At 31.1% G+C, this 120,042-nt stretch overlaps 7 protein-coding genes and 1 non-coding gene across 10 annotated transcripts in view; 4 read left to right on the top strand and 4 right to left on the bottom strand.

Annotated features, from left to right (window-relative positions):
* LOC123302734 (neuronal PAS domain-containing protein 4) overlaps positions 1 to 2,847 on the bottom strand; it is a 19,038-nt gene extending 16,191 nt beyond the window's left edge. Inside the window, exon 1 of the mRNA XM_044885805.1 lies at positions 2,802 to 2,847. Coding sequence (XP_044741740.1) covers positions 2,802 to 2,812 — 11 coding nt within the window. The 5' untranslated portion in view covers positions 2,813 to 2,847. The remainder of the gene's footprint in view (positions 1 to 2,801) is intronic.
* Positions 2,848 to 20,906: 18,059 nt separating this feature from the next.
* Positions 20,907 to 20,978, bottom strand: Trnae-uuc. The gene has a single exon. It is a non-coding gene; the product is annotated as a tRNA-Glu (tRNA).
* A 4,377-nt stretch (positions 20,979 to 25,355) lies between these two features.
* On the top strand, positions 25,356 to 38,538 carry LOC123302757 (zinc transporter 2-like). Of its 2 annotated transcripts, none has more exons than XM_044885835.1 (7): positions 25,356 to 25,521; positions 27,619 to 27,815; positions 33,218 to 33,331; positions 33,993 to 34,293; positions 35,230 to 35,539; positions 36,860 to 37,100; positions 38,019 to 38,538. In XM_044885835.1, exons 1-7 carry the CDS (start codon positions 25,421 to 25,423, stop codon positions 38,159 to 38,161), a joined length of 1,407 nt encoding a protein of 468 aa, XP_044741770.1. In that variant the 5' UTR covers positions 25,356 to 25,420; the 3' UTR covers positions 38,162 to 38,538. The 2 variants fall into 2 exon arrangements, with proteins under 2 accessions (XP_044741770.1, XP_044741771.1); XM_044885836.1 differs by lacking the exon at positions 25,356 to 25,521 and adding an exon at positions 27,424 to 27,554 and having other exon boundaries at positions 38,019 to 38,537.
* A 2,724-nt stretch (positions 38,539 to 41,262) lies between these two features.
* Positions 41,263 to 76,235, bottom strand: LOC123302736 (aryl hydrocarbon receptor nuclear translocator homolog). The gene is made up of 9 exons (XM_044885806.1): positions 75,651 to 76,235; positions 70,208 to 70,288; positions 49,034 to 49,194; positions 45,150 to 45,322; positions 44,918 to 45,065; positions 44,073 to 44,264; positions 43,224 to 43,683; positions 42,797 to 42,939; positions 41,263 to 41,859 (listed from the first exon to the last, which is right to left on the bottom strand). Exons 1-9 carry the CDS (start codon positions 75,995 to 75,997, stop codon positions 41,264 to 41,266), a joined length of 2,301 nt encoding a protein of 766 aa, XP_044741741.1. The 5' UTR covers positions 75,998 to 76,235; the 3' UTR covers position 41,263.
* A 5,952-nt stretch (positions 76,236 to 82,187) lies between these two features.
* On the top strand, positions 82,188 to 94,106 carry LOC123302720 (ATP-citrate synthase). Of its 2 annotated transcripts, none has more exons than XM_044885784.1 (5): positions 82,188 to 82,308; positions 88,330 to 89,534; positions 90,692 to 91,185; positions 91,409 to 92,204; positions 92,849 to 94,106. In XM_044885784.1, the coding sequence occupies exons 2-5, from the start codon at positions 88,365 to 88,367 to the stop codon at positions 93,665 to 93,667; spliced, it is 3,279 nt and encodes a 1,092-aa protein (XP_044741719.1). In that variant the 5' UTR covers positions 82,188 to 82,308; positions 88,330 to 88,364; the 3' UTR covers positions 93,668 to 94,106. The 2 variants fall into 2 exon arrangements, with proteins under 2 accessions (XP_044741719.1, XP_044741718.1); XM_044885783.1 differs by lacking the exon at positions 82,188 to 82,308 and adding an exon at positions 85,637 to 85,768.
* A 5,127-nt stretch (positions 94,107 to 99,233) lies between these two features.
* Positions 99,234 to 102,137, bottom strand: LOC123302783 (NADH dehydrogenase [ubiquinone] 1 beta subcomplex subunit 5, mitochondrial-like). Its single transcript, XM_044885876.1, has 5 exons — positions 101,951 to 102,137; positions 101,765 to 101,871; positions 100,463 to 100,576; positions 99,620 to 99,726; positions 99,234 to 99,483 (listed from the first exon to the last, which is right to left on the bottom strand). Exons 1-5 carry the CDS (start codon positions 102,033 to 102,035, stop codon positions 99,345 to 99,347), a joined length of 552 nt encoding a protein of 183 aa, XP_044741811.1. The 5' UTR covers positions 102,036 to 102,137; the 3' UTR covers positions 99,234 to 99,344.
* A 1,188-nt stretch (positions 102,138 to 103,325) lies between these two features.
* LOC123302763 (26S proteasome non-ATPase regulatory subunit 6) lies at positions 103,326 to 107,492 on the top strand. The gene is made up of 6 exons (XM_044885845.1): positions 103,326 to 103,586; positions 103,666 to 103,817; positions 103,899 to 104,098; positions 105,245 to 105,573; positions 106,495 to 106,663; positions 107,284 to 107,492. The coding sequence occupies exons 1-6, from the start codon at positions 103,415 to 103,417 to the stop codon at positions 107,456 to 107,458; spliced, it is 1,197 nt and encodes a 398-aa protein (XP_044741780.1). The 5' UTR covers positions 103,326 to 103,414; the 3' UTR covers positions 107,459 to 107,492.
* A 1,706-nt stretch (positions 107,493 to 109,198) lies between these two features.
* LOC123303069 (zinc finger protein 675-like) lies at positions 109,199 to 119,579 on the top strand. Its single transcript, XM_044886168.1, has 5 exons — positions 109,199 to 109,382; positions 109,491 to 109,838; positions 109,956 to 110,300; positions 110,415 to 111,008; positions 119,431 to 119,579. Exons 1-5 carry the CDS (start codon positions 109,199 to 109,201, stop codon positions 119,577 to 119,579), a joined length of 1,620 nt encoding a protein of 539 aa, XP_044742103.1.
* Positions 119,580 to 120,042: the final 463 nt, after the last annotated feature.

The raw sequence follows: 120,042 nt of genomic DNA, 5'->3' as shown, positions 1-120,042 counted from the left end.
CCTACGGACCCAAAAAATTTTCCTCGTTTTTTTTCGAATTTTCTTAATGGGAACCCCTTAGAAAAAATCGAAAAAAATTTGGAAAATTATTTGTTTCAAAATTGACAGAACTCAGTTTATAAAGAAAATTGGACCCAAAAAATTCAAAAATCGTGGTCATTTGCTGATTGTTCGACTAATTTCTGAGAAAAACCATTTTTTGAACCGATTTTTTACTTTGTTTTAAAAACTTCTATCCCAATTTATAACCTCTAAAAAACTTATTAAATTCCAAACAAATTCTTAATACTATTAGAATAGAATTGAAAAGCTCATAACCAACTTTTTAATTGGAAAGTTGATAAAATTCGGTATATTCAGTAATTTTTGATAAAAAAAAATAAAAATAGGTTTCGTTTTTCGATTAGTCTTGTCTTTTTAGTGGTACGGCGGTTTGAAAATTTTCACAAAAAGCAAATTTCGTATATAATTATGTGGGGTCTTTTGCTTACACCAGACGGTTTAAAGAAATTTTTGATATCATTTTCGATTTCTACATGCTTTGAAAAGTGCATAATGATCTTGTGAATAATTTTTATTCAAAAGAAGGGTGTACAAAGATCTTTTATAAATTGATATTGATTATATTGATCGAGCTAATTCATTCTATTGATTACTTTATAAATCAATTTATCAAAAAGTGTAACAATATATCAGTTTAATTAAAATTCCCTTTTCAACGTATACATAATATTGTCGTTGCCGATACATAAAGTTGCCGTTGCCGATAATGCCGATATATCACCCTATTTTGAAATTTGTTACGCGATTTATTGAAAATTTTATTAAGGTCGTTGGTGTAATACATGTAGTCAAGACGTAATGCATATGAATAACTTGTATACTTGTATGCTTTCGACAAAGCATCTATTGTTTAATTAAACACAACTATTAATTAAATTAAGTTTTAATTATTAATATTACAAAATAATTCAGGGGGGCGAGTCGGAGCGTGAAATCCTTAAAATATGATATACAGTAATCTCGATAATCGTAAAAACAGAGCTATTCCGAAAACTGAGATTGTATGGAAAAATTCATTATAAATGATCAATAAAATTGAAAAAAAACCTAACCCATCTCAACTCACTCCCACTCCCACATCCACTTCCACTCCCACACCCACACCCACACCCATTCCCACTCCCACACCCATTCCCACTTCCACTCCCACTCCCACTCCCACTCTCACTCCCACTCCCACACCCATTTCCACTCCCACTCCCACTCCCACTCCCACTCCCACTCCCACTCCCACTCCCACTCCCACTCCCACTCCCACTCCCACTCCCACACCCACTACCACACCCACACCCACACCCACACCCACACCCACACCCACACCCCCACCCACACCCACACCAACAACCACACCCACACTCAACCCAACCCAACCCAACCCAACCCAACCTAACCTAACCCAACCTAACCCAACCTAACCCAACCTAACCCAACCTAACCCAACCTAACCCAACCTAACCCAACCTAACCCAACCTAACCCAACCTAACCCAACCTAACCCAACCTAACCCAACCCAACCCAACCCAACCAAAAATTACAAAAATTGTGTTTTTTTGAATTTTTTATGATTTTTTCGATTTTTACAAATTGCAAAAAGTGTAAAAAATATTTTTTTTTCCGATTTCGATAAAACTAAGTTTTTAAGGTAATTTTGACCCGAAAATTACAAAAATCGTGTTTATTTGACCATTAAATGAGTAATTTTCGAGATATTTTATGAATCTGACAGTAGAGCCAACATTTTCATTCCGTTCAGTCACTGAAATTATCCCGCATTGAATCTAATTATTCCGAAATTGTCCTTTTCATTTCAATTACGATTCATTACTGTTTCGGACACACAGTAATAAGTAGGACAAAGACCCAAGATATTTGTTATTCATTTTATTACATTAGTTTTTTAACAAACTGTCCGAAACAACCACCTTTCCGCTGATAATGTCATTTATCAGCTCCTCAATTTCAGAGGCTGAGCACCTCCTTCATGCATACACCACGCACTACACCAGCCCATCACAACTATTAATTAAATTAATTTTGTTGCGACGGCGGGAATCGAGCCCGCTACCCTAAGCATACCGCGAACGGAATTGGTTACGCCTTAACCAACTGAGCTAATAGGGCGAATTTTGAATGTAAGTGTAACACAAAGACAGTGCAAACATTCAATTTAAATTAAAAGTTTCCAAAAAATGATAATGAATTTTGAATTTTTTCTGTTGTCCCAACCACCTTAAAATATTAATTATTTGCATAACAAAATTAAATTAATCAATAATCTCTTTTAATAGGATTTTTTATGGACATCCTATGGAAGTCAACGTAATCGATTATATTATTGATCAATTTTATAATTTAAATTTGTTTGGCGGTATCTTATGCTAGATTTCCGAAAGGTAGAAGATTATTCACGCGACGCTTTTTTATTGGAACGTAATTGTTCGTTATTGATGTATGAGTGTGTATGATCAAGTAATTTCAGGAAAACAAACATAAAAATATTTATTGAATAATCGGTCCAAGTGAAAATTATCAAAAACTTTCAAAACATGTGGTTTTTTTTGAGATTTCTCCATAAGAGCATTGTATTTTATATCGATTTTCAATGACTTTTTTCTTAAAAATTTGCATGGATATCTATGCTGAAATTTTAACCACATATTCTTTGAGTAAAAGTACGTTAATTATTATTCTTGTCGTACTTGAATGGGTCGGTAAAATATAAGAAAAATTCACTTACGGTGAAAACATTTTTAAATTCTGAAACTATGATATTTAGTTTAAACACATAATAAACGTTTACGATAACACTAAAATAAGTTTGGATTATCGCTGAACAAGTACTTTAATTCATTTTTCATTTGTTTTTATTAATTTTTTTAACATAATTTTTTATCAGTTTAAAGCGAAAACATGATTTTCCAATAAAAAAAAAATTATTATGTCTATTTTTATTGAAAATTTATCAAATGACAAGTTACGATTTCTTTTTTTTAATATTTAATGTTATCACTGCCTTTTAATTATCATAAAAGAATAATTTACGACCGTTGTCGTAAATTTCGATCGTAAATAACAAAGTTGATTCGAAGTACATAGCTAAAAAGAATTAGTACTTTTTTTTTCATACAAAAATTTAAAAAATTTTCGCATCGATACGAAAATAGAATGTTTCAGAAAGCTATCGCATTTATTCGCATTATAGTTAAGCAAAGAGATAAATCTCATGAGCAGGAGAGCTTCATCACTAAGGTCCTATTTTCCTCTTATCAAATGCTCGTTATTATAAGATGCCTTTCATTGCAATAAGATTTGAAATATGTTGAAAATAATTTAAATTCATGATGTTCTGGGAAGTTGATACTCCCTAGCTCAATTTCGAAGGACTGTAAAGGTGTGCAAAGTCTTAAAAACGTCGAAAAAAGTCATTAATCACCTAGAAATCATCTTAAAATTTCTGAAATCGACCCTCGCTTGAACAACATCGTTCTACTTGATAAACAATCCTAAATACCGTTTCATTTGCAGTAAAATGGGGCTACTGAAGGTAGCAAGAAAAAAAAATGTATCAGATATTCTCAAAACCCCAGAGAATAGTAGTTGGCATCGTTCTAAGCCGTATATCTCGGCTTAGAATCGGACTCGGGTACTGGCTTCTGAATAATTTTTCGTTTCTTTCTTTTTATTTACATAATATGCGTTAATCTCATGAAGAGTACTACAATCTCGCTTTCGGTATAAGGTGTTAATATGACAAAAGCTTTTATATAAAGTACCTACACAAATTCGTTGCCCTATTAAGTCGCCGAATTAATTAATAGTTGTGATAGGCTGGTGTAGTGCATGGTATATGCATTAAGGGTCACTTAGCCACTGAAATTGAGGAACTGATAAATGAAATTATCAGCGGAAAGGTGGTAAAACACATATATGTTATCACAAATACAATAATTTGTTTTAAAGTGAAATTAATAATTTAAATTTCCACATAATATCACAACAGGTTATGGGCCCAGTTATACGCGAAGTAGTTAATTACTAAATTTGTTTTAATTCAAAATTCCACACCATATCCCAGCTTAATAAAAATATGAATTCGAAGATAGTGTATCTTTCTTCATCCTTCTACGTTGACCGTCAATATAATGCATAAGTCTATATTTTTTGAGAAAATAGACAAGAGAAAAAAAAGGTAAACATGATTACCTATATTATGGAAGTAGCCAAGTAGTAAATAAAAGTAGTTAAAGCATAAACAATTTAATAATATTGAACCAAAAAGAAGAGGTAATATTTATAAAAATATGTACAAAACAATTTTGAAAGTAAGACGCGGATGCTGGTTCCCACGGGATTGTACATACATACACCTTAGTATATACATATACAGATTCAGTTGCAGAGATAGCGTGTTCGCTTGCATCTATTAGAGGTGGCTCCACCCACCTCTAACATTCACTATACTGTATAGTAAAGTAATATAACAATATAGTAATGTAGTAATGTAGTCGAGTACTCGACGCAGACCTTCATTACGAATACGATACGAATGTAACAACAGGTATAGAGACGCTAAGACGCTAGCTACGTTTTACGTTCACCACCATCACTGACTACTAAGTACCTTTATAATAATAATAATCTCCTTTTGTTTTTTGTGTTTATTTCAATAATAAATGTATCTCATTCTAAAGCCATGTACACACTATGCATTTTGTATTCCTTTTTATTTCATATATACATGGTATATTAAGTTTAGTCCCAAGTTTGTAACGCTTAAAAATATTGATGCTACGAAAAAAATTTGGGTATAGATGTTCATAGAAACATCTAATTAGTCCACTTTCGGTTGTCCGTCCGTCCGTCTGTGAACACGATAACTCAAAAATGAAAAAAACATATCAAGCTGAAATTTTTACAGCGCACTCAGGACGTAAAAAATCGAGTTTGTAAAAAGCAACATAGGCCAATTGGGTCTCCATAGGACCCATCTTGTAAACCCTCGAATTTACTAAAGCTCATACATAATGCGGTCAGGTCAGTCAAGGGAACGATAGAACAGGAGTCACATTTATGTTATCGAAACGGTTATGATTTACGTGGTATTAAAATGAATTTATTAAAGCTGAAAATTGTTATACAGATTGTTTATTGCATATAAATAACAGCTATGATAGTCAGTCAGTTAAATGTTAGAACAGAACTGGTCAGTTATTCATTTAAATACCACGGAAATCAAAACTGAATCTTTATTTATTGTACATTCATTAAGGCTGACTGACCAGTCCGTTTCGATAGCGTATATCTGACCACTGTTCTATCGTTCGCTTGACTGACCGCAGAATGTGTGTTTACACAACTACTGTAACCAATCCTCAAATGATCAGCTTTAATAGATACAAAGAATTTTTTTTGGCCTGGCTCTTAATCCATAAAATTACATCAACTTGGAGAAAAACTTGGAGAAAACCAGTTTTCATTTTTTATTTTCCTTATGCCATATTTTACATTTTTGTTCCTAAAAGAACGTATAAGCAAGAGTTTTTGAGTCATAAAATGGAACATACAATATTTAATAATCATATGTTATAATGTTTTGCAGATCGTTAAAACTGGTACACACAGTACTTCATAATCAAATAATGTTGATTTCTTAATAAATTGTTTAAAAGAATATTTTATTTTTGATTTTTTTTTAAATCGTATATGTGATGGCATGTCATGTAAGTCACGGTATCAGGCAGGTATGGGCTATGTGTGAGATACTAACGCAACGAACGCAACCGTGTCACGGAAGCTAACAAAAATATACCTATGCGTGTTAAGTAACACATGACTGTGGATCACTTTGATGGATTCAAAAAAGAAACACCATTTTTAATTAAATATATGGATGTTCAATGGTCCCTGCAATGTTAGATAGGAAAATGGCTTTCTGTGGAAATTTTTCCAACCCATACTAAAATTTTCTATGGGCATTCTGATTAAAAAGATCTTATGGCACAAAAAGCTACGAAAATAATTTAGTTTTAGTATACAAAGTGCTCTTTTATTGATAGCAGAAAATTATACCAGTAAATTAAGCTTGCCAAGACAAATGGAAAAGTTCTTTACCAAATTTCGACCTGAGTCCTAATTCGAGAGATATGATATTTGTGTCATTTTAAAATATAGAGAGGACTATTATAAAACAATAATTGATTGTAAATTGATTTAATTGAGAAGCGAATACTAAAAAAAATTTGTTGTCTTTATTTATAAAGAAAACAAAAAAATAATACATATTTATCAAATTATTTCACCAAAACAGAGACACTTAGATGTGGGAGGTATCAAATTATACATTAATATAGATATGAAGGGGACTAAATTGTATAATACACATAATATCTTAGGATAAAACAATCAAGGCTAGTTGTAGAATTAATATACGATGTCTCGAAAATGGCTCTTCTGAGAACTTTTAAAATAGTTACAGAGTAACTATTTTAAAAACTAAACTTGTAACTAAAATAGTTACAGAGATTATATATATAAATGTTTGAATCGATCAAACTCAGCCTATATTTTTTTAGACTAGCCAATCTAATGAGCCTAAAACCATTCAAAATTGATTCATGAAATGTTCGAGTAAAAACTTTCAACGTCCGTCCTTGCTAGTGCCTGCTCATAGTACTTGACACACACAGTAGATAATTAGATAAAGAACATATCAATAATATATAATTATTAGTGATATGGCGCGGTACAGCGGACAGTGCGATATATTATTTGTAGTGTTTTGATCACTTAGTATGTATTCGTATAGAGATAGAATGATGTAGTGTACTTATGTTATGATTGTTATTTGTTATTATTTCGCAATTATTCATATTTTACATGAAAATATATAACTAATTATTCGTTAAAATGAAACAATATTTATAACAATCTAAAGCTCGATTCATATCATAGTACTCAATATTTATACCATGTATATATGAAATATACATAGTATATTAAGTTTAGTCCCAAGTTTGTAACGCTTGAAAATATTGATGCTACGAAAAAAATTTTGGTATAGGTGTTCATAGAATCACCTAATTAATCCATTTCTGGTTGTCCGTCCGTCCGTCCATCTGTAGACACGATAACTCAAAAACGAAAAAGATATCGAGCTGAAATTTTTACAGCGTACTCAGAACGTAAAAAGTGAGGTCAAGTTCGTAAATGAGCATCATAGGTCAATTGGGTCTTGGGTCCGTAAGACCCATCTTGTAAACCGTTAGAGATAGAACAAAAGTTTAAATGTAAAAAATGTTCCTTATCAAAAATTAACCAACTTTTGTTTGAAACATTTTTTCGTAAACATGACTGTTTACCCGTGAGGGCGCCAATTAGACGGAAATTTTATAATATGTACTATACTTGATTATCAGTTATGTATGTGTCACATGTTTGTATGTGTGATGTGATAAAGAAATCAACTATGCATGGTATTTCAACAATTAAATCAGTCAATTGTTTGTTTTTACTTGTTTAATATGAATGTTAGTCTAGACAGCAAGTTCAAATTCAATGATCCAGAAATTGGATTTATTAAGATTCTTTCGGTACTTGTGGTACTACAAGACAGATATGATTTGAGTACAATCGTAGACGCTCCAAAGATCTTATATCACTTCCATGGGCCTCTATTAAAAAAATTTTTGCGGCTATTACAGGACACTAGCTAGGTGGCAGACATAGTGAACGTCTAGGCCTGGCAATGTATCACGACTATTGCAGGAGCTGTCACAATGTGGAGAAGGAGAAGACGAAATCTAATCTTCTCTGTCACTGTCCAGCTCTTTCCATGAAGAGATAGACTTTTACAGCCAGCCTCTCTTTGACGACCTGTCTAAGACCGGGGGGCCGGGGATGTGCCAACCATTTTTCGATATTACAACGGACCCCATGATCCCGTTCCCATCGACTGACCGTAGGGAACAGATTTATTATTTCCACTGGGCCCATACTCATTTTCATGGAAACCACGAACTATTTTTGTTATTCGCACAGATTCGTTAGATGTCAGACTTAATTACATTCTCTCTAGATACACGGTAAGAAATGTATGGCATATACTACTAATGCTGGTAGGATATAGAGACAGATATTATAGCATCTATGTTAGCATGAGTAATATTATAGTATTGAGTAGGACTATCCACCAGAAGTATTGTAGGTATCGCCAACCAGTATGGGCCTGATATCCTAACTGCATTGACTCGTCCGCAATAATTATTGCTAATGTTACTATCCCTTCAATACAGTATAATATAGAAGCCAATAATGTGATAATATGAACAAGCCTTTAGATATATATGGGTTTAAATTCAGCAGTTAGAGATTGATTCTGTTTAAATTTATTTCCATAATTTTTTTTTTGTATGGGAAATTCTTAAAAGTATGTGAATTTCTATTGTTATTCAGGCGTTTTTATTCGAACATGCAAATAATTTAATTTATAATTGTTATTAATTATGGTATTTTAAATATTAAGTATGCATTGCATACAAGTATTTACTTTCTCATACATGCTATCAATAATTGGAGGGTATAGAATCATCTCACTTAATAAGTACCCGTTCTGAGTATGTACATGTAATACAAGATTACGTTTTTGAGAAAAAAGTACATTTAACACTTTTTGAGAGCACGACGCCGTTTAATATATAAGCAAAGACTTTTTTTCGTAATCAATCGAGGTCCAACGTTTTACCAAAGTTTTTCTTACATATTTTGATAAACTAACATAAGGGAAAAACTGAAAAAAAAAATTAAAATAATGACAGCCTCATCCCGAAGTTGGCTTTATAAAAATACTTTCAAACAATTTCCAAATGATTGGAACAAGTTCAGTTAAATATTTGTATTTACAATAGAAAAGTAATGAATTTAAAATATGAATTCATTGATACAAAATCATTGAAGTTAAATAAACAAAATCATTACTTCTATGAAAGAGATTGATTTTAAGTTTAAAGTCATGCATTTTATTGATGGAAAATCAAATTGTGTACTTAGTTGGAATATATAATCGTGTGAAAAAAGCGAACCGATAAATTAAAAGAAAATTGTTAGAGGATTTGGTTATATTGAACACATATCTATCATGTCTAATCCATATGTGATTGAGCCAACTACATGAATATTGCTGTTACAAACTTACAAGAAGTTTGAAATTCAGTGTATGAATCGATTTTTTAAATATCTAGGGCAGATTCTATCCTTTGGAAATGCAGCCGAAGCTCAGGTGCAAGCAAAAACGTGTAACGCGTGGAAGAGATTTTGGGCATTAAAACATGTTTTCAAAAGCAACTCATTACCATTAACTCTCAAACAAACAAGCGCCTATACAAACAAAGACTACAAAAAGCTTCTAACGTGTCAAAGAAGCATGGAGCACTCAATTCTGGGTATACGTAGAACCGATAAGATAAGTTGCCACGAAATTAGACGGAAAACTAAAGCTAAGGATGTCGTAGTCAGTGTAAAAATTCTTAAGTGAAGCTGGGCGGGACACATTTACTGAATTAGAGACTGCAGATGGGCACTCCGTTCTACTATATGGACAACGTATAATCTTACTCGAAGGAAAGGCCGTCCTATCAAACGATAGCGGGACGAGTTGGTATCGTTTGCGGGAGATTGGTGGTCAAGGAAGACTCTCAATAGAAAAGAGTGGTGAATTCTGGAGGAGGCTTTTGCCCAACCTTTGGGATGATTGGCGCTTATTATTATTATTATTAATCGATTTCTAGTTGAAGATGTGTATTAGTAGAATAAATTCAGTTAAATCACAATATATCTTTTTGCCCAATACAATATTTTTTAAAAAGATATATTACATAATAAATATAATTTTTTAAATAGATTTCACTGTAATAAAAAAATATAAACCAAAAACAAAAACATTAAAACCTTAAAACAAAAATTGTTAGGCAATATTTAAAAAATTGAAAATAGGTTTTGTTTGTTGCGAATCTATTTATTTTATAAATAAATATATTATATTCGTATAGATTGCATCATGGCTCCAGGACATAATACTGTTTTTCTATGTTTATACACAACAGTTGAGAAGGTCAAAAGGTGGTAACCTCATATCGTTCCAATGGTGGCATTGACAATCTAACACTGAATTCAACTGTAATTGGTTAAAATACAAAACCTTTCATTAAATCAAATAATAATTAGGTTTGTTTCAACTCAAACATTTTTTTTTTATTAAATTCGCGAACAGGCTCGTCCCAAGATTCATAAAACTACCCCCCCCCATGCCCCAAAAAGTTTAGTAATTGGCGATTATTTTTTTTTTTATAAAAATCAACCAACTATTTGTCGCCCTATTAGCTCAGTTGGTTAAGGCGTAACCAATTCCGTCCGCGGTATGCTTAGGGTAGCGGGTTCGATTCCCGCCGTCGCAACAAAATTAATTTAATTAATAGTTGTGATAGGCTGGTGTATGCATGAAAGGGGTGCACTCAGCCTCTGAAATTGAGGAGCTGATAAATGAAATTATCAGCGGAAAGGTGATAAAACACATATATGGTATCACAAAGGTTCTCTATAGCCTAAGTGTGTTCTTCGTGGACAGCTAATGCAACCTAACCTAACCTAACTAACTGGTTCTATTTAAACTTCATTTTTAACGATTGGATTGGGGCAAATTAGCTTCTAGAAATATTTCTATCTGGAAGACAACTATTTTAGTAGCAAAAAAGGTGCATTATTGGTGTCAGATATTGACCTCGAAAATCTGAAGACACTGAAATCATATATTCATCGAATATCCCCAAAGCATCATAAATCGTGCACTAGAGATTATAAAACGAAATTTTAACGCATTCCTACCTCTCTTCGTTGACCTTTGATACAATGTATAAGTCTATATTTTCGAAAACTTCCGAAAAATTGAACAAATATCAAACATAAAAATTGTTCATTCCAAAATTTGTAGCATACGGCCCTGTTCACTAATAAATAGATAATTATATAACATTTTGGTATATATAGATCCCTTATGGCTAGTGATTTTCAATTATCAATTATTTTCATATAGTTCGAATTTTTTTTTTTTTTTTTTTTGTTGGAAGTTTAAACAGACCTAATTATTATTTTAGAATCGATTACTAATCAATATAAAATATTATAAAAATAATCCAATCACCAATAAATACATTTTAAAAAAATTATTGAATTTTGCAATAATTTTTATTTTAAAATGAATTGTTCTTAAAAAAACAAATAATATTTTGAAAATAATCTAGAATTTTTTTATATAAAATATATATAATTAATAATAATAATAATATAATAATGGGGTTTAACCTCCGTTTCTCTGACATATACGCCTATAACAGAGGCCACCCACATCATTATTTGTTATCTTTATTTATTTAACTTCATAACTATTTACAATTACATTTTGATGTGGGTGGAGTTCGTTACTACGTTCTTATCTAAGCGACGACAATGGTATCAATTCTGCACTCACATTAATTATAAATTATTCACACTGCCGCTGCCTGGATTCGAATCCGTAACCTAAGTCTAAATGGACAAACAGACAAAGACAAACGCCTTAGACCGCTCGGCCATTTAGGCTCTCCATTCATACCATGTAAAATTACCTAATTAGTCCATTTTCGGTTGTCTGTCCTTCTGTCAACACGATATACTACAGTAAATAAGCCGGAAAATACCATCAAATGTGGAAAAGTGGTGGAACAGCTCCGATTTCAAAAATTTTTTGTGTACGTGTTCCTTAGACCTCTAGGAACATTCAGCCGCACTAACCTTGGCATTGGAAAAAAAACTGAGAAAGTTAGGGTAGTTTTCCCATCCCCAAATAGTAACAGTGAAAACAAATCAATATTTCACCTCAAAAATCGTCTTCCGAAGGTTTTCGAGGTCACTGATCATGAATTCAAGGTTTAAAAACAACTGAAAATGGTTGCAACCCCATTAAAACTACCCCTAGAAGTGTCAATATTTAAAAAATTTTGAAAATTTTGAATTTGACCTCAGAAATTGTCTTTCTGCGGTTTTTGAAGTCGTTGATAATGAATTTGAGGGTAAGAAGCAACTGAATGTAGTTCCAAGCCACCCCTAAAAACCACCCCTAGAAGAAACAGAGATAAAATTTTAAATTTTTAATCGAATATCGTCTTTCGGGGGGTTTTTGGCATCGCTGATCACGAATTCAAGGTCAAAAAGTAACTTGGATGGTTGCAACCCTATTAAAACTACCCCTAGAAGTGTAAATGATTAAAAAATTTGGAAAACTTTGAATTTTATTTTAGAAATTGTCTTTCTGTGGTTTTTGAAGTCGTTGATAATGAATCTGATGGCAAGACATCTGGGGGTAGTTTTTTTGGGGTTGCAACCCTCTTCAGCTACTTTTTGACCTTGGATTCGTAATCAGCGCCCCCAAAATTACCCGAAAGTCGATATTCGAGGAGAGAATTCAAATTTAAAATTTTATCTCTGTCACTTCTAGGGGAGGTTTTAATAAGGATGCTGTGACATTCAGTTACTTTTTGACCTCAAATTCATGATCAGCGACTCTTAAAACCGCAGAGAGGCAATTTCTGTAGTGAAATTCAGTATTTTCAAAATTTATTTATCATTGACATTTCTAGGGGTAGTTTTAATGGGGTTGCAACCATCCAAGTTACTTTTTGACCTTGGATTCGCGATCAGCGGCCCCAAAAACCCCCCGAAAGATGATATTCGAGGAACAATTTTAAATTTTTTCTCTGTCACTTCTGGGGGTGGCCTTTAGGGGTGGCTTGGGACTACATTCAGTTGCTTCTTGCCCTCAAATTCATTATCAATGACTTCTAAAACCAGAGAGAGACAATTTCTGAGGTGAAATTCAGAATTTTCAATTTTTTTTTTATCATTGTCACTTCTAGGGGTAGTTTTAAGGGGGTTGAAACAATCCTCAATTGCTTTTTGACCTTAAATTTGTGAACACCGAACCTAAAAGCTCCACGAGACACGATTTCTGAGGCAAAATTTTGAATTTAATAAAGTTTTTGTCTCTATCACTTTAAGGGTAATTTTAATGGGGTTGAAACCATATTCAGTTGCTTTTTAATCTTGAATTCATGATCAACGACCTCAAAAACCCTCGGAAGACGATTTTTGAGTTGAAATATTGATTTATTTTCACTGCTACTATTTAGAGAGTTTTGGGGATGGGAAAACTACCCTAACTTTCTCAGTTTTTTTTCCAATGCCAAGGTTAGTGCGGCTGAATGTTCCTAGAGGTCTAAGGAATACGTTCACAAAAAATTTTTGAAATCGGAGCTGTTCCACCACTTTTCCACATTTTCCGGCTTATTTATTGCACTAATAACTCAAAAACGAAAAATGATATCAAGCTGAAATTTTTACAGCGTACTCAGGACATAAAAAGTCAGGTAGAGTTCGTACTTGGGCAACATAGGTCAATTGGGTCTTGAATCCGTAGGGCCCAATTTGTAAACCGTAAGAGATAGAACAAAAGTTTAAATATAAAAAATGCTCCTTATAAAAAAATAAACAACTTTTGGTTGATTATATGGGAATACCAGTTATGTATTTTGTGACATGTATGTATATGTCTAATGTGGCAGTGTAATCAACACTGTCTATGCACGGTATTTCAACAATGAACTTATTTAATTGTTTTTTTTCACTTGTTTATTTTGAATTTTAAATTGTAGCAAATGCAGTGAATTTAAAATAAAATTGTTTATACAAGCTTTTAATTAGTTTTAAGTAATCAAATCTTACAAGTCAAATTTGATCCACTTCTCGGTTTCCGATTGAGCTGAAATTTTGCATGCATATTTTGTTTGGATGATAATGCATGGTTGGGTAGTGACGTCCTGATTTTCCCGTCGCTTCAACCATATTTGACTTTTTTTAAGTCTTAAATAAAAAATTTTAATAAAAAATACTTTTTAAGGGACAAGCTTTTATTGTACTATTTTTATAGAAAATAATTTTATCTATGAGTCACTTATACCCGACTATTTGTAAAAGCTTGAAGCGCTTAATATCAAGAATGAATCGAAAAATAATTAGGCATGTGATTTTTGATAATTTTCACTTGGAATGAATGAAAACAAATTTAAATAATTTAATTTACATTTGAAAAATAATATTTATTTTCACAATTTTTAATGCATTAAGTTTAATTAATTTGTGTTTTTCAATAATTTTAATTTGACATTTTCTATAACATTAACATGTAAAGAATTGCAAATTAGTTATAACAGCCTCCTTTAACGCCAAAATGTTTCGACTACAAAGATATTTGCCCAAAACTTTTTGGAAGGCGATTTTTACTTGAATATATATATTTATTATTCGTGGTTTATGAAGTGAACGAACACAAAGCATTAAAACGTTGAATACTTTGATTTTGATATTCTCTCCTCAATATCTCTCCAATTCAATATGAATAATAATGACTAAACACAATTTATTGAACAAAGGTGGATTATTTTGATATAAATATCAAAATGTATTTTTGACAAGTCCATCCACAAGTCTCATCGATTTTTATTTATTAACAATAAATCGATTCTTTGTTATATAAATTGTATTAACAGTTTTATAAATAACAACATGCTGTTATGAGCATCTTCATCTACGACTTTTTTGTATTTATTTATATATCGTACTGTAAATTTTACTCTCGAGTAACGAGATTGGACTGATTATATAACAAATTTCTCGAAATCTTCAGCAGGCGACGGGGAAATCGTTGTACCAGCAGGTACCTCTGAGAAGAATTCTGTCACAATATTCGTGTTCAACGACCCTAAAACCCCCGTGTAACTTGTTTGAACTCATTTTCATCACTATTAAAATTATGGGCTTTACAAAACAGAAATTGCTTAACATATTTTTTGCGGGCAAATAAATTTGTACAAATTATTTCTTCCCAAAAATTATATTCAATTTCTCTATTTGTTTATAAAAACTGTTCATAGCACTTTTAGGCCCTTTGAGAAAACTACATCCAAGCACCCATGCATATTTCGGAATGCATGCATGCGGAATTGTGGAAAGCTGCTTAACTTATGAAAAACATTTGAAGCAAAACTTAATTATTTGTCTTTTGAATGTCTTAAAAGACATGTCCCTTTGACAGTATTCAAAACTTTAACGAATTAAGTAATATCACAATTAACGTTATTGTTTTAATACTCTATTTATACTGAGTTCTATTATGAAAAATGAATTGTTTAATTTCATGACACTAATATTTCTTTTCTTTTTTCACTTGAATGAATTTGAATTGAGAAAATTTCAAAAGAAAAACCAATTCTATCGTTCAATAAGAACTCTTGAATATCAAAGAAAATTTTTGTTTATACACGAAGAAAATGTATCGCTATTTCTGAAGTTATCGAATCAGAGGATAGTTTCTACTTAAGGTAGTACCATCGGTAATAGACTTGGCACTTAGAATTTAATGAAACTTGGCAAAGTTGTCCAGTATTATATCATAATTAACCAGTTAAATTTTTAGGACCTTCAGGCAACTGAAATAAAGAAATTTTAACATTGATCCTTATGGGAAATCTCAGAGACTTTATTTTATTTCACAAACCTGGACGTTCAGATTTTCATTTCTCTGAAGGCCCCTAAAAATTTAACTGGTTAATTATGATTTAATAATGGACAACTATTCCATGTTTCATTAAATTCTGAATGCAAAGTCAATTACCGAAAGTACTACCTTAAGTTTAAACTATTTTAAAACTATTCCAGGAAAATTTTACCAAAATTTTGTTTCTACAGTCAGTATTTCTAACCATTACAAACTTTGTATCTACATGTGACAAGAATATGCAAATTTATTTTTTGCTAAATTTTCCATTACGTTGTAAATTTTCTTGGTTTCATGTTCCTACAGTCCGAATTTTCGCTTCTAGGCTAAGTCCATTCTATTTTCTAAGTTTATATGACAGTTCTATTTTAATTTTGGTCAAGCAAACAATTGTCCGTCGCGGTATCAAAAATTTTTTTAACAAATAATTTTTGAATTTCTTACTTTGAGTTACTAAAAAATTTTGTCGCTCAAAATAGTCACTAATTGTATCTTATTTATGGCTCTTATAATTCGAGTATTTAGAACAATAAAATTATACAAAAATTTTCATAGAAACTACTGAAAACAATGGAAAATTAAAAAAAATAAATACATCACTGATACATTTTTTGGAAAATCTATGAAATACTTATGGAGTAGCGTCGGATCAGAATAAATTTTATTGAAACAAGTTCGTTTGTCTAACAATGAGTTAAATTAAAAATTCCATTAAATTTAACGTAAATTTTTATTATAAAACTAATTTCGATTATTTTTTCACAAAATTTTTTAAATATGTATAATCGTTAAAATTACGCACTCAAAAATCGAAATGAATTTTTAATAATTGGATACAAAAGTACATTAAAATCGACTTGAATTAAATTTTCTACAAAATTTCCATTGGCGTCCGACTCAAAAACAATAAATACCTTTTATAAAAATGACACAAAAGAAAAAAAAAATTATTTTCGAAAACGTTTTGGATACAATCGCACTTAATTATATTGGATTAAGAAAAAGCTAATTTTCCCTTAACTTTAATCGAAAATAAAAATATTTCAATTTCAGTATACTAATTTTCATCAAACCATTAAAAGTATTGGTGTACCACAAGGATCGATCCTAGGACCTTTAAAATTTCGATTACATTAAGAAATCAATCATATGCAATCATATGACGAGGAAAATTGATTGAACCGGATTTAAAAGACATTTTAAATTTATCACTAAGAATAATTCTAGATTATTTTCAAAAGAAAAACTTAAACAACTAAAAAAAAAAAAAAAGAAAAATGAAATTTTACCTTTCCATGAATAATTATTATGAAAAAACTAAATAAAATTACAAAAAGCGAAATAAATAAAACATCAAAAGAAAAATCAACACATTTGATAGGAACATGAAAGGATAAAAGACAAAAATTTTCACTTAACACTTAAAAAATATGTGAAAAACACTTTTGGTATAAAAAAAAATTAAATAAAAATAATACTGAGTCACATAATTTGTACATTTTTTTAAAATTTGCCGCTTATAATGTTTGGCCACATGGTCACAGTGTCACATGGCTTTGACGTATCACAGTCACACCGTTTTTTATTTTGAATTGTTGGGGGTTGGTTTGCGCGCTCCGATTGAGTATGCGAGTATCTTTGTTTTTGTTTTTGAAGACAATATCAACTACCACCCATGATGGGCCTCGATCGCGTATGGTATCAGTGTTTGTACTAACTTAAATGGATCGCGCACGCCACGGACTCTCAATACCTCTATACAATGTTGTTTTTTTATTGAGAGATGCACTTCTTATAAAAAAAATAAATAAATAACAAAAACAGATTCTGAAGCTTAGATCCATACCATTATATGTTTAAGTTTAATATGAACGGAATTAATACTCTTCAAAAACAATCTAGTATGGGTATAACCCACCATCACTCGACCAGATTCATCCATAGGTATTACACTCTCATCTGTAAAAAAATCGCCGATTAACTCACTCCTACTACTTTTATGTACTTCTAAACTTATCAATTTTTTATTTTTTGTATTGTTTATTTCATATATGAATAATAAACCTTTGTAATCAATTTAATCAAATCATTTCACTTTTCAAGATTATCCTTTTACAAAACTTTAAAGGATGCTGCAAATTGTAGATGCAATTCCGCCTTCATAACAAGGAAATTTTTCTATTTTTTAACCTCCAAAGGCAAAAGGACCTCCAATGTCCTTATAATGTGGGGGTCGACCCACTAAAACCACTTCCCAGTAGGTTACACCTGAGCTGGGCTCATTTAGCAACTTTTCTGTTAAAAAAAAAGCGTTTAATCTCCGTAACAGAGATCACCCACATCATTATTTGTTAATCATTATTTATTAAATTACATTCATATATACAATTACATTTATGGTGTGGGTGGAGTCAATTACTTCGTTCTTATCCAAGCGACGACAATGTGATCGATTCTGCACTCCCATTAATTATAAATTGTTCACACTGCCGCTGCCTGGATTCGAACCCGCAACCTAAGTCTAAGTAGTCAAACGGTCAGAGACTAACACCTTTGATCAATTCTACCGCCTCATTAATTATAATTGCTCACACTATCGCTGCTTGGATTCAAACCCGCATCCTAATTTTAACGATGGTCATTTTTGACATCTATTATAGATAGGATTGATGAATATTTGAAGAAATTTTGCAAAATTTCATCATCAGTGCAATAGTAATAGCTCCATTTCCTTCGGAAATTCGCTCATATCCGGTTTTAAACTGAACATGTATTTCCGGTCTTCGGACAAAGCTATAAATTCTTTCAATAACTTTTGCTTACTACCAGCACTCAAATTGGATTAGTTTAATGTTTGCAAGACGCAAAAAAGATATCGTTTTCATGACTGAAAAATAATGTAAATAAGTGAAAACAAACAATTAACTGAGTTAATTGTTGAAACCATGTATAGACAGTGTTGGTTACGCAATCGTTTGTTTTTTATGTCATGTAAGTAAAAAAGATTGAAGAAGATTGTTTTAAAATATTTGGCTTCCATGAGCTACCATAAAGAATTGGACAGAAATATTTATAGCAGCTAATTTCTCCCATCTCAACCTTTTAACCATATTTCCTCGAAGAAAGATGGTTTTTTGGTAGCTAATGGATACCGATGCAAGGTTTTCCTCACACAAAAAATAATTAAAACGGTCATCTAGTTAAAAATTATTGCCCCAAAAAAGTCTAGCGCAATGGAGGAATACCCCATTGAAAGTTGAGTTTATTTTCATTCCATCGTAAAATTTTCTGTATTTAAGGATGTATGAGCATGACAACAATGTTTGATTTAAAGGCTCAAAATTTGTTTGTAGGTAGTCTTTTACTCAAAGAATATGTGGTTAAAATTTCAGCTTAGGTAACCGTGCAAATTTTTAAGAAAAAAGTCATTAAAAATCGATACAAAATACATTGGCTCTTATGGAGGAATCTCAAAAAACGACATATTTTGGAAGTTTTTGATAATTTTCATTTGGAATGAATGAAAACAAATTTAAAAAAAACTTTTTAATAGAAAGTAAACATATTAGCAATGAATTAGAAAAGAAAAAAACTAAGTGTCACCGTCCATATAAGGGATGTAAGAGCAGGGTAGATTAAGGGTTGAAATTATTTTTATCTTATTTTCAACTTTGATGATGAATTTTGTTATAACTTCATGAATGTAGACGAAAAATAAGAATAAAATTTTTCGATATGTGTCTTGGTTTTCGAAATATCGAAAGCTATATAATTCAACAAAATTTTCAATTTTCGATATTTTGAAAATTAAGCCAGATATCGAAAAATTTTATTCTTACTTTTCGTCTTATATCGTCAAGTTATAATATAAATTTATCATCAAAATTGAAAATATCTTTTTTTAAATTTGTGCCCCCACTACCATGCTCATACATCCTTAACTAACAAATACCATGGCAATAAAACTTTTAAATTTTTAATAGATCTCGAATATTAAAATCGTAAATATTTCTAATAAAGTTTTTTTATTTTTAATTCACAAGTTTTTGATTTTTCAAAAATTATTGTTTATCAATTGTAGAAGGTGTAAATTTAAAAAAAGATTGGTTAAGGTCCTGGATAACTCTTTAATTGGAGCACTGTTCGACTGCCTTTCATTTTCATTAAGGTACTATAAATACATTATGTAATATATTATACCTATAAGTAAGTTAATTCCCAAGTTTTTACGATGAGAAATTTTAATCGTAGAAAATAATTTATATAAAGGTGATCTTAAAATTAGTATAGGAATATTTCCACATATCCGGTTATCTATTTGTCCACAACAAAGTTACGAACCTAAGTTCATAAATGAGCAAAATCAGTGGCGTAACTATACCATCTGAGGCCGGTGGCAAATTCTTTTGATGGGACCCTATCAGTAAGAATTTTTTCGTTGTAAGTAGTTATCCAACACTAATAACAATTTTATTTTCAAGAGCATGGGTTTATACATTTACAATTAACTAACAGTTTAATTTCAGTCAGATATTTATAAAGAAAAATCTTTTCTTCGAGCTTTCGGTTCCGTAAAAGTTTCTTTAACATCATCCAAGTTTAAAGATTGGGCCATAGAATTTTCAATAGACAGAATAGCCAAGTTAGATAAATCTGTCTTGTCCCATAGAGTTTCTTAAATAGATTTTTATTAATTTTAGTTTTGAAAATGATACGTTCAGCACTAGCTGTAGTCACAGGAATTGTAACAAATAAAATCAATGCAGTGCATACTTCAAGAAAGCTGCAGGACATAAAATGATTCTTTATTAAAAATTAAATCAGCAAGGTCTCTAATACACGAGGACTTTTCTATTTCGTCTCTGAAAGTGGACCGATAACTGAAAATTTCCCTGGCAAATGATTCAGATATGTCTTTTTTATGTCAACAAATTCAAGAGCTTTTTAATTAAATCTGTGTCATTTGTAAAGTTGAAGGCTGCAAAACACTAAAATTGGAATGAGGTCAATGATGATAAGAAAAACGAAGAAAATTAAAAAAAAAAAAAAAAAAAAAAAACCGTTGAAATTTAAAAAACAAGGAACTCGTTTCCACAAATTCGAGTCAAGTTGGTTAAAATTGGTTAGACAAAACAACTTCAAAAAAAATTTCACTTTTTATGGATTTACGGAGTATTTGTATGAAACAAAGATAATAAAAAAAAATTCCGATACCGGGAATCGAACCCGAGCCTCCTGGGTGAAAGCCAGGTATCCTAGCCACTAGACCATATCGGACTGTACTTAAAATGAAACGCGATTTCAGTTGATTATTAATGATGTCCACAATACTCGATTAAATATGTTCACTTTGAACAAACTTTCCGAATCTTGAAGACGCTCATCTTCACAAAGTTCGTCAAAATGGAGTTTTTCCTTTCTCTCAAGAGTTTTAGAAAATTCAGGGGTTATGGACCATTTTTCTGCTACACTATTCCATTTTTAAATTTACAAATTAATGTCGATACCTTTCCAATTCTTCTAGACAAATTTTCAAACTGTTTTAAGCCATTTGAAAGATTTATGGCTTTAGAGTGAAGTACTTTAGAGGCTGTATCGTTAGTTAAAAATAACATAGTAAAATTGTAGTTTTCGATCTTGAATGAAACAGCTTCATTTCTCTTGAGTCGGGGGACCATAGCATTTTGCACAGTCCTGTCAACCTAAAGTTACGTCACTGATTAAAGAGCACCTTCCTCTACGTGCGTTATGTTTTCTTCTCTCCAAATTTTTGTAAGGATATGAAAACAATAGATATGATTTAGTTGAAGGATTTAATAATCATTGTATATATTTGAGACGGAACAAAAATTGTACGTTCACTATGTGGATTTATAATATACAATCTGAGAAGTCCTCAGCCCTCGGTTAGATAAATGTTCTCTTCGTCTTTTTAAACTACATTACCTTTCACAAAACATATTAATCATACGGTACTCAAAATGTTTCTAATATGTAATTATGTTAAAGGTCATATTTATTTATTTATAGAAATAAAACATCTTTTGTTTTTAATAAATCACATTCTACCAGATCTAAGAGTTCAATCTTTAAGGCCAGCATCACACGCACAATATTATTGAGTCAATATTGATATTGAGCAATGTATTGATTGTCTGAGGAGTATATTGAAACAATATCAAGTGAAAACATACAATTGACTGAGTTAATTGTTGAAATATCATGTATAGACAGTGTTGATTACTCTATCACATTACACATACATATATGTCACACATATATAACTGATAATCCCATATTAATACATAACATAAAATTTGCATCTAATTTACACTCTCACGGGTGAACAGTGATGTTTACAAAAAATGTTTCAAACAAAAGTTGTTTATTTTTTTATAAAAAACATTTTTTTCATTTAAACTTTTGCTCAATCTCTAACGGTTAAGAAAATGGGTCCTACGGACCGAAGACCCAATTGACCTATGTTGCTCATTTGCGAACTCGACCTTAGTTTTTACGCCCTGAGTACGCTATAAAATTTCAGCTTGGTATATTTTTTGATTTTTGAGTTATCGTGTCGACAGACAGACTGGCAGACAACCGAAAATGGATTAATTAGATGATTTTACAAATATCTATATCAAAAAATGGTTGGTAGCATCAATAATTTTAAGCGTTTCAAACTTGAGACTAAAGTTAGTATACCTTGATATATTTCATTCACCTGACGATTGTGCTAAGAGTTTTCAAGTTACTCTTCAAAATACATCAAAGTTTTCCTTAGAGATTGTTTGAGATTTCTGCTGAAATTTCGAAAACTATTTCCTCTATCGAAAACTAAACCGGATTTTTCTAATTTTATGGTCAAAATTACCTTATAAACAAAGTTTTATTAAAGTTATCGTTAGTCAAAAATAAATTATGAAATTTGAAAAAAGTTAAAATTTATGTAAAAACATACTTAAATATTCTGATTTCGAGTCATAAAAGCACATTTTTATTTTAAAATATTAAAATTAAAAATCGTAATTTTTAAACTGTATATCACGTGACCTAAAACGCGGGCAAGCCTTGATGTGAAGTCATAGCGGTATGAGTCATAGACCATCAATTAGTTCAGTGTAGACAGCTGGGTATAATATATCCATAGAGAATAATAAGTATTTATATTTATTATAATCAGATGTCTATGAATATATCTGTCAAACTTATTTGTGTTATTTCGTATAGTGATACCCATATTACGTCATCAAATTGGATGTCTACGTTTTTAACAGTTTAAAAAGGTTTAAAATTTAAGTTTTTGGCAAGAACGTTTGTGTATTGTTCCGAAATAAATTTATTGTTGGCTTTTTATTAGCAAAATCAACATTTTGAAGTACTTTTTCAAAAATAGTAGAATACCCTATTGTACATTTTAAGTATCACTGATGTAAGTGGCAACATGCTGAGGAATGTAACCATCTAGTACACTACAGTATACTACGAGAACTTACCATCTCTTTTAAAATGCAATTGTTAAAAATTCGATCGCGATCCATACTCGCCTGGCAAATATAGTACGGTCTTTAAACTTTTAAACACTTTTTTTTTATTTCTTCTTAAACAAAGAACAATTTTTGTTTTTGTTTTTAAATGTATATTATTCTAATGACGATTCTTTTTCAATCGTATTTCATTTCACATAGAGTCAACAAAATTTTTATTCACTACAATTTTTTATTTAAGGATGTAAGAGCATGGCAACAATATTTGATTTAAAAGCTCAAAATTTGTTTATAGCCAAAATTTTACTCAAAGAATATGGGGTTAAAATTTCAGCTTAGGTATCCGTGCAAATACAGTAAAACCTGGATAAGCGATAGTTCAAGGGAGCACAATCTCATTTTCGCTTATAGAGGTTTCTCACTAACCCGAGTTTCTCGCTAACGCAGGTACATGGGAAGCGTTTCTTTCATATAGAGGTACGCAGTAATAATAATAAGTCACAGCAAGTACGAATGTAGTAAAAATGTAGTAAAAATAATATAAATAAATAAAGCTCGACTGTCGCTTATAGAGGTATAGATAAGTAGCAGTCTCACTTACGAAGGTCCATGTGGGAAAAGCGACTCTCTCTTACAGAGGTTTTTGTTTCTCGCTAATAGAGGTTTTAGGAGCTTAAAATGACGGGTCCTGGTTATTACTCTCACTTATAAAGTTTTCTCACTTGTCCAGTTCTCACTTACCCAGGTTTGACTGTATTTAAGAAATATATCATTGAAAATCGATATAAAATACATTGGCTCTTACGGAGGAATCTCAAAAAACGACATATTTTGAAAGTTCTTCATAATTTTCACTTGGAATGACTGAAAACAAATTTAAAAAAAACTTTTTAATAGAAAGTAAACATATTAGCAATGAATTAGAAAAGAAAAAAACTAAGTGTCACCGTCCATATAAGGGATGTAAGAGCAGGGTAGATTAAGGGTTGAAATTATTTTTATATTATTTTCAACTTTGTTGATTAATTTTGTTATAACTTCATGAATGTAGACGAATAATAAGAATAAAGTTTTTCGATATGTGCCTTGGTTTTCGAAATATCAAAAGATGATAATATAATTCAACAAAAGATTCAATTTTCGATATTTTGAAAAATAGGCCAGATATCGAAAAATTTTATTTTACCGTAACCCATGACTACCCTGACTACTCGTGACTAAAAAACATTAACAAATTTCGTCGAAAAGTGGTGAAAATAATCAAGAGAATATTAAATTAATACTAGGGGAACATGTTTTTAAAATAGTTTCAATTACAATACCTTTACAGTTGCTGATTCATTTCTTAATGATTTCTTCAGTATAAGGATCTCACCAGGTACCTCTGAGACCAATTCTGTCACGATATTTGTGTTCACCGATCCCGAAAACTTCCGTGTAACGAGTTTGGACTGATTATATGACGAATTTCTCGATAACTCCAGGAGACGGGGATACCGTTGCACCAGGTACCTCTGAGACCAATTCTGGTACGATATTCGTGGTCAGCGACTCCAAAAACTCCCGTGTAACAAGTTTGAAATCATTTTCATCACTATTAACCGAATTGTAAATTTAATTTTAACGGTCACTGCAATTATAAAATGCATATTAATTATGCTAATTGCATATTTATAATTTCTTATCAATCAGACTAGGTCACAAAATTTTCTGACGCTCTAACGAATCGAATAGAGAAAATTCAAATCTGACGTACTGCTCAAATTTTTCGAACTGATCATTTTTTGTGCTTCGTCGATATGTTGCATGTTCTCGTGACCCATAAGGAAGTTTGTCCCATAATCAACACAATAGGCATTACATTATTATTTTTATTATTGGTTTAATTATTTAATAATTCCTGATAAAAAGTTTTTGATCGATTTAATTTTTAATGGTAAAATTATTAATTAATAATTATCGATATTATTATCAATAACAATTATCACTTGATAATTAATCAACAAGCCCTAATTAAGAAATATTTCTGTAGCCCCCTGTATGTGTTAAAAATATTCGAGATAGTTAATTAAATAATTTTGGTAACAAAAAAAAGTTACTATATTTGACAATTAATAAAAATTTGTTTACATTAATAAAAATTTCATACTTGTTAAAGCATGACATAACACTTCAAACTGAATACCAGTGAAATAACTTTTACAGTGAATTTTAAAACTTTTTGGAAAAAGTATGGATTCAGTTCCATTGACGAAAACTATGGATTCACCAGCGTTTGCACGAGTTTCAGTGGATTCACGAGTCGGTTCATTGGATTCGCCAGCATGTATTTGGTTTGTTTATAATTTTTTATTTTTTTGTTACCACGTTTTTTGAAGTTTGTACACAATATTCTTATTTGGGTTAATTTTGAGGTGCCCAAAATATTAAATAAGTTACAAAAAATGTATTTAAAAATTATAGCAAAATATTTTGACTTAAATTTAAAAAAAGAAAATCTTTCAGGTTGCAATGTTTACTTGTTTCCATAATTAGTGTGGAACTAAACAAAATATGGAAAAAAAGCCACTTTTACAGTTTATTTTACCAAATATTAAGGAAGTACTAGCAGTGTAGATAAAAATTGAAATTTTTTATCAAATTTTCAACTTTGATCACGAATTTTTCTTGATGAATTTAAACGAAAAGTATGAATACAATTTTTCGATGTTTGACTCAATTTTCGAAATACCCAAGACTGAATAATTAAACCCAAATTTTTAATCTTTATTTCATTATGTATTATTAATGAAATATATATCAAAGTATACTAATTTAGGTCCCAAGTTTGTAACGCTTAGAAATATTGATGATATGAACAAAAATTTGGCATAGGTGTCTGTCCATCCGTGATCACGATAACTTAAAAACAAAAAGAGATATCAAGTTGAAAATGATCAAGTGAGTTTGAGTTAGAAAATAGTGTTTCTACATTCAATGACGTACTCAAAATCCAAGAAAATTAATTTCGTGTTATCACACGTAAATTTTATTCAATTTTAATAAAGCAAATATGAAATCCAGATAAATTTGGGTTATAATTTTCCAATTTTTGATTAAATTTGCTATATTTTAATAGAATTACCAAATCCATTTAATTCCAAGGGTTATCCTATTATTAAAAATTTATTAAATTGAAAATACGTTAGCAGTTGAGTAGAGGCAAGATTTACAACAGATTTGTGATCAGTATTGCCTATATGACGTTTCTATATTTGAAACTGAAAATGCAGTGCTATTCATTCATTTACAGTTCGTTAAACTTAATTTAGATCAATTTTCGAAGCCGTTTTCACAAAAGTTTAGGAAAAGGTATCATATTTTTTGTAAGAACTGTCTGTAAATTTTTATAATTACAATACATTTTGTAAGGTATTTTAACCCACTTTTGGCGTAAATAGACTAAACCCGTGATTTTCAACACTGACCAACTCAACCTGTATTTTATTATTTGAGAGGGGAGGAGTAAATTTTCATTAAAACAAATTCCAAGTTTAATTGGAAATAAATTCATAGTAAATATTCAAAGACTTAAAAAAGTTTTTTCGAGATAACACTTAAATATATTTGCAAGTAATTCTTATCAAATTGAAACTAATTCAACAACTATTAATTAAACTAATTTTGTTGCGACGGCGGGAATCGAACCCACTACCCTAAGCATACCGCGAACGGAATTGGTTACGCCTTAACCAACTGAGCTAATAGGGCGACAAAAAAACGAGATAATGCCTAATTTTTCAATTTTGACATTTTTGACATTCTTTTCAACTCTCGAGAGAATTTTTTAATATCGAGAGTTTTACATGCTTTGACCCTCGAATTCGCGAACTTTGCAACTGATTATCTTGCGATTTAAACGATCAAAAATTCTACAACTTCGGGATTTTACAGCTAACATTATTCTGGAAATATCTTAATTGCAAATAAATGACTGATAAGTGAAAAATAGGGACTTTCCTGCTCAGTGGAATATCATCTGAAAATTTAAACATAATCAGGTCCAGATCTGATTCGCAATTATTTAAGTCTATAAGATTCTGATGTGAATGACAAATAAATAATTGATAAGAAAAAACCGTTTTTAATAAGAAATGATATAAATATTTTTATTGGTATCGGGTGCACTTCACATACTCAAATTTTTATTGACATTCAATTAGTAAATACTTGATTATTCATCTGTAAACACATCAAAATCAAGAAAATATAATTTTTGACTTAAAATTTCAATGTCTTTGTCAGCCAGAATATTTGATTAATTACTCAACACACAAAATTCAATTCCAAAAATGATTACTTGCGATGAAAAAGAAAATTTAATTCTGTACGATTTAACTTCGAAAATGATAAAAAATGGGGTAAATAGTAATTTTTTGTTTGTTTTTTAGTTATCGGCAACAGTCTGGAAGTCGTGGACTTTATGGGAGTGTAACATCGAATACAAGTGGAACACCAAAAAGTATTATTTATTGTGTACATGGTCGTCCAAGTACGGGATGTTGTACGGTGTCCGAAGGTGAAATTATCGATCCACAATCGGAAGATCAAGATCCAATTATATCATTTAAAAATACAAATCAAATACGTAAGTAATTGTGATTTTTTTTTTGTATTGTTGTTGTTGGTATTATCAGAGAATTTTCCTTATCATTTTCACCCGAAACCAATAACAATTATCTTTTATTATATAATGAACAGGAGCGTAATAGTTACTAATCTGTAGGATTTGTTGGAAAATCAATCCGATAACAATATTTATTTTCTAATTTTGGCTGAAATATTTCGGTTATATTTTAAAAGAGAATTTTTGAAAAGAAAATTGTGTCCACTGTTTCTAAGGTTTTATTTTCCCTTTATTTTTGTTTGGACAACATAGAAAATTTGTGGTAGTGACCCTACGGTGGAGTTCCACCAGGTGAAGTTATGAGCAGGCGCTGAAAATGTTATCAAATTTCCACTTGTTCAATTTTGTGAGCATTTCAAATACTACAACAAGAGTAGCAAATACTACAGGCCCTGTCGAAGGCCTCCCCCCTCCGGTAGATTTACGGCGCACAAAAAACTGGACAAATATAAGGAAAGTAAGCGAAGGAGGCGAATTTTTGTCAAAGGGCCTCCCCCGTTGGGATCCCCAGGTAGATTTACGAAGACTAAAAAAGAAACACACCCGTTGATAGAATTCACTATAGGCCACGACACTGAGCTCAAAAGGGCTCAAAAAAAAGCTCAAGTGTGACTCAAAAGGGCTTTTATACAGTAACTTAATTCACATACAAACGCTTTAACTTCCTTGGAACACCCAAAATCGTTGTCATATCGATAACCTTCGATACAATGCAAAGACGGAGCCAGGAAAAAATGGGCTTTTGATTTCTAAGTTTGGGAGGGGGGGGGTTTGTATATAATAAAGTATATTTCAAGAGAAGTTTAATCGAATTCAAGTTTAAAGAAAAGCTAGAACTACAATCAACCCAACTTTCTATTGCAATAAATATAGTTTTGCAATCGACAAAATTGAAAAAAAAATTTAAACAAACAGTTAACTTAGTTAATTGTTGAGATACCCTGTACAGAAAGTGGTGAATGTTAGAAGGAACCACTGATGTTTACGAAAAAAATGTTTATTTTTTTATTCCAACAAAATTTGTTTATGTATCACTTGTTACTTTTGTTCTATCTCTAACGGTTTACAAGATGGATCCTACGGACCCAAAACCCGAATCACATATCTTGCTAATTTACGAACACAAATTCACTGTTAACGCCCTGAGCAAGCTATCCAAATTTTAGCTTGATATTTCTTTTCGGAAACACAACTGGAAATGGACTAATTAGATAATTTTATGAATACCTATACATTTTTTTGGAAAATCAAAGTTTGATCCCTTTTTTTGCTATAAAACATTTGAAAAATTTCTTGGAAAATCTCACAACCATATCAACTGAATTTTTCAAACAATTCATTACAAATGTTTTTAATTAATAATTTATTTAACTCATTTATTTTCTAAATATTTTCCAATTATAAATTTTAATAATGGAAACTCAATTACGTTGATAAATACACAATTATTGAAAAATTTTCAATTTTAATATTTTTTTTTTTTTAATTTAAAGGACAAACCTTGAACATATTGTATAATAATCACAGTGGAAATTTCTCTTGATATATAGATGATTTTTTTAAATATTTCTAAATGTTATACAAACAAATATAGTATAGGCAACTTTTATTACACACTTGAGATATTTAAGCCTATACAATTATTTAAAAACATCAACAGTAGCTATAAACTTATTCTCCTGATATTTTTAATAAAAGGTATAAAGCACGAATTTTCGCTATCATTCACCTTTGTCACAAATTCTGGAACCATAACTCCACATTCTTGAAACCCGTTACAGTAAGGTTATTATTGACTACAGATTTGAAAAGTATGACCCAAACTTAGTAGGATTACATACTTGGTTTATCAAAATTGGATATAATTTGGATATGGTAGAGCAAAATTAAAATTTTTGGATTTTGATGACGTCATTAAGTTAAAAAACTCGATTTTATGATATTACAGCCAAATTTTATCCGATTTGAATGGAATTTTTTTTGAAACCCACTAATTTTGGGTCATTCTTTTCATCTATGATGTTACTTTTTCGCTCCCATTTATCTTTGTCACAAATTCCGGAACCAGGACTCCACATTCTTGAAACCCGTTACAGTTAGGTTATTTTTGACTACAAATTTGAAAAGTATGACCCAAATTTAGTAGGATTATATACTTGGTTTATCAAAATTGGATATAATTTGGATATGATAGAGCAAAATTAAAATTTTTGGATTTTGATGACGTCACTAAGTTAAAAAAATCAATTTTATGATATTACAGCCAAATTTTATCCGATTTGAATGGAATTTTTTTTGAAACCCACTAATTTTGAGTCATTCTTTTCATCTATGATGTTACTTTTTCGCTCCCATTTATCTTTGTCACAAATTCCGGAACCAGGACTCCACATTCTTGAAACCCGTTACAGTTAGGTTATTTTTGACTACAAATTTGAAAAGTATGACCCAAATTTAGTAGGATTACATACTTGGTTTATCAAAATTGGATAAAATTTGGATATGATAGAGTAAAATTAAATTTTTTGGATTTTGATGACGTCATAAAGTTAAAAAATTCGATTTTTTTGGTAACACAAGCAAATTTGATCGGATCTTATTGGAATTTTTTTTGAAACCCACTATTTTTGGGTCATTCTTTTCAGCTGTGATGTCAGTTTTTCGCTAGTTATCAGTTATGTTCTTAATTCCGGGACCGGGACTCCACATTCTTGAAACTTATTAGAGCTAGGTTAATTTTGATCACAAATTTGAAAAGTATGACCCAAATTTAGTAGGATTACATACTTGGTTTATCAAAATTGGATATAATTTGGATATGATAGAGCAAAATTAAAATTTTTGGATTTTGATGACGTCATTAAGTTCAAAAAATCGATTTTATGATATTACAGCCAAATTTTATCCGATTTGAATGGAATTTTTTTTGAAACCCACTAATTTTGAGTCATTCTTTTCATCTATGATGTTACTTTTTCGCTCCCATTTATCTTTGTCACAAATTCCGGAACCAGGACTCCACATTCTTGAAACCCGTTACAGTTAGGTTATTTTTGACTACAAATTTGAAAAGTATGACCCAAATTTAGTAGGATTACATACTTGGTTTATCAAAATTGGATAAAATTTGGATATGATAGAGTAAAATTAAATTTTTTGGATTTTGATGACGTCATAAAGTTAAAAAATTCGATTTTTTTGGTAACACAAGCAAATTTGATCGGATCTTATTGGAATTTTTTTTGAAACCCACTATTTTTGGGTCATTCTTTTCAGCTGTGATGTCAGTTTTTCGCTAGTTATCAGTTATGTTCTTAATTCCGGGACCGGGACTCCACATTCTTGAAACTTATTAGAGCTAGGTTAATTTTGATCACAAATTTGAAAAGTATGACCCAAATTTAGTAGGATTACATACTTGGTTTATCAAAATTGGATATAATTTGGATATGATAGAGCAAAATTAAAATTTTTGGATTTTGATGACGTCATTAAGTTCAAAAAATCGATTTTATGATATTACAGCCAAATTTTATCCGATTTGAATGGAATTTTTTTTGAAACTTACCAATTTTGGGTCAAGTTTTTCATCCTTAGAAAAGTAGAAAATAATTATTTCTGTGAGTCAATGATCACACATGGCTATTTATAAAAGCTTGAGGCGCTCCGAATCTTGATATTTTGATATTTTCAATTGAGCATCTCCAGCTTTCACTAACAGTCATGTATGAGTGACTCATAGAAGTAATTATTTTGTACTTTTTAGTACAATAGAAGCTTGTCCTTTACAAATTATTTTTTATCAAAATTTTATACATAGATTTTAAGATAATTTTGGTAACGCCTGTATTTTAATAAACTGGAGTAGATCTGTATTAAAAAAATTTTTTCCTATAAAATTAGATAATTTATCAAATAAAATTAAGTTATTAACCAATTATAGAAAATTTGTTTAGGAAAAATTTATTTTGATTTGTAAGTAGTTATATTTTCAATTGCTCACATGTTGAGTTGTATTTTAAATATTTAAAAAAAAAAAAAAATAGTATTCCTAGAAATTTTCACTGATAAGAAATTTTTCTGATATAGCTTCTATTTTTAATATTATTATTATGTCTGGTGTAAACACAGAAAACCGAAGAAAATTTTCAATAAATACTCAATAAAATGCACTGAAATATTTCTGAAGTGTTTCGTTTTTATAAAAGTAAGTTTTACATTTTATCCAAATCGTAAACCAAAATTTTTGTAATTTTTACGATTTTAGTACATTCGAGTTTTTGTACTTAAGTTTTTAAAAATTGCTTAAGTTTTAAGGATTGGAATTTTGCTAGAGATTTCAATAAAATTTTATAAATACATTTTTTGATGAAAATAGTTCCCAAAATTCACAAACAAATCCAAGGTCTTCAGTCTTTTTATTATGATTTTTCGTTGAAAGTTGACTGAAAAAATGATCAATCATGTAGGTTATCCTTTTCAATTGGATATTTCTATATCAAAAAATCTAGAGAGTTTGATAAAAAACTATCTAAAATATTTAGACAATCTTGTAGTTTATAAAAATACCATAAAAATATAATATGATGAATCTTCGATGAACTCATAATTTAATTATGAGTTCATCGAAGATTCATCATTTGACGAACAGAGACGACTATTGTTAGTTTATTGATGATTGAAGAGAGATATTTATATTATCAAATTTATATGCATCACTTGTACACAATATATTATATATTTTTGTAGTTGTGTAGTATTGTAAAGCTATAAATAACTCATTACTTGACAACAAAGCATGTATTTAGTTTATATGTATATACCGTGCAATAAACCAAAACTTTTTTAAAAGAGTAACGCCTTAGACCGCTCCACTACTGAGCCGGTTACGTAACAACCACGTACTACATAGTATCCGAGTTTACTGCACTCTACCCTATCGAAAATCGATCACTCAAGTAAAATATTGCATCCGATTAATTATGTAAAGAAATCGTAAGTGAAAAATTACAGCCAATTGAGAAAATAAATGCGTTTTTTACCTAACAATAGAGTTACTCCAATTGTTAGCCAGACTAATTGTTTTGATAACAATAGAAGTCTAAATAAACTTAATGTTATCAGCTGGTTAACAAAAAAGTGTAAAGTATTTTTTTTTTTTTTGATTATTTAACTATTTCAAGGTCATTCAGGTGCTTCAATTTTTATCTCAGAAAATTTATAAAAATAATTTATAGTAAACAAATTCAATAATTTTTAGTTGAGATTGTATTGTTTCAGTGAGAACATGCGTTCAAAATTTCAAAATTAGTTCAATTGTTTGATTTTTTCTTTTTTTAATATTGTTATGGTTGAATTTACAGTGTCCGCAGATCATTGTCATCGTAGTCGAAATGAAGAAATTGATAAGAAAGCCCGACGAAAATTGTTAATTGCCAGTATTTTGTGTGTGTTGTTTATGGTTTGTGAAGTTGTAGGTATGAAAATTTTTTTTTAAGTTCAAAATTTTAGCGTACCCTTTTTCATTCTCTGGCCAGAGCAATCGTTACGATTGTCGTTGTTTTGACAATTTCTAATTTTAGATTAGCAACTTATCTAAAAACAAGTGAAAACAAACAATTGACTGAGTTAATTGTTGAAATACCATGTATAGACAGTGTTGATTACTCTATCAAATTATATATGCATTAATGTCACACATACATAACTGATAATCCCATATTAATACATACTATAAAATTTGCATCTAATATGTGCCCTCATGAGTAAACAGTGATGTTTACAAAAAAATGTTTCAAACAAAAGTTGTTTATTTGATAAGGAACATTTTTTATATTTAAACTTTTGTTCTATCTCTAACGGTTTACAAGATGGGTCCTACAGACCCAAGACCCATTACGAAGTCGACCTCACTTTTTATGTCCTGAATGTGTGTCCTGAATTTCAGCTTGATATTTTTTTTCGTTTTTGAGATATCGTGTTCACAGGGAACGACGGACGGACAACCGAAAATGGACTAACTAGATGATTCTATGAACACCTATACAAAAATTTACTAACTTATAACTGAGGAGTCTTTTATTTAGCCCATAATTTTGGCGTATTAATTAGTTTTAACAACTTCGTTAATTTTTTTAGGTGGTGTACTTTCCAGTAGTTTAGCAATCGCAACAGATGCCGCACATTTATTAACGGATTTTGCCAGTTTTATGATTAGTTTGTTTTCATTATGGATGGCAACTCGACCCGCTACACAACGAATGCCATTCGGTTGGTATCGAGCCGAAGTTATTGGAGCGTTAACATCTGTCTTAATGATATGGGTGGTTACTGGTATTCTTGTCTACATGGCAATACAACGTATTATTGAAGATACCTACGAAATCGATGCCACTATTATGTTAATTACATCCGGTTTTGGTGTCTTGGTTAATATTGTGTAAGTAAAATTTCAATAAAACTTTATAAATACATTTTGTTGATTAACAAAGTTTAAAAAAATCATCAAAAATTCTTAGGTCATCGGGCTTTTTATTACTTTTTTTATCGTTCAAAGTTGGCTGAAAAAATGATGAATCATAAAGGTTATCCTTTTCAATTGGATATTTCTATATCGAAAAATCTAGAGAGTGTGATAAAAAACTATCTAAAATATTTAGACAATCTTGTTGTTTATAATAATACCATCAAAATATAAGATTGTCGATGATACCAAAACAAAATTTTAATTTAATTATGAATTCATCGAAAATCCATCATTTGATGAAACAGAGGCGACTATAGTTAGTTTATTGATGATTGAAGAGCGATATTTATATTATCAAATTTATAAGCATCATTTGTACTCAATATATTGTATATTTTTGTAGTTGAGTGGTATTGTAAAGCTAAAAATAACACATTATTTGATTTCAAAGCATGTATTTGGTTTATATGTATGTACCGTGCAATAAACCAAAACTTTTTTACAATACTGTAGGTTTATAATCACCTTAAGTGTGCCAGATCCTTTCACAGAAGCCCGGATTAACCATTAGTCTGAGTAGGCAACCGAGAAGGACATGGAAGGGCAAATTGTCCCAACTTGATTTTCCACCTATAGTCCAAAAATTCCTGTTTTGTGGGCAAAACAAATCTTCTTGGTCGAAAAGCAAGACATGCCCACATATGAAGCTATTTTTATAATTTTTACTAATGCCTCCTATTTAAAGCCTCTAAAATTTTCAGTTTTTGTTATTCTTCGCAATAAATAAGTTCAATAACCGAATTCGTTTAGAAACAAATCAATTGACCTCTAAAGATAAAGTCTTATCAGTACCTCCTTATCACCGCACGTTTCTAAGATAACAATTTTTTGATCAATTGTTATGTTTAGTATGGGATTAACATTACATCAACACGGCCATACACATGGAGGTGGATCTTCACATTCACATGGACGAGGATCTTCACATCACGATCATAGTAAACCGTCTTCGAATAAGCCTGGTGAATCGCATATAGATCCAACAAGTTTAGTTGGAGATAAATCTAAACAGGAAGGACATGCTACTTCCGATGTGGAATCGGCAGTTCATGCTAATGAGGATACAAATATAAATGTACGCGCCGCGTATATTCACGTTTTGGGTGATATTATACAAAGTTTGGGTGTCTTAATCGCTGCAGTAATTATCTTTTTCAAAGTAAGTATACAAATTTCAAAAAATTTCACTACCTTGCCAAAAAAGTGGGCATCGAAATTCAAAAATATAGGGCTTTATTTATTTTTACTTCAGGCGATGTCATTGAAAAATTGTCGTATTTATCAAACTCTATCGAGTCTCCAATTTCGATAGTTTTCGAGATAACGATCAAAAATCGATCCGCGATAGTGGTTTTCTCAGAATCTACCCTCCCAATCGCCAAATAAACCCGATTTTTGAATTTTTTGGATCAAATTTACCTTATAAACTGAGTTTTATCAAATTCCAGAATAAAAAAATTTTCACGATTTTTTCGATTTTTTCCAAGGGGTACCCCTTAATAAAATTTCAAAAATTCGAAAAAAATTTGGCATTTCCAATTTTGATAAAACTTTGCTTATAAGGTAATTTCGACCCAAAAATTACAAAAATCGGGTACATTTAACTATTAAACGAATAGTTTTCGAGATAACATCAAAAATCGATTCGAAACATCGTTTTTCTCAGAAACTACTCGCCCAATCGCCAAATAAACCCAATTTTTGAATTTTTTGGGTCATTTTTACCTTATAAACTGAGTTTTATCAAATTCCAAAATAAAAAAATTTTCACGATTTTTTCTATTTTTTTGAAGGGGTACCCCTTAAGAAAATTTCAAAAATTCGAAAAAAATTTGGCATTTCCAATTTTGATAAAACTTTGCTTTTAAGGTAATTTCGACCCAAAAATTACAAAAATCGGGTACATTTAACCATTAAACGAATAGTTTTCGAGATAACACCAAAAATCGATTCGAAATATCGTTTTTCTCAAAAACTATTCGCCCAATCGAAAATTGAACCCTATTTTTGAATTTTTTGGGTCAAATTTACCTTATAAACTGAGTTTTACCAAATTCCAGAATAAAAAAATTTTCACGATTTTTTCGATTTTTTCCAAGGGGTACCCCTTAAGAAAATTACAAAAATTCGAAAAAAATTTTGTATTCCCAATTTCAATAAAACTCATTATATAAGTTAATTTTGACCCAAGAAATGCAAAAATCGGATTCATTTGATGGTCGAATGCAATGTTTTTGAGATATCGTCCAAAGACTCAGCCGAAGAGCGATTTCCCAGATCGATTTCAGACAGTTTTCTAGATAAAAATCAATTTAGCTAAAAAAACGCTCGTTAGACCATTTTTCAAACAGTTTTTACAAAAAAGTTTAATAAACTTTTATTGAAAATACGGGAATTATCAGAAAACTTGCTGAAAATTTAACCTTGTGGAAATTGTGGAGCAGTTCTTAAAACTAACATTTCGCTATTATAATTTTAGCCGGAATGGAGGATGGTTGATCCAATCTGCACCTTTTTATTCTCAATATTGGTATTAGCTACCACATACGCCATTATCAAGGATACCTTATTGGTCCTAATGGAAGGTATGCCTCGTGGTATTGAATTCGTGGATGTAATGAATACATTCTTAAATATTGATGGAGTTGTTCGAGTCCATAATTTACGTATTTGGGCATTGAGTTTGGATAAAACAGCATTATCCGCACATTTAGCTATAAGTAAGTTGTTTTGATAAACGATTTTAGGTACTATTTCATCACATTTCGATTAAATTTAAATCATTGATGAAACTTTTAAATTCGTGTAAATTTGGATATCCAAATATCATAAAGCCAAACTTTATAGGAAAATCCTCAAGCTTGTCCGATTTTTATTTCAATATTACTGGTCAGAAAGAATTTATTCTATCTTTGTATACAGGCTAGGGATAGGGATATTTGCAGTCAGGGGATTTTTTGGCTACTTATTGTGCGATTTTCCAACCACAAAACTTTTCTTTTTTTATGTTCTTTCCAATGATTTATCTTAAAAATTGGGTTTGGAAGAATATTTTTCTACGACTAATAATTAGTCAAGCATTTGTACTGTAATATAGGCCATTTGCATTACTAACAGCTCAATAAATTGCCTAAAAGACTGAAATGTATAAAAACGGAACTTTAATCATTTAGCCAAACCCCAGATTGAAAAGCTACGAATAATTTGAGTCAATTTCTTTTTGGTTGGGACGTTACTTACCTTTTCAAGTCCTGTAACTAATTAATATACACTGTGTTGCAAAAGTCGTTAGCTATCTTTAGATGGATCTCAATTTTGCATCCATATTCTCTCCTTTTTTTGCTTTTTCCATCGACGTCTTAAAAAAAGGAACCTGGAATCGGGTGGAACCACCAGGGATGAATCCAATATTAAATTTAAGATAGAATTCAGGGTAAAAGAAACTCTACCTTCCGAAAGTTCCAACTTCCAAAAAATCAGCTGAAAAAGTTTCCGAACAAATGATCAATTTTTGGACACGTTGTAATTCTGATTTCGACGAATAAAAATAGACTGAATTGAAATCTCTTTTTTCCATTTTTATGGAGAAAAATTGAATCAATAATTTTAGGACTTTCCTAATCTATTCCTTTTTTCAGAACCTGGAGTCAGCCCACAAAGTATTTTACAATTTGCAACACGTCTTGTACATCAAAAATATGATTTCTTCGAAATGACCTTACAAATTGAGGAGTTTCAACCCAACATGGAGAATTGTAGTCAGTGTAAATTACCGCCGTAACTTCGTAAGTTTAGGTCTACGTCGAAAATTCGATCAAAATATATATTGTGTATATAACTTTCGTATTTATTTTGTTCTTGGAGTTTTTTCTTCAATTTCTTTAAGTATTTAAAAAGCGATTTTAATTTGATCCTTCGGTTTGAAAAATTCATTGCAAAAAATGAATCAAATTCAAGTCACTTGAAGTCAATTTTACCAACTTCTGTGATGTTGGAAACGACAGGGAATTTTATTCTCGACCAGGAAAATTTGAAATTGAACTCTAAAGACCTAATTCTTAACGATATCTTGGAATCCGTATATTCAGCAGGAATCTTTGTTTTTGGGATCAAATTACCTTGGTAAGAGTCTTTCTCTGATCCTTGAAATCGGAATGACGGAAAATTTTAATCTTGATTAGGGAAAATGATAAAATTATTTCTCCAAAATTGAACTCTTAAGACCTGAATTCTAACGATATCTTGGAATCCATATATTCAGCAGAAATCTTAACCATGAAATTTTGGTTTTTGGGATCCAATTACCTTGGTACAAGTTTTTCTGTGATCGGGGAAATGACGGGAAATTTTAATCTTGATTAGAGAAAATGATAAAATTATTTCTCTGAAATTTAACTCTAAAGACCTGATTCTTAACGATATCTTAGAATCCGTATATTCAGCAGGAATCTTTGTTTTTGGGATCAAATTACCTTGGTAAGAGGTTTTCTCTGATCCTTGAAATGACGGAAAATTTTAATCTTGATTAGGGAAAATGATAAAATTATTCCTCTTAAATTGGGTTAATCTCACTCCTAAACAGCAGCGCCACTATGGCCGTACAAAAATGGACTTCAATGTGCGAATCATCCTTGCAATGACATTTTCAAACCGACAACGGGGATCTTAGATCATCCGTACACTTCGTTCCAGATCAAATACGCATGTTTTTAGTTTCGTTTTCTGATCTTTGGGGCTGTACGTTTGGTTTACAGAACCCGATTAGGGACCATGGCTTTGATCAAATAAAAAAAAAAAAACAATTTTTTTAATTTATGTAATTTGTTTAATTTCATTTTGTTTTCATTATTTTTAATAATTATATTAATTACAATAAATTTTTTCTAAACAAAAAAAAAAAAAAGTAAAAATAAAAATTCGACCATAAAAAAATTATCTATTTTTTGTTATAAATAAATAATTATTTTCAAAAAAAATAAAAATATATTCAGTAAAGATCACCATACACGATCAGTCAAGATTGGCAATGATTGTGATTAACATTCTATTTTGGGCCTGGGGGGGGGGGGTATCAATGGCGTCATCAGCCACTGAGACGGAAGAAGACCTTCAAAGAAACGCGAAGACGATAAATAATCGGGAATTATGTAGATTTATTCTGCGATATTCGGAATTCTGCGAACTTTCGATCGAGAATTATAGTTCGGGCAATTTTCAGTGGTAGCCACGCCCCCTTTACCCCTCCCCTCGGGAAATTGCCTCTCACAAAACCGTCAAAACTCTGAAGAATATTGAAGTATCGAAGAGTATTCTTTTTAGTTTTTGGAAAATGTCAATCAGAATGGATTGTCAATCTTGATTGATTGTGTTTGGTGGCCTTAGAAGGTTTTTTCTCTAAATTGTCTATAAAATCAGCCTTTGTTTTGTAAATTCTCAAATTGGCACGAATAAGTATTTTAAATTGAGTATGGTGAACTTTTTTTTGGATGGTTTTTATTTTTGAAACCTCCACAGTGTAGAATCAAACAACGCCTAAGTTAGTCCGAAATAAAATCGAATTTCCCAAATTATCAGCATTTTTTTGACCACTCTGAATTTAAACGAATTGAGACACGATAATTTACTAATTTGAACATGCCTCCAAGCAGCAGAAGGATCTCTATCCAACAGACCTTTCGTAGTCGGTTCGATTGCCCATACAGCAGTACATCGATTATTTCCAGGTGAATACTTTCAGGGAAAGTCGAAATGTGACCTTATGTATCGCACAAGAAGTGTGGGGGATCCATTAGATCACCCGAAAACATTATACGAGGTGAGATTATCAGTTTTACGATCTGTTCGATCCGAAATACGCAAACACGTGGTTGCTTTGGCGATTTTTGACCGCATCCTGAAGTGATTCTTCATAATAAGCTGAACTTTCATCCTCACGTGAACTGGAATCAGAGTTTCCTCTATCTCTCTAAGAAGAGGCTACCAATGTCGATATTCCGCTCACTAAGCGCGAGAGGGTGAACAGTTATTTCAAAAATCGAGGGTTTCTGGCAAATTCAAATCAGTAAAATTATCGTACCGAAACTTGTACTTCGTTGTGTTGCTTCGGATCAACTCAGCGTAGCTCGATTCTACATCGGGAGATCATTTTAGTTGTAGAGCGCGGCATGAATAGAAACTAGAAAAATTGTTTTCTCAAATTTAGATAAAACTCTGTACAAAAAGTAATTTTGACCCTAAAAATACAAAAATCGTGTTACTTCGACGATTGGACAAGTAATTTTCCAGATAATGCGATTTTTGAATTTTTCGCGTCAAATTTGCCTATTGACCTGAGTTTTATCAAATTTCGAAACAATTTGATAGTAAAATTTTCGCAATTTTTTCGATTTTTCTAAGGGGTATCCCTTAAGAACAAAATCGAGGCAAAAATTTGGTATACAATTTACATAAAACTCAGTACATAAGATAATTTTGACCCTAAAAGCACAAAAATCGTGTTCATTCAACGATTGGGCGAATAATTTTCGAGATGATGTCGAAAATTAATCCAATATATAGTTCTTTTCAGAAACTATCCAACCGATCGCAAAAAAACGCAATTTTTAAATTTTTAGAGCCAAATTAGCCGTGTTAAATAATTTTTATCAAATTCCGAAACAATAAAATTTTTCGCGATTATTTCTAAAGGGTATCCTTTAAAAAAATTGTCAGAAATTCGTGCGTGGTCTTGTCCAATCTTGCAAAACCTACCGTGAATTTTTAATATAACAAACATTTCCTTGGTTAAAAATTCGCTCAAACTAAATTTAAAAAATATTTTCCACTTCCCACAAAAATTCTAAAAATTGATATCACCATAAATAAAAAAATGCGTTAGCACATTTTAATCAAAATTGGTCGTAAACATATTTAAATCCTCAAATGTAGAAGCTGTACTTTGGTCGAACATTTGTAAAACATCAGTTAATTCTTGTCCTTGGGCATGTGGATTATTTGAATGTTGTGGAGGACCCGAAGGACCCGCAGGGCCACTATGACCGTGTCCTTGTGACTCATTGTCCGTGTTGTGTGTGGATTGGTTTGCACTAACCACAACGGTGGGTTCCGTTGGCTGTGGACCACTCTGCCATTGCCATAGACCCGTGTTTGATGTAGGTGTTGTATGGTATGAGATGGGTGTATGTCGTGTGCCTCCACCGAGTTGCGTGTATGTAGGACCACCTGGTGATCGAGCTGGACTTAATTGACTATATTGATAACCTTCTGAAGGTCTCATGCTGGCCCACTGACCACTGTTACTTCCTCCTACAATTGGTTGTGGACTCCCACTACTACCACCCGCTGATTTGCTACCGATTCGTGTCATAATACTCCCTGACCCAGACGGTGATCCATATGCGGTTGTTGGCGATGCTACTGATTCATAACCACTGTACACATTTTGGTTGCTTGCTGGTCGAGATGACTGTTGTTGAGTACCTAATTTAAAGCGATCCAATGTTAGTATAAACATCTATGAAATGAATTTTTTCAATTTTAAATAAAGTGACGAAAAATTTTTGTTTCGAAACTTGATAAAACTCAGATTATAAGGTAAATTTGACCCAAAAAACACAAAAATCGTGTTCATTCAACGATTGGCTGAATAATTTTCGAGATACTGTCGAAAAACGATCCAAGATTTCGTTTTTCTCAGAAACTATCCACCCGATCGCTAAAATAACGCAATTTTTGAATTTTTTGGGTCAAATTTGCCTATTGAACTCAGTTTTATCAAATTTTGAAATAATAAAATTTTCGCGATTTTTTCGATTTTTTCTAAGGGGTACCCCTTAAGAAAAATGAAAAAAATCGAGGAAAAAATTTTGTCTCCAATTTAGATAAAACTCATTATATAAGGTAATTTTGACCCAAAAAACACAAAAATCGTGTTCATTCAACGATTGGTCGAATAATTTTCGAGATAATCTCAAAAAACGATCCAAGATTTCGTTTTTCTCAGAAACTATTTGCCCGATCGCCAAAATAACGGAATTTTTGAATTTTTTGGGCCAAATTAGCCGTATTAAATGAGTTTTATCAAATTCCGAAACAATAAAATTTTCGCGGTTTTTTTCGATTTTTACTAAGGGGTACCCCTTAAGAAAATTACAAAAAATCGAGAAAAATTTTGTTTTCCCAATTTCGATAACAATCTATTTATAAGGTAATTTTGACCCAAAAATTACAAAAATCGGGTACGTTTAAGGATTGGGCAAGTAGATTTCGAGATAACATTAAAAATCGATTCTAGGTATCGTTTTACTCAGAAACTACTCGTCCAATCGTCAAATAAATACTATTTATGAACATTTTGGGTCAAATTTACGTTATATTTCGATAAATCTACACATTTCTTTCTCTCGAGATTACTTACTTGACAAATGCCCAGGTGAAATGATATGCGATGAAAATATTGGCGAATCCCGTTTCTGTAACGTATAATCGATGCCTGGTTGCGATTGATACGACATTGGATCACTTGTTGGTACATTTTCATGAATATTTTGTAAAGAACGACTGTAATTTTAAACAAAAAAATTATATTAAAGAGGTTTTACTTTACTTCTATTACAACAAATTTCTCAAAATTGTTCGCCTACGAATTCAAATCGATATAATTGCTATAAATGGCGAAAGTGTGAGGGTCTTCATTTTAAATGCGACACACTGATCGGATAATTTTTCCTGGAAATATCGGAAATTACGACAACTTTTATATAATTCTATTGTGAAGAATTGGATAATTGTGTTCCGGATTAGGTCGAACATCTTTTGAGGATAAAACCTTTAAAAATACATACTGAGCAGCAACGTTTGTACACACAATATATTCCACATCATCCGTGTACGGATTCAGGAACGCAAATGCCGAAGTCCGTAACCACAACCATTCCTGATTTTTCGTTCGAAATCTATACATGACTGATATGACTTGTCCTTTTAACTTTAACACTTGCTCAAAACTATCCTTCATGTGGATTTGATCCTCTGGATGAAAGAAATCAAAACAACATTTGCCTAATAAATCAACTGGTGTATAGCCTAATAATCCAATAACACGTTGATCCACAAAACTAAATTTACCATCGACCGCATGCCGAGAGATAAATTCGTTAACATCGTTTGATCCACTTGATAAATCACCGACTGGATTCGAGGATGACGATATTTGTAAACGACCAATTGCCACTAGACAACAATGAGATCCATGAATGTCATCGTCTTGAGTTTGGCGATCCATTTGTACACCAGGAAACATATCTGTAAAAATTTTATAACTGTCCAGGTAAACACACAACTTCGCCTTATTTTAAGCCGGAGAGGGGGATCCCGATTCGAATATAAGGTGTTTTTAGAAGTGAATATCAGAGCCATGAAAATTGTGTTATACAATTTTTAGGGCTGTCTTAAGATATTCGGGATCCATGGGCTATCTCATCAAAAAGCAAGTTAAAACACCTAAGGATCTGGTTGAGAATCCTCAGGCAGTACCCCAAACAATCCAATTCTTGAGACAGCACTAAATTTCACAGAACTATCCTAGCAATTTATTAGGAATTTTAGCATAAAATAAGATCAGGAAAATCCGTTTTTTAACCCCTCTCGTCATAATTCCAACCGGGATGTTTTAATAATGAATAAATACTTACCGTTTGGGGGCCAATTTTTAATATACCCAGTACAATGAATTACAGCATAATTGGAGCCCTCTTGCGTTCCACTTAAGCTTCCACGATGCTTCAAACGAATCATTTGACCTAAACTCATGTCGGTTGATACATTACCAATTTTCATTCGACATATAAAACCTCGCCGAGATCCCATACATAGCCGCATTGAAGCTATTTCCAAAAAAAAGGAAATTAATTATTGCGCGTTAAAAGGCCAAAAATCTTCATCGTTTTGGCAAAATTGGAAATTTGTAAAACAAAAACTTGAAAATGTTAGGGAATTTAAGCCTCGATCAAGGGGCATATCAGAGCGGCTACTCCCTTTCCCTAGACTTCGACTTCCAATTGATGTGTTTGGCTTAGCATGTGTTTATGGTAAGTACTATTGAATTTATAAAATTTGTAGGCCGAAAATTTCATATTTGCCCTCTTTAAACCAAATTCTTGCCTCCCCTCTTTGAGCCAAAAGCAGGGTACGCCTTTGATTTAGAATCTTTGGGAATGAACCTGATTCTTTATCGAAATCTTTGCATTCAGCAATAATTTTACCCACAAATCTTGGTTTTTGGGTTTAGCTTTATCTTATCGTATGATTTTTATTTTGGACAAATGGCCAATTTCTATATTTTTCGAATATTTAATTATCAAACTTTTTTGCAAAAATAAACAGACAATTTTTGCTAAAATCTTAAAATAGACAGAAATAGTCAGGTAATTTGAGCAAAGTTTCGAAACTATAATACAAATTTTTGCTTTAAACAAATATCCCACTTAGCGAAAATGACGTAATATTTGGCCTGATTACCAAAAATTTGATAATTTACCTTGGTGGCCTTCTTTCTTAACAGCACCAGTTTTTAAATCTAAAATTCGTCCACTATTCTGAGGTTCTTGCGTTGATAATTGTTCACGAACTTTATCAACGTCTTCGGGATGTAAATGATCAAAAAAACTTGTCCCATACCAATCATTCTAATATAAAAAGTACAGAAGAATTAGTTCAATTAATTAATCGTAAATGGCGCTCGTTGTTCGTCGCTCGTTGATAATACTTACTTGACTATAATGTAATACTGGCGCTATTGAATCTGATACATACATTATTTTACCAGAATCACAGTTCACAACAAATAGGAATCCATCGGCTGCCTCCAAAATTAAATGTTTTAATTCTTGATCAGTTAAAAATGAAGGTTTGTATGCTCCATCTTGACTAGTATTCCCTGTACCTAATACAAAAATTCATCTTATAATGACAGTCGAATAAATAATCCAGAAAATGCTGTAAAATGTTAAAAACCTGTTCATCAAAAATTCTTTTTTGAAGTTAATTTTTGGCCTTGAAACTCCAAATATATTATTAGCCCAAAAAATGTTTATATTTCAATTTTAACCCTGTAAAAAGTAAGTTTTTTGGTCCTAGCGACCAAAAAAGAGGATGTTTTATATACAGCGTGTTCTGTTATTGATAGCAGAAAATTATACCAGTAAATAAAGCTTATCAAGACAAATGGAAAAGCTCTTTACCAAATTTTGATCTGAGGCCTGATTTGGGAGATAAACCTGAGACAGATCTATCAAATTCATGAAATTATTAGGTGTCACTTTAGAATATAGAAGGGACTATGATAAAACAATAATTGATTTAATTGAGTAGCGAATACTAAAAAAATATATTTTTGTCTTTATTTATAAAGAAAACAAAAAAATAAAGCATACTTAAATTAATAAAATTATTTCACCAATTCAGAGACACTTAGATGTGTGAGGTATCAAATTATATATTAATATAGGTTCGGGGTGGATTAAATTGTGTAATACATAACACATGAAATTTTAGTGAATTCTTAAAATTAAAAACCTAATTTCACCCGACTACAATAAAATTCCACAATATGATAATTAATTATAGAAAAATTTAAATGTTTTAAGGTGCGGCCCTTACGTAGAAATGAAAAAAACTCTGAGAAAAGACTAAGTTATATTGTTTTTAAGTGAGTGAATGATATGAGTGAACCAATGCATTCAGCGTACAAGTGGCCACAATAGCCAATCAGTAAACAAAATATTCTAACGCCGGATGTGAAAAGCACGACTTCTGAATAAATATTGTCTTAAAATACCACATAATCTTCATGTCCAGAATATTAACACAATTATTTATAATATATTTATATTTATATGTATGTATAAATACCCGACACCCGTCACCCGCACTTAAATAAGACACCCCCTCAGTTCTCATAAATCCATCACATCAGCAAACGTCATTGTATTGTATGTAATATTTTTACATCCTTTTGTTATATTGTTCGAGCAACAATACAATTAAAATCGGTTATAACCATAGAGATAATAACATAGAGGTGTAAATACATAGAAAACGAAATAAGAGAATCCTTGACCTTAGAGCTATACGCGCCTATCTGATCTGGTCTCTTTTTACTGCGATCAAACATTTTGGCTACAAGTTTGCGGCTCTATTGTATTATCTTTATGGTTATAACCAGCCTGTAATCCGCAGATCTATTTCTGTTTGAGTTCTTTATTTCTTTGCAGTCAGCGATACAAGTGAAATTCACAAAATTTTTAAAACTCCCGACAAATTTTTCAATGCGGAACTCTAAGCTCGCACTTGAACCATTTCTTAGAACACCCTCCAATAAATTACTTTTTTCCTTAAAGCCTTTTCCAAACAGAACCGATTTTCAAGATCATCGCCAATTTTTTAGTTTTTCCAAGTACGGAACCCTAAGCTCGTACTTGAAACATAGCTAAGAACACTCTCCATTAAATTACCTTTCAAACGAAACAAAAAAAATCAAAATCGGTTCATTCGTTTAAACGAAACGATGGCACAGGCAGGCAGACAGACACACATAGCGGTCAAACTTATAAGACCCCTTTTTTTTAGTTCGGTGGTTAATAAAAAAAGGATGTGTTAACTTATATTTACACTTCTTTGGTGATAACAAATATAATAATTTATAAATAATGTAAACAAATAATACATACTAATATGATACATATTGTGAGTGATATTTCGTTTATCGACTAACTTCATGGTGTTAAAAAATTGTAACTAACTTCAGGATGTAGTTCTCTTATCATTTTTTTCACAAGGCTTCTAAAAAATGTATAACTTCAAAAACATTCGGTAGCAGGAAAATCTCTTTCACGGGGATCGGAAAATGTTTGATTGCCCGTCGTGAGGCCAGTCTGGTAGGACGCCCAAGAGGGAGAGTCAATTGCTTTGTTCCCGATCAACTTTGATGATGAATTTTATTATAACTTCATGAATGTAGACGAAAAATAAGAATAAATTTTTACGATATCTGCTCTTTGGTTTTCGAAATATCGAGAGCTGAATGTTTAAACAAAATCTTGTCCCTAAACATCCTTAAATCCCCTACTTTTAAAGTATTCTGATTTTCTAATTTAATTTAAGATTACTTAGCACTTTAAAAAAGGCTTTTTATTAAAATTAAAGAATTTTTGAATTGAATACTCGAACCCAACTAATTACGAATTCATTGAATACTCAGGTAATATTAAAATTTTTAGTATTTTGTCTTTTTATTTTATAATATAAAAAAAAAAGAGTGGTAGCTCAAACCATTCTCGTTAATTATTCTAAATAACAAGTTATGTCCCATGAATTTTAAATTTATTTATAATGTTGCCTGCCTGCTTTGCCTGTGAGTTTCAGTTTTTGTTTTTTTTTCTTTTCTTTATAGAAATTTTTATATATATATTTATAGAAGAGTCTAAATGGCCGTGCGGTTTAAAGCGCTAGTTTTAGAACGTAGGATTATTTAGACTTAGGTTGCGGGTTCGAAACCAGGCAGCGGCAGTGTGAACAATTTATAATTAATGGGAGTGCAGATTTGATCACATTGTCGTCGCTTGGATAAGAACGAAGTAACCGACTCCACCCACATCAAAAATGTAATTGTATATGTTTGTAATTGATTAAATAAAGATTAACAAATAATGATGTGGGTGGCCTCTGTGATTAGGCATGCGTCACAAAAACGGAGGTTAAACCCCATTATTATATATATATTTATATTTTTTATATTATAAATTTTATTATGAAATATTTAAGTTTGTTACTGTGAATTTTAATTTTATTGTTGTATTTTTACAGTTCCGTTGTTAAATATTCATATTATTCATAGATCTCAAAATTAAATTTAGATAGCTAACTTCTGCCCGATTAATTTTATTACCAACCTAAAACTTACTTTGGTTACATCTATCTTTTAAAATTTAGCTTTATCATAATTAAATATGCTTAGTATCCATAGATCTTTACATAAATTTAGATAGCTAACTTCTATCCGACTTATTTGGTTATTTTATAGTAAAAAATGTATGTCACTTTATTAATTATATAAAATTTAGAGAGCTAAATCAAAAAAGTAGTAATTAGGCAACTTGTATGACGTAAATGTTAAGTGTATGTCAAATAATCGAAAACTATTATACATGTATAACGTATACGTAATTCAAGTTGCCTATTTAATAATCAAGTCAACTTTAACATTTATCGTTTAACAACAAAAACTTTTGGGAGCTAAGTAGGGGTGCTATCTCCAAGTTCCAGAAAGTCGGGAGAATCTAATTATGTGATTGAATCATAATACTGTACGATATTTTTGATGTTTTGTAAACCCAGATTGGCCATAATTGAAAATTTGCAAAAAAATACTTCTCTTAATTTGCTGAACTCTGAAGGGTTATATGTAGATATCGTAATTACACGATTTCTGGAATCTCCCGATCAAATCTGGAGAGTGTTTCCAGCTAAATTATGGGGATGCAAGTTATTTGCTAATTACTTTAAGTAAACAAATTATGTAAAAAAAAAATTGTGTTGTTTTCTTATCAAATTTTCCTACTGGAATATAAAAATAAAATAGAAAGCATGTACTTACCTCTAAGTGTTTTCATGTGTGCCACAGCCATTCGAAGTATCGTTAATTTATCTGGTTTGCGTGCCAATGCACTACATGTTGGTACCATATCGGATAATTCCGTAATATATGCAGTCATCTTGTTACGCCGACGTCGCTCAATCTCACAATGATTCTCCCTACAGTTTTTCGGAAACAAATACCAAACGGTCATTACAATTAGCCAAAAACACTTTGTAAATAAATAAATAAAAAATATCAAAAAAAAACACCTGCTATCGCTTTTCCTATAGGATTTCAAGAAATATCTTTAAAAATATTCGTTCAATCGTAGAATGAACCCAATTTTTGTATTTTTTGGATCAAATTAGAAATAATTTAAGAGAAATTTGGCAATCAATTCATAAACTAATTGATATAAACAAAATTTTAGTAAAGGTGTTCATAAAATCACCTAATTAGTTCATTTCCGATTGTCTGTCTGTCGTCTGTTCGTCTGTAATCACGATAACTCCGTTTTTGAGAGATATCAAGCTGAAATGTTTTTAGTGTGCCTAGGACGTAAAAAGTGAGGTCAAGTCTTGGGTCCGTAAGACCCATCTTGTAAACCGTTAAAGATAGAACAAAAGTTTAAATGTAAGAAATGTTCCTTATAAAAAACTAAACAACTTTTGTTTGAAACCTTTTTTCGTAAACATCACAGTTTACCCATGAGAGCGCAAATTACACGCAAATTGTATAGTATGCATTATATGAGAATATCAGTTATATATGTGTGATATGTATGTATGTGTAATGTGACAGAGTAATCAACACTGTCTATACATGGTATTTCAACAATTAACTCAGTCAATTGTTTGTTTTCACTTGTTTATGTTTGAATTCAGTTAGAATCTTTCCAAATCATCGTAATAAGCGATGTCGGTCGATATTACCGATTTTGACTGTAGTTAGGTAGAATCGGTGCGGTCATTACAATTAGCCATAAAAACATATAGAAATTCATATTTCGTGCAATAAATGATATGTGTAATTATACTTTCTTACATATCTCATAAAAAATAATGCCCTCTATCGATTGATTTGTAAATAATCTCACGATTATTGTTACGCATTCTATACAAGCACTGCTAAGTGCTAGTGCTGAACTGCTGACTGCATTGCACCCATGTACCGCCATGTATTTTGCTAGTTAATCAGTGGCGGATATACACATTTACCGCCAGTAAGTCCCCGTTATTAATATGATTTTAAACTAAGGGATCGATTTGTCAAGCGGTGAGGATTTTTGTCAAGGGTTTGAGGTAAGGTATGCTTTAAAACTACTTAGAGTCAAGTCTTGCCGCCTCTTAAATTTGCAGCCATAGCTGGTCCAGCCTTCTCAGCCTATTGGTAAATCCGCCACTGCAGTTAATAAATACTATATTCATATTCTCCATCGTTTAATAAATATAATTTCATAATTAGGTGATGGATGTTATTACTTTTGATATTCTGCAAACAAGCGTATAAACAGAGGGTTTACCACCAAAAAGGGGGATTGATCCACCCATTGATTGCCACACATTCTGTCACAAGCATGGTCAATGCCACAACTTTTCGAGTACATTGAATCTCTCAAGACCAAAAATTTTTACTTTGTCCTGGCCTTGGATCAAAAGTTCGGTATGCTCTAAAGAAATTTCGGAACCTACTCACCAACCGTTAAATGGGCTGATTTTTTACCTTTTTAGGACTGAGGTACCGTAGAAAATTCTGATTTGTTATCTGTTTTTTCCAAAAAGTAGAATTTTTGTGATACTCTATTTAGTAATTTTAGTAAAACTTTTTTTAGGGAGCTTACATCTTTTCCGACCAGAATTTCCCCCAATTTTTCACATTTCCTGAAGCTTCTCACAGGAAGAGTCGATATTTTCTGTACAATATTGGTACTCAGAATCTAATAAATAAACTCAACATGGCTAAAAAACGAATTAAATTGTTTAATTTTTTACAATTATGATTTTCATGGAAAATTAGAGACGGAATTAAAGGGACATTGTTTTAATAATTTTACCGGGTGTGTACTTTAAACTAGTGTATAATACAAAAATAATAACCCGTGTATATTACCTTTCTAAGTCAGACCAATAAATTATTGATTAAGGAAGATCCCTCACCAGTAATAGAAAAAAAATAAATTAGTAGAAAATGATCCAAATTTTTAGTATGTTGTAGTTAACGATACATATTATTAAATAAATAAAAATTTGGGTATCTTATCGATCAATTAAGAGAGTAATTAATTAATTAAAAATACACTAAATAACATAATCATCCTCATATCATGCTATGTTATTTAGTGTATTTTTAATTAATTAATTACTCTCTTAATTGATCGATAAGAATCAATAATCCCCAAATTTTTTATTTATTTAATAATATGTATCGTTAACTACAACATACTAAAAATTTGGATCATTTTCTACTAATTTATTTTTTTCTATTACTGGTGAGGGATCCTCCTTAAGTAAATATAAGTCCTAATTTTGTTAGACCCAATTTTCTCAATAATTACAATCTTCGGAGGAATTAAAGTGGGAAGATCGCATATAAGTTTTATAACAAAACTGTCTTTATTTTTCATAATAATTTGAAAGTTACATAAACAGTTTTTAAAAAACTTTTTGAAAGAGAAACGAAATTGTCCGAAGAACAAATTTTCGTAGCACATCGTGTGACGTAATAGCTTTAATTAAGAATTGTATGCAAAAGTTAACAAAAACTTTTAAAAAATTTAATGGTTTAAGAATTCAGTTAAAATTAACAGTTTTGTTAATTATCCAACAGATGGAGCTACAGTAAAACGATGAATTTTATACCAGAAACATTTGGATTTTTGATCGATGAATATTCGAAGAACAACAGTACAAAAGCAGTAGCTCCATTTCCTTCAGCAATTCGCTAAAAATTGATGATTATTTTTTATTCAACAAACCCAATTACAATTACAGTGTTCTAAATTAGGAACTGTAATAATAATAATAATGAGGTTTAACCTCCGTTTCTTTGACATATACGCCTATGTCTAACAGAGACCACCCACATCATTATTTGTTATTCTTTATTTATTTAATTACAAAAATTGATGTGGGTGGAGTCGGTTACTTCGTTCTTATCCAAGCGACGACAATGTGATCAATTCTGCACTCCCATTAATTGTAATTTGTTCACACTGCCGCTGCCTGGATTCGAACCCGCAACCTAAGTCTAAATCGACAAACAGTTAAAGGCAAACGGCTTAGACCGCTCGGCCATTTAGGCTCTTTACAATTTGTGTAAAACTGCACGTTAAAAAAAAGTCTACCGTCCCTGTTCATCCAGTGTTAAAATATATTTAAAACAATTTATTTCTATTTTCGGGATGAAAATAATAAGTTTTAATATACAAAAACTTAAAAATAATGAAACATTGCACGCAAGTTAATAATGGTAAAAAATATAAGTACAGAAATAAAGAGAGTAATCTACTCTCTGGAGCTTACAGTTGGATATGAAGTAAGTGAGTGCTCTGCTGATCTGCTCTGCTCTAGTGATAGTTAGTATGTCTTGCTCTTGCTCTGTATTCAGTATCTGTATTATAGTACAGCGGCCAAGTGCAGTTTGCAATACAATCATTATACATCGGTCCAAGTGTTTTGTGAATTTGAAATGCTACTCTTTTAAGGAGATGTACAAGGATTGAATAATACTAAGGATTTCAATGAAACTTCATAAATACATTTTTTTAATTAAGTTTCCGAAAATCACAAAAAATTCCTAGGTTATCGGGCTTTTTATTAATTTTTTTATCGTTCAAATTTGGCTGAAAAAATGATGAATCAAATAGGTTATCCTTTTCAATTGGATATTTCTATATCAAAAAATCTAGAGAGTGTGATAAAAAACTATCTAAAATATTTAGACAATCTTGTAGCTTATAATAATACCATCATTTTTTAAAGATTGAAGAGCGGTATCTATATTATCAAATTTATAATCATCACTTGCATACAATATATTATATATTTTTGTAGTTGCATGGTATTATAATGCCAAAAATAACTCATTACTTGGCTACAAAGCATGTATTTGATTTATATGTATGTACCGTGCAATAAACCAAAACTTTTTTACAATACTATAGGTTTACAATCACCTTAAATATTGCATTAAAAATTGATATTTTTTGTTTTATATTTATAAACATTTTTGTAAAATTTACCCAAAAATGGAAAATTTCGGTTTTATTTGAGCGTATTTTCAAGATATGACGGCGTTTAGTTCATTGAATTTCAAATTTGAGCCTTGTAAGACAAATAACTCGAGAATCAATTTGAACCAGTAGCATTTTTTGGCCAAAGTTTTCATGAAAATAAGATTTTTTAATAACTCTATAAAATGAATCTTTAGAAGATGCAGTTCCATTACACTTTAATCTTTAAGCAAATTCGACAATTAAAGGTAGATTTATTTCCAGCAACAATGAACAACCGTGAAGTGTTTTTGCGCTAAAAACAAAGATAAGTCATATTGCACATGTTATGACTTAAAAGTTAAGTGAAAAAGTTTGAATTGAACAATAGGTACATCGGTATATGGAGCGAAGCGCCGTTAGCCGCTGTACTAATATACTAAAAATCTGAATCTGAATACAAATACAGTATAGAACATCATACTGAGAGGCTGCCCGCTGAGCGTGGGAACTACTTGAAGCGGTTCAAACCCAAGTCACGATATTCACGTAAGACCTACTATTTCTTCGTTGGAACATATTTTAATACATTGTAAATGCAAAAAAAAAAAGTCGTTTACCCGATATATCAATTTTTTTACTTTATTATATTATTTATTATACTTTTTATTCAAATTTCATATTGTTTTTACTATCAAATTTATTTTTGATACACGGGGGCGGATAATTATTCTAATTCATGTAATAATTTGATACTATTTTTAAAAAACATTACCGAAGTTAACAAAAATTAAGGATGTCCGTAATAGGGTATTCCACTATTTTTGAAAAAGTACTTCAAAATGTTGATTTTGCTAATAAAAAGCCACCAAAAATTTATTTCGGAACAATACACAAACTTTCTTGCCAAAAACTTAAATTTTAAACCTTTTTTAAACTGTCGAAAACACGGGCATTCAATTTGATGACGTAATATGGGTATCACTATATGAAATAACACAAATAAGTTTGACAGATATATTCATAGACATCTGATTATAATAAATATAAGTACTTATTATCTATGTATATATTATACCCAGCTGTCTACACTGAACTAATAGATGGCCTATGACTCATACCGCTATGACATCACAGCAGGGCTTACCCACGTTTTAGGTCACGTGATATACAGTTTAAAAATTACGATTTTTAATTTTAATATTTCAAAAGAAAAATGTGCTTTTATGATTCGAAATCAGAATATTTAAGTATATTTTTTCAAATTTCATGATTTATTTTTCACCAACGATAATATCCTATTACCTACTCAAGCGGAAGTGAACACAATTCACGAGGTATGTGAATGTATAAGACTGATCACTCTTAACTGCAGCGATATTACTATCTTCACCGAAATCCAAGCAGCTCTTAAATCCTTCAACTCAGTTTATCTTACCTCAAAAGGTAGTTAGGGACTGCCGTACATCCTTAAACGAGCTGGCGGAACAAATGAATGAAAACCTGGTATGGGTACCGGGACACAGGGACATTTGAGGAAATTGTGAAGCCGACAAGCTTGCTAGAAATGGCACAATCCTGTCGGATAAAAGCAACAATAATTAGCCGGGAGTTCCGTTCGCGAACTGCAAGCTACTCTTTAAAGAGGATATCTTAAAAAGGACCGATCTTAAATGCAGGGAGAAACGTTATTGTGGTACGACAAGACAGATATGGTCTTACAATCCAAAGATCTTACATCGCTTCCAAGGGCCTCTATTAGCAAAGTTATTGCGGCTATTACAGGACACTGGCTGGGTGGCAGGGCCTGGCAGTGTATCACGACTACAGCAGGAGCTGTCACTTTGTCAAGCAGGAGGAGACGATGTCTCACCGTTCCTGTCGCTGTCCAGCTCTTGTCATGAGAAGCTGGACTTACTTGAGCCAGCCTCTCTTTGACGACCTCTCTGATCTAAAGTCAGTTGACGTCAAAGCAGCTTTGCGCTTCTTGAACAGCTCAAAATGGTTCACGGAGTAGTGACCGGGAATTGACCAATCCTTTTTCGGTATAACAACGGACCCCATGGTCTAAGTGTGTCACACCCCAGGACAGCCACTCTAACCTAACCTAACGTAATTACCTACTCCTAAAAATTTAAAAATGTCTACAATAATACTAGGTACTTCTTTTTGAACCGGCCCAGTGGTCGAGCGGTCTAAGGCGTTAGTCTTTGACTGTTTGGCTACTGCCTGCAAGGTTGCGGATTCGAGTCCAGGCAGCGGCAGTGAGAACAATTATAATTAATGGGGGTGCAGAGTTAATCACATTATCGTCGCTTGGATAAGAACGAAGTAACCGAATCCAACCACATCACAAATTTAATTGTAAATATGTATGTAATAAATAAAATAAATAAAGACTAACAAATAATGATGTGGGTGGCCTCTGTTATAAGGCGTATATGTCATAGAAACGGAGGTTAAATTCCATTATTATTATTGAACTTATTTTTTGAATACATGGTACTTGGAGTATAGTATGGTTGATAATATTTGATTTGAATGTATACTAGTAGAATGATTTAGATTATTATTACACACCATCTCTCATAGTTCAGCATCTTATTCGTACAATTTTTAAGAGTACATATTCACAGTACTAGTACAGCTTCATAATCTTATTGTGATATTAAATTGAGTTAGGTACAAGTACTGAAGTACACAATACTACACATCTCATAGTCATAGGTACTGTACTAAGATTGTGATACCATTACTTCTACACATTCAAATATACTTAGATATTATAATAATATGATAATGTTTGCACAATTTTTATACCCTGTATATATGTAATATATATCAAGGTATACTAATTTTAGTCCCAAGCTTGTAGGTAAAAATATTGAAATAGGTTTTCATAAAATCATCGAATTAGTCTGTCCGTTCACGATCACAATAACTTAAAAACCAAAAGAGATATCAAGCTGGAAATTTTATAGCATGGCCAGGACGTAAAAATTGAAAACGAGTTCGTAAATGAGCAACATAGGTCAAGGACTTGTAAATTGTTAGAGATAGAGCAAAAGTTTTAATATAAAAAGTGTTCCTTATAAAAAAATCAACAACTTTTGTTTGAAACATTTTAGCTTAATCATCACTGTTTATCCGTGAGGTCGCTTATTAAGACAAAACTTCGGTGTTCATTTTCTCCAAAACTATAAATTATAGGCAGTTGAAAATTTATAGATAGCTTAAACAATAGTGATCTTGCAAAAGATTGTCTAAAAAGAAATGGCAGCCAATAGATATTCAACACTGTCTATACATGGTATTTCAATAATGAACTCAGTCAATTGTTTGTTTTCACTTGTTTACTCTAATTTATATTATAAATATAAACGATTTCATATCATATAATATCTTATGTACAATAAATTAGTAACAAAAATAGTAGGGTTTCCACACGTAATTTAAAGTTATTTTGGGAAAACATTTTATGAGAATAGTTAAGGATGTATAACGTATGAGCATGGCAACAATAAGTGATTTAAAGGCTCAAAATTTTTTTGGTAGGTAGACTTTTACTCAAAGAATATGTGGTTAAAATTTCAGCATAGATATCCGTGCAAATTTTTAAGAAACAAGTCATTGAAAATCGATATAAAATACATTGGCTCTTATAGAGGAATTTCAAAAAACGACATATTTTGAAAGTTTTTGATAATTTTCACTTGGAACGAAAGAAAACAAATTTTAAAAAAACTTTTTAATAGAAAGTAAACATATTAGTAATGGCATACAAAAGAAAAAATCAAGTGTCTCCGTCCATATAAGGGATGTAAGAACAGGGTAGATTTAGGGTTGAAATTATTTTTATCTTATTTTCAACTTTGATGATTAATTTTGTTATATATTTTGTTATTTTGAATTAAATTTTTCGATATCTATCTTGATTTACCAAATATCGAAAGATGAAAAATTAAAACAAAATTTTCAATTTTCGATATTATGAAAATTACGCCAGGTTTCCAAAAATTGTATTCTTACTTTTCGTCTTATATCAATTTAAGAAATTATCAATTTTTAAATTTAATAATAATATATAATAATAATGAGGTTTAACCTCCGTTTCTTTGACATATACGCCTAATCACAGAGGCCACCCACATCATTATTTGTTAATCTTTATTTATTTAATTACAAACATATTTACAATTATATTTTGATGTGAGTGGAGTCGGTTAATTCGTTCTTATCCAAGTGACGACAATGTGAACAATTCCGCACTCCCATTAATTAAAAATTGTTCACACTGCCGCTGCCTGGATTCGAACCCGCAACCTAAGTATAAATGAACGTCAAAGGCAAACGCCTTAGACCGCTCGGCCATTTAGGCTCTTTTAAAATTGATTTTTTAAGTTTGTACTCGCACTAAAGGGCTCATACATTCTTAATTACCAATCCATCTGTTTTCGGTTGCATTGAATGGCCACGTGACATCAAATTGAACAGTAAAAAGACAAAATGATAAACACTAATCCATAGTCACGTGAATCGTGACAACTGTGACTGATTTGTACCATAACAGATTTTACCATAACAGATTATTTAATAAAAGCTTCTCATTTTTATATTTCTTGATAGACATTTTCAATATTGGTTTAAAATCATCTTCGGTATACACTTTCGGCTCGGTTTTTTGTGATATACTTTTTTTGTGTGTTTGTTGAGGTCAAAGAACTATTGTTATCGATGTAGGGGGCGTGTTTTTTTGTCATAGCATAAATTTTTTTCCGTATTTAAAAAACATATAATAATTTTTTTTTTGTAATCTACTTTGTAAAGAAGATGGACAGACGGACTAACGCTCTAGTAACTAAAAAAAAAAAATAGTTTTATATACCTTTGTAAGAATAATATTGTTTTGGTCTTATTACCACAATAACGCACAGTATCTATTGGTTATGGAGAATATACAGCATGATTATAAAGTAACTTACTTTTGATTTTATGCTAAGTAGCATCCGCATTCGATATTTGGCGAGGTAAAAATATAAGGATTAAAATCTAATGATCGTATGACGAAGTAACGTTTATTGTGCGCACTTTTTAGTAATTCGTGTGTATACGTATAACATACAAAGCATCTATTGTTCGAAACTGACAATAACCTGACGGATACAACACATAGTGTAGTTGTCACCTACCGAAACAGATTGACTACATAGCTACTCAGCCAACGTGCATCGTACGTCTTCGGGTTTCTTCGGGTTATCACATATAAATAATACGACATAGCACTTCTTTGAAACTGACAATAACTTGACGGACACAGCACACTATGCAACACTTAAGTTAGATACTGTTTTCCTTCAAATATTGACCTCTAGAATAACATAATGGTATAGTATTTATACCAAATTTCCGGAAAAAAGTCCCGGAGAAAACTCAACTCTTTTGTTTTGCATTGAAAGTTGTTTTTTGTTGTACATACTTAGATAACCACTACATCACAAACAGGTCACTTGAGTTACCTTAACCTTCGCCTCCTTTTGTAATCCGTAATTTACCTGCTTGTTCTTGATTTACCGTGTCATTTAATTTACGTTTACTGTGTTTGTTACTGCAATTAAGTAAGCATTCTTTTAATATTTATAGCTGATAAGTAAAAAATTTTAATCTGGAAAGTTTTCTTAAATAATAAACAACTATTTTTAGAAAAATCTAACGCAAGTTGATAATGAGTCTTGAGAAAAGGATATAATAAAAAGTTAATAAATTTAAAAATCATGATGTATATGATTGGCATAAATATTGTGGGATCATGAAAAGGTATTTATTCAGTGGATGAGCAGAGCATTGAGTTTCAGTTGATATCATCATGAATTTAACATTGTTTAGTGTATTCTTCTTTTACTAACAAATATACCTAGTGTTTACTATAACTTTAGTTTATACTTCACTCCATTACAATAGACTTTTTATTAGAATTTCAAAAATTATTAAGAACAAGTGAACAAACTATTATAAATGTAAAAGTTAGGATGTTTGTTTGTTTGTTAAGCTTTCACGCAAAACCTACCGATTGGATTTAAATGAAACTGTAGAACAAGAAAGCTCATACATCAGAATAACACATGAGCTATAATTTATAAATATATTATTGACTGCTACATCTATGATCATCATTTTGAAATAAAAATTTCTTTATAAATTTAAAATATGAAATATAATTATTTTATTCATGGCCATCCTTTCTAATATACTGAAATGATTCAATATCAAATGTGGAATGCTTTCCAATGCTGGTCCAATCTTTATTATACTGTCAAGCATGGCTTTTCCAACTTAGGATGCTTCAACTTTAACCCCCAGAGCTTTTCCTACTCAAGACACTTATACCCTCGTACCTCAAAAAGTTCGTGGTTTTAATACCGCAAATTTTGTTTGCCTAACTGTTTTTGAAATCCAAAATAAATATGGTGAAAAGTAAACTCAAACAGGGATCGAACTCTCAATCTTTAACTTGCCCGGCTAGCAACTAAGCTACTAACTGGTTATTCAAGGTGATTGTAAACCTACAGTATTGTAAAAAAGTTTCGGTTTATTGCACAGTACATATATATAAACCAAATGCATGCTTTTTACTCAAGTAATGAGTTATTTTTAGCTTTACAATACCAGGCAACTACAAAAATATATCATATATTGTGTGCAAGAGATGCTTATAAATTTGATAATATAGATATCGCTCTTTAATCATCAATACTCTAACTATAGTCGTCTCTGTTCATAAACTGACGAATCTTCGATGAACTCATATAATTTTTAATATAAACTACAAGATTGTCTAAATATTTTAGCTAGTTTTTTATCACACTCTCTAGATTGTTTGATATAGAAATATCCAATTGAAAAGGATAACCTTTAGGATTCATCATTTTTTCAGCCAACTTTCAACGGTAATATAATAATAAAAAGCCCGATGACCTAAGAATTTTTTGTGATTTTTGAAAACTTTATTAATTAAAAAATGTATTTATAAAGTTTTATTGAAATCCCTAGAATTATTCAATCTTTGCATGTCTCCTTAAGAAATAGATATGATGGAGCATTTTTCCTGAAGCATAATGTATAATTTAAATATTTATATGAAGTGATATAGGTAGAGGTTAAGATCGCAAGGCCGTACAAGCCGTACTGGCTTATAATATATACAAAGAAGTATCTCGTTCGATTCTCGCATACTGTACGTATTGCTCTGCTCTGATCTACTCCAAATGAACATTTTCTTGTTATTTATTTATTTTTATTTTTTTGAAGTTCTTTTTTTTAATGTACTTCTAATAAGTAACAGTTCAATCCAGTTCACTTTGATTTTTATACCATGTATATGAAATATACCGAGGTATACTAAGTTTAGTCCCAAGTTTGTAACGCTTAAAAATATTGATGCTACCAACAAAATTTTGGTATAGGTGTTCATAAAATCACTAAATTAGTCCGTTTCCAATTGTCTGTCTGTCTGTCGTCTGTCCGTCTGTTATTACGATTGCTCAAAAACGAAAAGAGATATCAAGCTGAATTATAGCGTGCTTAGGACGTAAAAAGTGAGGTCGAGTTCGTAAATGAGCAACATAGGTCAATTGGGTCTTGGATCCGTGGGACCCATCTTGTAAACCCTTAGAAAAAAAAAAATAAACAAACTTTTGTTTGAAACATCACTGTTTCCCGTGAAAGCGCAAATTATGCGCAAATCGTATAGTATGTATTATATGGGAATATCAGTGTGTGACATGTATGTATGTGTAATGTGGTAAAGTAATCAACACTTTCTATACATGGTATTTCAACAATTAACTCAGTCAATTATTTGTTTTCACTTGTTTTAAATATTTTTAATAATATATAATTGCGTAAAATGTTTCATATATATTGAGTAACGTTTTGTTGGATTTTTTAATTTTTTGCCAAACAAAAAATAATGGATCAAGAAATATTGGGTTTTCTATAATAATAAGACTAGGGAACAAGGGTTCGATAACCAGAACAGTAATCATATATTTTTGTGGCCCTAGCCTGATCTTCCACACACCAAGTCATCAAAGTCTTGTGGCAGGCCTTTCACACAAGTCTTCACAATAGATTATTCAAGATATTACGAATCAATGACTTTTTTTGTGTTATTCTATCTATTGTTGTGTGCGTAGTCATGGTAGGGACAATAAAATCGATGCCAGCGCTTCCAGTGAAACATTTTGGCGATAAAGGAGGCTGTTATGACTAATTTGCAATTCTTTACATGTTAATGTCAAATTAAAATTAAACACGAATTAATTAAATTTAAATGCATTAAAAATTGTGAAAATAAGAAATCAAATTGAACAAATATTATTTTTCAAATGTAAATTATCATAATTATTTATTTAAATTTGTTAGACAATAATATTAAATTTTCAATGTAAGTCATAAATGCAATCCATACAATTATATATGCATCCATACAATTCTATAATTAAAGTAATGTATCGTTACCAAGGAAACGCCTCCTACAAAACTCACGCACGGTGCGAATAGATGTTTTATACGTAAAATATTAGTGTTCGTCCGAAACTGATATTTCTACCGAAACCAAAACTGAAATTTTTTAAGACATGTTAAAAATTGATTATTTACTGAAATTTGCGTTATTTTTTACATTTATACAGACAATTAACACAGTTTTCAAAATAAAATCACACCACTAGTTTGAATTAAATGAATTAATTGTGTACATACTGTGTATATTCTCATAGTTAAAATCCACAAACAAGTCTCTGAAGATCACACACTAAAATTAAATCATAGCACGTAACACATAACATCGATAGCACGTAGTTATTTCAAAGTTTGGGTGGTTAAAATTAATAAAACCATATTCAAGAGCGCGTACACAACACATCAACACATCAAGTCACAACAAAATTACACCGGACTGGCCGGCAAACTCAATAGGCACGAACTCACTCAAAGTTAGCCGAACGACGTTCGATAATTCACGAACGCACAATTTCGATGTGGTTGAAAGTTCGGCAGATTTTCTGTCGAATCCGAAACTGATGCCAAAACTAGATTTTTTGACCGAACCCGAAGCCGAACCTTGGGTCAGACACTAAAAAATGTGACTAGTGATCAAAGAAAATCCACCAAATAAATTTTGTTCCGTTTGCCAATGATTTTCGCCAATAGGTTTTATTTTTAGAAAACATCATTTTAACCGTGTTTTCAGGTAAAATTGAAACATTGACTGCAAAATATGACCCTTCCTGACATCTCTTGGCAAAAAAATAAAGTGCATTACCGGGTCATTCAAAATGGTACTTCCGAAGAAACATTTACATTAGTGATAAAATTTGTGCCTTTTTTAACTCAAAAAATTCCGAGTTAAGCTCGGTCATAAATTATTTAAACGATTATACGAGTATATTTTATATGTTTTAATCGGTGCGATTTTAATCTCATGGAGTATACAATCCAGATTATGTCCAGAAAAAAATTACATAGCCTTGAAGCCTTTTTTGTCTCGATACTTTCATAATAGGCTTAAAATCGATATGAAATTTAGCATGAAACCACAAATGACACTTTTCCACAGTTGATAATTGAGATAATTGCTTTTTGAAAATATAAAAACATTTATATTTCATAACAAACATTTTTGGTCACCCACAAATCTAAAACCACAATACAAGGTACTTCCAATTTAATTTTTTATCATCCAGATTATTTATTTTATCAATTTTATACAGGGAGTTTCAAAAATACGCGTCACCTGATTTTTATACGGGATTAGAATTTTGAATATTTCGATTTTATATTCTGTTTTCAAGTGTTTCTAAAGGTGTAATATCCATTAAATACAGTGGGCCATTTTAATATATGCTTAAAATAACTTAAGATTGTAAAAAAGTTTTGGTTTATTGCACGGTACATACATATAAACCAAATACATGCCTTGCAGTCAAGTAATTAGTTATTTTTAGCTTTACAATACCACGCAACTACAAAAATATTTAATATATTGTGTGCAAGTGATGATTAAAAATTTGATAATATAGATATCGCTCTTCAATCATCAATAAACTAACTATAGTTGTCTCTGTTCATCAAATGATTGATCTTCGATGAACTCATAATTAAATTAAAATTATGTTTTGATATCATCGACAATCTTATATTTTGATGGTAATTTTTATAAACTACAAGATTGTTTAAATATTTTAGATAGTTTTTTATCACACTCTCTAGATTTTTTGATATAGAAATATCCAATTGAAAAGGATAAAATATATGATTCATAATTTTTTCAGCCAACTTTGAACGATAAAAAAAGTAATAAAAAGCCCGATGACCTAGAAATTTTTTGTGATTTATGAAATTTTGGTAATCGAAAAATGTATTTATAAATTTTATTGAAATCCTTAGTATTATTCAATGCTTTCATATCTTTGTAAAAAAACTAATTACCAAGATAGACAGTAAGTATCTTTAAACAATGTTTTTCGATTAGTCAATAATCGATTTTACATAATCAATTATTCAGAACATCGATTATTTCAACAGACCAACGATTTATTTTCTTAACATCGCCCTTCCCTAGTCTAATATACATAATTATCCAAAAATCAATGCTATGAATGTTTAAGGATGTATGAGCATGGTAGTGGAGGCACAAATTTAAAAATAGATATTTTCAATTTTGATGATAAATTTATATTATTACTTGACGATATAAGACGAAAAGTAGGAATAAAATTTTTCGATATCTGGCTTAATTTTCAAAATATCGAAAATTGAAAATTTTGTTTAATTATTTAGCTTTCGATATTTCGAAAACCAAGACACATATCGAAAAATTTTATTCTTATTTTTCGTCTACATTCATGAAGTTATAACAAAATTCATCATCAAAGTTGAAAATAAGATAAAAATAACTTCAACCCTTAATCTACCCTCCTCTTACATCCCTTATATGGACGGTGACACTTAGTTTTTTTCTTTTCTATGTCATTGCTAATATGTTTACTTTCTATTAAAAAGTTTTTTTTTAATTTGTTTTCATTCATTCCAAATGAAAATTATCAAAAACTTCCAAAATATGTCGTTTTTTGAGATTCCTCCATAAGAGCCAATGTATTTTATATCGATTTTTAATGACTTTTTTCTTAAAAATTTGCACGGATACCTAAGCTGAAATTTTAACCAGATATTCTTTGAGTAAAAGACTATCTACAAACAAATTTTGAGCCTTTAAATCAAACATTGTTGTCATGCTCATACATCCTTAAACTCTTGTAGTGTACCCAACCACCTTAACATTTAATAAGTAAATAGCTCGATGGATGCGGTAAGCTGGCGCAGTGTGCATAATAAATAAATGCTACAAGGCAACCATATTTAGTAAGTATTTAGATGATTTCAGAAAGAACTTTTAGATTGAGGTCATACAATCCAAATCACTGTATAAAATAATTTCTATTACGAAATCGATATATTCACAATAAATTTATTTGTATTTATATATATTTATATATTTTATAATTTTATATTTTATTTATAAAATACATAAATCTTTTTTTTATTTATTTTGTGTTTAATAAAGAAACTATTTTTAAAGACGCTTCATGTACACGGAGATAAATTTATTGGTTAATAAATACACTTAGCAAAAAAAATCAAGTAAAAACAAACAATAGGGTATTCTACTATTTTTGAAAAAGTACTTCAAAATGTTGATTTTGCTAATAAAAAGCCACCAAAAATTTATTTCGGAACAATACACAAACTTTCTTGCCAAAAACTTAAATTTTAAAACTTTTTTAAACTGTCAAAAACGCGGGCATCCAATTTGATGACGTAATATGGGTATCATTATACGAAATAACACAAATAAGTTTGACAGATATATTCATAGACATCTGATTATAATAAATATAAATACTTATTATCTATGGATATATTATACCCAACTGTCTACACTGAACTAACTGATAGTCTATGGCTCATACCGATATGACATCACAGCAAAGGCTTGCCCGTGTTTTAGGTCACGTGATATACCGTTTAAAAATTACGATTTTTAATTTTAATATTTTAAAAGAAAAATGTGCTTTTATGACTCGAAATCAGAATATTTAAGTATATTTTTACATAAATTTAAACTTTTTTTTCAAATTTCATGATTTTTTTTTGACTAACGATAATACCCTATTGACTGAGTTTTTAATTTTCTAAAATGTAGAAAATAATTTTATCTATGAATCAAGAATAAGTCGGAACGCCTTATCTACTCCACATGCGTAATTATTTTTTTATTCATTTTTTATATTAAGCGCCTTAAGCTTTACTAGCATTACGTGATTAAAATAATACTTTAACTACATTTTTAGGTTATTTTCTTTCTATACCAACAATTTTTCTCCGTGTACCTACCATAAACAGAACTAGATGAACTTACAGAATTATAACAAGCACCTCCCACACCCTTTGTTTTTTTTTTATGTATGTACAATTAAAAAAATGTATTATGTAATTAGCCTATTGGCAATTATTTCAAACAGATGTTATATAAAGCATAATAGTTTTGAATTATTTTTGTGGGCAATCCTTTTTTAGGTCTACACTACAAGCCTATTTAAAATTTATATCTCTAACAAGTAAAAACAAACAATTGACTGACTTAATTGTTTAAATACCAATACAAGTAAGTAAAGAAGATAGAAACACATACATACATGTCACACATACACACTTAATTGATATTCCCATATAATATATACTATATAATTTGCGCCCTCACGAGTAAACAGTAATGTTTACGAAAAAATATTTCAAACAAAAGTTGTTTATTTTTTTATAAGGAACAGTTTTTACATTTAAGCTTTTGTTCTAACGGTTTACGAGATAGATCTTTTGGATACAATATCCAATTAGAAAAGTATGACCTAAATTTAGTAGGATTCCATACTTGGTTTGTCAAAATTGGGTAAAATTTGTGAGAGATAGAGCAAAATTAATTTTTTTGGATTTTGATGACGTCATGAAGTTAAAAAATTTAATTTTTTTGATAACAGAGGCATATTTGATCCGATTTTATTGGAATTTTTTTTGAAACCCACTAATTTTGGCTCGAACTTTTCAGCTTTGATGTCAGTTTTTTGCTAGCTATCATTTATGGGCTTAATTTCGGGACCGGGACTCCAAATTCTTGAAATCTATTATAGCAAGATTAATTTTGACCACGAATTTGAAAAGTATGACCCAAATTTAGTAGGATTCCATACTTGGTTTATCAAAATTGGGTAAAATTTGGGAAAGATAGAGCAAAATTAAATTTTTTGGATTTTGATGACGTCATGAAGTTAAAAAATTTAATTTTTTTGATAACAGAGGCATATTTGATCCGATCTTATTGAAATTTTTTTTCAAACCCACTAATTTTGGGTCGAACTTTTCAGCTTTGATGTCAGTTTTTTGCTAGCTATCATTTATGGGCTTAATTTCGGGACCAGGAATCCAAGCTCTTGAAATCTATTATAGCAAAATTAATTTTGACTACGAATTTGAAAAGTATGACCCAAATTTAGTAGGATTCCATATTTGGTTTATCAAAATTGGGTAAAATTTGGGAAAGATAGAGCAAAATTAAATTTGTTGGTTTTTGATGACGTCATGAAGTTAAAAAATTCAATTTTTTTGATAACAGAGGCATATTTGATCCGATTTTATTGGAATTTTTTTTGAAACCCACTAATTTTGGCTCGAACTTTTCAGCTTTGATGTCAGTTTTTTGCTTACTATCACTTATGTGCTTAAATCCGGGACGAGGACTCCACATTCTTGAAATCTTTTATAGCTAGATTAATTTTGACCACAAATTTGAAAAGTATGACCCAAATTTAGTAGGATTACATACTTGATTTATTAAAATTGGATTAATTTTGGATGTGATAGAGCAATATTAAATTTTTTTAGATTTGGTATATTTTATTTTCGAAAGAATTACTCCGAATATCAGATAAATTGAATGCAAATAATTGAATTAGGTACATGTTGGATATACGCCTATGAGTGGGCGAAACGTTCTTAAAAAAATAATCTGTTTTCAATTAAAAACAAAAACGTTCCATTATGTTTTGACCCAATAATTTCATTTATTATCGAATTAATTAATCATAATTTATTTCGAAATATCCTAGAGTTCTCATTTATTATCTTCGATAATATTTATACATAAAAGTTATCTAAAAATTTTTTAAATTAATTAAATAATTGGCATATTCGTTAGATTGACGTTGAGTCTTTAAATGACGGCGCCTGGTGCAGGTGTCTACTTTAGAATCGCCACTGATTGTAGGTAATTGTTTCAAAATTATAATTTTAAAATTTGTTTAAAAAATATTTTTCGTATGATTTTATAAAATGGGACTAGATAAATACCATAGTTTAAAATTATTCACTATGTCTTATATAAATATATATAGCATAGAATATAAATATAATATTCAAATCTGGTTCAAGGGTCAAAAGGTCTCATAGTCTCCAGTATATATAATACAAAGATCCATGTAGATATATATATTGGATCTCACGGACCCTCAACGAATAAGTATACTTTTTAATACTTTATACGATCTGTACACCAACGTATTACACCAAGAGTAGCAGTTTTTTGTTGTTATTTTCGTTTTTTTTTATAAAAATCGTTACATTTTACGATTTCGCATAATTTAATCGTCGCGTCTTATTTAAGGACGTTCATGCGTCAACGATATTAGTAGAGAAATTAAAAACAATAAGATAAAGCGATAGTTTAAATGATTTTCTATGATTTAAAACAGGAAAAATATCCTGTTATCGAATTAATTTCATTAAATTTGAAGTTTAAAAATTGACTAAAAGTAAGGTTTAACATGAGACTAAATGGAAAATATAAATCGATATGTTTCAAAAATTATATCGATAACCATACTTGAAACTTTTACCAGTTAACTATTATTTAAACTTTTAATAGATTTTCAAAAAAAATTTCTATTTTCTACTAATTTAAAATTCTTTAAAATTTACATACTGTTTCCCTATGAACGCACATAGCAAAACAGGTACACGCATGAACGTCCTTAAGGATGTATGAGCACGGTAGTGGGGGGCACAAATTAAAAAAATTAACCATACAAGACATACAATTTTTCGGCATCTGACGTATTTTTCAAAATATCGAAAATTTTTGTTTAATTATTCAACTTTCGATATTTGGTAAACCAAGGCAGGTATCAAAAAATTTTATTCTTATTTTTCGTCTACATTCATGAAGTTATAACAAAATTCATCATCAAAGTTGAAAATAAGATAAAAATAATTTCAACCCTAAATTTAGCCTGATCGTACATCCCTTAAATGGACGGAGACACTTGGTTTTATTCTTTTCTATGAAAATGCAAGATAAAAATTATTTCAAAATCTAAGTCTACCCTGCTCATATTCGCACAGTGCGTGAGTTTTATTGAAGGCGTTTCCATGGTAACGATACACTACTTAAATTATAGAATTGTATGGATGCATATATAATTGTATGGATCCATATGACTTACATTGAAAATTTAATATTATTGTCTCACAAATTTAAATAAATAATTATGATAATTTACATTTGAAAAATAATATTTGTGCAATTTGATTTCTTATTTTCATAATTTTTAATGCATTAAGTTTAATTAATTAGTGTTTTTCAATAATTTTAATTTGACATTTACTATATAACTGCAAATTAGTCATAACAGCCTCCTTTATCGCAAAAATTTTTCACTGGAAGCGCTGCCATCGATTTTATTGTCCCCACTATGATTACGCACACAATGAATGTCCCTTATATGGATGAAGCCACTTGGTTTTTTTTCTTTTCTATGCCATTGTTAATTTTTTTAAATTCGTTCCAAGTGAAAATTATCAAAAACTTTCAAAATATATCATTTTTTGAGATTCCTCCATAAAATCAAATGTATTTTATATCGATTTTCAATTATTAAAAATTTGCATAGATACTTAAACTGAAATTTTAATCACACATTCTTTGAGTAAAAATCTACCTACATCAAAATTTTAAGCCTTCAAATCAATTATTGTTACCATGCTCATACATTCTTAAGAAAAATCGTGGTAAAATTCAACATACAAAGAAAATTAAAAGAAAACAAATTTAGTACGTTTTAAATTTAATTAATTTAAATTTTATTCTTACTTTTCGTGTTATATAAACTTAATTCACAATCAAAATTGAAAAAATATATATTTTCAAATTTGTGTCCCCACTATACAGCCTTAATTAGCCTGGCACAACGAGTTTTTTTGGTTTAAATAATTTATTAAGGTTTTAAATAGTTTTTCCTTAATGTCCACCGACTAGTTTTATAGAAATCAATGAAAACATATCATCCATCTACCGTTTCACCATAAAACTATTGTTAAATAATCCTAGTTTTGACGTCATTCGTTTATTGAAATAATCGGGTAATCGATTGGAAATATTTCAGAATTGATTTGGACTTAGTTCAACTTCATATAAAAAAATCAAGTTTTTTATTTTAAAATTGCCTTGGTACTTATACATCCTTAAAAATTAATTAAATGCTTCTCCAATTTTCCAAAAAATTTAGTCCACAAAATACAAAAAAACAAGAAACGAGAAACTTTACAAATTAAGATGCGTATAATCGTGCGAGTATTAAATTTTTAATACGATTTAATCCAACTAAATTTTATTATGTCCAAATTTTGATTTTTTCACGGAAAATACGAATAAGTCCCAGAATTTTTGATCGCATCTGATGGAATAATTTTTACTATCGATTTTCTTATCATGTTTCGTACCCAGTAAAATTTTTTTTTACGAATCATGTGAAAAGTTAGTAAAAATTTATTTTCTGAAAATAATTTTAAAAAATTTGGAAAGAGTTAATAGTTACCTGGCAAATCGCTCCTTATCTTGCGCAGGATCATCTTCCATCCGCGTATATTTATTTGAATTGTTTTCATCGTCCTCAGTCCTGGAAAATATACAACATGCGTTAGTCGAGTTGAAAATCAAATAAAAAATTAATCAAATCTAAAGTGTTAATTTTTCAAAACTTTTTAAGTTACTCATCGTTGTACCATAAACTAGTTAGTGCCAAAAATTCATATTTGAAAAGAAAATTTGTTTAAAAACCGTTTTTCACCACCTACATTTTCATTGAGAAAAAAGGGCATATCTTCCAATAAAAAGGCGCAAGTTGAGATAGTAAATAGTTGAATTTAACTACTCATCGTTGCATGATAAACTAGTTAGCGCCTTGAAAAAATTATTATATATCGAAAACTTCCACCGGTAATGCTCCTTAAGAATATAAAATTGTTCCACTTATATAATTAATGGTTGATTAGTAATTCATTTATTAATAATTACGATAACTTGGACAAAAAAAAATTGCAATTTTATATGGTGGTTAAAAAAACTATGGTTTAAAAAATCAGGTAAGTTTATTATAAATATTTTGACATTTATATTTAACTTTTAATATATTTCTAAATATTTGTACAATTTCATACCAATATTTTTAATTAATTATTAAGAATTGTTTATTTTTAATTTTTTTGAATTGTACCATGTTTCCAAAATGGTACCAGTGCAGAGTTTCTGATAACATTTTTAAATTTCTAAACAAAACTTACAAATTATGTTTATTAACTTTTTGTCAAATAAATAATTAAATTAATGATTAACTGTTTATTATTAAAGCTTAAAATTTGTTAAAGGTAGACTTTTACTCAAAAAAATCATTGAAAATCGATATAAAATACATTGGCTATTATGGAAAAAAATTTCAAAAAACGACATATTTTTGAAAGTTTTTGATAATTTTCACTTGGAAACGAATGAAAAGAAATATAACAAGTGAAAATAAACAATTGACTGAGTTAATTGTTGAAATACCATGTATAGACAGTGTTGATTACGCAATCGTTTGCCACACATATAAATAATATTCCCAAACACGTTCTATATATTTTGCGACCTCACGGGTAAACAGTGATGTTTACGAAAACATGTTTCAAACAAAAGTTACTTATTTTTTGATAAGGAACATTTTTTACATTTAAACTTTTGTTCTATCTCTAACGGTTTACTTTTTACGTGTTCAGCACGCTATAAAAATTTCAGCTTGATATCTCTTTTCGTTTTTGAGTTATCGTGGTGATAGGCAGACAGACAGACGAACAACCGGAAATGGACTAATTAAGTGATTGGTATCAGAGATACCTGGTGCAACGGTATCCCCGTCGCCTGCTGGAGTTTTCGAGAAATTCGTCGTATAATCAGTTCAAACTCGTTACTTGAGAGGTTTTTGGGGTCGCTGAACAAGAATATCGTGAAGGAAATTGGTCTCGAAAACTCCAGGAGGCGACGGCAATACCGTTGCACCAGGTACCTCTGAGGCAAGTCACGATATTCTTGTTCAGCGATCCCGGAAACCCCGCGTAACAAGTTTGAAATCATTTTAACTATTAAGTTAATTGTGAATTTAATATTAACAGTCAATTGCATATTTTTAATTTCTTATTAATCAGACTAAGTCACAAAATTTCCTGACGCTCTAACGAATCGAAAGCCGAAAACCGCATTCAAATCCGGCTTTCTGCTCAAATTTTTCGATCATTTTTTGTACTTCGTTTCTTTGTCTATAAGTAAATCAAATTGATGCACCATCCCTTCAATATTCTATAAACTTTCTGTATTTCAAAGGGCTTCCACAAATTTCTTTAAACCAAACTCAACAGAGAATTTCATTGAGAAAAAACGGGCATATCTTCCATTAAAAAGGCGCAAATTGAGGTAGTAAATAGTTGAAGAAAAATAAAAATAATTGATTGATTTAGACACTTTAAACTCATCTACTGCACCATCCAACTTAACATGAGTCAATTTTTTTCTACAAAAATTTTTAATAAAGGCGGTTACTTATGATTTGTAAATCGCTTCAGAGGCGGTTACTAAGGCGGTGTCTCCAGTACTCATAAATGCAATCACATAGGAGGTACAAATTTCACAGAAAAAATTGCAATAGCAAAAAAAAAAAAAACTTGTAAATAAATTAATTTATGAGTAAACAGCTGTTTACTAAACAAGAATCAGTAATTAATTCAATTTACCAATCAGCCAATCGGTGTTCAATTAATTCATATTTCAAAATATTATCATACCATGTATAATATGAAATATACCTAGGTATATTAAGTTTAGTACCAAGTTTGTAACGCTTAAAAATATTGATGCTATTAACAAAATTTTGATATAGGTGTTCATAAAATCACCTTATTAGTAAATTTCTGGTTGTCTGTCTGCGTGTCTGTCATCACGATAACTCAAAAACGAAAAGAGATATCAAGCTGAAATTTTTATAGCGTGCTAAGGCCGTACGTTGATCAATTGGGTCTTGGGTCCGTAGGACCTACCTTGTAAACCGTTAGAAATAGAAAAAATAAACAACTTTTGTTTGAAATATTTTTTCGTAAACATCAATGCTTATCCGTGAGAGCGCAAATTATGCGCAAATTGTAGTATTATATGGGTATATCAGATATATATATGTGTGTGACATGTATGTATGTGTAATGTGATAGAGTAATCAACACTTTTTATACATGGTATTTCAACAATTAACTCAGTCAATTGTTTGCTGTCACTTGTTTTAATATAAAATAAGTTTTGGTCGCAAAAACTCCCCAAATTTTTACACCCATGGAAGTATATAGAATTAAGATGATGTAAACAGTAAATTTTGTATTTTCAAATTTGATAAAACTTTGCTTATAAGATAATTTCGACCCAAAAATTACAAAAATTGGGTACATGTAACCATTAAACGAACAGTTTTCGAGATAACATCAAAAATCGATACAAAATATCGTTTTTTCTCAAAAACTACTCGCCCAATTGCCAATTAAACCCAATTTTTAAAATTTTTTTAAAAACTCCACTTTGCCGCGGTCAACAATTTTTAATAAAATAACTGCTCGTTTAATGATTTATTAGTATTTGATAAAATTTTTAAATACACCTTCAAAACGAAAAAAAATTAATAAAAATGAACACGTTACGTAATCAGCACCATTTTTTTGTGTAAAGGTTACATAAAAAAAAAAAAAAAAAAAAGAAGCGAAGAAACGAAATTAAAATGAAAGCGGATTACATTGTAAAAGGTATATCACCTGGGTCGTCAGTCTTTCTACATTGAATAATTCGTGGACTCGTGACTTGAAGGCGGGCGACGCCTCTATTAAACAACTTTTTTTGGTGTTCTATTTGTTAAATGTTATTTGTAAATAATTATACATATTTAGGGTTCAGTATTTCCAAAAATCAAACATCGAAATTCGAATCAAAATAAATTTTCTCAGGCGTATTTGAAACTATAGAAATTGGCGGAGAAACGAAGCACAAAAAATGATCAAGGTTCGAAAAATTTGAGCAGTAATCCGGCTTACTTGAATACGATTTACGGCATTCGATTCGTTTGAGCGTCAGGAAATTTTGTAACCTAGTCTGATTTATAAGAAATTAAAAATATGCAATTTGCATAATTAATATGCATTTTATAATTAAATTCACAATTCGCTTAATAGGTAAAATGATTTTAAACTTGTTACGCGGGATTTCCGGGATCGCTGAACAAGAATATCGTGACGAAATTGGTCTCAGAGGTACCTGGTGCAACGGTATCACCGTCGCCTCCTGGAGTTTTCGAGACCACTTTCCTTCACGATATTCTTGTTCAGCGAATATGGTGACAGAATTATTCTCAGCTACCCCCAAAATCCTCGAGTAACCAGTTTGGACTGATTATATGACGAATTACTCGGAAACTCCAGGAAGCGATGAGGATATCGCTGTACCAGGTTCCCTGAGACCAATTCTGTCATGATATTCGTGTTCAGCGATTATATTCAGATTATAAAACATAACAACTCTAGGACCAATTCAATGATTTTTGAATCGAGCTGGGATCTACTGGATTCATCTCCAATTGCCTTTACCTAATAGACCTAGAAATACCATTAATTTTTCAACGGGTATTTTAGTCTCATTTTTTTTTTTAAATTAATTTTTTAGCTAATTGTTTATTGAATTGAATTATAAATACGTCCGTCATGCGCATTGAAGGGTAACATTATCATTTTTATTGAATTATATATATTTATTTGAAACAATAAATATTATACTTAAGTACCATTAAACTTTCTCTAAAAATATTTAGGTTCAATTAGAGTTTTTTTTTTTAAATACTTAATAATCATTTTTATTCAAAAAAAATTATATCAATTAATTAAGTCATATTTATTACATAACATAGAAGTTATTTGGACACTTAATTAGGTATACCACTTAAGAGGTTCGATAAATCAAAAGCATTTGTTATATAAAGAGAGACGTACGATTGACACTTCTCTATGAGTTTATCGTTATCGACTCCAGATATCGTGTAGTTTTTTCCGATTCCCGAGATCAATATAAATCCTCCATAGCTTGTAAACCGTTAGAGATAGAACAAAATATTTAGTATAAAAAATGTTCCTTATAAAAAAATAAACAACTTTTGTTTGAAACATTTTAGCTTAAACATCAATGCTTATCCGCAAGGGCGCAAATTAGGTGGAAATTTTATAGTTTGTATTATATGGGAATATCAGTGATGTGTGTGTGGATATCTAAGAGTGCATATCTTTCTTTACTTAAGTGGAATAAAAAAACAAACACTGTCTATACATGGTGTTTTAACAATTAACTCAGTCAATTGTTTGTTTTCACTTCTTTTAAACAGAAATTAAATATTTTAAGTACTTGGATTTTTTACTTTTAAGCCCGCTTCATTGGGCTTAAAAAAAGTAAAAAAAACCATCGCTTTATAGCTTCCACTTCTCGTGATCTCACTTATCCCCCTTCCATAACTATTGAAGGGATTGTTTTACGCACAGTTTTCAATTTTTTGTAAGTGTTAATTAGTCATAATTTATTGTGTATATCAGAATAGATGGCTATGAATTGTTTTACATTTACTATTATAAATTTTTACAGAAATCTTTAATTTATATGGTTCAAAATGATGATCATAGATGGAGGAGTAAAATGTCAGAATAAATTTAATTTTTTTTTTATATATAATCTTTATAAATTATAGCTCATGTGTTATTCTGTAAGCTATATTGTTGCGTGAAAGCGTAACAAACAAACAATCATTTATAGGGAATCATATAAAATTTATAGGAATAGAAATTGGCTCGAATTGGTTAGAATTCAGATTTTTATCTAGACATTGCCCTAATATCCGATCAACCTTAGCCTAATAAAAGTGTGCTCAAAATAAAAAATACCTTTTTCGTTTAGTAAAATGTGTTGGAAGAACTTGTATCAAACCACCGCCACTGGTCTGACTCACATTATCTTGTAACGTATCCACCTGTGACGGCACCCCTATTAAATGGGGTGATGGCACACCAATGGGGGTACTTAAATGATGAGCCGTGTGTGAGGGAGTCTGATGGTGTAAATGATGATTATGATGATGTGCGTTTACCGGTGACGGTGTTGATAAATAACCCCCTGCACCAGGTACCCCCACACCCGGTGGTTGGGGTACATAATGGGGTGGTGCACCACTTGTAGCACTTGTTGCTGCCCCAACAGCACTTGCATACACATGATACACTGAATAATCCATTATATAATCGTTTTAAAACACCATGATAACACTTTATTATTATTTTTTTAAGTAAAATCACTGTCCCTTTTCTTTTTGGTTTAATTACACAATCGTGACACGATAAAAAATCGCATTTTTTTTTATGTATTAGTAACGATTTTTCAATAAAATTATGTGTTTAATCACATCGCGCGACTTTGTTCCAATTGTTACGAACGATTCTCATACTTGCTTGAGTAACTTCTTCAACAATACTTAGTGCATATACTTAAATATTGCTTTAGTGAATGTGTTACACGCTTGAGTATTGTATTTAGACTATCAGTTGGTGATTTAAGTGAAGTTATGGTTGCCTAAGATCCCACAATTCAAATTACCTACTTCAAGTCAGAGTAGGGTTGTCAAATTGTTTTTTTGGAAGACAGAAATTTTTCTTTAATTGCCTCACACTCATGTCCCGGGCAAGTGGATCATGCCCTGGGCGCTACTCACAAAGGGCGCTAAAAAATTGCTGAATAATTTTTATTTTTATTATAAATATTTTAAATTTAGTCTTTTATATTCTTAATAGAAATGGCACGTCTTTTCTTCTAGCAGGGCTTATTCGACCTTTGCCTGTCAGCACTTTCTTATGGCATCTACGCTGTGTGGTTACATAAATTATCTCTTTTCTTGATTTGTCGGATTGAATAATATGTTAGATATGATTTTGAATCATTAGCGACTAAACTAGCTAAAATTCGAGACAAGCTCTGTGAAGAGATAATAGAAAAAGCGATAATATTGATAAAACAAGTAAAAACAAACAATTGACTGAGTAAATTTTCGAAATACCATGTATAAACAGTGTTGATTACGCAATCGTTTGTTTTTTCACGTTATGTAAGTAAAGAATACATACATGTGACTGATATTCCCATATAATACATACTATACAATGTTCGAACCTAATTTGCGCCCAGTGATGTTTTCGAAAAAATGTTTCAAACAAAACTTGTTTATTTGTTTATAAGGTAATAGTTCTTTCTTAAATTTTTATCCGATCTCTAACGGTTTACAAGTTGGGTCCTACGGACTCAAGACCCCATTGACCTATGTCGCTCATTTACGAACTCGACCCCACTTTTTACTTTCTTGACACACTGTAAAAATCTCAACTTGATATATTTTTTGACAAACACACAGACAGACAACCGAAAATGGACTAATTACGTGATTTTATGAACACCTATACCAAAATTTTGTTCATAGTATCAATATTTTTAAGCGTTTCACACTTGGGACTAAATTTAGTATACTTTGATAAACATTACATATATACGTGGTTTAAAAATAAAATACTGTAAGTTATAATAAAGTTTTGTGGGCAACCCTAAGTCAAAGTTTTGTTCACTTAACTTTTAAGTCATAACATGTGCAATATGACTTATCTTTGTTTTTAGCGCAAGAACACTTCACGGTTGTTCATTGTTGCTGGAAATAAATTTACCTTTAATTGTCGAATTTGCTTAAAGATTAAAGTGTAATGGAACTGCATCTTCTAAAGATTCATTTTATATAGTTATTAAAAAATCTTATTTTCATGAAAACTTTGGCCAAAAAAATGCTACTGGTTCAAATTGATTCTCGAGTTATTTGTCTTACAAGGCTCAAATTTGAAATTCAATGAACTAAACGCCGTCATATCTTGAAAATACGCTCAAATAAAACTGAAATTTTCCATTTTTGGGTAAATTTTTCAAAAATGTTTATAAATATAAAACAAAAAATACCAATTTTTAATGCAGTATTTAAGGTGATTGTAAACTTACAGTATTGTAAAAAAAGTTTTGGTTTATTGCACGGTATATACATATAAACTAAATACATGCTTTGTAGTTATTTTTAGCTTTACAATACCACGCAACTACAAAAATATAATATATATTGTGTGCAAGTGATGCTTATAAATTTGATAATATAGATATCGCTCTTCAATCATCAATATTCTAACTATAGTCGTCTCTGTTCATCAAATGATGGATCTTCGATGAACTCCTAATTAAATTAAAATTTTGTTTTGATATCATCGACAATCTTATATTTTGATGGTATTATTATAAACTACAAGATTGTTTAAATATTTTAGATAGTTTTTTATCACACTCTCTAGATTTTTTGATATAGAAATATCCAATTGAAAAGGATAACCTATATGATCATCATTTTTTCAGTCAACTTTGTACGATAAAATAAAAATTACAAAGCCCGAGGACCTAGGAATTGTTTGTGATTTTTGGAAACTTTGTTAGTAAAAAAAATGTATTTATAAAGTTTAATTAAAATCCCTAGCATTATTCAACCCTTGCATATCTCCTTAAAAAGAGTCCTTAAAAGATTAATAAATCGTATCGTAAAGATACGAAAAACTAGGATTTTCCCAATTTTTATAGGATAATAAATATAATAAATATAATAATTCAGTATAATATAAAAATTTATTATAACTTCCGGGTATTAAGTGATTGTTTCTGCTTTAAAAATATTACTTAGCGTCCTTCAAAAACTGTAAGGCATCTTATCTATTAATAGACTTAATACTAAGGTGAGAATATACTATTTTTGTTTAATAAATTAATAAGCTCAGCAGGGCTGTCTTAAAACATTCGACGCTCGTCGAGTACTAACTACGGGAAAATAGCCTTTTACGTAGCGGCGCTTCGGAAATAGTGTTTTTCTTATTTTATATGAAATCTGACTCAAAATGCGTTTTATTTTGTAGACGAAGAAATGAAGCACAAAAAATGTCTTTTATTGTTTAAATTTTTTTATTATTGATATAAAAAGCTTAATATTTGCCAATATATCCAATTACAATTTAATATCTTCAATTACAAAAACTAATTAATCGTTAATCCACACAAATATTTATAATTGATATGTTCATGTCAACATAATTTTGACAATTTATTGTAAACATGGTATCTACGTCATATCATACGTCCGTCCGTCATTCTCACCACCTAAATTATTAACAATTTATATTTGATCCAATTAATTCCATTATTTTTATTCGAAATTCATTTAAAATTAATATAAGATCATCATCACTAATTCAATTGGATTTATACTTTTTTTAAATTGAAATAAAAGTAGAACGGTATGAGATATCAATATTTTGATTATGTCATTTTTATTTAACCCGTCAGCCCTCATAGACGAAGAATCTGAAGCACAAAAAATGACCAAAGTTCGAAAAATTTGACCAGTAAGTCCGATTTGAATGGGGTTTTCGGCATTCGATTCGGGAATTTCGTAATCTAGTCTGATTTATAAGAAATTAAAAATATGCAATTAGCATAATTGACAGTTAATATTAAATTCACAATTCGGTTAATAGTGATGAAAATGATTTCAAACTTGTAACACGGGGGTTTTTTTACTAAGTACGCCAATCTCTCTGAAACTCATTGTAAATATACAATATTTGCGAAATTCCGTGTACTTTTACGTGAAAATCAATGAAAATTTTTTACATATTCGAACTATAAGTCGATAAATCTTTGAGAAAAATAGTAAATTTAATTGGCTAGTCTTGTAAAAAGTTCTTTGTTGATTTTATTTAGAGCTGGTTAGGTATTAAAATGTTTTGCTAACTTTACCTAATAAGAGCATGTCAGATCCGGGGTCATGAGATTGCCCCCGCCCTTTTATTTACGATACAATTTTTTAGTGAATGTTTTTATTTTTTTTAAGAAACCATTTCTCAACTGTTCAGAGCATACCAAGTGTCTTATGATACTATTATGTTATATAATCTTTAGTCTAACAGCTTAAGATCAACATAATTTTATCAAAATATCTTTTTGATTCACACCCTGAATATCGAAAAAATATAATTTAATGATCCGGACGTTTTGATGTGCCAGGAATGCGAAAATAACGTTTTAAAAAAATGTATCTATGGAAGGTTGGCTCCCCGGACACTCTGGAACGGTAATGAGAGAGCAGACAAGTTGGCCAAACTGGGAACCACCATGGCTCCCACTCAAGAAAAGCTTGCGAGGATGCCATACCAAGAAGGTCTTAACAGATTAGGAGATAATCTGAAAAACCAACAATTAAAGGCATGGACCAGCTACGAGGAAGGGCGAATCGCCAAAAGCCTGTTGGGTGAAGGAAACTCGCTCGGTAACAGAGCCGAGGAGATCTTGAAACTAAACAGAGCTGATATTAGAGTCATCGTAGAGTTACTCACAGGGCATGATAACCTGAACAAGTTCCAACATCAGATTGGAAAAAGACAATCTCCCACGTGTGACAGTTGCGGAAAAAATTCAGAAGAAACATCGATCCACTTTCTCTGTTACTGCCCGGCGCTCATACTGCAGCGAAGGAAATGGTTTGGTCCGGTCATAGTCGAACCAGAAGAAATTAGGAAACTCAGCGCTAGGCAAATCCTGGGTTTCAGTACATCAGTTGGTTATAATAGCCACTGAAAAGTGTAGCGGGGATAGAGTACAAGGGTCTATTTGGCTAGGTGATCCGAACCATTTCTTCGAGACCCGATGCTCGAGCATGGCCCGCTAACCTCCATCCCAACCAACGCAACCCAACTCTCGCTTGAAGTATGTTGTATTCATGTATAAGATCGAAGATTTTTTGTTACAAATTTCACATATTCACCATAATTTTTGTATCAGAGCTTCTTCTTTTGGCCACCATTATGGTCACTGAAGAGGCTCTCTAAATTTAATCAAAAAATAACAAATTCCTTTTTATTAATCAGGGAGCCATTGACATGACTTCCGTTCACTTTAGTTAGCAATCTCTAATCAGTAATATTAATAATGGAGTTTAACCCTCGTTTTTCAGACCACGTCTACAACAGAGGCCATCCACACCATTATTTTAATCTACGCTTATTTGGTAAACTTTAAAGGTATTGTGCAGGTATTGTTGCTGGTCCATTCTACTAGACAACAATAAATTAACTTTTATTTTGTACATAGGCAACATGTATTACATAAATGTAAATAATATGATCTAAGTTTATAGATTCATGAACAAATATTTAGTGAAAGTTAAAGAAATTTTATAAGAATTTGATGACAAATCAATAATAAATTGAAAATGTAAACAATTAGCGGCTTTCACATTAAATCTGAATTATATTTAAACATTACAATAGAAATAGAGGGGAGCTTACTCAAGTAATTTATTTAATTTTACTTAAAAAGAAATATTTCAATTATTTAGATCAAACAGACCTCTTAAAAATTATCAAAACTACCCTTCATGTTGTCCAAGCTTAAAAATATATCAAGAAATTCAAAATTTAGCTCTAATTTTCTCCCTCACAGAAAAAGAATGATGTTTACGAAGAAATGTTCCAAACAAAAGTTGTTTATTTTGTGATAAGGAACATTTTTTATATTCAAACTTTTGTTCTATCTCTAACGGCTTACAAGATGGGTTCCATGAACCCAAGACCCAATTGACTTATGTTGCCCATTTACGAACTCGACGAAGCTTTTTACGTCCTAAGCACACTATAAAAATTTCAGGTCGATATTTCTTTTCGTTTTTGAGTTTTTGAATTAGGTGATTTAATGAACAGTTACACCAAAATTTTGTTCGTGTCATCAATATTTCTAAGCATTACAAACTTGGGAATATAATTAGTATACTTTGATATGTTTCATAGGGTATAAATCAGGGTATAAAATTGTTAATTATCAGGGATGGGCTGATTAAATTTTTGTTTATTTTCTACTAAAAATATAATTCGACAAGGAAGAATTCATACGTTATCCCTATAAAAAGATTATATAAGTTATCCGTGGATAAATAATTTTCAGGACTTTTTAACAAAAAATAGAAATTTTAAAAAGTAGCTCCATTAAAACAAAATAACTGAAAGAGTTCATAAAATGTCCGCTAGATGGTATTATGTGTGAGTGCACGGTGACAGGTCATAAACGTGGTTCTCACATACTTTTCTACTTTGGAATATCTTCAACTCTGTCTAACACACATCAAATGTATTCAAATGAAACTATTTTGAATAGAAATAAAAGTAGACTTAATGAAACTTGTAACTTGTTGGGTGTCTTGCTAACTAACTTAATCAAATAGCTTTAGCTTTATTAATAATTTAAGCTTAATTTTTTTATTTTAAAAATTTATTTTTTAAGTTTTATAGTTTTTAATTAAAAATAATTCATCGATCCACAAAATACAAGAACATTCAAGTTGAAGATTTGTGTTTAAAAAAAACTAGTGTGTTCTACTTGTGCTCCAAGTTTGGAAATTCAACCAAGATATCAATTTTTTTACCTACTAACAAGGTACTAGAAAATTTGTTTAATCATTCCTAGCTCTAAATTAAAAAATTTTAAAAAAAAAACTCCTATTGACATAACCTTAGAAAGTAAATCCAAATCGGTTAAAAAATTTCGGTAAAATTACTTCAAGGTCAATGTTTTTTCAAATAAATGTAAATATTGTAAAATTTGTTTTATCAGTCTGATTCGTTTTATTGGCGTTAAGTCTAAAGAATTTTGCACGGCCATAAAAATTTATTCATGACGCACTGTTTCATGAGTTTTTTAAATGGTAATTTCGCTTTTGTATATTAGGGTCAGCATAAATTGGCCTCCTAAAAAGAATTTGTATTGTATAATTTTTTACCTAGTTTTTCCAGTTATCAAATTTTTTTGTGCGGTAAGTTTTTTTTTTTTTTGTTAAATCGGGGTCAGATCTTTACGAAAAAAAAATTTTCTGTTACAATAAGAAAAGAAATAGGTCATATTTTGTAATTATTTTAATTTATGGTAATTTTATTTTTTTGTATGAGGAAATTAAATACGTTTTTCTTTTGTAAATGAGGTCCTTGCTTTTTGAAATTTGCATAAATCATCAAAAAATCGAAATACTTTTATAAAAATAACATTTTTTTTTGCTTAGAATTGTTTTAATTTATTCAGTTTTAAAGGTCAAGTTACTGAAATCATGAAAAACTAGTTTTTCAACTAATTAGTAAATGAAATACTTTGAATTACTTATAAATGAAAATTTTCGGGAAAATTTTTTTAATTATATTTAGTTTAAATAATTCTTTATCTTGATCCCGTTATGTTGTTTAACGTGGCAAGTTTAGACACAAGTTATCTAGACGAGCCATTTTAGACGAAAAAAGTGTAAAATGAAGAATTTTTTGTACCTCGACCTATCTGGCCTATTTTTCCAAAATCTACATCTAACTTGTTATCGCTAGAAAGTTTAGCCATTCCAATGGGCCAAATAAGGTCAATTATTAGAATCCACTTCTGAGGTGATTCTTGAAAATATTTAACAAAATGGGCCAATAACGAATACACGAGGATTTTCGACTTCACTGATAACTATTCCGAAGTCAGAATTTCGATTTACTCCCGCTTTTCTGGGGTAATTTGCCCCACTTTCCCAAAAATTGCTCCAGGTATTCTGTAAATAATTTTTAAAAAATAGACCAAAAAAGTGTATTCAAGGTTTTTTGGGGTCATTTATTACGATTTCGAAGTTGGAATGTGGATATAATCCCTTCGGCCTATGGTAATTCACCCCCACTGGTCCAAAACAGTAATATTCTGTAAATTTTCAACAAAATGGACCAAAAATAGAAACTGTTGAAAATGAAAATCTTTTTATTGGATTATCATTGCAATGACACACAAAAAATTAGTTTTTCCGAAAGGAAACTCCTATGATTTTCTTTAAATAATTTAATAATTTTGACAAATTTAATTTTTTTTGCAAGCGATTGTATTTGATTATATAATAATAATTGGGGTTTAACCTCCGTTTCATACATATTTACTTTTTTAATTGTTTACACTGCCGCTGCCTGGGTTCGAACCCGCAACCTAAGTCTAGATAGACGAACGGTCAGAGTCTAACGCCTTAGACCGCTCGGCCATTTAGGCTCTTTTGAAAAATATCAATTATTAAAAAACTGAAAAATTACGATCCAAATTAAAAGACTTTTCTTAATGAAAAAATGGAAAATTCATTGAATTTTCCAAAAGTGTATTTATTTTGGATTTAAAATTGAAAAACGCTAACAAAAATTGAAACTTTTTAGCAAAATTTTTGATTCGATTATCTTTAGAACAAAATGAGGTCAACAAAGATTGTAATGACATACAAAAATTGATTTCCCGAAAGGAAACTGCTACGATTTTCTTTAAATAATTTATCAAATTTAATTTTTTTGCCAGCGATAGTTTTTGAATGTATTTGAATTCAGGAGAAATTTTCTCATTCTAAAATTGCAAAGAAATTTTTGATTGTTAAAGATGTATAAGCACGTTAGCAGGGACACAAATTTATTGATATTTTCAATTTTTAACCGACTTCAAAAAAAGGAGGAGGTTATCAATTCGACTGTATTTTTTTTTTGGTCACCTCAGAACTTTTGACTGCGATTTAAACCGATTTTTATAATTCTTTATCTATTTGAAAGCTGGTGCTTCCCGTGTGGTCCCATTTCATTTTGGCCCAGTTCTGGCAACGGCATCCGTGAGAAAACCACAAAAACCTTAAATTTTCATTAAGTATGCATGACAAGAGGACGAGTAACTCAATATCACGCCAACCGATTTCGATGATTCTTTTTTAATAACAAATTAGTTATTGTACTTCAGGTTCCCTAAAAATGACAAAATAAAAACACTTTTAACAAAAAGAAAACCGACTTCAAAAGAAGTATTTTCCAAAACAAATTAAAATGCACTCTAAAAGTGAAAAAATAACGATAATATAATGTAGTTAAAATTTTTGTTATTTTTGGAGTCGGTGTCAGCCAAGCTAATGTAGCAAACTGTTCTGTTAGAGTTGTTTCCTTGGCTGACACCGACTCCAAAAATAACAATAATTTTAACTACATTATACATCATATTAATTTGTTTTGGAAAATACTTCTTTTGAAATCGGTTTTCTTTTTGTTAAAAGTGTTTTTATCATAGATAAATTTCTTAAAAATTTGCACGGATACCTTAACTGAAATTTTAACCACACATTCTTTGAGTAAAATTCCTACCTACAAACAAAATTTTGAGCCTTTAAATCAATTATTGTTGCCGTGTTCATACATCCTTAAAAGCATGCTAATTTTGAAAAAATTAAGTAAAATAAAATTATTTTACCTCGAAATTTGCGATCCAAATGAAAAAACTTATCAAAACTTCACTTTTTCCAAAAATGTATTTATTTTGGATTTAGTTTCGGAAATCACTGACAAAATTTCAAACACAAACTGATCATGTTTCCAAAAGAAAAAAAAATTGATTGGGTTATCAAAATGTTGGGGTCAAAAACATTGCAATGACTTTCGTAAAGGTGAAATGTTTTTCCTCAGTTGGATCACACCTCCCGAGTCGTGACATTAGAGACGTGGTATTAGCATGGACATTTGTTATTAGTCCCGGTCATTTGAAGGCCGCCGCAAAGACAGTGTATGAAATATAAATGTTATTTTGTTTTTTTTGGAAGATACGATCAGAACATGAGTTATCTATCTCACTTTGACTCACAAGGAGTTTGCATTTAATCATTTTATTTTTTGATAACAATTTCCAATTGCATGCAAACATTAAAAATTATAAAATAGTCAGACCACTCAACCAATTCATTCAGTTTTAAGTTGTGAGCGCAACGCGCTTTATTTAATCGCTTGAAATCACTTCAAGACCTCCTATTTATTATTTTAATTTTAGTTGTGAATTTTAACGGAAAACTTTTTCCCTATTTTAGAGAGGAAAAAAAAAGGTACGCAAATTTTTTTTTTTAATGGAAATTTTTTTCTCCACTGAAAATCAGTGGCGTGTTACAAAAAAGTGATTGTGAATTTATTTTTTTTTTATTATATTAGTGTAGGATTTATTAGCGTAACTGTTTGGAAAAATATAAAATTGTAAGTTTTTAAAATAGTTAAATATTTAAATACTCTGTATATACTGAAAATAATTGCATGTAAAAAGATAATCAGAAATAATAAATCGATAATTTTATAGCCTGGGATTATTATTGTAATTACGAGTTAATTGGGTTGAGTTTGTCGATCATAGGGAAGTTTATTGGGTTCTGAAGGTCGATTTTTTCCTAAATCCCGTAAAAAAGGGACTTTTTCCCTGAATAATATTTCTTCTATCTCTTAATAGTTTTTTAGAATGGGGGCGAAACTTCCCCCCTCAAACAAGAATCCTTTCAAAGTATAAAATGGGATACTAAACCCTTGATTTTCGTTTGGCTTAACCTAATGAATAAACTGATGGGAAAAAAAGGTATCACTCATTTGAAAAAAGTTATCTCGAATTATTTAACTGGCCAAAAGGGTTTGGCAATTCTGAATTCGATCGATACGTGATAGAAAACTTTTTCTAACTAGATTTTCGGGTGAAAAATTTGAGTTTCGCGTAAAATTAACTTTGAAGGGAAAGTCCGATTTGAATAATATCGATTAAAAACTATAAATTGTGTTTAAAACCTGGAGAGGTCAAACAATGTCAAAATTTGAAACTACATATTCGTAAATATAATAAATTTCAGTATATACGAGGTATTTAAATAATTAACTATTTTAATTATTTTATATATTTTCCAAACACGATTGCGATAAGAGGTTTTACTATTCACATTTCCGTTTTCGACATAAAAAGAAAATCTATTCATTTGTTTTTCCTTTAAAGGTCTTTTTGAAGACACGACCTATGACCCATAGGACGATATTTTAACCTTGTAAAATTAAATACCCGGATAAAAAATCTCTATTGATCAAAACAAGGTCACAGAGTTTATTTAACTTGTTTATTAATATTTTTGTATTAGATGTGATTGTGATTGGGCTTCGCCCGTTTATTTTTTTCTATTATTACTTTTATTTTTTTTTTTAGTTACTGAAGTATTTATACCAAATTTCCGGATAAAATATAATGAAGGGATTTTATGCCCAAAATTGATTCAAAAAACTATTTAGATCCAAGTATCTTTTATTTGGCAATAATAATAAAATAAAGTTTTTATAGTCATATTCGTCTTCAAACCAAATTATTTCATTTTCTTCTTCAAATTTTTCAATTTTTTTCGCTTCTGATCCACTTTTTGCTTATCTATGCTTGCTTTTGTTTCCACGTAAGGTAATTTTGGAATTATAAGTTAAAATTTTTCACTGGAAAACTGCTTGCTCCTTTTTTTGACTTTTGACTTAAGCTATCTGAGTCTAAAAAGTCTAAAAAGAAAAGGCGCAAGTACGCGAAAGATTTTTTTTCATAAACATGTTATAGAATACTTAAACTTCGCTCTGTTACAAAAAATTTTCCGGGCAAAAAAGGGGGCATGAACAAAAAGCTTTGAGTTTGATCAATTTAATAAAAAAAAGTTACCTTTTCAACAGCAAATATGAATCACAAATACTTAAAAACCTTCGTCTTCATAATAAAAAAAATCCTTACTTAATTGCACTAACAAACATAGTAAACGTAAATTGAATGACACGGTAAATCGAGAACAACAACAATAATAATATGCATCCGTAAGAGTAGGTAGATTGCAGCTTACAAAAGAGGAATAGGGGTGAGGTTCAGTTAACTCAAGTGACCTGTTTGTGATGGAGTGATTATCTAACTACACCTAAAAATAACTTTCAATGCAAAACAAAAGAGTTTTCTGACTTTTATCCGGAAATTTTGTATAAATACTTCACTATGCGTCTTCAAAAAGTAAATTTTTTCGGGAACAAAAGTAATTCCTTTTAAGGTGACGCTAATGTATTAAATTTTTCTAGTTTAAGAATACAATTGACGTCAATTGAAAAGCAATTACTGGGAAGAAAAGAATAGAATTATTTATTTTAAAATTTTAATTAAAGGATGTATGAGCATGACAAACAATATTTGAATTTAAAGGCTCAAAATTTTTGTTTTAAGTAGACTTTTACTCAAAGAATATGTGCTTAAAATTTCAGCTTAGGTATTCATGCAAATTTTTAAGAAAAAATTCAATGAAAATCGATTTGTAAAAGCTTGTGGCGCTTAATATCAAGAATGAATCGAAAAATAATTAAGCATGTGGAGTAGATAAGGCGTTTCGATTCATTTTTTATATTTTAAATTGAGCGCCTCAAGCTTTTACAAATAGTAGGGTATGAGTGACTCATAGATAAAATTATTTTGTACTTTTCAGTACAATAAAAGCTTGTCTCTAAAAGTATTTTTTGTATTAAACTTTTTAAAAATTTTATTAGACTAATGAGTTAGTTGATGTTTTCATATTTTTCAAATTTTATCCCAGATTTTCTTTTAATAATTACAATAATTTTCTATTTGTTACAGATTGAAAATAAACGTTTAAAAAATCGACACCGAAAATGTCAGCGAAAGCAATACGTGAAGTAACCGCAAAGGATTTATTAAATCGTCATTTAGCAAGCAAAGGTGCTCCAAGCAACGTAGCCAAAGCACGATTTGTTGCCGTTGACGAGAGCACAAATTTGAATGAACTCGCACGCGATCACGATTGGCTAACAAAAACAAAATTAGTGGTGAAACCTGATCAATTAATTAAGCGTCGTGGTAAATTAGGTTTAATTGCTGTAAATAAGGATTTAGCGGAAGTCACAAAATGGATTGGTGAGCGTATGGGTAAAGATCAAAAAGTTGGTAATGCTGTGGGTAAATTACGTAATTTTATAATTGAACCGTTCATTCCACACAAGCCAAACGAGGAAGCGTACGTTTGTATCTACAGCGAGCGCGATAAGGATGTTATCTTGTTTACCCATGAAGGTGGTGTTGATATTGGAGATGTAGACGCCAAAGCATTACGTTTAGATGTACCTGTCAACAAAGAGGATTCCGTAACACCTGAAGCCGTCACAAAAGCTTTATTAAAAGGAATTTCCGCAAGTAAACAACCAGTTGTAGCGAAATTTGTCACTGCGTTATACAAACTTTACGTAGACTTATATTTCACCTACTTGGAAATCAATCCACTAGTTTGTACCGATACTGAAATTTACGTATTAGATTTAGCGGCTAAGTTAGATGCAACCGCTGATTATTTGTGTCGTCCACAATGGGGTGAAATTGATTATCCACCACCATTCGGTCGAGATGCCTTACCAGAAGAAGCCTATATTGCTGATTTAGATTCAAAGAGTGGTGCTTCACTAAAATTAACGATTTTAAATAAAAATGGACGGATTTGGACCATGGTCGCTGGTGGTGGTGCCTCTGTTATTTACAGTGATACCATTTGTGATTTGGGTGGTACTTCGGAGCTTGCTAACTATGGTGAATATAGTGGAGCACCATCCGAACAACAAACCTATGAATATGCAAAAACTGTTTTACAATTAATGACCAGTTCCGCTAAACATCCAAAAGGCAAGGTTTTGATTACTGGTGGAGGTATTGCGAACTTTACAAATGTTGCTGCTACATTCCGTGGTATTATTCGGGCATTACAAGAATTCCGTGAACGATTAATTGAGCATAATGTTAGTGTGTTTGTTCGACGTGCTGGACCTAATTATCAAGTAAGTTAAATCTCTTTTGGATATTCCCAAATTTATTGTTGTTTTCATAGATTTTTCCAAACTTTCCGCTCGAACTACCTTAGATGGTACTCATTTCAAGGATAGTCTCGATTTTTGAACACAAATTGGAACTCAATAAAGACGAATCAAGTTTTTACGTAATGTTCTTAATCGTAAAAAGATGAAAACTGGCGTAAAAGTCCTCACTCGATCTAACTTATGGGTTCAGAGCCGGATTCAAAAATTTTACGTCCATAGACAATTTCAAAAATTATCTAAATAAAACTCGAAGTGTACAAAAGAGACTTAAGTGATTGGACAAACGGACTCGACCTTAATGAAAGGTCTGAAATCTCTTGACCTTGAATAAACCAGTGAAATTCGACTTTTCTCCCTTTCAAGTTAATAGAAATTTTTTCCTTCTGGTTTTCTTGGTATTTACTTGTTTCTCGAAGTGTAAAGAAGAGAACCAGATGGACTCGACCTTTAAGAAAGGTCTGGAGTCTCTTGACCTTGAATAAAACGGTACAATTTGATTTTTCTGCATTTCAAGTTAATTAGATTTTCTTTTAAATTTATAACTGAATAATTATTTAATGACTTGCATTAAAAGTCATTAAAAGTTTACACTCGTAGATTTATACAAGCTCGGCCCGGGCGGAATTTCGATCTCGAAGTTACCGCAACCCGTGACTACCCTGTACCCGTGGTTAAAAACAATAAACAACAAATTTCGTAGAAAAACTAACATGTTTGCCTAATAAACTTATTATTTAAATTTATGATAATTTGTCTACCGTGTTTTTTCCTAAGCGGTACATTTTTAGACTGTGAGTATATTTTTCGTTAAAACCAAGGCATAATTGCTTGAAAAAAAAAGCTTGAAAATGAGGGGTGAATCATTGAATTTGATCAAGGAATAAGAAAGATAAGGGTAGGACAGAAAAAAACTTGCTTGAGTAATAATATATAAAATTGCATAAGTAGGTGTTTAATTACTAACAACACAATTAATTTTATGTTAATTATTATGTTAATGCTAATTATTATATTAATTATGTTAATTAAAAACTTCCACACGCGTGCTCCTTTGTAACTTCGCCCCTGTAGGCCCGTTATCTTCACATTTCAAAATAATTTTTTTTAATCTTTTGTAGGAAGGTTTACGTCGTATGCGTGAAGTTGGAGGTCTTCTTGGAATCCCAGTACATGTTTTTGGACCAGAAACCCATATGACTGCAATTTGTGGTATGGCTTTGGGCACACGACCAATTACAGCACCCTCAATGGATGGCAATGCAACAAATACACCCGCAACAACTGCAACATTTTTATTACCAGCTGGACAAACTGGCCCAGTTCCCAATCCATCTGAAACACCTGTAAAAGCTACTAAAGCAGCTAGTCCCAAAAAAGCTGAAACATCTCTTCCAATGTTTTCAAACACAACCAAAGCAATTGTTTGGGGTATGCAAACGCGTGCTGTACAATCAATGCTCGATTTCGATTTCGTCTGTCGACGAAACGAACCGAGTGTTGTGGCCATGGTGTATCCATTCACTGGCGACCATAAACAGAAATACTATTGGGGTCACAAAGAAATTTTAATTCCTGTTTACAAGAAAATGGGAGATGCTATGACCAAACACAGGTAATAAATATTCTAGTACAAAAAAGTTCGAAAATCTCATAAAATACGACCCGAAAATCAATCAGGCTAGACTGTTCAGCCGCTTAATTCTTTGATAGGCGAATCCGATTCAGTTTTTTTTGCACTTTGGGTCGAATCTTGTATGAGTTCTCGGTGGGCCGTTTCCTGAAAGTCCGCCTCTGTTGTGAAGTAAAGTAACTAACCTCATTTTTTTTGTTTTCAGTGATGCTGACGTGCTCGTAAACTTCGCTTCATTACGTAGTGCATACGAAAGTACAATAGAAACATTGGAATATCCACAAATTCGTACAATTGCAATTATTGCCGAAGGAATACCAGAAAATTTAACACGTAAATTAATCGTTCAAGCAAATGCAAAGAAAGTGAACATTATCGGTCCAGCCACAGTTGGTGGTATCAAACCAGGTTGCTTTAAAATTGGTAACACTGCTGGTATGATGGATAATGTGCTTCATTCTCGATTATATCGGGCCGGTTCGGTTGCATACGTCAGCCGTTCAGGTGGAATGAGTAACGAATTAAATAACATCGTCTCACAACATACCGACGGTGTTTACGAGGGTGTCGCTATTGGTGGAGATCGTTATCCTGGAACCGGATTCATGGATCATTTATTACGATACGAACGTGATCCAGAAATTAAATTATTAGTTCTATTGGGTGAAGTTGGAGGTCGGGAAGAATATGCTGTTTGTGAAGCACTTAAGAATGGAACAATCTCAAAACCATTAATCGCTTGGTGTATTGGAACATGCGCTACGATGTTCACAAGTGAAGTACAATTTGGACATGCTGGATCATGCGCACACAGTCAATCAGAAACTGCCACAGCGAAAAATGCATCATTAAAAGCGGCCGGAGCACATGTACCAGATTCATTTGATAATTTAGGTGAATTAATTGGAGAAGTGTATCGTGGATTGGTTAAAGCTGGCAAATTGACACCAAAACCAGATGTTCCACCACCAACAGTTCCAATGGATTACAGTTGGGCAAGAGTAAGTATTTACGATATTCTACGCTTTTTGTTTACTTCAAAGATTCATCACAAACCGGAAACCTTGTAGAGTAATTGGAACCCAAATTTCGCGTAAATTTCAATATTGCTCTAAATTGATCCGAGAAATCGTTTTTCATATTGGATTTTGGATGATATTTCTGAAACTATGCACCCAATCACAAAATGATGTTGATTTTTTTTGAAACTCGTTAGAGCACAGTCGAGAAGGGTGGTCGGACTCTTGATAAGACACTGTAGATTGAATTTCCACCTTCATAACATGGGGATCGCTGACGATCCCACTTTAAGGACTTGTATGGAGGACGATGAAACCTCTATGCATGTTATTTGCACTTACAGAAACATATAGCGCTTCAGACTTAGAATGTTTGGGTCCGAAATCTTGAATTCATCAATCCTAGGAGAAATCCCTCTCGACAGAATCCTATAGCTTCATCTGCTTAAAATAGCTTCTCTTACCCAGAGACTTCTCGCCTTCGAGTGACAGGTTGTTCTCAAGGAGGGTCTTTCTTGGTCTAGGCCCAAGGGGTCCATTTGCAGTATCGCTCTTATTTAGACTTAAACTAGGAGCGCTAAATGAAATTTTCCTTTCTAAATGTCAAAATCTTCTTTTTTTTATAGGAATTAGGTTTAATTCGTAAACCAGCATCGTTCATGACGTCAATTTGTGACGAACGTGGACAAGAATTAATATACGCAGGTATGCCAATCAGTGACGTTCTTCAAAAGAATGTCGGTATTGGTGGAGTTGTTTCCTTGTTATGGTTCCAACGGTGTTTACCACCATACGTTTGCAAATTCTTCGAAATGTGTTTAATGGTGACAGCAGATCATGGTCCAGCTGTTTCCGGTGCACACAACACAATTGTCTGCGCCCGTGCTGGCAAAGATTTAGTATCATCCTTAGTATCCGGTTTATTAACAATCGGTGATCGTTTTGGTGGTGCTTTAGACGGTGCTGCTAAACAATTCAGCGAAGCTTACGATTCCGGTATGCATCCAAGTGATTTCGTAAACGCTATGCGTAAAAAGGGACAGTTAATTATGGGTATTGGACATCGTGTTAAATCGATCAATAATCCCGATATGCGTGTAAAAATTATTAAGGAATTCGTTATGGATAATTTCCCAGCGAAACCATTATTACAATATGCGTTAGAAGTGGAAAAAATTACAACCAGCAAAAAACCAAATTTGATATTAAATGTTGATGGTGTTATTGCAACCGCATTTGTTGATATGTTACGTAATAGTGGATCATTCACGCAAGAAGAAGCACAAGAATATATCAATATTGGTGCGATCAATTCATTGTTTGTGTTAGGACGATCGATTGGTTTTATTGGACATTATATGGATCAAAAGAGACTGCGTCAAGGACTCTACAGGCATCCATGGGATGATATTTCTTACGTACTTCCAGAACAATATCAACAATAAGTTTCACAAAAAAAAACATATTTGGGTCTTTTACTGCGAAAAAACATTCCGTGGAATTCATAATATATTTTTGTTTTTTGGGAGTACAGGAGGGATCATTTGATCGAATTTATAGGATATTAATTTTTTCATACTTTCCATTTTTTATTTTTTGGTTCATATTTATCTTTGAAGAGATGGAGGGGGATTGATTAATGCATGGAGTTTTCCTGTTTAGATTGTATATGGTGCAATATCATTTCGTAGGGGAAAATTCTGTCAATTCCGATGTAGAAATTTTTGTTTTTCTTCCTTTTTGTTGTATTTGATTTTCATTTTTTTTTATTTTATGTTTTAAAATGGCCGACGTGTTTTATAAGAATGAATCTTTTATTAAGACTTAAATATTTGTGTATGTTTACAAAAATTTAAAAATAAAAATGTTATTTATATAAGAAAATTTTCAATTATCATTTTTCTATCCAAAGTTTTCCTTCCAAACTGAAAATTTTTATAAGCATAGACTTTTCGTCAGCTAGAGTGGGGGTGGCGAACCTTTGTATGCATCAACGTCAAAGAATCCATGAACCTTAACTTTCTGCTGTCCATGTGGAGCATTTTCTCTCATAGGACAATCTCAATATTGTAGGAATCTGGGAAAAAAATGAATCCTAACCGTCTGGAAACAGCGGTTACTCAAAGCATCCATTTTTTGTAAACCGAGAAAAATAGTGGAATTGGGTTTCGGAGAGAGTTAGGATTGAAGTAAATCGAAAAAAAAGTGGATCCTAACTGGATAAACTCTGGTACGATTTTCTTGTTATGTACTTTTATGGGAAAATTAGTGGCAGACATCGTAGACTGGCAGTATGACGGTAATTTGAAATCAAGCGTGGGAGAATTTCCGAAAACTGTTGAAAAACAGTATAAAGTGAGTAAAAACTGAAAAAAAATATCTGTCGTTTGCCAAATAACTTTCATAACGACCGCACAAACGTTACCCAATACTGGCAGAAATTTCATGGGAACAAAAAATACAGAAACATGATGCAATTGGCATAAACACGTAACCAATCAACGAAATCTATAGTAAATCCACGTTCAGGGAAAAGAGGGTCGCTACCCTGATCGACCCTCCGTTGATATGCTCTTATTTCTCAGGATTCTTATCTTTAATTTCAAACAAGAATAACATTTTTACAAGCTCTGATTTCGACTCACTCATAATATTAATGAATATAACGATAATTCTTTAAATCCTAAGTTTTTTTCTAGGATTTATTCTAGGGAGTAATGATCTTAAATTTTAATAAAACAAAAATTTTGATTTATGCGTGAATTTATGATAAAGAGATTTAACTGTAAGAGGACTTTTGAAACATCATGATATGTTAATGACATTGACAAAGCCAATATTTTAAACATGCGATCGTAATTAATTAACAATTTTATGTGTATTCATTGATTACTACGTGTTCCAAGAGTTATGGGCACATTTTGCAAGCACTACGAAAAAGCAAATTTATCTCTAATGATGAGATTGGGAGTATTGGGCGCCAGCATGATTTTTTCCAGGATGAGTCAAACACTGGGATCATGAAAATATATGTTTTGATGAACCTCACTTTGATTTTGAACTCTTGGAATCGTTTGCAGATATTTCAACGATAAATGTTTATAAAATGAACGTGCGGCAAACCTGGGCCACCGTTCAGGGCCTCGTAGTAAGAAAATCCTCGCATAATGCATGAAATTAAATTTTCAAATGACATAAAACAATTTTCTTACATCTTTTTTCACATTAATGACCAAAGTACTATTAAGAGGTTATGTCTACAACTCATCTGTCATCCGTGTACATCTGTCAAAAAACGTACGGACCGATAATAATAAAAAGCCCGATAACCTAGGAATTTTTTGTGATTTTTGGAAACTTTGTTAATCAAAAAATGTATTTATAATGTTTTATTGAAATCCCTAGAATTATTCAATCCTTGCATATCTTCTTAAATGGATCGAGAAAAAAATTTTATTTCGGATTTTGAGAAATATTATTTTTTCCAATAGCCATACTTTTGTTGTGAGACTCTGTAATATTTTTGTAATTCCAAATATATTGAATTAATGAATCAGGTGATTTCTTCAAGGATTTTCTAATTTCACATTTGTCGTACTCACAACTCAGTACTCGTATGTTGTGAATGTTGATTGTTGATTAATTCACATATTATCTAATCTAGTTATTAATTTATTATTTAATATAAATTAATTCAATCAATTTATTTTGATACACGCTAAATAACATGGGGGTCTCATCGTTGATCGCTCATCGCTCACTCCTAAATCATGCGGCATCGCATCACAGCTGACGGCATGCCAGAAACAATGCTCTTCAATTGAATAATTAATACTGCGTACGCGTGTATTTTTATTAAACAAACGATGATTTAGGGTTGCCATCTCTCCAATTTTGGGTTTTTTCTCTATAATTTATTAAATTATTAAAGTATCCAAGTACCGTCGACAGATAGTCTCAGATAGAAAATGGTCCGAAGTTAATGAAACTTTGGGATATTGTTCAGGGATGATTAGTTAACATTTTCTCAAGTTTTGGACCCTGTACAAAAATAGGAGGGGTGGAAAATTGCAAAATTTTCTACCTTCCTCCAGTTTTTCCCTAATGACGTTTTCCCCTAACGTACTACGGTAAAACCAGCCCTAACCTTTTTTGTAGAGCGTTAAATTTCCTACCATGGCTATTCAAACATGTCTGTATGTCAATTCATTACCAAGAAATTCGCTTAAAATGCAGAATTCTACCTTATATTTCTGTTATACTTGAAGACCCCACCTTCGCTTCTCTTTCCCCACACAACCTGAATTCACAAAAGCTAATTTTTTCTGTGGAAGCAAACCATATTCACCATATTTGAAGAATTTTGCAGTTGGCAACCCTAGAACGATTACATCCGATTTGCTTTTTAATCGATATGCAAAACAAATTTTATTATTGCATGTATACAAACAAAAAACATTAGCTTATAGCATGACCATATGCTTAGCGCCACGTGTACTATCAATGCTCAACAATTTTTAAGGTAGTATGAGCGTCAAAGGAAGTTTGGACTTGTGGTTGGAATTATTTGTACCTTATTTTCAACTTTGATGATGAATTTTCTTATAACTTCATGAATGTAGACGAAGAATTAGAACCCCCCCCTAACTCCTAATTATTTCCGAAATGATTTAGACTTATTCTAACTTCATATAAGCAAAATCAAGCCCTTTTATTCAAAATTGCCTTGACAAAATACTGTAAGCATTATTAAGCTTGTTTGTATTCAAAAGTATGATAATGTATTTGGATAAACTTAAAATGTACATCGACCGTGGTCGACGTCGATAAATGTCATTGTTTTAACCTGAGGGATGTGTACAATGGATTTTACTAATGGAATAAGGGAAATAAGAATGGACAAAACGAAAATTTGCTACGATCGGTACTAATAAATACGGCTGGCTTCAGAAATTTTTGAATAAATTTATTGATCTTCAGAAGTTTACTGTAGTAATCAGATCATCATCAGTATCGGCGATAGTTATCGATAGCTGATGAGTGGGTTATAATCACTAATGATTCATTTCCCTATATCATCATATACTACAGTGTGGATCAGTTAAGACCCTACTGAAGACAAATTTAATGTTCTTTCAGTAGTATTATATACATTGAACTTCAACATACCATCTCTGAGAGTATAGTGATCAACCAATTTTTTATTTAAATTTAGCTTTAACTATTTAATTAATATAATATTTTCCTCAGCTAAATTGTGGAAACGAATCAGCTTCATATTATGAACTAATTTGTCAATTTTTAATTATTTAGGTTATTTCAAAAAAAATCGGAATGTAATCCAATGTTGCCGATAATCACCAGCAATGAAATTTTATAATAATAAATATCTGATCAAAAATCGAACTTCTAATCTTTGCAGCAAAATTTAGGTATCAAAAAACTGTAACACAATAAATAAATCCGTTAAAAATGAAACTATTAAAAAATTGATTTATAAAAAATCCATATAAAAGATGGAATCATTGCAAAATTGCGCATCACAGAACCTCTATATATATGTATTAGTATGACACTTCTATTTAAACCTCTGCTTCCTAAAATAAACTAAATTCTAGCAGTCAAGAATTAAAAAAAATTTTGTAGTCAAAATTAGACTGTATCTGCCCGCTTCGCTGAACGATATTTGACAATTCAAAGAGACCTTCGGCCACAGGAAGGTTAAATGCAAAATTTCAGTTTGACTTCCCTCTTAGTAATGCATTCAGTCTCAGCAGGTCCGTAACTAGGGCTTGGCAAAAGAGGCACCCACCATAATCATAAATTTGAAAAGTATAACTCAAATTTAGTAGGATTACATACTTGGTTTATCAAAATTGGGTAAAATTTGGGAAAGATAGAGCAAAATTAAACTTTTAGGATTTTGATGACGTCGTGAAGTTAAAAAATTCAATTTTTTTGATAACGGAGGCATATTTGATCCGATTTTATTGGAATTTTTTTTGAAACCCACTAATTTTGGCTCGAACTTTTCAACTTTGATGTCAGTTTTTTGCTAGCTATCATTTATGGGCTTAATTTCGGGACCAGGACTCCAAATTCTTGAAATCTATTATAGCAAGGTTAATTTTGACCACAAATTTGAAAAGTATGACCCAAATTTAGTAGGATTCCATATTTGGTTTATCAAAATTGGGTAAAATTTGGGAAAGATAGAGAAAAATTAAATTTTTTGGATTTTGATGACGTCATGAAGTTAAAAAGATCAATTTTTTTGATAACAGAGGCATATTTGATCCGATTTTATTGGAATTTTTTTTGAAACCCACTAATTTTGGATCGAACTTTTCAGCTTTGATGTCAGTTTTTTGCTAGCTATCATTAATGGGCTTAATTTCGGGACCAGGACTCCAAATTCTTGAAATCTATTATAGCAAGGTTAATTTTGACCACAAATTTGAAAAGTATGACCCAAATTTAGTAGTATTACATACTTGATTTATCAAAATTGGATAAAATTTGGATCTGATAAAGCAAAATTAAATTTTTGGATTTTGATGACGTCATAAAGTTAAAAAATTCGATTTTTTTGATAATACAGGCAAATTTGATCTGATCTTATTGGAATTTTTTTTGAAATCCACTAATTTTGGGTCATTCTTTTCAGCTGCGATGTCAGTTTTTCGCTAGCTATCATTTATATGCTTAACTTCGGGACCAGGACTCCAAATTCTTGAGACCTATTAGAGCTAGGTTAATTTTGATCACAAATTTGCGCAATGAGAAGTCCCCTAATTAACAATCTCGGCTCCAGCCTATGTGAGGCATAAGTTTAAATATAAAAATGGTTAGAAATCACCCCAGGAGCTCAAATACCAAGAGCCAGACGATTTATTCTTAGTGGACAAAAAGCCTATTATATTACCTTCGAATTCATCAAAAATTCACTTGGCAGGAACTATTTCATGCTTGGAACTAAAATTTAGGAATTGAAATAAAAAAAAACGTGTATTTAAATTAAAATTTGTTTTATTTTTCGTAGAATCGTAGCACTTTACAACTTAACTAATATATTTACTAAATTTGAACAAAGTATTTGTTGTATTGGAAGTGATTTGAAAATTAATCACCACGGATTGATTTCAAATAATCGGCAGCTTCTCTAGAGGCACGATGATATTTTGCAATACCAGGTCTATAATAATATGCTTGATAATCATTGCGTTCAGCCATCTTTGCACGTACATCTTTTTCTAATTTTCTGCAAAACAAAACAAAAAACAAACGATATTTAAACCCAATCATAAAATCAGAGTGGCTATCGACCCCGAAAACTCAGAAATTTGGAGATTCTAAAAAATTCAGAGAATTTTAGTGTTTGATTTTGATCGTTTTACCTAATTAAAGCAGTTTCATGTTCTTCATAGAGTAGATGCATTAATTTCTCGTATTCCTGTTGAGGATTTGGGAACACATATCGAGCTAAAAATCTTGTAATCGGATGCTGTAACCAAAAAATTTTAATTATCCAAATTATCTCTTGAAACATTTTTTTTTTTAATTATTTCATTCAAATATCGTTTTTATACTCTGTGTATATGAAATGTATATCAAGGTATACTAATTTTAGTCCCAAGTTTGTAACGCTTAGAAATATTGATGATACGAACAAAATTTATTATAAGTGTTCATAAAATCACCGAATTAGTCCATTTTCTGTTGTCTGTCCGTCCGTCCGTCGACACGATAGCTCAAAAACGAAGAGATCTCAAGCTGAAATGAGTTCAGGACCTAAAAAGTGACTTTGAGTTCATAAAGAAGCAACATAGGTCAGTTGAGTCTTGTGAACCGTTAAAGATGGAACAAAAGTTTTAGATTAAAAAATGTTCCTTAACTGTAGAAAATAAACAACTTTTGTTTACCCGCGAGGGCGCAAATTAGAACAAAATTTTAGTGTCCATTTTCTCCCAAAACTATAAAAGATAGGGAGTTGAAAATTTGCAGGTAGCTTCAATTAAAGGTCTTGAATCAAAAACGGAATAAAATTCTAGAGCATACTTTCCAAAATTTATTCATTTCAAAAGTGGCGAATGGCCCGTCATAACTGTAGTATTTTTTTAAACGTAGTACAAAGTATTTCAACAATTAACTCAGTCAATTGTTTGTTTACACTTGTTCTTATTTAAAATGATTTTTGAAAACGATATTTCAGTGAACGAAGTATATATAGAAATACATACTTTATGATATTCCCAGTGTTTTGGTGTATAATCGGCAGGTATTTCAGTTAATTGAGCTGGCCCAATAAAAACATTGGCATACGTAACAACCCCGAGAACGGGAATTGCTCCAACCTAAAAAAAAATATAAATTATAATTTTAGAATAAAATTTGACGGAGAGATTATAAATCGTTGGATATCCAGTTTTTGACAGATTTCTTTGGTTAGCCACAAAAACCCTGAGAGCCATGCCAACTCGATTCCATTAATGGCATGGCCAAATCTAGGTTAGTGAATGAACGAAATCACAGGATTAACTAAAAAGCCCACAGATCTATGTTAACTCGACCCAAAGACATACAAAATGGACTGAGCAATACTCACACAAAATTGATCGCTCTGTAGAAAGAGGCAAAGCGACTGTGTTGCCAATACCTGTCTCTTATCCATAGGTCTATAGAAACTCTAGAGATGACTACTGGCCGTACATTCGCTTTATTTTATTGCTCAGAGCCTAAATGGCCGAGCGGTCTAAGGCGCTAGTTTTAGAACGTTGGACTATTTAGACTTAGGTTGCGGGTACGAATCCAGGCAGCGGCAGTGTGAGCAATTTATAATTAATGGGAGTGTAGAATTGATCACATTGTCGTCCTTGGGATAAGAACGAAGTAACCGACTCCACCCACATCAAAAATGTAATTGTAAATATGTTTGTAATTTAATAAATAAAGATTAACAAATAATGATGTGGGTGGCCTCTGTTATAGGCGTATATGTCAGAGAAACGGAGGTTAAACCCCCATTATTATTATTTATTATTACATTCGCTTTATCTCTCTCATAGTTTCTTTCCCGTATTTACTAAACAGCTGAACAGGGAACACTCAGTCCATTCGCTTACTCTATGTCTTTTTACTCGATTCCATCAACGGCATGACCAACCCGAGAATCAGTGAATGAACACAATCATAGTGTTAACCAAAAAATTCGCAAATCCGTGCTAACGCGACCCAATTAATGACATGGTCAACCCATGGATCAGTGTCTAAATATCCTTATCGAAATATTTAAGTCAGAAATTCCAAGTTATTGAAAATTCGTGTCAGTGATACTTCCCTCATCTTTGGAGTTCGCTTTGTTTCAGACAAATTCGCTCTGAGGCAGATCCAAACATTTGAATTGTCTTAATAATATTCTGTATATACACAATATTTATACAATTAACTCGACTACTTGTATATATTTTTATTCTAAATTTAAACTGTCAAAACTTGGAATCGAAAGAACGATAATCGTATTAAAAAATTGTAAAAATCGTTACCAGAATATAATAATGGAACAAATCTTTAAATTTAATCCATTGCCAGCGACTTGGTGTAATTACAAATAACCGTGGTCCATGGTCACTCATCTGTCGAACAGCAATAGCTAAAACAAATCAAAGTCCCCTTACGTAATTTAAATATGTACCCCCTAAAGAATTTTATGATTTTTGTTGGTTATTTACCATTTTTGGAACTTTTAAGACCATTGTTAATTATTTGTGGATTTTTAGTAATTATTTGACGAAATAAACAACTAATTACGCTCATTTTGTCAAATAACTATTGAAAATAAATTTTTATTGTAAGGTTGTGTTAATTTTTTTATGACATTTAGAACAGTATTTTTGATTTGAAGGAGAGATTACTTCACTTCAGTTTCAATATGCTGAAGTCTGCATGCCGCTTTCAGAATTGCCAATACTAAAAAAAAACGTGAAAAAAAGAGAAAAATTTTCTCATTTTTTAATTGAACATAAATTTTCCTTCATTTTTCACCGCAATTATTAATAATTTTTTATTTTCAAAAATATATTTTTCATATTTATTTATTTTGTTCATTACTATTTGTTATAATCGAAAATGTCCCTATTCTAAACAACTTGCTGGTGGAACACTATAGTTATAATATAACGAGAGAGGTACTACAGTTGAATCCCTAGCCCCTACACCTTTAGAAAATAGACACTCTGTACTCTGCTTTTGAATAATTTGCCATCTGGAAACTGAAATGTCTCTTGATGGAAGGTGCTCTTATAAACAATAATGAGAGTGTATGAGTACAGAAAACTCATAGCTTCTCTATCGAGATTACTTGCAAGATAAATTTTGTATTCGTCTCTATAATAGCTTCTACAGCTAACTCTCTGGTGATTAGAGGTTTTGATATCATCACCCACACATAACTGTCAAGTCTGAATGGTTCAACGGATAATATATTGTCAAAAGATCTACTATGCTCCTCAACCATGAAAAAAATAAAAATACATGTCCTTGACAGTTTCAATCGAGCGTAGACAAATAGTATGCCCTCGAAAGACATCAATTTGGTACGATCATGCCCATTTCAGTGAACCCATTGTCTCGATACAATATTATGATCTAGATGTATCGAAAAGTTGAAAATAAGTATCCATGGATTCTTTCAAGAATCTAATTTTTTTTAATCGTTGTTTCTATCAAATTACAATACAAATATTGCGGTATTCATTAGCAAGAAAATATACAAAAACAATAAAATGATTTCTATTTTATCATTAATAAAGTAATATTTAAACTTTAGAAGTGAAGTCTCAAGTCCCTACAAAAGTTTTCTTTCAGCTAGTTTAGGTGAAATGGAAGAAAATGGATAGAAACTTTAGGTGAAATGGAGATTCTATTTTTGGGAGGCTTTATTTTTTAAAATTGGCGCTTTTACTTCAAAGAAACTGAAAGCTTTTTTTTTGACATTAGTATGAGTGAGTAAATAAATTAATAGATATGAAAGTAGCAACATATTTGAAGTATTTTAGACTCTGACAAATAGTAAAAATGAAATAGTGACTTGTAAAAATTAGATGACATGAAAAGTTGATTTGTTCATTTGAGTGACTCTTGACTAGTCTGTTTATTTGAATACGGTAAAGTTAAACTAAAATAAAAAACTCAAAATGCCTTTGGAAAATTTAGAAGAAGACGGCTTGGAAAAGAATCCAAATTTTGATTTAGCCCAAACAAAGTTCTTATTAAGTTTACCAGAATATCGAAATGCTGAAGATAAACAACGGATCGAAGAAAAACGACAATTGGAAGAAAAATTATACAAAGCGATTGTAGCGGAAAGTAAGTTTTAACGTCCTTTTATTTTGTTCCAGAATTCGAAATCATTTCAATTAATAAAAAATATGGTTTTTTGTGTTAGATATGGCCCCATTTTACAAAGAAGTATGCACAGATTTAGGTTGGAATTTTGATGAAAAATTTTATAAAACTACATCTGAAGTCAATGCAAATAAAATCAAAGAATTAGATGATGCAATCGAAGATGCTGAGCAAAATTTAGGTGAAATGGAGGTAAGAATATTTCAGAAGCTTTAACCGTTGAATGCCGGCGTTTTTATTCACGTTTTCATATATTTTTTTTTTTGTTCTTAGGTTCGTGAGGCAAATTTAAAGAAAGCTGAATATTTATGTCGAATTGGCGATAAGGATGCATCTGTAGCCGCATTTCGTAAGACCTATGAGAAAACTGTATCATTGGGGCATCGCTTGGACATTGTCTTCCACAATATTCGTATTGGATTATTTTACATCGATCATGATTTAATTACAAGAAATATTGATAAAGCTAAATCGTAAGTTATACGTTTTAAAATCATTTCAGGATGGGGTAAAAGGGTCGTAAAATTTATCGATCGTTACACGAACGTGAATTTTAAGGCAACTTTGTTATTTTAGCAAACATTTTTTTATTGGTTTTTCGCTATATTTGAACACCAACAGCGGCCCTCTATTCCAAAAAATGACTTCAAAAAATCCCCAAAAAATTCCGGGGTACGGAATCTTAAACTCGCACTTGGAACGTATCTAAGAACACTCTCCATTAAATTACCCTTTTCCTTAGAGCCTTCTCCCTTAAACGAAACCGATTTTGAGGATCATCGCCTATTTTTTTAGTTGTTACGAGTACGGAATCCTAAAATCACACTTATAACACTCCCCATTAAATTACCTTTCAAACGAAACAAAAAATATCAAAATCGTTTCATCCGTTTAGGCGCTACGATATCACGGGCAGACAGACAGACACATAGCAGTCAAACAAATATAATTTTTTTCGACCCTCTATATTCAAATTTATTATATAGGGTGTCTTCTTTTTTAAGTTGACATATGCTTGAAACTTGATAAATAAATTTAATCGAGGAAATTGCTTCAAAAGAAAAATGATAGTTTCAATGCCTCACATTTTATATCGGTATCGAATTCGATCTAAGTTTTCAGCTTCAATTTAACAGCTCACTCTGATTCATAACTGACAAACATTAGATGAATGCTTTAAATTAGAAAGTTGTTCTCTATAAATACGTAAACTTTTTTTGTTTGAAACATTGTTTTGTAAACCGAATAGTTTTGAGAGTAATTGATAGCAAAAATCTAGATTTTAAAGAAAAAGAAATCACTTTTCTTGGATTTATTGGAAAAGTTTTTTCGAAGAGTACCTCGATTTCGCAGAAATAACTATACGAAATAACAATTTTGATACGAAAAAACAATTTTGGGTAAAACTTTTCAGTCCGTTTTTGTTTCGAACAAAAAATGTTACTTTTTTAATAAATAACAACTTTCTAATTTAGTGTGTTCATTTATCGATTACCAGTTATGGAGTAGAGTGAGCTTTTCATTGAGCCTGAAAATCTAGGGGTCAACGCGCCTGAACTGCCATTCAACTAAAATTCATTATGACTTAAACTTAAGTACGATTATTTTTTTTTTTATAGATTAATCGAAGAAGGTGGTGATTGGGATCGTCGTAATCGTTTAAAAGTGTACCAAGGTTTATATTGTATTGCTGTACGTGATTTCAAAACAGCTGCCCAATTATTTTTGGATACAGTGAGCACATTTACATCATATGAGCTTATGGATTATAACACATTTGTCCGTTACACAGTTTACGTTTCAATGATTAGTTTACCACGGAACGAGCTACGGGATAAAATTATTAAAGGATCCGAAATTCTAGAAGTTCTACATACCAACTCGGATGTCAAGGATTATTTATTCTCATTGTATCAATGTCAATATGCTGATTTCTTTAAAAATCTTGGTAAGTACAAACTCAGTTTCTTCAATTGTTTTATTCGTAAGTGGTCACAAACCAGTAAAATTCCCCTCTCGGGATCATATCTTTATACGGGTGGGTCAAGTGTCGGAGATCTAACTGATGTGGTGGTTTATGGTCCTAGAACAAAGGAATCGATTCCTTTTTATCAATATGCGACGGTTTTTCTTTTCGGTTTTCAAAAATCTTCTACGAAAAGTTACAGGGGGGTACATATCCGCACCTTTTTAAATAATCAAGCCGCTCTTCGGGTCCCTGAGGTGTCAAGATGCAAACAGGATAATCTATGAATGTTTCGACGAACTAAATAACAGTCAGGCTGATCTGGGTTCCGAATCACTCTGGCGTTAAAAGGAACGAAGCATCAGACTCATCGGCACGAAAGGAGTTGTGTCAAACGCCCTCTTTTTCCTGAGCCTGCCATTCCCATAGCTGGATGTTCCGTAATTTATCGAATCAAGGAATGGCTACGACAAGTCCTTTTTGATTACTGGGACTTTGCATAGGGCATGCGAAAAGCTCAGTTAAGAAGGATGTTGACATCCTGTACATTTGTAGGGCCTGTACATGTTATTTGCAGCTGTAGAAACCTACAGAGCGTCAGGTTTAGAATTTTTGGGCCCGAAACCTTGGATCCATCATTCCTGGGAGAAATTACGGCGAAGATGTCGTGTCATCTGGCCTCGACAGAGTCCCCGACAGCATATCTTACCCGGAAAAGTTTCGTCTCGGTTGTTCTCAAAGAGGGTACAAAGGACCCCCTTGGTCTAAGTGCTAGAAATCCATTTTCGGTACCCTTTTTATGTTTATTATTATTATTAACAAAAAAAAATCGGGAATTATTTTGTAAAAACGATTCGATTGATTCTTTACTTCATTTTTTCTAACAATATTTGTTCTTTTCAGCAATTGTGGAAAAACAATTACGACATGATCACCTGTTTTTCCCGCATTATCGATACTATGTACGAGAAATGCGTGTTCTTGCATACTCACAACTTTTGGAATCGTATCGATCGTTAACATTACAGTACATGGCAGATGCGTTTGGAGTCTCTGTTAATTATGTTGATGAGTAAGTATTAAATTTGTTAGATCTAAGGTAATAGCGCCATTTAATGATTGAAGCGAGGAGGCCATGACAGCTGCCTTTCGGTTTAGGAGTTGTAGATGGCACTGTAGGAGAAACAAATGTCATACGAGTATAATGAACAGGCAAGAACATAGAAAGGGTAGCAGGAAATAGGGCACCTATCTCATTGCGTACTTTGTACTGCGCATCAGGCTGTCTTTTATTTCTTTCGTTCGAGAGACAGACAGCCTGATGCTCAATACAAAGTATGCTACGCCAGATAGGCGCCGTAAATTCAGTGACGGGTTCTTCTAGCTCGGCAAAGGAGGTTTCATGTCCTTATTATATATATTCAATAAGTTTGACGATTATCGAACGGTTTTGATCAACTATTAGATTAAAAAAAAAATCAACTAATTTTACATATTTGATTATTCCGTAAAAATCGGATCAGACCTTTTGCTCATTCTTTAATTATATTACCTCGATTATTGTCAGAATATGACCCAAATAGAGATTTCTATATTTTTCGAATAGAAGAATTTCAAATTCAGAGTTTGCATGGAAGTCAGAGAATTTCTGGCACCTAGAAATATCTAATTTATGAATGTTTTTCTTTCCAGGGAATTATCACGATTTATATCAGCTGGACGTTTACACTGTAAAATTGATCGTGTTGGTGGGGTCGTTGAAACGAATCGACCCGATCGTAAGAACTCACAGTACCAAACGTTGGTCAAACAAGGTGATCTACTTATCAATCGAGTACAGAAATTATCTCGTGTTATTAATATTTAAATTAAATATTTTTTTACCTTTTTTTTTTTGATTAACAAAGTTTTACTATAAATTGAATTAATTGTATGTATGATCATTTTACACAAATAAATAATTAAGTTTTGATTGAGTATCAATTTTGAGTCTCATTTATGAAACCTGGGTAGCGACGAGGGTACACAGCGGTTGTGGTTAATATTTTAATAGCGCCTCTCCTTAAGGCTGTTTTTGTAAACTTTTTAAGGATATTATAATACAACTACCATGAAAATTTGAAGTCGATTGACCGTTTCTAACTCAAGATTAATTTAATTAAAGTTCGGATAATTTACATGGATATCCAATCCAATAGGCGCTAAGCCCGGGATGGGCTTTGGCCTCTTCATTCACTCTCCTCCAGATTGCTCGGTACTTGACAGCGGATTCCCATCCAGTGACTCGCATGACCTTCAGGTCGTCGATAACTTCGTCCAACCATGTGAGACGAGGACTGCCTCTTCTTCGTATGGCGTACACTTTGACATGCAATATTTTTGGGCATCCTTCCTTACTTCATTCTTTGCACATGTTCGGACCCTCTGAGCCTCTGTGATTTGATGAACTTCACAATATCTTCTCCTTTCAGGATCTCCTGGATTTCTCTGTTGGTTCGGATTGCACCACATATCTTTCGATAATCTTTTTTTCTCCTGGTCTTCTTGTGTCAGGGCCCAACTTTCAGGGAATCAGTGTATAATAAATGGCCAGTTTTGTCTTACGTGAAATTAATTTGTTCGTCAGGGGCCTTAAATTTGCAAAGTATGTCCTGTTTCCCCTCTGCAACCTTTCTCTTATGGCAGCACTCATTCTCCATTATTGGGAAGATTTGGGCCGATGTAGATTTTAATGGGTCCCGACTATTTTCAGATTTTCCCCGTAGATTTCAAGCAATTCGGCGTCGAATGCAAAAAACTGCATCTTTCTAACATGTATAGAACTGAAAAACGTAATTTTGTAGGGTTTTTCGATTTTTCGGGGAGTTGCGATGTGAGTAATGAAATATTTGGTGAAAATCCCATCTTTCTAGCATGTATAGAAATAAAAAACCAGAATATTTCAAAAACCGTGAAGTTTAAGTGAGGTAAACATTAATGAAGCCAACTTTTATTAGCTGGTGTTCAATTTAAAATATACAACTTTGATGACGTTTTGTGTTTTCCGGACATTCTGTACATTACGAGAATAATTTTAAAATGTACAGCCAATAAGTTAATTTCATTTATCAAAGAAACAAAAATTTCTTAAAATCAAGTTGTTTACCCTAAATCTTTCGTGTCGAATAACATACATGTACTAGCACGACCCGATTATGTCTAAAGTATTATGAGAACATCTGTAAAAACTAACATGTTTGTATTTTTTCGTTCAAATTAATTTGTCTAGTGTGTTTTTTCCTAAGCGGTACATTTTTAGATCGTGAGTATATTTTTCATCAAACCTAGACATAATAAGTTTGAAAATGAAGGCTGAATTATGGAATTTGATAAAGGAATAAGATAATTGTAGGACAGAACAAAACTTGTTAGAGTAATTAATAATATATTTATTATCTAGTGAAGAAATAATTTCAGATAGGTTTTTTTTTGTACGTATTGGTGGTAGCTTTGTATTTTTAAACTGAAATCTAACAATTAAAATTTTATTTCAAAATTCAACGAACATATAATTTATATGAAATTTCAATCATTTAATAAGTCATCGTTCATAAGTGCAGTGAACAAAATGGATTTAAAAAATATTAACGAAAATGTTTTCCCAAATCCGAAAAGACTGAAAATTGGATTGGAAAATATTACACTTGAAAAAGAATTACAAAGTGAACTGATGATTAAAAGTGAAACTTTAGATGAAAATGCTGTAGTGAAAGTTGAACGAAGTGAAAATGATACACCAGAAGAAAATTGTAGTGAGGAAAATGATTTTAATACAATTAATTATGAAAATCTTACAATTGAAAAACAATTACAAAGTGAACTGATGATTAAAAGTGAAACTTTATATGAAAATGTTGTAGTGAAAGTTGAACGAATTGAAAATGAAACATCAGAAGAAAATTGTAGTGATGAAAATGATTTGAATACAATTAATTATGAAAATCTGAAACTTGAAAAACAATCACATAGTGAACTGATTATTAAAAGTGAAACTTTTAATGAAAATGTTGTAATGAAAGTTGAACAAAGTGAAAATGAAACACCAGAAGAAAAGTGTAGTGATGAAAATGATTTGAATACAATTAATTATGAAAATCTGAAACTTGAAAAACAATCACATAGTGAACTGATGATTAAAAGTGAAACTTTAGATGAAAATGCTGTAGTGAAAGTTGAACGAAGTGAAAATGATACACCAGAAGAAAATTGTAGTGAGGAAAATGATTTTAATACAATTAATTATGAAAATCTTACAATTGAAAAACAATTACAAAGTGAACTGATGATTAAAAGTGAAACTTTTAATGAAAATGTTGTAATGAAAGTTGAACAAAGTGAAAATGAAACACCAGAAGAAAAGTGTAGTGATGAAAATGATTTGAATACAATTAATTATGAAAATCTGAAACTTGAAAAACAATCACATAGTGAACTGATTATTAAAAGTGAAACTTTTAATGAAAATGTTGTAATGAAAGTTGAACAAAGTGAAAATGAAACATCAGAAGAAAATTGTAGTGATGAAAATGATTTGAATACAATTAATTATGAAAATCTGAAACTTGAAAAACAATCACATAGTGAACTGATGATTAAAAGTGAAACTTTAGATGAAAATGCTGTAGTGAAAGTTGAACGAAGTGAAAATGATACACCAGAAGAAAATTGTAGTGAGGAAAATGATTTTAATACAATTAATTATGAAAATCTTACAATTGAAAAACAATTACAAAGTGAACTGATGATTAAAAGTGAAACTTTTAATGAAAATGCTGTAATGAAAGTTGAACAAAGTGAAAATGAAACACCAGAAGAAAAGTGTAGTGATGAAAATGATTTGAATACAATTAATTATGAAAATCTTACGATTGAGATACAATTACAGAGTGAACTGATGATTAAATGTGAAAATTTAGATGAAAATGCTGTAATGAAAGTTGAACGAATTGAAAATGAAACACCAGAAGAAAATTGTAGTGATGAAAATGATTTGAATACAATTAATTATGAAAATCTGAAACTTGAAAAAGAATTGCATACTGAGGTAATGATTAAAGACGAAATAATGATTGAAAGTGATTTAGTACAGCAAGATGAAAACGTAAACCCGTTTTCATGTGAAATTTGTAAAAAAATCTTCCTTAATCGTTATAAGTTACTTCGACATAAAATAGTTCATAGTGATACCAAATCATTTTCATGTGATAGCTGTAGTAAAGCATTCAGTCGAAGAGATAGTTTAGTTCGGCATAAAAAAATTCATAGTAGAGTCAAGCCATTTTCATGTGATAGTTGTGATAAAACATTCACTCAAAGTTGTGATTTATTTCGACATAAACAACACCATAATGAACAGAAATTAATTCCATGTGATACCTGTAACAAAAAATTTACTCACTGCTCTTTAGTTGCACATAAACGTATTCACACAGGAATAAAACCATTTTCCTGTGAAATTTGTAATAAAACATTTCGACTAAAATTTTATTTAATTGCACATAAACGTATTCACACCGGTGAAAAACCTTTTGCTTGTAATTTGTGTAGTAAAAAATTTAGGGATAAAAGGAATTTTTGTAGACATGAACGGACTCATCGGGAAGAAAAACCGTATTTATGTAATATTTGTGATAGCAAATTTACTAGACGATTTTCTTTAGTTCGGCATAATAAACGCGTTCATTTCAATTCGGCATAAATGTTTAAAAACAAATTAATAAATAATTTTGAACTGAATCTTATCTTTTTTATTTCCTATCCTTATCTTTCTTATTATACCATCACTACATATTATAAAACAAAGTCGCTTTTTCTGTCCCTATGTCCCTATGTCCCTATGTACGCTTAAATCTTTGAAACTACGCAACGGATTTTGATGCGTTTCAAGAGGAAGGTTTTTATGTATAATACATCCATATTATAGTAGAGTAAGGGGTTGAAATAGGGGTTGAAAGGGATATGCTTCAAAAGATAAAAAAGTTGTGCATCGATTAAGCTCAAATATTGACAAGATATACAACCAGCTTAAAAGATCTATTGTTTTTATCTACTTTTAACCTTCGAAGGGTAGAAAGGTGTAGCGAGAAAGTGGGAAGGAATTATCGAATATTTACAAATATACCTAAGTGGGGTATCAAATAAAAGAGCATGACGTGTACATTACAAAACTGTTATCCAACGAAAGGAAATGTGGAGGGAGGAGTGCAAGTGGGGATGTTGCCCAGCAAAGCGGGTAGTTCACAGCTAGTATGTAATATGCAAGGTATTCGCACCGTGCGTGAGTTTTTTTTGAAGGCGTCTCCATGGTAACAATACACTACTTTAATTATAGAATTGTATGGATGCATATATAATTGTATGGATTGCATTTATGACTTACGGGTCGAGCTAGTTAATAATAATTTAATTGAGTCTCATTTATGGAACCTACTAGCTTGATACCCGCCCGATTCATTGGACTTAAAGAAGTTGAAACCATCGCTTTATAGCCTCCATCTCTCTTGATATCACTTACCCCTCTTCCATAACGCTCGAAGGGATTGTTTTACACAGTTAAAATATATGCACAGTTTTCAATTTTTTTAAGTGTAAAATAGTCATAATTCATTGAGTATATCAGAAAAGCTGGCAATAAACTGATTTAAAAAAAAAAATTATTTCTGGAATAGATGGAGATTTTTACCCTGTATATTATTTTATTTTCAGGTTCTTTGATAAAAATAAAAGTGAATTTCATTAAGGAATTCATTCACAACAAATTTCTAGGTCATCGGGCTTTTTATTAATTTTTTTATCGTTCAAAGTTGGCTGAAAAAATGATTAATCATATAGGTTATCCTTTTCAATTGGATATTTCTATATCAAAAAATCTAGAGAGCGTGATAAAAAACTATCTAAAATATTTAGACAATCTTGTAGTTTATAAGAATACCATCAAAATTAAAAGATTGTTGGTGATATCAAAACAAAATTTTAATTTAATTATGAGTTCATCCAAGATCCAATTTTTTTATGAACAGAGACGACTATAGTTAGTTTATTGATGATTGAAGAGAGATATCTATATTATCAAATTTATAAGCATCACTTGCACACAATGTTATATATTTTTGTAGTTGCGTGATATTGTAAAGCCAAAAATAACTCATTACTTAACTATATAGCATCTATTTTTTTTACAATACTGTAGGTTTTACTCTCACGGGCATACCACTCCTTTGCGTCGTGCGCAGTCGGGTCATAAAAACTAGGCCGAAAAATGAAAACAACAGAAATAATTTTTTTTATATTATTTTATTAATTCTAATAATTTATTTATTTTTATTAAATTTTACAAGAAAATTTTCTTTTAAAAAATTAAATACGTTTAAAATAAAGTTTGCTGTATGATAAATAACTTTTTTTACGAGTTACTTTTCCTTTTTTTTTTTTTTTTCATTTATGTATAATTTTTCTCAGACCTAAACAATTACAAATTGAAAAATTTTTTTTTCTTTACTTTTCTCCAAGGAGTTGAGAGAGGAGGGGGGGATGTTGTGTGAAATCAAATTATATAATGCAAATATACAAAAGAAATAAAATTACGGTCAACATGGATCAGGATCAAAACGCGAAATGGTGAGGGGGGAACTAGGGGGAGTAAACAAAAAATTGGCAACTATTTTATACATAATTTGTCATTATTAAGTATGGACGTTTTTTATTTTGGGTGGGGGGAGAAATCGACCCAAATGCCGGGAAAACTTGAGAGGAAGGGGATGAGGATTATTTATATGATACAATTTGTGTGTGTGGGGGTGTGTGTGTGTGTGTGTTAAAGCCCTAATTCAAAATATAAATTATTATGTGTGCTTTTTCGATAATTATTTTAAAAATGAGAAAATTAAATTAAATAAAAAAAGACCATGAACCAAAATGAAAATTCTATAAAAATGATTTTCAAAAAAAACAAAAAAAAACATTAAATTCTTATAAAATAAACATAAACCTTGCTCCTTGTTTCTAACTTCTTAGCTTCTTCGCGCTATGTACAACATATTATGTATAAAAGTATTTTTATGTATTATAATAAAATTAGACTAAATTCTTTTAAGCCACCCGTTCATCCCCCAATAAATCCCCTCTACCATAAGACTCGACCGAACAGGAAAAAATCGATAGTCTAATAAAATTTGTTGCGGAAGTATCAATAGAGACTAATTCAAACACAAGATTGCTGGCTTCCATGTAGATCGAAATGCGTATTTATAACAAGCAAATTAATTTAGGCAAAGTTTTAAAATTTCAGATAATATTTGTGTAGTTTAATGAGAAAAATCTTATGTAAAGTTTTTTTTGCCAACGTTTCGTCAACTTTTCTGACTTCCTCACGGATCGTCTAATATATATAAAACATCAGAGTCTAAATGGCCGAGCGGTCTAAGGCGTCGTCTTAGAACATAGGAGTATTTAGACTAAGGTTGCGGGTTCGAATCCAGGCAGCGGCAGTGTGAACAATTTATAATTTACAATTAATGGGAGTGCAGAATTGATCACATTGTCGTCGCTTGGATAAGAACGAAGTAACCGACTCCACCCACATCAAAAATGTAATTGAATAAATAAAGATTAACAAATAATGGTGTGGGTGGCCTCTGTGATTCTTCACGTGGAGCCTTGAGGAAGTCAGTAAAGTTGAGGAAACGTTGGCGAAAACGTGGACGAATTTCAGGTAATATTACATTTTTTGATAATTTTATAAATCGCTTTCTGTTTTCTGATCGAGCTTTTACCCTGAGGGATTTCTCGGGGAAATTTTTTTGAATACAAACACTTTTTTGGAAATAAATAAATGTTTAAATGTCCCAGCATTTTTTAAAAGTTAATTACTTCTCTCAAAATTAATTTTAAAAAAAATTCTCCCCAAAGAAATTGAAACTTTTCATTATTTTATTTTTTTTGGTAATGAGGAGAAAATTGAGGAAATGGTGGCTCTTTTTTGTTTAAAAAAAAAAATCACTGTTTGTATTCGATTTGTATATAAATAAATAAAAAAAATATTATTTGAAACGTTTCACAGTTTATCCGGCACATGGGAGGTTTTAATTCAAACAAAAAAGAAAATTCAAATGCGATTTCCACAAAAGAAAATCGTTTCACTGGTATCATGTTATATTTGACAAATTTTTAATATTTTCGAACACAATCGAAATTTCTGGTGGTAATCAATTTCTTTTTTGAAAAATCCGGTCTCCTAAATTTATTTAAAAGTAGAGAATTTTTACAGACATGTACCTGTGTTACCCTTGGTCTTTTTTTCGACTGTACCAGGGCGAAGAATTAAACTGAAAGAAGCGCTACTTCAATTTACTCTTAGACTCGAAGTGTTGTCGTGAAAATTAGAAATTCAAGACCATTTATTGGTACTTCTGAACGTGCGTGAGAAGTTACATTTCTTCGGTAATAACAAATATAATAATTTATAAATAATGTAAACAAATCTATGTATTGTGTTCATAGATGACATTTAATCTATCTTCTATTTATCTTTGTCTATTGTGAGTGACATTTCGTTTATAAATTAACTTCATGGTGTTAAAAAATTGCAACTAATTTCAACATGCAGTTTTCGTGTCAACCAATGCGCGCGCATCATAAAGGGTGGAGTATTTTCAACCATATGGTACAAGAACTTTTCGATGGTATCTCGAAAATATTATAAATTTGTCATTCGCCTACAAATCACTGGGAATTTATTGAGTATTTTTATGCGCGCATTTTCTTTTGTTTGAATTGCGTACTTAAATTACAGTTTCGTTTAAAGACTAGGGCGGGGGGGAGATAGTGAAAACCCAAAAAAAAAAAAACAAAACAAAACAAAACAAATGCTCTAAATTATTATTTTTTGACCATGTCATCGATTTGAATTGAATTTATCAAAGCATTATTCATTTTTTTTTTTTTTAAATATACCATCAAAATCGGTTATAATGACATCGTTTATAATGACGAATTACGCAAGGTCTTGACTGAATAGTGATAAAAAAAATCTCTCAATTGTCTTTAACAACTTTTGGCTTAAATGAGATGACATATTTTTAGGTCGCATTTCTTCCGAAAGCTAACGATTTTCGAAAAAATGGTTTAACTGAAAAATTTACGATTTTTATGAGGTTCAACTTTCTAATTTAAAGTGTTAGTACCTGGATAACCCCGGTATTTTTATGGTTAAAAAGATACAAATTTTATCACTAAAGAACCGATTAAAATGTCTCCACAAAAATACCAATTTGAATGTCCCGGTTTTTTCGTTAACTACGATAAACACCAACAGATGTCAGGAGAGGTTGCAATTTGTTTCAATTCTTCCTGAAAACACGAATAAAAAGACAATTTCTAAAAATGAAACCTAACCAAATCGATTTTTAGCCCCAAAAACCCCCTGTATTGCGATTTTCATGAAAATCGTTGGAGCCATTTCCGAGATTTCATTTTTAGAAAATGTCGTTTTACCCGGGTTTTCAGGAAAAATATAACTATTAGCCATTATAGATTAAAATGACCCACTCTTTATATCGCTTATAACAACTATCGGATATAACAGTTACGACCCGTTAGATGTCATTATAACCGGTTTTGACAATATATATTTTTTTTTAATTTTTTTTTTTCAATTTTTTTTTTCGTTTTTCGTTAAGTTTGTTTTTTTTCTTTATTATTTATCAAATACAATATTTTTGTTTAGTTTTTAATATTTCTAAAAATTCCACTCACAAAGGCACATAAGGAGTTTAACAAATATACAGCCCAATATTTTTATTTTATTTATAATTATTAATTGTTTATAATAAATGAATTTAAGATCGATTTTTTTTAAAAATATTTTTATTAATATGAAATATGGCGTATCAATTTTACAATGTCGATTCGTAAAAACTAAATTTTGAATGAAAATCGCACATTTCCTCATGATAAAAAACCCACAAAGAATTCGTTCACTTCGAAAAATCGAAATTTTCTTATCCTTGCTTTGCCTGAAATCGATCCAATGCTCTCCGTATGGAATTTAAAACGATATCTTGGAAACTATGGGTCCAATCGCCAAATGAATTCGATTCTTGAAATTTGTGGTTCAAAATGACCTTATATACTGGACAACAAACAATTTTTTTGATTTTTCTAGCCCCTTCGGAAAAAAATCGAATTGTGAAAATTTTTTTGTTTCGAAATTTGATAAAATTCAGTTTATAAGATAAATTTGATCGAAAAAATTCAAAAATCGTGTTCATTGGACGATTTGGCGATTATTTTCTCGAAAACTACTTACCCAATCGTTAAATTAACCCCATTTTTTGGGTCAAAATTACCTGATGTACTAAGTTTGATCGAAATTGGATACAATAAATTTTTCTTAATTTTCTTAAGGGGTAAACTCTTGGAAAAAATTAGTGAAATTCGATTTATAAGATAAATTGGACCAAAAAAATTCGAAAATCGAGTACATTTAACGATTGGGCGAATAGTTTCTGAGAAAAACGATATCTTGGTTCGATTTTAGGCGATTTGTTGAGACCTGTGACGTCAACGAAACGCAAAACTATAAATTCTGAGTTTTGGTACGCATCTCATATTTCATAAATTTTGGGGAAGATGGAAAATTTTATTCTTTACTGTAACGAAAAAAAATCAATCTTAAATTCTGGTCCTGTCTGGCGAAATTTTTTTTAAATGTTTAAAGACACCAAAAAACAAAAAGAGGCTACGCACGTTTATTATAGTAAATATTTCACTGTACAGTACAACCTATTTCGAGAAAATTGTTATAAATTAAGTACACCTAAAAACATTTAAATTGGTAATCTAATTGTTTACGGACCGTAAGATCAGGTAACTGGTCAAGGTGCCCCATTTTCTCGATTCTGTTTCGAAGAGAAGTGAAAAGTTTATCAATTTTTACTAGAATGAGTGAATTAAGAGCGTGGAAATTTGTGGTATCCTGATAAAAAAACATTAGGATTATCGAACCCGAAAACGGTAAATTTGTGGTTAAAATAAATACAAAACACCTAAATTTCGAGATATCGATGAAAAATCAAGTTTTCGGAATTCTAAAGATTCGATTTTCCCTAACCAACGTTAAAATTTCTTGACTAGAAATTTCCATGTCGATTGTGATCTGATTTTCTGAACATGAGAATTTTTAGCATTTTAGAAAATTCTTTCAAACAGGGAAAAACAAAGTTTCTGTCAAATGAAAAAGTTGTAGAGCCTTGAAAAAGACTCAATTGAGGTAGGCTTCCTGTGTGGCGTCTGGGCTCGACAGAATCCTTTAGCTTCATTGGATTTTAATAGCGCCTTCTACCCGAAGACTTCTCGTTTTCGGGTGGCAGGCCGTTTTCAAGGACACAGAGGACTCTTGGTCTAGGTGCTAGGGATCCCACTTGCGGTACCCCCCATTCCTCACATTCCCAAGAAAACCAACAAATTATTAATATAGTCAACACTGAAATACTTTTCAATACCATCCGAAGCAGAAACGATGAAATGGGTCAACCTAATGTGTCACTATCCTACAATCTATTATGTGATGTTCATTTTCATATACGCATGCGTACAATTCTAAACATTTAAAAAAAACTCATATTTATAATTGTATCTACAATATTTTACACAAAAAAAAACCAAACAAAACAAAACAAGAGAACATCTAAAAGTTTCCTGAATCAAATATTCAGTGAACATAATGTAGATTCTAGGTATATTTGTCATGATAAATGAGTCGTGTTGTCGTAATCAGTGTTAGTCCAACAGAAATCCCAGATATAAATTACGAAAACCCTTGATAGTCCAGTCGTTAGATACATTTCGATATGCATATGAACATTACGTGGAGGAGAGCTAGAAAAGCTTAACTTCGAATTGTCGACCGAAATTTCCTTGTGGATTTTCTGCCATCTTGAAAAAATGATTAAGTTTTTTCATAATAACTCGATTCTCCGTTGAGATACGAAAATTTTTATGCAATAATTTTTTGTTGCTTTTCACGATCTACAATTAAGGTCCTTTACATATTTGACCTAACGTCCCTCGTTATTGAGATATCGATCGAAAAAATTTCAAGTCGTCTCGAGTTTTTTTAAACGAGCGTACGTGTTTGAAAATTTGATGAAATCCTCGCGGATTTCTCGAGGAAAGTACAAGTCTAACTCGAGAAATTTCATTGACTCTGAGTTACTATACAAAAAATCGTGCGATGCCAACTTAACAACATCAAATTATTCGTGTATTCACAAAAAAACACGAAAAGAAGATGATGCTGATATTAAAGAAAGATTAGCACTGTTGGAAGAAGATGAAAGAAGGAAAAAAGAAAGAGAATAGAAGAAAATGATAGAATTAGTTTGTTACCGGATGTTGTTTCAACTTCAAAAGGAATTGAGACTAGAGTTGAACAAAGTACCTCGACCTCATTTGAAAATTTGAGGAGGCACTCGCGAATTTCTCGAAGTACTAGTTTAACTCGAGAAATTTCATCCACATCTGACCTACTATACCAAAAAAATCAGCGTAGAAAGGATGGAAAATGATTCAATGAATTCAATAACGGATGATGTATCAACTACAAAAAAAAAATAAAGTTGAACAAAGTATCTCGACCTCATTTGAAAATTTGTAGAGACAGTCGCGAATTTCTCGAAGAAAGTACAAGTCTAACTCGAGAAATTTCATCCACATCGGAGTTACTATACCAAAAATCGTGCGATGCCAACTTAACAACATCAAATTATTCGTGAATTCATAAAAATTTGACACGAAACGAAGATGATGCTGATATTAAAGAAAGATCAGCACTATTGGTAAAAGATAAACAAACCGGTGATAATATGATGACCAGCGAAGAAAGAATGGAAGAAAATGATTCAATGAATTCAATAACGGATATTTTATCAACTACAAACCAAATGTGTTGAACAAAGTATCTCGACCTCATTTGAAAATTTGATGAGACACTCGCGAATTTCTCGAAGATAGTACAAGTCTAACTCGAGAAATTTCATCCACATCGGAATTGCTATTCCAAAAATCGAGCGATGCCAACTTAACAACATCAAATTATTCTTGAATTCATAAAAATTTGACACGAAACGAAGATGATATTGAACAAACATTAGCACTGTTGGAAGAAAGATGTGCAAACCGGTGATAATGAAGAAAATGATCTCATAAGATTTTTACCGGATGTTGTTTCAACTACAAACGGAATTGAGACTAGAGTTGAACAAAGTACCTCAACCTAGTGTTATGCGTTACCAGTATCAATCAATTTTTTCAAATTTCTGATTTAGATTTTACAAATATTAGCCAAGAATCACCAGGTGACATTGAAAAATTGGACATGTACAAATCCACGAGGCTCCCATTAAATTTTCAAAC

The sequence above is a fragment of the Chrysoperla carnea genome, chromosome X (assembly GCF_905475395.1).
Source record: "Chrysoperla carnea chromosome X, inChrCarn1.1, whole genome shotgun sequence".
Taxonomy (NCBI): domain Eukaryota; kingdom Metazoa; phylum Arthropoda; class Insecta; order Neuroptera; family Chrysopidae; genus Chrysoperla; species Chrysoperla carnea.
This window is presented reverse-complemented; position numbering and strand designations above follow the sequence as displayed.

Coding starts and splice junctions, on each gene's coding strand:
- LOC123302783 (XM_044885876.1), bottom strand. CDS start 102,035: ATGAGCGTAATTAGTTGTTTATTTCGTCAAATAATTACTAAAAATCCA. Junction 100,577..101,764: donor TGTTCCATTATTATATTCTG/GTAACGATTTTT, acceptor ATTTTTTTTTAG/GTTGGAGCAATTCCCGTTCT. Junction 99,484..99,619: donor CATGAAACTGCTTTAATTAG/GTAAAACGATCA, acceptor TTTGTTTTGCAG/AAAATTAGAAAAAGATGTAC.
- LOC123302720 (XM_044885784.1), top strand. CDS start 88,365: ATGTCAGCGAAAGCAATACGTGAAGTAACCGCAAAGGATTTATTAAAT. Junction 91,186..91,408: donor GATGCTATGACCAAACACAG/GTAATAAATATT, acceptor TTTTGTTTTCAG/TGATGCTGACGTGCTCGTAA. Junction 92,205..92,848: donor TGGATTACAGTTGGGCAAGA/GTAAGTATTTAC, acceptor TTTTTTTTATAG/GAATTAGGTTTAATTCGTAA.
- LOC123303069 (XM_044886168.1), top strand. CDS start 109,199: ATGGATTTAAAAAATATTAACGAAAATGTTTTCCCAAATCCGAAAAGA. Junction 109,839..109,955: donor TGATACACCAGAAGAAAATT/GTAGTGAGGAAA, acceptor TTGTAATGAAAG/TTGAACAAAGTGAAAATGAA. Junction 110,301..110,414: donor TACACCAGAAGAAAATTGTA/GTGAGGAAAATG, acceptor CTGTAATGAAAG/TTGAACAAAGTGAAAATGAA.
- LOC123302736 (XM_044885806.1), bottom strand. CDS start 75,997: ATGGATTATTCAGTGTATCATGTGTATGCAAGTGCTGTTGGGGCAGCA. Junction 45,323..49,033: donor ACACATGAAAACACTTAGAG/GTAAGTACATGC, acceptor TTTTTGTATTAG/GTACAGGGAATACTAGTCAA. Junction 44,265..44,917: donor TAAGAAAGAAGGCCACCAAG/GTAAATTATCAA, acceptor TTTTGGAAATAG/CTTCAATGCGGCTATGTATG.
- LOC123302763 (XM_044885845.1), top strand. CDS start 103,415: ATGCCTTTGGAAAATTTAGAAGAAGACGGCTTGGAAAAGAATCCAAAT. Junction 103,587..103,665: donor CAAAGCGATTGTAGCGGAAA/GTAAGTTTTAAC, acceptor TTTTTGTGTTAG/ATATGGCCCCATTTTACAAA. Junction 104,099..105,244: donor AATATTGATAAAGCTAAATC/GTAAGTTATACG, acceptor TTTTTTTTATAG/ATTAATCGAAGAAGGTGGTG.
- LOC123302757 (XM_044885835.1), top strand. CDS start 25,421: ATGGATTCAGTTCCATTGACGAAAACTATGGATTCACCAGCGTTTGCA. Junction 27,816..33,217: donor TAAAAATACAAATCAAATAC/GTAAGTAATTGT, acceptor TTGAATTTACAG/TGTCCGCAGATCATTGTCAT. Junction 34,294..35,229: donor GGTGTCTTGGTTAATATTGT/GTAAGTAAAATT, acceptor TGTTATGTTTAG/TATGGGATTAACATTACATC.